Genomic DNA, 142,179 nt, shown 5'->3' with positions numbered 1-142,179 from the left:
TCAAGTTATACTTACCAAAGGACTTTCCATCAAATGCGTTGTGGTGGGATGCGATAGCAGCAACATACACCTTCAAGGTGGAGGGGGACAGCCTCCCCTCCAACCTCTCCTGCAGGAATAAAAACACTGACGAACTGTGCATCTCTGCGGGACTTCAGATCTGGAAGTGCACGAACTTGCGAACAGACGCCACTTGGGGGTGTAAAGCTGCCTGGGGGAGCTCTGGCTCGGTTGATTGTGTCTACGACTGTAGGTGGTAGACCGCTTAAGAGGGTGCCCCGTCCCTGAGAAAGGAGGTCCTTCCTCAGGGGAATTTTCCAGAGAGGTGCTGTCACGAGGAGCGTGAGATCCAAGAACCAGGTCCGAGTGGGCCAGTAAGAAGCTACTAAGGTGACCTGTTCCTCGTCCTCCCTGACCTTGCACAGCACCAGTGCAAGAAGGCTCACTGGGGGAATGCATACTTGCACAGCCCCCGTGGGCTAGCTGTGTGCCAGCGCATCTGTACTGAGAGGGGCCTCCGTTAGGAGTGGGTGTTGTCTTGGGAGGCAAAGAGATCTATCTGTGCCCTGCCAAAGCAGCCCCAAATCAGCTGGACCGCCTGGGGGCGGAGCCTCCACTCTCCGCTGAGCGAGACCTGTCGCATATGATATGCCCGGGATATGAGTGGCGAGTAGCGACCTGAGTCGCGGCTGACTCCAATGGAGGAGATGGCGGGCGAGTTGTGACATGTGACAGGAGCATACACCACCTTGGTGATTTATGTACACTACAGTGGCGGTGCTCTCTGAACGGATCAAGACGTGCTTGCCCCGAATCAGCGGGAGAGACCTCCACAGGGCAAGGAGTACAGCCAAAAACTCGAGGCAGTTGATGTGCCAACAGATGGGTCCCTGTCCAGGAGCCAGCGGCTGCGTGCCTGTAGCACACGGTGCCACAACCCAGTTGAGGTGCGTCTGTGGTGACCACGACACATCTGGACACCTGCTGTAGGGGGACACCTGTCCGCAGAAAACAGAGGTCTGTCCAAGGGTTGAAAGTCTGATGGCAGGAAGGGGTGATTAACACACGGTATGTGCCGTAGCACCATGCCCATCTTGGGACTCGAGTCTGAAGCCAGTGCTGAAGCGGATGCCATATGCCTCAGGAGCCTCTGTAACTGTTTGAGAGGAACCGCTGTGCCTGGCTTGAAGTGAGCGAGGCACCTTATCACCGACTGCGCGCGCTCAGTTGTGAGGCACGCTGATATTGAGAATGAGTCTAACTCTAAGCCGGGAAAAGAGATGCCCTGAACCAGAGAGAGCTTGCTTTTTTCGGGGCAAGGGCTGCGTTGAGGCGGTGGCGCGGCATGATGTGAGATATAGCTTCCGTCTGCCTCTTCACCGCAGAAAACTGCTGGGCGAAGTCGTTGACGTTGTTGCCGAAAAGGCTTAACTGGGAGACAGGGGCGTTGAGAAAGCGTACCATGTCAATGTCGCACATCTCGACCAGTTCAGCCACAGATGCCGTTCCTGGACCACGATGGTGGCCATCGCCCGCCCAAATGCTTGCGCTGTGACCCTCGTAGCTCTGAGAATGAGGTTGGAGATAGGGCACATTTCCTGCAGCACATCGGTATCGGGACAACCCAGGTGCAGATTTTTAAGTGCCTTAGCTTGGTGAACTTGCAGGAGAGCCATGGCATGCAGGGCGGAGGTGGCCTGTTCAGTGGCGCTGTAGGCTTTCGCAGTCAGTGACAACATTGTCCTACAGGCCTTGGAGGGGAATACCAGGCAGTCCCGCCAGGTGGCAGCGTTCTCGTGACACAAGTGGATCGCAACTGTCTTGCCCACCTGAGGGACCTTCGTGTATCAGTGGACCGCCCCACCGTCCAGGGTAGTGAGAGTGGACGAGCGAGGATGTCGGTTCCAGGCAGTAAAAGGTGCCCTCCACGAACTCGTCGGCTCGTCATGCACTTTTGGGAAGAAATGTACCGGGGGGGGTCAGACTCAGACTGGGCGAGCAGACCCGAAGGTGGCAGCCCAGATGAGTCATCAGCATCAGACGCCACTGTGACACTCTTCGATGCAGCGGCGAAATTGTCATCCAATTCCGGGGGCTGGAAGGACAATGCCGGCTGGACGCTATGCGAGCCGCACTCATCCCGAGCACAGATGGAATCAAGCAAGCGTGCCGGGGGGGGGGGGCAGATGATTCGTGGGGTTTTTCCCTGCGAAACCGAGCCCGACATCAACCCCGAATCGCCTTCAACGCCAGGCGGGTCGTCCTCAATCCCGTAGGAAGAAGGAACGGCACGGGGGGGCGGCTGAAGTGGATTTGTCTCATGAGAAAAGAAAGCCGCGACTCACACTGAGGACATGAACCATTAATAAAACGCTGCCTGCGTGCGTTCGCAGCCCAGGCACACGAGGCAGCTTTTTATCACCATCAGAAGTGGAGAGAAATCGACCGCATCCAGGAGCTACACAGAGGCGGATGGTCATCTTGAAAAAGACGCATCCTGAAAAGGACGTTCAATGACTGCTGTGTATTGCTCTTTTATGAGTGGAAACTCAAACTCTTTTAGAGGAAATAAACTCTTTTATGAGGAGAAACACTCAAATACACATATATATTTGGAGTATTATGGATTAATTTTATGTGATTTTTGGACCATCGGGGGCCACCATACTGTATACTTGTATTGTAAGGACCAACAGAGCACAGACATTTTTCTAAAAATATTTGTTTGCGTTCAACAGAAGAAAGAAAGTCATACACATCTGGGATGTATGAAAGTGAGTAAATTATGAGAGAATTTAACAGTAAATATATTGCACATATAACAGTTATCCTGACCAATTATATCATTTGTGTCATATTGTTGATTACCACAAAGATTAATTTAGACTTGTCCCTCCTTTTCTTTAAAAAAAGAAAGCATAAATTGAGGTTACACAGAGGCACTATAATAGAAGTATTATATAATAATACATTTTTGGAGGGTTTAAAGGCAGAAATGTGAAGCTTATACATTTATAAAAGCACTTACATTAAATCTTCTGTTAAAACTTGTGTATTTTTTGAGCTGTAATGTTGTTTATATCGTCGATTTGTTTTTCATAGTTAAAATCATAGATAGTTTAAGAATATGTCGTAAGGCAACGAAGTTGTAAAATTGGATATTGCTTTACTCAGAAAAGGTTAGGAAGCAAATTTATCACACTAAAATCATGTTAACATGCATATTGTTTATGTTTTGTAGTTATACTTTTGAAAAAGTGAGTAGTTTATGGATTGGCCCCATTCACTTACATTTTAAGTGCCTCACTGGGACCCAGATTTTCACTTCTGGGTCGAATTTTTTTTTTAAGGTAATCAACATTATGCCATAAATACTGTCAATTGAATATTACTTTTATTAATGGTTAAATTACATATATATATATTTTTTTTTTTGGTAAACATAAAAAGTTTATTTTACTCAAAGCAGTTCAATCATTCCCAGTGATGTTTTACAAGTATGATGTAAGAGTGAAAGGCCACATGATGTCAGTATTGAGTTTAGGAATTACTGCCTCATCAGTGGCCTCATTTGTGGTTAAAATATCTCATGAACCTATATTTATTTTGTTTGCTCCAGACAAACTTAAATTTTGTGTTGTGTGCTCAAGTATTGTTGTTTTTGTTTTTTTTTTCTGAAAACTGTAAAACAAATTTACCCCTTATTCTCAGCTCCCAATCTGTGTGGTCTGACAAGGTTCATTATTTTCAAAGTCCTGTTGTAAATCCCACATATTGATGGGAATCGAAGGCTCCCCAGCATGCTTTCATCCCTACGAATAACCGTCACAGCTCCTTGGTGTTGCATGGACTGACACGAAAGATTAAAGGTGCAACTGATTGACACCTCAAGGCTACTGAGGTATTGGACAGTAGATATGAGAAATGGCCTGCATTGCCTCTTTATCTTCAAAAGCCAGGACATGAGAATACATTGAGCACTCGATCACTTCTCAGAGGTTAATGGGTTTCAGACTGAATTTACATGGATAAACTCAATTCTTTACACTCTGTCTTGCCTCTTTTCCCTTCCTTCATGCTTATGTTTTCACCCTGTGTGGCTTCAAATAGGACTTCACATCAGCCTCATATAAAGCTCTGCCGCCTGCTAAACCAACCAGACAGGTTCCACCATACACTAGATTTGGGTCTGAGGAAGACTTCCTCTGCTCCTGTCTGGGTTTGCTGCCTAAGCCCTCACAGAAGGATTTCAGGAAGCTGATGGAGGAAGACAGGTAACCAGTGGCTCTCAATTTATAATCTCTCTTAGCTTCCATTCCATTTAAACCCATACATATGGGACAGCACTGGCGAGCAGGTAAGCAGTGTGTCTTTCATAAATAATCAGTGGCTCGAATGCAACCACATGATACTTCCGATGTAGAAGCCTCTTTTTTCAAGCTGGTTTATTATTATATGTTGTTTTCACATCTTCTTTGGGTTTTGCTTCCAAATACAATCCCAGAACCAGTATCACTCTACAAATTATTCTCTCCCTCAGTTTGTTCTGGACAATACATTGTTAGATGTGGGCAGAAAAACAGTTTTGCATGCAGGAATTGATAGCTGGGGAAAATGATCTTCCAATGGATAATTATAAACTAGCTTTTGTCTAAACTCTTGTTAGTCAAGGCCCGGTGAGCAACGTGTTAAGAATTGAAGGGAAAATGCTAACAGACATCCCTATTGACAAGGAACATGTTTTTATCATATCTTTCTACCTCAGTGATGACACCACAGCACTCTTTGAGGAGGAGTCTTGTTTGGTTAAATTCAGTTCCGTTTGAAACTATTTTAGATCTTCAATTTTAGTTAAATTCAAAATGCTAAATCCATAATCAAGATTCTGCTAATGGTGTGATTGCGGGTAGGTTCTTGGAGAGAGGCCGAGTGAAAAAGCCAAGACAGGAGCTCTTAAAGAGTGAGATGTCAGAGCATTTCAAAGCTCAGGATTTGTATGTGGGTGCTAAGCTGCATCTGTACAATCAGTTCTTCCCTTTGCTGGATGCTGATTAATTTACATTCAACTATATGGAGCAACAGCCAGAGCAGGATATGAGCCTCATGCTTGCGAGAGGAGGTAACAGTCTTCTCTTTTTGTTTCATCACATCTCATCTGTTTTCTTGTCTCATTCTATCTCATCTTGTCTCTTTCCTTCTCGTCTTATCTCTTCTAATTTCATCTAGTCTCTTCTCATCTCATCTCTCTCTTCCCAACTCTTCTTATACTCTTCTTATCTCAATTTGTCTCGTCTTGTGTCATTTCTTCTCACCTCATCTCATCTTGAATCATCTTGTCTCATGTCTTTTAATCTCATCTTATCTCTTCTCACCTCATCTCTCTTCTCTTCTTGTCTCTTCTCTTATGATTGCAATCTGTGAAATATTATTTATGTGAAATACAGTAAATATTAATACATGTGAAATATATCTGTCTGTAACACAAAAGAAGGTCTGTTCCCACAACCTGATATTTTCATTAACATTGATTATGCTAGGATTTGCCAACATATATGTTGCTTCACACAAACTCTATTAAAAGCTCTTCACCTATGTCTCAGTTGCTATACGTTCCCAAGGCCAACATTGGCACCATTATAAGCAAGATCAAGTCCATCAGTGAGGAAAAGCTGAAAGAAGTAAAACAGTTCTTCACAATGACTGACCCAAGCAACACTGGCTTCATTCCATACGAGTCATTCAGATAAGGAGCTAGCTAAAAAGACAGAAAAGGAACAAGCAAAAACTTAGAAAGAACAAAAAAGTTAATATGAAAATTGAAAAACAAACTGAAAAAATTATTGGCAACATTGTTTTATTATAAAGCACATGTTGTCAACTCCTGAGCATCACCCCTGGAAATACTGGTATAAAGGGAAGCGGACGAGCGTGTGTCAGTCAGGCTTTTCACTGAGAAGCCGAGAGTAAGGCTCTGGCATTTAGAGTGGTAGGTCTAGTGTCGTGGCAAGTGGGACACAATGTCTCGTTCCCTCCATCAGGGAACGGAGGGCTGTAGAAACCCTTCTCATCTTGGCTGGATGGACAGGCTCTATCGCGTCCTTGAGTTGCAGAGTTGTAATCTCTGTGAGAAAAAAGTGAGGAGCCTAGCGAATTGAATCACGTAGCCGATTCGGATGGTCCTGTTCAACCAGTGCAACGGGTTGGGCAGCGAAAGCCATGCATCCATGCTCCATGCGAGGGGCACTAGAGGGATGATCGTTTTTGACGTACCAGGTGGGGCTTCGCAGTGGGGGGGAGCAGGTAATAATGTGGAGGCAAAAGCGCTTCCCGAGGCTTGGGTGCTGAGAAAAGACTCAAAGCACTTACCTCCCTCCGTGCACCCGGCAGAGAGCGGGTTAGTGACCGCCTTTTAAGAAATGAAAGCCGCGATTGCAACGTGGCCATGGTCATATTCTTGCAGTGAGTACATGTATCATCCAAAAATGCTGCCTCGGTGTGATCGCCGCCCAGACACACAAGGCAGTGTCTATGACCGTCAGATTTGGAGAGATATCAACCACATCCAGGAACTACATAGAGGCGGAAAGGCATCATTAAAAAGACGCGTCCTGAAAAGGACGTTCAACGCCTGCTGTGTATTGCTCTTTTTGCCCAGGGGTGTGGACTGCACAGCGTGCAGAGAGGGAGAAAGCCGCTGGTAACACACCATAGATCCAACAGCAATGCTCTGGTTAGAGGTGAGTGGAGCAGAAGTGAGACAACTGCTCGGCTCCGAAGAAAAAATCTGACTGACAGACGCATGTCCGCTTCACTTTATACCCGTATGTCCGGGGACGGGACATGCAAATTCTGTCTGCCAATTTCTCATTGGCCTTTACTCAAATCCAGAGGTACGCAAGGCTCTCAATAAAGACCCCTTGTGTCACTACATTCGATACAACGTCAAGTGAGTGACAGAAGGGGAACTAATGGTATTATTTTTGAAGGAATACTCACTATGCAGCATTTTTCAAAAGTGCCTCAAAACTTTTGCATAGTACTGTAGATATTCTTTTTATTTTCTGTTTTATTTTACCTGTAGCTTTTAAGCACACTGTAACAGAACTAAGGTCAAAATTACCATTGACATAAACATCCATATATATAGATACACAAAAATCATTTACACACTGTTCTTAAGGACACACACCCATACAGGCACTGCTGTTCACCAATAAGAGTGAGGTAGAACAACTATCAATCTGCTTTAGATTGAGGGGATGTGATTAGTTCCAGTGGTTCAAGTGAAGCATTGGAAACAGATGAAGACCTGTGGCATGTTGTAGGCAAGGGAAATAGATGAGGGGGATGACGACAGGTCAATGTGCATGTCCTGTTTATGTGGCCCTGTTGAAAGTTTAGTTGTTTTCCGAAATATCCTAAATGTCCTGCAGAAAAATGAGCTTGGAATGTCTGCAGCTGTCTGTGATGAACTCAATAGGAATAACTTTTGATATTGTATAACAAAAACATTTTTAGTTTTTTGTTTGTTTTGTTTTTTTCATCAGTTCTTATTTAAATTGTTTAATTATAATGACTTCAGACACATTGGCATGCCCAGAGTGAATCTGTTGACTTTTTTGCATTTTCTGAACTGATTTTATGTTGAATCTTATGGAATGGATGTAAACATGGTAAAATGTGTTAAACTGAGCACTATTCTCTTTTTGGTTGCCAAAAGCAGAATAAAATTATACAAAATATTGATAATTCACTTTACAGTAAGGTTATATTCGTTAACGTTAGTTCACTACATTATTTAACATGAACTAATGGTGAACAATACTTTGAAAGCATTCATTTATCTTGGTTAAAGGAATAGTTCACACAAAAATGATCATTCTCTCATCTTATCTCAAACTTGTATGACTTTCTTCTGCAGAACACAAACAAAGATTTGTTATTTGGAGAAAATGTATTTGTTCATACATTGCAAGTCAATGGTAACCAAATGCTTTAAGTTCCAGAAAGGACATAAAGTTTAATGGTAATCCATATGACTCCACTGGTTTAATCCATGTCTTCTGAAGAGATCCGATGGGTTTTAGGTAAGAACAGGCTAAAATGTAACTCTTCTTGTAGTGTACATTTTGCCATTGCAGTCTCTAGGCATGTTCATGATTTCAAGCTTGATTACACTTACTAATGCTTGATGCTTGCACAGAGCACTAGATGGCACTAGGAAAGGTAATCGAGCTTGAAATCATCATCGCCAAGGAGACTAATGATGTCAAGATTTACAGTGAAAAAGAAGTTATATTTTGGTCTGTTTCTTACCCAAAATTGACTGGAGAGATTCAGAAGACATTGATTAAACCACTGAAGTCTTATGGATTACTTTATTCTGCCTTTGTCTTTTTTGGAGTTCAAAAAATGTGGTCACCATTCACATGCATTGTATGGACAAACAGACATTAAAATATCTATGTTTGTGTTCTGTTAAAGTCATAAGAATAATTTATCATTGAGCTATTCCTTTAATGCCAATTTCTACATATTCAAATACATTTTTAACTTTAAAAGTGTATATAAACATTAGTTAATGATAAGAAGAACTGATATGAACAATAAATAATACACCTATACACATCGTGGAATCTACCAAAAATGAATTAAAGGTATCAAAATAACAATTTACTCAAATAACCCCAAACATGATCATCTTACAAGCAGAATTCTAACTGTCATAACACAATAAATACATTTTCTAAATTTCCAAGACAAATAGATAATGAAATTACTGCAAAGAAACAAGTCAAATGGACTACTTTTGATACTTTGTGCTCCTTTTTTACACTTTGAGTCGCTATCATTTTCCATTGTATTGCTTATTGTGATATTCATTAAAACATCTCCTTTTGTGTTCTTCATAAGAAAGGTGAGTAACTTGAAGGTTTCATCCTTAACACACAAATTTCTCCAAAACAGAGAAGACAACATGAAAATAGTTAATTAATTCCATCACCAAATACAGTTTCTTCTGATAGATGGCATCCTCTGCCTTTAGAAAAAGCAGCCACACACATTTCCTATGTGTGAGAGTTAGTGTCAGGGTTCAGGCCTTGGTAACATTTGGGCCCCACAAGATTGGAGCACCTACAAGCCTCATCTCAAGGAAATCAGCCTTGGGGAAAAAACTTACTCAACAACTATGAAGTAGAGCTTTTATTACAGTGCAGTAATTTAGCATGCCTACTTGGAGCCTAAGAAGAACCATCTGCTCACTGACTCAAACAATGAGCGTTCCAGGTCTGCATTGTCTTGACTAACCAGCAGGGGGAGATAGTGGTCGATTTGTCTATATTTTCTGTCTTTTCTTTTTAAAGGGATAGTTCACCCCAAATTGAAATCTCTGTCATTGATGAATATCCTGGCCACTCTTTTTTTATTTTGTATAATGACAGCGAGTAAAAAATTGGGGCTATCAAGCTCCAAAATGACCAAAAGAAGAAACATAAACATGGTCCAACTTGTGTGTTATTACAAGTATTTTGAAGCCATACAATATCTTTTCTTTTTTTAGGAAATAGACCCAAATAATGACAGACTTTTCATTTTTGGCTGCACTCTACATTGCAAATAAATCACTCGCATATGTGACCAAATTTAGCTTTATGCAACTAAAATATGTCTGTTATTAACCACTGGCTAGTAAATGTTCAGATTTCACTTGCCAGTTATTGAGTTGTGTAGTGGTGGAGATCCTTTACTGAATTAAAAGCTGGAGTTTAAGAGGCTGGATTCCTAGACACACCCACCTGCTGGCGATGCCAGTCAGAGGATGGAGACACGACCCATGTCTTTTGGTGGTGTGTTAAGATTCAAGAATATTGGTTGAAGGTTCAGAGTTTTGTGTGTGACGTATTGGGCACCAAGGTTTAATTTTGCCTCAGACTCTGTATTTTGGGTGATGGGGCGGTCATCGATGTAGAGAATAGACATGTAAAGAGTTGGATCCTAACCAGTGTCATGATCACCAGACAGATAGTTTTAAGGGGATGGAGGTCAGCTGGAGTGCCCTCATGTCAGGAGTGGTGCTCTGAGATGGGGAGGGTGGCGGCCTTTGAAGAAGGGTAATTTAGAAGACTGAGGAAACTGGACTTGTTTGTTGGGAAATGGGGTGGATATCTGGTATTTCTGGAGGGCTCTCTGGGAAGGCAGTGGAGAGAGAGAGAGAGGTGTAGCTGTCAATATGTGTGATTATTATATTTATTTGATTCGATTTTTGTGTGTCTATAATCATGTATGCCCACTGGGATGTTGTTGGGGCCAGGGTGGGGTTGGGGATTGGGAGGGGAAGGGTTTAATAGTGGGGGTTAATTGTTGATTCTGAGTATATGTTTTGTTTTTCTGTGTTTAATATGTGAATCAATAAAAAATTGTTAATCAGAAAGAAGCTGGATTCCTGGATTTCATCTTTCACTGTGCATACTCTGAAGGAAATTTACCTTTATAAACTTATTTACAGATATTTTTCACAACATTCTCCATTTTACAGAATGGCTACAGACCAGTAACGTGCCTGTTGGGACGTTTGTTAGAAGGAAAATTTGTTGCAAAACTCTAATTTCAAACTTTGAATTAGAAAACATACAGTGAGGAAAATAAGTATTTGAACACCCTGCTATTTTGCAAGTTCTCCCACTTAGAAATCATGGAGGGGTCTGAAATTGTCATCGTAGGTGCATGTCCACTGTGAGAGACATAATCAAAAAAAAAAAATCCAGAAATCACAATGTATGATTTTTTAACTATTTATTTGTATGATACAGCGGCAAATAAGTATTTGAACACCTGAGAAAATCAATGTTAATATTTGGTACAGTAGCCTTTGTTTGCAATTACAGAGGTCAAACGTTTCCTGTAGTTTTTCACCAGGTTTGCACACACTGCAGGAGGGATTTTGGCCCACTCCTCCACACAGATCTTCTCTAGATCAGTCAGGTTTCTGGGCTGTCGCTGAGAAACACGGAGTTTGAGCTCCCTCCAAAGATTCTCTATTGGGTTTAGGTCTGGAGACTGGCTAGGCCACGCCAGAACCTTGATATGCTTCTTACAGAGCCACTCCTTGGTTATCCTGGCTGTGTGCTTCGGGTCATTGTCATGTTGGAAGACCCAGCCTCGACCCATCTTCAATGCTCTAACTGAGGGAAGGAGGTTGTTCCCCAAAATCTCGCAATACATGGCCCCGGTCATCCTCTCCTTAATACAGTGCAGTCAGCCCTGTCCCATGTGCAGAAAAACACCCCCAAAGCATGATGCTACCACCCCCATGCTTCACAGTAGGGATGGTGTTCTTGGGATGGTACTCATCATTCTTCTTCCTCCAAACATGGTTTGTGGAATTATGACCAAAAAGTTCTATTTTGGTCTCATCTGACCACATGACTTTCTCCCATAACTCCTATGGATCATCCAAATGGTCATTGGCAAACTTAAGACGGGCCTTGACATGTGCTGGTTTAAGCAGGGGAACCTTCCGTGCCATGCATGATTTCAAACCATGACGTCTTAGTGTATTACCAACAGTAACCTTGGAAACGGTGGTACCAGCTCTTTTCAGGTCATTGACCAGCTCCTCCCTTGTAGTTCTGGGCTGATTTCTCACCTTTCTTAGGATCATTGAGACCCCACGAGGTGAGATCTTGCATGGAGCCCCAGTCCGAGGGAGATTGACAGTCATGTTTAGCTTCTTCCATTTTCTAATTATTGCTCCAACAGTGGACCTTTTTTCACCAAGGTGCTTGGCAATTTCCCCGTAGCACTTTCCAGCCTTGTGGAGGTGTACAATTTTGTCTCTAGTGTCTTTGGACAGCTCTTTGGTCTTGGCCATGTTAGTAGTTGGATTCTTACTGATTGTATGGGGTGGACAGGTGTCTTTATGCAACTAACGACCTCAAACACGTGCATCTAATTTAGGATAATAAATGGAGTGGAGGTGGACATTTTAAAGGCAGACTAACAGGTCTTTGAGGGTCAGAATTCTAGCTGATAGACAGGTGTTCAAATACTTATTTGCAGCTGTATCATACAAATAAATAGTTAAAAAATCATACATTGTGATTTCTGGATTTTTTTTTTTAGATTATGTCTCTCACAGTGGACATGCACCTACGATGACAATTTCAGACCCCTCCATGATTTCCAAGTGGGAGAACTTGCAAAATTGCAGGGTGTTCAAATACTTATTTTCCTCACTGTATACAATAAATATTTGTATGCATAAGTTAATAAACATTATGCAAGTAAAACATTTTGTGTCCAGAGACGAGATCCATGCACATTTTAATTTAATGTCTCTTTTAATATCCTTTCTGTTATTTACAGTCAGTTAGTGATCAAAAAGTAAAAAATAAACATTAATTCTAATCAAACATTGCAACTCTCTCATTAATGTGTGCTGCACTAATTTAACCATAAACTGTTGCTGGCGGAGCTTCTGGTTCTCTTAAAGAGACTAACTTTTTAGCGCTTGTTCTACAGGTGAAACTCGAAAAATTAGAATATCGTGCAAAAGTTCATTAATTTCAGTAATTCAACTTAAAAGGTGAAACTAATATATTATATAGACTCATTACAAGCAAAGTAAGATATTTCAAGCCTTTATTTGATATAATTTTGATGATTATGGCTTACAGCTTATGAAAACCCCAAATTCAGAATCTCAGAAAATTAGAATATTGTGAAAAGGTTCAGTATTGTAGGCTCAAAGTGTCACACTCTAATCAGCTAAACACCTGCAAAGGGTTCCTGAGCCTTTAAATGGTCTCTCAGTCTGGTTCAGTTGAATTCACAATCATGGGGAAGACTGCTGACCTGACAGTTGTGCAGAAAACCATCATTGACACCCTCCACAAGGAGAGAAAGCCTCAAAAGGTAATTGCAAAAGAAGTTGGATGTTCTCAAAGTGCTGTATCAAAGCACATTAATAGAAAGTTAAGTGGAAGGGAAAAGTGTGGAAGAAAAAGGTGCACAAGCAGCAGGGATGACCGTAGCCTGGAGAGGAATGTCAGGAAAAGGCCATTCAAATGTGTGGGGGAGCTTCACAAGGAGTGGACTGAGGCTGGAGTTACTGCATCAAGAGCCACCACACACAGACGGGTCCTGGACATGGGCTTCAAATGTCAAACGTCTTACCTGGGCTAAAGAAAAAAGAACTGGTCTGTTGCTCAGTGGTCCAAAGTCCTCTTTTCTGATGAGAGCAAATTTTGCATCTCATTTGGAAACCAAGGTCCAAGAGTCTGGAGGAAGAATGGAGAGGCACACAATCTAAGATGCTTGAAGTCCAGTGTGAAGTTTCCACAGTCTGTGTTGGTTTGGGGAGCCATGTCATCGGCTGGTGTTGGTCCACTGTGCTTTATTAAGTCCAGAGTCAACGCAGCCATCTACCGGGACATTTTAGAGCACTTCATGCTTCCTTCAGCAGACAAGCTTTATGGAGATGCTGACTTCATTTTCCAGCAGGACTTGGCACCTGCCCACACTGCCAAAAGTACCAAAACCTGGTTCAATGACCATGGTATTACTGTGCTTGATTGGCCAGCAAACTCGCCTGACCTGAACCCCATAGAGAATCTATGGGGCATTGCCAAGAGAAAGATGAGAGACATGAGACCAAACAATGCAGAAGAGCTGAAGGCCGCTATTGAAGCATCTTGGTCTTCCATAACACCTCAGCAGTGCCACAGGCTGATAGCATCCATGCCACGCCGCATTGAGGCAGTAATTAATGCAAAAGGGGCCCAAACCAAGTACTGAGTACATATGCATAATTATACTTTTCAGAGGGCCGACATTTCTGTATTTAAAATCCTTTTTTATTGATTTCATGTAATATTCTAATTTTCTGAGATTCTGAATTTGGGGTTTTCATAAGCTGTAAGCCATAATCATCAAAATTATATCAAATAAAGGCTTGAAATATCTTACTTAGCTTGTAATGAGTCTATATAATATAATAGTTTCACCTTTTAAGTTGAATTACTGAAATTAATGAACTTTTCCACGATATTCTAATTTTTCGAGTTTCACCTGTACATATTAATGTAAACTCAGTGTCATACAAGTGCATATAAACAAACATGGAACAATGTAGTAAATGTAATGAATGTGTAAATATAAATATTTAAAGGAACAATCACACATTAAGAAATATTTCATAATGCATTGCAATATTCAGCAAACATTGGGGGCCTTTGTATCTCAGCAAGTAAATACGCTGACTACCAACCCTGGAGTCGCGAGTTCGAATCCAGGGTGTGCAGAGTTCCTCCAGCCAGGTCTCCTAAGCAACCAAATTGGCATGGTTGCTAGGGTGGGTAGAGTCACATTGGGTTACCCTCCTTGTGGACACTATAATGGGGTGCGTGGTGAGTTGTGCGTGGATGTCGTGGAGAATAGTGTGAAGCCGCCACATGAGCTATGTCTCTGTGGTAATGCACTCAACAAGCCACGTTATAAGATGCGTGGATTGAGTCACCGACACGAAAGCAACTGAGATTCGTCCTCCTCCACCCGGATTGAGGCGAGTCACTATGACACCACGAGGACTTGGAAATTAGAAATTAGAGAAAAAAAAGTCAACAAATATTGTAAATATGGAAAAATTTGACAAATAGGCTCTTGTAGCATCTATGCAGGGTTGTTTTTTTTTTCAAAACCTTATGTTTTTACATGGTACTTTTGATATAGTAGCACTTAAATTATTATTTTTATAATACCATTATTAAATTATTGTTACATTTGGAAATATTTTTTCATTGTTAGGTTCCAACTTTGTGAATTGTTTGCTAAAAATGTGTATGAAAGTTTTAAACACTGACAACAGCTTGTATCACTACTATAAATGTAATTTCATTACATCAAATAAATTGATAGAATGTGAAACTTGTACTTTTTAAAAAGGCTAAAATGTGATTGAAATGATAAAAGGCAAAATATGAAATAAATGTACAATCTCACATACTATATTGCATGGATTCATATATATGAATACTTTACATATGTGAAGATGCCACCTTCTCGGTTTGCTTAATATCTTTTTCAGTTTTCAGTAGCTTTAAGCTTACATGTCGTCAAAAGTCTGTCAAGTAAAAACAAAAAATTACTAGCCAATGGCGTTTCGTTCTCCAACTTTTCTGTAGAGGGTTGTTTGGGTAAACTATTCCTTTAACTGGGTTTAGTAGGACCTTAAACAGTGATTCTAGGAAGCTAGGCTTATTTTTCACTTTGTCTCCGTTTATTGACTTTTTTTTAATTGACATTTCTAACCATTTCCTCTGGCCCTCCATGAATCTAAACTAGCGACCATCAAAATGGTGAATTACCCTGGATTTATCAAAGATCTCAGCACCACAATAACATTTGAACAAAAAATGTAAGTAAAGATATTTGCCATAAGCATTTCATTCTTCATTCTAGTTCCCTCAACTTTTTACAATTTGCCATGCATACTCGTACTGGCATGTGTATCAATCCATCTACCTGAATGGCTTTTTGTCTCTAATGGGTCTACTGTAGTGTATAGAGTCATCATCTGTTTCATAAAATCCAGATGAAGCTCTGTGCATGAGAATTATGGATACTTACTGTGTTACATATGAAGCAATAAAAATTTCATCTGTAGTAATTCTCTTTAAAAGGTGATTACGGGCCTGATATACTGAAGCACGCAAAGTCATTAATATTTACATCCTGCTATTATGAACACCAAGCACAAGACATTTACCATGTGCTAAAGGCTTTGGTAAAACTGGCCTGTTAAATCTCTCTGCACACCTCAATTTGCAGAGACATTGAATAAAGAGTGCCAGCTAAACATATGTGCTCAACAAACCTCAGTGAACTATTTATCAAACCCTTTCATGCTGTTGTTTTTAGTTTGATGTAGACTGGAGAGGAGTAGCTGCAGACCCTGCAGTTAAAACCATCAAATACTCGCTCTTGCTGGAGAATGCCTTTGGCAATGAGGCAAACATTAATGACAACTGAGAACAGCCCATTGGGATCCTCAATCCTCAACTCCACAACAAACTAAGAAATCTGTCCCACTTCATGTATTGCACAGAATAAATTCTCATTGTTACTATTTTGTTGTGTTGTGTATCATGTTAAAATGTCATAATATAATTTGTATACAATTTAATGGACTTCAAAAACATGCTGGAATGTGAACATTATGTGGATATTCTGTATGTGCCTTGGGGCCAAGGGAGGTGCAGTTAAATATACGAGCAGCTAAATCAAACCATATTTTATATACAGTCAGACAGACACGCACATTTGCCATGATTATGTGGAAAAAGCTGTCAATATAATAAGACAGCATGTAGCGACCATATGAGAGAAAACCACCTCAGAATAGCTGACCGCCATATAGATAAGAGTTATGAGAAAACTCATAGTCCAAATGCATATTTCCCAAAGGCCTTTATGTAATTTAGTGCACGGAAAGAGAGACCTTGTTTCCCATGGTAAAAAGGAAGATTTGTATATCCTTTCTAACTGTGACCAGCTCTGATCTGGCATGTTACAGAATTGTCAATAGCTGATGCTGTATTTAAAAACACAGGTTGAGTGTGTCTGTAATCATAGCTTATATGATCAAGGCCTCAGTGCCTGGCCAATTCTGAAGGTCTGATGCATTACATCAGACCTGTATTATCAAGTCTTAATTCCTAGCTTTCACACTTACTAAAATATTAGCCTCCTGTGTTAGCGGGCTACGGTCCAAAATACAAAGGCTGATGCAGGGTCCAGCACATACAGTATTTAGCCTGGCTTCAATGAATGGGGATAATGGGGCCACATTGTGACATCCCAGAATACATTGGACAGAACAAACCGATGTGCATTGATGTGTTGTGCCAGGCTTGATATCACTGCTGCCAAATGGCATTTGTTCTTGTGAGTCACGTGACCTGTCACAACGCAGCAGATTAAATGTTTGAAATGGAGAATAGTGGATATGACTTGCTGTTGTGGTCTGTTCCTAACACAAACATTTAATTTAGCTTCAAAAGACGGAATGTTTTGTGTCAAATTGACTACTTTTCTTGACAGATGTGGTCACTATAATCTGTCAATATTTGGGAAAGAATTGAATTAAGATTCTTAAAAAAAATCTGCTCTTTGTGTTCCCAAAAATAACAGCGTATGGATATTAAACAATATGAGTTCCCCTTCTGTCACTCATTCGACATTGTGTCGATTGTAGTAACACAAGGGGTCTTTCTTGAGAGCCTTGCATACCTCGATTTGAGAAGAGATTACAACTTTGCTACTCAAGGATGTGATAGGGATCATCATACCCAAAAAAGGCGGTGGGTTGTGGCCAATCTTGGACTTGCGAGTTCTCAACCGGGTTTTACACAAATTCCCATTTAAAATGCTTACGCGGAAACAGATTGTAACCTGCATTCGGCATCAAGATTGGTTCGCAGCAGTAGACCTGAAGGACGTGTACTTCCCCGTCTCAATTTTTTCTTGACATCGTCTCTTTCTACGGTTTGCGTTTGACGGCCAGGCGTAGCAGTACAATGTCCTACCCTTCTGCGAACGAGCGCCTGCAGTCTGTGCTAAAGTTCCTCGCTCTCTTCGAGCCCGGCACAGCGGTTCCTCTAAAACAATTCCAGAGGCTCCTGGGGCAAATGGCATCCTCATCCACGGTCGCACTGGCTTCAGACTCGAGTCCTGTGATGTGCATGGCGCCACGGCATGTACCGTGTGTTAATCACCCCTTTCTGCCATCAGACTCTCAACTCTTGGACAGACCTCTGTTTTCTGCTAACAGGAGTACCCCTACAGCAGGTGTCCAGACGTGTCGTGGTCACCACAGATGCCTCTCAACTATGTTGGGGCGCCGTGTGCGACGGGCACGCAGCCGATGGCTCTTGGTGAGGGTCCCCGCTGTGTTGGCACATCAACTGCCTAGAGTTGCTGGCTGTACTCCTTGCCCTGCAGAGGTTTCTCCCACTGATTCGGGGCAAGAACATCTTGATCCGTTCAGACAGCACTGCAACAGTAGCGTACATAAACTGCCAAGGCGGCGTGCGCTCTCGTCATGTCACAAATCGCCCACCATCTCCTCCTTTGAAGGCAGCAGTGACTCAGGTCTACCACCCATATCCCGGGAAACCTCAACGTGGCAGCGGACGCGCTGTCGCGACAGGTCTCGCTCAGCGGAGAGTGGAGGCTCCAACCCCAGGCGGTCCAGCTGATTTGGGATCGGTTCGGCAGGGCACAGGTAGACCTCTTTGCCTCCCAAGACAATTCCCACTGCCCCCGCTGGTACTCCCTTACGAAGGCCCCTTTTGGAACAGATGCGCTGACAAACTGCTGGTCCTGGGGGCTGCGCAAGTATGTATTTCCCCCAGTGAGACTTCTTGCACTGGTGCTGTGCAAGGTCAGGGAGGACGGGGAACAAGTCACCTTAGTGGCTCCTTACTGGCCCACTCGGACTTGGTTCTCGGATCTCACGCTCCTCACGACAGCACTATTCTCCTGAGGAAGGACCTTCTTTCCCAGGGACGGGGCACCCTCTGGCATCCGCGCCCAGACGTCTGGAACCTCCACATCTGGGCCTTGGATGGGATGCAGAAGATCTGAGTGACCTAGCTTCGATGGCTGTAGACACGATAAACCAAGCCAGAGCTCCCTCTACCAAGCAGCTTTACACCCTAAAGTGGCGCTTATCGCAAATTAGTGTTCTTCCCAGTCTGAAGGTCTGCAGAGATGCGCAGTTCCTTCAGTGCTTTCATTCCTGCAAGAGAGGTTGGAGGGGAGGCTGTCCTCCTCCACCTTGAAGGTGTATGTAGCCGCTATTTCAGCCCACCATGACGCATTGGACGATAAGTCCTTGGGTAAGTACGACCTGATTATCAGGTTCCTTAGAGGTGCCCGGAGACTGAATCCTCCCCTTTCAAGCCTTTTCCCCTCCTGGGATCTCTCAGTGGTCCTCTCAGGCCTTCAGAGAACCCACTTCAAGCTGCTTGACTCAGTAGAGCTCAAGGCCCTCTCCTTGAAGAAGGCCCTCCTGATAGCGCTAGCTTCCATAAAGAGAGTTGGGGACCTGCAAGCGTTCTCTGCACTTGCCTGGAGTCCAGTCCAGCAGATAATCATGTCATCCTAAGACCACGACTGGGCTATGTGCCCAAGGTTGCTATGACCCCCTTCAGGAACCAGGTCATGAGCCTAGAAGCGCTGCCCCAGGAGGAGGCAGAACAAGTTTTTTAATTGCTGTGTCCGGTACATGCTTTGCGTATCTATTTGGACCGCACGCAGAGCTTTAGATGTTCTGAGCAGCTCTTTGTCTGCTTTGTGGACATCGGAAAGGGAACGCTGTCTCCAAACAGAGGATAGCCCACTGGGTCGTCGACACCATCTCCCTAGCCTACCAGACCCAGGTCGTGCCCACCCCCTTGCGAGTCCGAGGACACTCAATGAGAAGTGTGGCATCCTTGTGTGCACTGGTCAATGGCACCTCCCTAGCATGCATCTGCAGAGTAGCGGTCTGGGCAACACCTAATCTCAGGGTTGAGTCGGTCTCATCCCGTGTTTTATCAGGTACGAGCTGGTAGAACTTGGTGCTTGCACTCAGTGCCTTTCCACTCCACTAAGGCGTACACGTGCACTTATATCCCAATAGATCCCACTAACTTGGCTCCCTGGATGACTCCTCCCTAGCCCTCTGGCCTGTGAATTCAGCAGAGGAATTTGCGACCAGACCCACTACGAGCTTCAAGTGCTCTGTACTAGGCTAGGGCTCCACAGGCCTAATTCCCTTTTCAGTCAACTCCATGTGATGTATTTCTGTGGTACGGTCCCCCTGTTGGCGAACCCGTGTCTCCCTTGGGCAGTCTCTATGCCCCGGTCACCGTGTTTGTAGAGCTCCTGCCTTATTGGTAGGACCTACCACCGCACCACTTCCACGTGTGTCTTGACAACCCATGTGACGTATTGGCCACATGTTACCTCCCCCCAGCCTGGGCACGATGTGGTCTCCGCAGAGTCTTTTCCCCCTGAAAGAATAGGATCGGAAAAGAATGCCTTCCCTGATGTTTTATAGCGTTAAGCCTTCCCTGATGTTTTATAGCCCCAGCCGCTTTATGCCCTATGACGAGAAACATAGAGAGAGAAAAGGCCGCGGCTGGCTGGCTTGCTCACTGGGTGGGACATGCAAATTCTGTCTGCCAATTTGTCATTGGCCTTTTCTCAAATCCAGAGGTATGCAAGGCTCTCAAGAAAGACCCCTTGTGTCACTACAATTGACACAACGTCTCGTTCCCTCCATCAGGGAACGGAGGTTACAACAGTAACCATGACATTTTTCACAATGTAATTTTCACAATGTAATTTTACCAAAAAGTAAAAGCCATGAAATTGTATTGCTTTAGTTATTTGTTGTTGCTTTGTAGATGCTAATAGACAAAAGGATTACACAAACCTCAATCTCAGTAGCAGAAAATGTGAATCTTGTGAGAATTTTGCAACACAACATGTAGTTACACAAAGAGTACATTGCATTGTATGTATTTTAATGTTAGTACAAAATAGTTAAAGACACCTATTATAAAGTGGGACCCAATTTTTTATAGACAGTCGACTGCCATTTTGCCATGTCCTTTTCCCAAAAGAGTCTTGACAATGCCCACAGGAATTGGCACTGTGATGAATATACAGGTGTAATTAAGTCTTTATTAGTGTTTCAAGACATTTTTAGAAGGTCAGTCAGAGCCTTGTGCAAATGGGAAAACAGATACTTCCTAGTTTAGGTCTTTTTTATTTTTTCATGGCACTGACATAATTTATTCCATTCTCCCTATTAATTCAAACAAAGTACCTAATAAGGGTTATAATAATATAACAGATAGTAGATCTGTGTTTTCATTTTATTATTTTAAGAGCTCTTATTTTCAAAGGTATGCTCTTTGACTCTTGCCAGTTAGACCTGGTACATGCATCAATGTAAGGTTGTCTTTGGCAAGTATTATTCAAATAGTAAGAGGAAGACAATTTTTTCTATACTGGCTGTGTATTAGGTCTATGGAACTATTTCCGTCCAGGTCAGCATTCCCAGTGGAGCTCATTTCTGGATTCATGCCTTCACGGCTTGGGGTGTTGAAAGGAAGGACCCAAGTGCAGCTAGCATCAATGAGTATTTATTTAATATAAAAATAAAACAAACAAAACAAAACTCTCACAACAGAGAAAACAGGAGAACAAAAACAAACTAGAAAAATACAAACTGAACTAGAACATGACAGGGAAGGTAGACAAGAAACATGAGCACTCAACCAATGAAGTGAAACAATCCAGCACAAGACAACATACACAAGGAGCTAATAAAGAGAGAGAAATGAAACAGGTTAACAAGGGACTGGTGAAACCAATTAAATAATAATCAGGAGACAAGGAGGCGGGTGTGACACAAGATTGAGAGACATGTGGCAATACAGAAACTAAACAAAGCCATGCGCTCTCACAGACACAAACACCCGAATAACATGAGCACATATCACCCTAGACAAAAGGCAACATGCGCTCATGCCAAACAACAGACAAGACAGGGACATTTGTGCAAGGGTTCGGCCACAGATGAATAGGCAACAAGACAGTGGGGTGAACCCCAGCACAACATAACAATGGATCGTGACAGTGAACCCAAGTGAAGCACGCCCGAAGTCGTGAGAGACAAACATTAAACAATTGACATGAGTGCATGGCGCAAGGATGACATAAGAGCAATGCACTCATGCCAATAACCAACAAGACAAGAGAATGCATGACAATGCCAAAAGGGCGAGCCATGCTTTTCATATATACTAGAAAAAAACACTAAAAAGGGGTGTCAGAGTTCAGACATAAAGACAACAAAAACGCAACAAACATAAGCGGCTGAACTCTGACACATGTATTGTTTCAATATAAATAAACATAAATTATGAGACTTTATTGTCATGTAGTTTGAAATGAGACTTGAAATGGATGCAGAAGATCAAATCCGTGCCTCAAAAGCTTCAGCTTACTTTGTATTTTTTTTAAATCACACAAAAAACCCACAGAGATGTCTGTCTGTTGTGGGTTAAGGCCTATATAAAAGCTCATTCAGTTGATGGAAAGACAGACATGAATCTGTGGAAAAGATGCATAGATACATACTGTCCAGACTGATCTCTAGGGCTGCACCCTAATAGTCGACCAAAAGTTAGTCGGTGAGAAGAGTCTTGCTTGACCAAGTTTTGATTGGTGGGTTGGTTGCAGAAAGAAAAACTCCACAGGAAACTGACGAACACCGAATTTATCACTGGTTGGTAGCTAGGGGTGGTACTATGGGAAAGTTTTCTTTAAGCAGGGTTAGGGTTAAGCCTACACAATAAAGCAAGACACCCTAATTTCAACCTATGTATTACATTTTTTATTTATTTAAACTAAAAATTTAAATGAAACTGGAAAAAAAATAAGTGCAATTAAAATGTGTGTTGTTCAACAGTTACATCAGTTGTGAAGGGCAACATCTCCCTGGCAAAGAAACTGTGCATTCTCTACTGGTTGGGTATTTTATTGAAAACACACAATACATTGTGTGTTTATAAAGTAATTTTGTTCCCTCCTTCACAATATATATATCACAATATCCAATTACATCGGCAACCCTGGGCTGGGGGATCGGTGAATATTATTGCTTTAGTGATTTTGCATTGAAAATTTTATTTAAAAAACAAAATTTTTCTTAAATCAAATATATTTATAAATACAAATTGCACTCCAAGCGAAACAAAAAAGCAATTAAAATAATGAAGTGATCAAAAAATTATATATATAACCACATTTCCATTTACGATCAGCCAAGAATCCGTCTAAACATGCAGGTGGAAAATTGCTTACACAAATGAAGACACATAAATAATTGAAATGTAAAAATAATAATTATAATGATGATAATAATCACTGAAATATAAATCATGGTTTGAAATGAAGATGTTTTTGTATTACTTTATGCTTTAATCACAGAAATATAGGCTGCAGAGTTGCGTTCACAATGAACTGCTCTGTGGAAATAAAGCGAACTGAACTCAAAGCATCTCCTGAGATGAGATGTCTGAGGTCACTTGCAGCTCTCATAGACGATACTGTTCTTGCAAAATAAATTTCAGAAGACAGAGACTGCACGCCACCATACAAACAGCATGTCATACATGCACATAGACAGCTTTTCTGTCATCTGTTCTTAATAATATAATAAAGTGTGTTTCTTCAAGCGTGTGTCTGTGTTTCTATGGGCAAATAATTTGTAATATTAATTTGATAATATCATCAAAGGCATCAGCTATTGGCGATCACTCTGACCATCGTCGATCCCCGAGATCATCGTCTGTCGTCACAACCCTAATGTGCATTTCTCTCTATAAATTAACAAAATGTTCAGACAGTCTCCTTGCTGGTTTTTCTGACACATTCAGAATCATTGCTGATTTTGCCGGTGTCACTGCGGCTCTCTTCGTGTGTACGCTTGTAAAATGTATATTTTAAAGGCTCATTATTACGGTTTAGTATTTCTCTGTAATGTAGAACAATGTTAGCAATGTTACTTGTAACATTCTTTCTCAGCCCTGGAACTCATGCCCCCCCCCCCAACATATACATAAGTAATTAAATTAATATCATAAACGTGCTACCACTAGTCGAGTAATAGCTTAATCTAACGACTTCTTGTCGACTGGGACCATTTTTGGCTGGGGGCAGCCCTACTGATCTCAGCGTGAAATTGGAAACAGTAGGTTTACTTTCCTTTAGCTAAAATCGGTCTACAATTACCGAAATTCAATAGATTGCCCCAGAGGCTTAAAGTGGTAAATGTTGTCAGGCGTTGTGACGAGGCAGTCAAGGAATGTGGATCTAGTGCACAGCTTTATTAACAAAGAAAAAGCAAACAAACTCGGAATATAAAGAAAACCAAAACACAGGGAACTAAGCACAGATCATGAAACAAAACATGCAATAACTGACACAGGAAACAGGGAAACTAAGGGCTAAAATGCACAAGGGAACAAACAAGGGAACGAGGAACATCTGGGGAAACAATCAGGGAATAAGAAATAATCAGGGAGAACCAATCTAGGAATAAAACTACAAAGGACTACAAAACTAACAGGAAACAGGAACTAAACAAGAATTTCAACATTAAAGTACAAAAACAAAAGATAACAGGGAATATGACAGGCGTATGGGCATGTGTGAGCTCCATTTTCCAGGTGTAATGTCCATGGAGGGGCACCAAAAGTAAAAAGCTGTATAGGATGTAATACAGCGAAGAGGAATGCATATTATATGATCTGTACCCCCCAACCCATAACCCAAAACTAAACCTTACCATCAGTGGAGTGAAAATGTAATGTTAGAGGAAAAATGCAACCTCATCACTGATTATGTTATCGGCATTACTTCCTAGTTTCATCGCAGGATCCGAAGCCGAGTCTCCTATTATGTTGACACAACTCGATTCTGGTAGCGCCACAAATGTCTGATAGGAGAAGGTGCTATGGTGCTAGAACTCTCGGAAACAACATGCCTACTTTCCTTGTGACTGTGTTGTACTATCAGAGTTTGACCATATTACCATCATGATGTAACAAAACAGGAGCTTCTCCTTATTTTTCAAATAACTCTGTCCTTCTTTAGCTCACACCACATGTACATGTCAGAACAAAGGTTAAAACACATTGAAACCAATAGTAGATTATTAGAAGAACATAGCTCAACAGACACACATTTCTGTGTGCAGCAATGTTCTCTGTAGTGTTAGCCTACATATACTCAAAGCACATGTGAGGCTTATGAGCTGAGCATGTTCAATTTACAGCACTATAGATTCTCTAGAGCCTTTAGATTCACTACTTGCACATTTGTGCTATTCCATAAATGCTTGGCTGCATAAAGTTACTATCCAAAATATATCTAAAGTAACGTCACAACACCAGGTTTTGGCAGACAGAAGAGTGTATGAGTGCTTTTCTCTGCATTAAAAGGCCATTGTCATCTCTACTACAGAAATATATATAGGGTGGGTTCCATTCCATAGGGCTCACCCCTATAGAGTTTACCCTCCAGAGTGAGTCAGTGTGAGCTTCGTAAGGTTGAAAGGTGTAGGGCTCAAAAATATCAGTCATTTGGAACATTCCAGCATAATAAATAAATACAATGCCACTTTGTATTATTATTTTATTTAAACACCTTAGGTTGAATAACTGATCCAGCTAATTTACATTAAAATACCACAAGCATTAACCAGTTTGAAACAAAAAGCCAGGGGTTTAAAATAATTAAAAAAAAAATCATTATAATAATAAATAATAAAAAGCTTTTGTAGACTATGGAGAAGAAGGGATGTCACATGTTTTCATTTATAGAAACAGATTGCAGTTGCAGCTTGACAAACCTCCATGTTTGTGACATATGCTCTGGTCCGCTACGCAGCAAAGTGCCCATCTGTTGAACCCTACGAAAATAACCGTTTCGAAGGGCAATTCGAAGCAGCTATTTATGAGCCCTTCGGTTTGAAATGACCCTTCAACATGGCGGCCACAATTGTTCCCCCTTCGAAGTGCCCAACAAATGTCTTCCTGTACTGACAAATTAAAAGCTTCCACCAAAATCAAGGCCCGCTTAGCTGTCGCATGTAAGTGAATAAAATATTACATAAATATGGTACTGTTTTAAAATAATAATAATAGTTGTTGTTGTTGTTTTTATTGTTAATATTTAGGGTGACCATACGTCCTATTTTTCACAGACATGTCCTTTTTTTTGGACCTGAAAAAAGCGTCCAGCTGGGATTTCAAAATTGGCTATAAATGCCCGGGATTTGGCTTTCTTCATATTGACATGCAGTTTGGACTCTCATACATTCTCTCATACATTCTTTGTATTTGATACTACTTGATTATTCTGACAGAGAGCAGCAGACTAAGGGTGCTTCTCATTCGAAAAGCAGTCTCGTTAGGTAGGATATCCTGGCTTCCACATCATCAAGCACCGTCAAAGGTCTCAATTGTGAGGACACTTGGAAGGCAGCCTTGTTTCACAGCCTTCTTTGCCATATTTTGGAGGATACATCAGGTGTATCCTTTGTGACCTTCAATCACTCACATTTCCTTTGCACATGTCCCAAATTATTTAAAAAAAGGCATTGCAGGTTTTTTTTTGCACATTTGCAACAAGACAATATGTAGAAAAATAAAAAATGCAAGTAATTTAGACAATACAACAAATTCAAAGAAACAAAGCACAAAAAATAAATAAATACAATTATTAAAATGACAGTTACATGAATTTGAAAAGCTTTAAAAGTTTTTAAGTATGTTTTTTTGGTTTTTAGTCTAGGGTTCTGTTTTTTTCATATTTGAAAGGGTTTAAATATAAATTCTAAGATCAGTGTTGCAAAATGTTTTATAGAAAGGCTTTTTTTTTGTGACTCTATCTTTGTGAATAAAACATTTTGCTAAAAATAATTAAGGGATTAAGGACATATTTCTCATTTTCTGTCAATGGGTTTTCTAAACAAAGTAAAATATCACATGGTCCTAAGCTTATGGTTTGCCATGCACACTTACTAGACTGTATCATTCTAGCATTGAGTGCTGAGTATGAGTCTAGTCTACAGCCTCAGAAGGACTGGTCTAGGAAGGACACAGCCTTTAGTAGGCTGCAGCCTTCCATTTGAGAAGCACCCTAAGTGTACAGTCTTCTTGCCTGCCCACTTGCTTTGTGCACTCTGTGTGATTTTTTTAAAATTGTTATGATTTACACATTTAAAATGTATAAAAATATACATTTTTAAATATATACATGTAATATACACTCACCTAAAGGATTATTAGGTACCCCTGTTCAATTTCTCATTAATGCAATTATCTAATCAACCAATCACATGGCAGTTGCTTCAATGCATTTAGGGGTGTGGTTCTGGTCAAGACAATCTCCTGAACTCCAAACTGAATGTCAGAATGGGAAAGAAAGGTGATTTAAGCAATTTTGAGCATGGCATGGTTGTTGGTGCCAGACGGGCCGGTCTGAGTATTTCACAATCTGCTCAGTTACTGGGATTTTCACGCACAACCATTTCTAGGGTTTACAAAGAATGGTGTGAAAAGGGAAAAACATCCAGTATGCGGCAGTCCTGTGGGCGAAAATGCCTTGTTGATGCTAGAGGTCAGAGGAGAATGGGCCGACTGATTCAAGCTGATAGAAGAGCAACTTTGACTGAAATAACCACTCGTTACAACCGAGGTATGCAGCAAAGCATTTGTGAAGCCACAACACGCACAACCTTGAGGCGGAAGGGCTACAACAGCAGAAGACCCCACCGGGTACCACTAATCTCAACTACAAATAGGAAAAAGAGGCTACAATTTGCAAGAGCTCACCAAAATTGGACAGTTGAAGACTGGAAAAATGTTGCCTGGTCTGATGAGTCTGATTTCTGTTGAGACAATCAGATGGTAGAGTCAGAATTTGGCGTAAACAGAATGAGAACATGGATCCTTGTTACCACTGTGCAGGCTGGTGGTGGTGGTGAAATGGTGTGGGGGATGTTTTCTTGGCACACTTTAGGCCCCTTAGTGCCAATTGGGCATCGTTTAAATGCCACGGCCTACCTGAGCATTGTTTCTGACCATGTCCATCCCTTTATGGCCACCATGTACCCATCCTCTGATGGTTACTTCCAGCAGGATAATGCACCATCAAATTGGTTTCTTGAACATGACAATAAGTTCACTGTACTAAAATGGCCCCTACAGTCACCAGATCTCAACCCAATAGAGCATCTTTGGGATGTGGTGGAACGGGAGCTTCGTGCCCTGGATGTGCATCCCACAAATCTCCATCAACTGCAAGATGCTATCCAATCAATATGGGCCAACTTTTCTAAAGAATGCTTTCAGCACCTTGTTGAATCAATGCCACGTAGAATTAAGGCAGTTCTGAAGGCGAAAGGGGGTCAAACACAGTATTAGTATGGTGTTCCTAATTATCCTTTAGGTGAGTGTATATCCACAGTGTCCTCTTTTTAGACAACCACAATATGGTCACCCTACAATATTATACAAAAATATATATATTTCCATAATAATTTCTTAACTTAAAATAACTTATTATTGGATTCCAGAAATAATAATGAAAAGTTGGACCCTATCACAAAGTCGACAAATACAGATACACAGTAAACAGATACAATGTGAATCTTTGAACAGTATTTCCATTGGCAGTAGAGCATGTTTGCTCATGGCTTAATTTAGTCAAAAAGGAACACTTGCTATTTTTTTATGTTTATAATAATTTCACATTTCAAATTGCAAACGCAATATTTTTCAAAATAATCACAATTAGATTTTATTCTCCGAATCTTTCAGTCCTAAGTTGAGTGTTAAAAGACTACAGAAGCTCCTAGATGCAATAAAACCATGAATTGGACAACCAGTTTGTTTCAAGAAAGGGAGATTTAAGAGGAAATCTCTGCTAAGGTCATTTTGCTCTTCCTGACATACCAGGCCAACCCCTGTCTTTATTTGCCTCTCACAGTCCTTCACAGAAATTGTTTATTTTTACTCTAGGCATGCGTGCAATACCCTTTTTGAATATGTGCACCTCTCCAAAATACCCTGCTAGTGGTCATGTAAACCAACCTGGTGTCATGATCAGAACACTTTGGATTAGCATTGTGTTTATGAACTGTACTTCAATTCAGATTTTGAAGTGGTAAGCCACAGTGTGTGAACTGAAGTTGTAGGTTGTTAATTATGGTGCTGTCAAGGGGTCAAGAGATACTGTAGATTAGGAGGTGAGAACATATAAGAGGTCACACAAAGTCTTGCAGGTAATTACGGTGAGTAAACCTTTGACCCCCTAAGCTTGTAGCTTTGACCCCCTAAGCTTGTAGCTTTCAAACGTTAGCAGCTTGTGCATACATTATTTATTATCTGAATGATGTTTTTATGCTGCATATTTTCATTTTCATTAATTGACATATTTCTATATTTAGTTGTTTAGCTTTTCCCCTGTTCATTCCTTGAGAGCCTTCAAATTGAGTTTGAGACCAGTTTTTGCCATTGTTTACCATTTTCAGACTTCATCAAAACTTTGGATTTGAAGTTAGTAAGATCTGTTGATCAGATATTTTCAAGCAAAACTGTTATTTCATTCTCGGATTAAGTGATTATTTCAGTTAGATTTGTCTCCCTCTAGTGCCAGTATATGAAGTAATTTAATTTAAACTGTCTCCCCCATCATAATGTTAAAACTACTTGTGTGGAAATATATTCTTTGGCTACAGAAAGACAAACTTTGTGAAAAACAGAACTCCATACTGGATTCTCTCCATGTCAGAGATGTGAAATAGTAATTATCCATTGATTGGGAACTCATAATTGCACATCTGTTTTTTTTATCTGTTTCTCATTTTATATTCCAAACAGGCAAACATGTAATTCTGTGCTTTGCATCTGAATGCAATAATTTTTTTAACTCATGCTAGTGTATATTGCATCCAGTTACTCCTTTGCAGTTGTTTGTGAGGTACAGAAAATAGTTTTTCCATTGTTACAATGTGTAACTACATACTTTGTATATACTTTAAAATAGCATCCAGCTGAATTGAGTTACACCTCCCCAATAGTGTCCCAATCGAGCATGGAAGACAGCAAAGAAACCCAGTAGACCAATTGTTTTTAAATAAACTAACTCTGCTAACAGTTTTATAACCTGGACCTCATAAAATAGGGCCAAACTTTTGGTCAGTCCTCTGATTTTGCTGGAATCCCCATTTGCTTGGGAGAGCGTGTCGTTGTGACAGCTGGGGTGAAAATGTGTGTGTGTGTGTGGGTGTCCCCAAGGTGATATATGACTGCTGTGTCACGTTCCACATCTGACAAACATCCCAAGATGTACATCATCCATTCTTTCCCTTTTCCATGTGATTCCTCAATAAAACAGGGGGTGTGAATGTCAAGCAGAGGGGAGTGGAGCAACGAGGGAGGAAAGGGAGTCTGAGCTCACACACAGTCAGCATGCGTGAGAGAGAGAGTGAGTAAGAGAGAAACAGAGAGTGGGGAGAAAGCAAGTGGATGTGGGAAAGAGAGGGATCTAAAGGCAATTGTTGCTGAAGAAATTTCATCTTCATTTTTCTTGTCTAAGAAGAGGCAGCTGGGATTGGATATTGTAGCTTAAAAGGCATCAGACCCAAGGTAAGACCACCAGCATTGTAAAGATGACCCAGGTCATCAGAGTTACTTTGTACATTACTGTTTTAGCATTTACAATGCAGTCTTATTCCAGCAATGGAAAACAACTTGTTTGCAGATTTTGCTACTGCATATAGAAGACCATACTCGAATATTCATTCTAAATGAGCTGTGTGGTCCATGTTTGATTTAATCTTTTAAATGATCTTAAAGTATTGACCAGCAAAACATGGTGATTGAGCTACCTCACGTAGCAACATCCTTGTTTTACCTGTTTCAATATTTCACTTAAGAGAGTGACTGTGCATGTTTATCAGCATGAAGAGCAATTGCTCGTCTATCTGTCTTGATTTAGCTCTGAGTGAGTCATAACCGAAGCTTTTAAGTGGACAGGAGCTAAAGACAGGTCTATTATATCAGACAAAGACATAATGTCTTCTGTGGGAGGTCTGTTGCTAAGGTGAGCCATCAGCTCCTTGTCTTGTTAAACCAGAGGTCGTTAGCCAACAGCACAAGATGAGAAATCACGCAAGGTGTGCAAGAGACAAAACACACTTTCCCCCCAGATGTGAGATGAAAAAGCAGACAATACAGTGCCATAATCAATACTGCAGAATACAGTATGTCTTTCTCTACCCTATAAGCTCTTCATAAAAAATTTAACCGCATAGAAATGGTATGCACAGAATTAAAACCTGTTTCATGAGTGTTATTTTCAGAAGATGACGACGGCCATGAATTTGCACGTCAAAATAAATTGGGAAGGTTAACAGGACAACAGGGTCCTTAATTAATTTAGCTGGAAACCCCTCCACAGCTTTGCTATGCATAGACCCTTTCATCCTGTAGCATTCCAATCAGACGTCGCTTTTCTAAGAAGCTAAATGTAAAGCTAACATTAGTTTAGCATTTGCTCACATGGTGTCCTGTCATTGGCCACAAGCAGCATTCAAATCCGCTGTGTTTGCCTTAACTTTATCACACGGGATATATTTAGTGTGGGGTTTAGCTCTGGCATACTGGTGTCTGCGTGTGGTGGCAGTGCCTCTGCTTGGGACTGGCATGCCGCTTGGGTTGCAGATGGGCAATGGAGGAGGGCTGCAGGGTGATCCCTGCAGGAATCTGCCCTTTGGTTTATTAAAAGCCATTCAAACAATAGGGTGCTAAACAAGCAGAAAACAGTGATTGCATTTTTATATCATTATAAACAAGATCAAACGTTCTTCCATTAAGATCATTATTGCATAGTTTGGTTTGAAGTCATTATTTGACTTTGACATGGATTACCTTGAAAATTGAGCTGTACCTTTAAATAAGTCTGTTTCTTCACAGTGATGTTAAGGAAACTGTAAATAATAATGTGAATTAAATTGTCTCAGTCCACATAATCTAACCCCTCTCGTGCCCTGAGGTTTCTTTTGAGTCTGAAAATTCTTCTTAAAATTACAGTCTGCACTTTAGCGTAAGCAGGAAGAACAACAAGAGTTAGAACAAGAGACTGAGACTGAGATATCAAGAGCCTACTAATGATCTCCTGTGTTCTTTCAATACCTGAAGAGAAAATTGAACATGTGATTATTTCCATTTTTGAAAAGCTTGCAGCGTTCCCACATTTTATATTCCACAAATCTTACGTACTCTGATGTTTGTAATGAGAGTTATGGTACAGGGGCCCTGGTGAGGTGAGAAATGGTGCTGTTCTGAATAGTGTGCACCACCTCCTGCGGCCCCTAACCTGTGGCTGCTTTTGAATGTCAGGAATTTCACAGTCCTAATGGTACAGACGGCGAGGCCCCTCTTCAGCCCTGCAAAAGTCTGAGAGGATCAGCCATGATCAAAAGGTTCATACTCTATTTCCACAACCACCAGTACCGTGCCTAGGGACAGTTCATTCCAGGGGTCTGCTCCTTAAGTGGCATTAGCCACCGACTGGACTCCTAGTTAGGACACAATCCCAAGGCGAGCAGTCTGGGCCTGAGAGTTCTGTGCAACGGACTTCTGGAATGTCTCACCCAGTCCTGGCTGCTGCCTTCCACTTAAATGTGTTTATTGTTTTATTTTTCTTCCCGTGGGATAACATTAGTCAGTTAGTGAAAATGACAAATACTTTTATTTTGCATTGGTAACATCAGCTTGGAAAATATAATGTCTTTTACTGTGAATTATACTGCCCATGTGGTTGTTTGTGAGATGAGGCAAAATATATATATAAAAAAAAACTTTGGTTCAAACACCTCTTTCCTCCAAAGATTTCCCTTTGGGGAAAAACATATTATTTAGGGAGTTCTTGGCTCTGTCTCACATTGTACTATGATGGCTAATTAAAGGCAACATTTCAGCGCAGCTTCATCAGATAGCAGCAATAACAATGTCAAAGTAAATTTCCTTATATCTCCTCACATTTTAGGCATTTGGCAGACATTTTTATCCAAATAAACAATGGCAGTGCATTCAATGTACATACAGGTGAAACTCGAAAAATTAGAATATCGTGCAAAAGTTCATTAATTTCAGTAATTCAACTTAAAAGGTGAAACTAATATATTATATAGACTCATTACAAGCAAAGTAAGATATTTCAAGTCTTTATTTGATATAATTATGATGATTATGGCTTACAGCTTATGAAAACCCCAAATTCAGAATCTCAGAAAATTAGAATATTACATGAAATCAATAAAAAAAAAGGATTTTAAATACAGAAATGTCAGCCCTCTGAAAAGTATAATCATGCATATGTACTCAGTACTTGGTTTGGGCCCCTTTTGTATTAATTACTGCCTCAATGCGGCGTGGCATGGATGCTATCAGCCTGTGGCACTGCTGAGGTGTTATGGAAGACCAAGATGCTTCAATAGCGGCCTTCAGCTCTTCTGCATTGTTTGGTCTCATGTCTCTCATCTTTCTCTTGGCAATGCCCCATAGATTCTCTATGGGGTTCAGGTCAGGCGAGTTTGCTGGCCAATCAAGCACAGTAATACCATGGTCATTGAACCAGGTTTTGGTACTTTTGGCAGTGTGGGCAGGTGCCAAGTCCTGCTGGAAAATGAAGTCAGCATCTCCATAAAGCTTGTCTGCTGAAGGAAGCATGAAGTGCTCTAAAATGTCCCGGTAGACGGCTGCGTTGACTCTGGACTTAATAAAGCACAGTGGACCAACACCAGCCGATGACATGGCTCCCCAAACCAACACAGACTGTGGAAACTTCACACTCGACTTCAAGCATCTTGGATTGTGTGCCTCTCCATTCTTCCTCCAGACTCTGGGACCTTGGTTTCCAAATGAGATGCAAAATTTGCTCTCATCAGAAAAGAGGACTTTGGACCACTGAGCAACAGACCTGTTCTTTTTTTCTTTAGCCCAGGTAAGACGTTTGACATTTGAAGCTCATGTCCAGGACCCGTCTGTGTGTGGTGGCTCTTGATGCAGTAACTCCAGCCTCAGTCCACTCCTTGTGAAGCTCCCCCACACATTTGAATGGCCTTTTCCTGACAATCCTCTCCAGGCTACGGTCATCCCTGCTGCTTGTGCACCTTTTTCTTCCACACTTTTCCCTTCCACTTAACGTTCTATTAATGTGCTTTGATACAGCACTTTGAGAACATACAACTTCTTTGCAATTACCTTTTGAGGCTTTCCCTCCTTGTGGAGGGTGTCAATGATGGTTTTCTGCACAACTGTCAGGTCAGCAGTCTTCCCCATGATTGTGAATTCAACTGAACCAGACTGAGAGACCATTTAAAGGCTCAGGAACCCTTTGCAGGTGTTTAGCTGATTAGAGTGTGACACTTTGAGCCTACAATACTGAACCTTTTCACAATATTCTAATTTTCTGAGATTCTGAATTTGGGGTTTTCATAAGCTGTAAGCCATAATCATCAAAATTATATCAAATAAAGGCTTGAAATGTCTTACTTTGCTTGTAATGAGTCTATATAATATATTAGTTTCACCTTTTAAGTTGAATTACTGAAATTAATGAACTTTTGCACGATATTCAAATTGTTCGAGTTTCACCTGTATTTTCCATTTGTGTGTTCCTTGGGAGCCAACTCATAATTTTGGCATCTTGATCATCATCTACTTATTCATACGATTCTCACATCAGCCAATTGTGTGGAAGCAGTGTAATGCATAAAATCATGCAGATACAGGCCAGGCGCTTCAGTTAATGTGCACATCAACCATTAGAATGGGGAAAAAATTTATCTCAGTAATTTCGACCGTGGCATTGTTGATTTGTTGGTGCCAGACGGGATGGTTGAAGTATACCTGTAATTGCTGATCTCCTGGGATTTCCATGTGCAACAGTCTCTAGAGTTTGCTCAAAATGGTGCCAAAAACAAAATACATAGAGGGAGTGGCAGTTCTGCAGATGGAAACGCCTTGTTGATGAGAGAGGTCAACGGAGAATAACCAGACTGTTTCGAGCTGACAGAAAGGCTACGGTAACTTAGATAACCACTCTGTACAATTGTAGTGAGCAAAATATAATCTCAGAATGCACAACACATTGAACTTTGAGGCGGATGGGCTACAACAGCAGAAGACCACGTCTGGAACTTTATTAGGACCATGGTCTTCCTATTAAAGTGCTCAGAGAGTGTATATCCAAAGAATGAACCAATTTGGCTGGTTTAGGCAAAGTGCAGAGGTGGACAGATGTTGCTGTCTCAGATGGAGGGGATTGTACTTCCTGCTGCTGCTGTTTGTAGACACTCTGGGCTTTATAAATTTACAGGATGAGGCAGGTGTGGACGCCATGGTGGTGAACCTTATCTCACATTCCCTGCCTCGGAGCGCCTCTCTGTAGGAATGAATTCTGGGGAGCAATACTCCCCCAACTGTCCCAGCCACAGTACTGAAAGCCATTAACTGATGAAGCTGCCATGCATGGTTTGCCAATGAGGTCACTTTCTCATTGTTTATGAACTAAATTTAATCTGTAGTTACCTTTTGAGCTGGGGTGTCTATACTACATTGTTAAGCCTCATTGCGATAACTACAAATCAGCATGGCAGACGTTCTGTACCAGGTTTGAATGTCAACACTCACGCCTGGGCATGATGATGATGGTGGCTGGTATGCATGATATGTTGATTTTAAATAAATGATTAAGTGAGTGTGTCCTACATTTGAAGCATCCAAGTTAAGAAAAGACTGTGATGTCCACTTGTGTAAACCCTGCCACATACACCGAACAGCCACAACATTAAAACCACAGGTTTTAATGTGTGGCTGATCGGTGTATGCTCTCAGGTGCAGTTAAACATTTCAGGGAGTATTTGTTTAAACAGGCAAATTGATACTTTCACCAGGAATGCTTACGTTAAATGATTCCTTGCAGTAAGAAAAACACAAGGGGAAAGTTTTAAATTAGCCTGTTGTTTTGATGATTTCGGAGCAATTCTGGGTTTCAAAATCATATTCAGACAGGTACAAAGAAAAATGCTAAAATTTAGGCATAATGCAGGACATTGTTTCAGTGAACAATTTCCTCTGCGAAAAAGTCTGATCCAGGCTTGAGGAGTCAGTCACCCTCAGGGATTTGCTACTCTTTCTTCCCCTCATTACACAAAACATTTTAGCAGTTGTGGCTCGGTGAATTTAACTGCTGAACACAATTTTTTTTTTAGCATTGTCATGAGGACTGTAAAGCACTAAGTCTGTGAAAAAAACAAGTATACATATAAATATGTGTCTTATTTGGCAGTCGTCTCCCTGTTATGAGAAAACTTGCTTAGAGACTTATTTATTTTCATGAAAAATTCATTTCTGGGGAAATTCACTGCAGGCTGTTTATTAATATATTAGGTTTCTCCGCTGTGTAATAAAAACACTATGTTTTTTTAGTTTTGGGATTGTTAGAATAACAGTACTGTGGCCTGCCAGCACTCTTCATTCATCAGCCCACTTGTTCCTGGCTGGAGAAATAGCAGCACTCACCTTAACCAACTGGCAGAGACACAAAAAAACGCCTGTCTCGGGCCATCTGTCATTGATGAATTCTCACGCAGACAAACTCCCACTTTCCGCTCCCTTTTTGTACCTTGCCTTACCTGTCCAGTTGCTCGGTTAACAACTCAAAGGAATAGTTCACCCGAAAATGACATTTCTCTCATCATTTACACACCCTCATGCCATCTGCAGAGCACAAAAAAAAGATTTTTAGAAGACTATTTCAGCTCTGTAGGTCCTCACAATGCAAGTGAATGTGTACCAAAATTTGGAAGCTCCAAAAAGCACATAAATGCAGCATAAAAGTATTCCATATGATTCCAGTGATTAAATATATATCTTTTGAAATGATATGTTAGGTGTGAGTGAGAAACAGATCAATATTTAAGTCTGTTTTACCATAAATTCTCCTCCCTGCCCAGTAGGTGGTGATAAGCATGAAGAATGCAAATCACCAAAAACAAAAGAAGAAGTATGTAAAAGTAAAAGACAAGTTGAGATTGAAAGTAAAAAAGGACTTAAAGGTGCACTCAGTAATCTTTGTGTTGTGTCATCCTGGACGTACACTGGCACCTAGCGGCTTGGATGCAGCATCTTTTAAAATCAATAGTTCAGATGTCATTGTAGAAATGTAGTATTCACAGTCACCCATGTTTACTTTAATCAATGAGTAAAAGTGTCAGATAACAGGACGGTTTACTGAGATTAAGCTGGTCATATTTGGCTGGTCATGTGAGTCTAAAAGGGCAGCCCCCATGTGCGGACCCTCTCATGTAGAATAAAACAGCTTTTATAAGGTTACTGATATGAGTCTTCATTTTAACGTGAGTGGTCATGATTTCCTATATACATTTCAAATCATGTCTTGAGGAGTTAAACTTTTTATGAGGAAAAAAAATAACTGAGTGCACCTTTAAATATATCACTTTGGAAGACATAGATTTAACCACTGGAGTGTTATGGATTATTTTTATGTTGCCTTTATATCCTTTTGGAGCTTCAAAATTTAGTTACCCATTCACTTACATTGTAAGGACCTACAGAGCTGAAATATTCTTCTAAAAATCTTTGTTTGTGTTCAGCAGGAGAAAGGATGGGATGGAATGAGGGTGAGTAAATGAAGAGAGAATTTAAATTTTTAGGTAAACTATCCCTTTAAACAGTCGTAGTCTTTTAACGGCTAACTGGGTTTAATACACAAAACTTTACCTTATATCATGTTCTCAGGTGGGTTCTTATGGCAGGATTTTTCTGTTACTTGCACTCTGGGCTAACCTTTGTTTAATTCTTTACCCACAGATAGATTCAGACAGACAAAACTCAAGGGGATGGCTGAGTTTAAAGAGAAAGCTCACTGCACCTTTTGGTTCACATATGTGGCATCAAAACCACAGTGGAGACCTCTTCATTGTCTTCTGTAGGACCCTTTTCACATTTCTTTCATTTACCTGTGGATGTTTGGACACTTGCACCTGTGAGTAGAGTCCAATATGAGGAACCAGACAAGGATTCTTCTACTTCTGGTCACATGCCCTCTGTTGAGTATCCTGCAGGGTATCATCTGTAAGGCAGAGAGTGGACACTTGGGGGACAATGACCCTGACAGGTGTATGAGACATCATTTTGTTGAGACCATCACACATCCTATCTACAAATGCAATTCGAAGGTAACTACATTTACACAAACTACTTTTAAATTGCTTTACAGTTCCTCTCTCCATCCAAAATAACCTGAACATTCATAATCACATGTGGGTTAAACTAATAATTCCCCCAATATAAAATTCTGTTTTAATTTACTCACTCTCATGTTGTTTCAAACCCTTATGACTTTCTCTCTACAAAAGGAGGTGTTAGACAGAATGCTAGCCTCAGTCTCCATTCACTTTCATTATATATTTTTTCCACACAATGGAAATTAATGGTGACTCTAACATTCTGCCTAACATTGTAGTTTTTGTTTCATGGAAGAAAGAAAGTCATACATCAGGTTTGGAATGATATAAAGGAAAATTTCTTTTTGGGTGCCCTATACCTTTAAAAGTGTAGTGGTTGTCCCATCAGCTACATTTGTGGCATATCTGTTCTATTGCTCATGTCAGTGTGGAGGAGGTCTTGTGGTCTTATTTCCAACTGAGAGGCACACTGTGCATATGCAAAAAAATCAAGGTAAACTGGAGCTCCCATGTTGCTCATTGAATTACAAAAATGATCTGGAAGGGTAAACCCTCATGTAAGACAATACACTCTCTACACCCACAACTTTCCTGCTAACAAGATGTTTAAAAAAACAGATCAAGTCTCCTGATACATTAAACGGTTTTAGATTTAAATAGTGACCCCAGGAGTATCCCTCATAATTATAATCCATGACTGAGAAGAAAACTTGTTTTAATGTTTTTAATTAGATAGCATGGCTGGCTTGTCTACTCACCGCCACATTTCGTTACATTGACACCTTGGCAAATAACTCTGCAAACAGCCTGCTCGTGAGGCCCAAAGCCTCGCTAGAAATAAGCACTCATGGGGTACATAAAAAGTATTAGAGGTGGCACAGTTCCAGGGCTCGACATGGTGCGGTGCCTGAGTCATTTAAATTTTCTATTTTGATTATAGAAACAATGATGTGTCTCAGATTTATCACCCCCAAAAAAAAGCCACTGATAATGCAAGTTCAAGAAGCTCTGATTCATCTGTACCTCTTACAGGAATAGCCTCTTAAGGACCTGATATACTGTACTTCCGGAGAACTTCTTTTTCATACTTTGTTCTTCGTACAGGGGTAAAAAGAAGTTCTAAACAGCCGAGCAACCGTATACTGTTTGCATTCATACATCCGCCACACCGCTATGGGAGGTGTTTAGAAGTACATTTAAATATAAAGGTCCTATATGTAAAACCTTTATGAATGTCATATTAAAATGTGTTATCAATAACTTTATGACTCATTCTATGAGAAGAATTCACATGAGGTCAGTAAAAGAAAATGACTCATTGAATATTTAAAGTAAAGTATGCAGTAGAAAATGTTTCATTTGTCTTGTTTACGTTCTGAATTATATGATGCTAATGTGATAACATATACGCAGCAGCAATAATAAGTTACACTCTGATATTGTAATTTATGACGACACTGATACTATAAAAGATGAGTGTATAAAAATGTTAATGTGCAAATTCTGCAAAATAAAGACAAAAGAAAGATGATAAGAGGCATATCTTACTTTGGGCAGATGTTTGAATGGCTTTTACTGCAGATGGCACATGAGTGAATAGGCACTTGAGAGAAAGTCACATGACATGGTCTTGGAAAATGTCTATAAGCAAACGATCATACAACGATCATACATATGGTGTAGGTACATTTACACCAGCTCGCAAATAACTCTGCGTGCTGGCGTGTTCATTCTGAATTCAACTGACTGAACAATGTAAACAAAATTAGCTGTAGGCCTCAAGGTAGGTGAAGCTCTATTAGGAAGGTGTGGCAGCTGATAAGAAATTTCCTAAAAGTTCACCCAGACAAGCTGAAACGAACCACCGAAATGAATGCAAAAACACATTGTTTTTGGCCAGAATTTGTTCTAAATTACATCACACCCCATCATTCTTTGATTTCGAAGGAAGTATATCGGACCTTTAGTATCTGTATATCAGATATAAATTCATTTTCTCAGGCATCCACTCTTACAAGCCCAGTTGGGCTGTGTCAGCAAATGTCGGACTTCCAATAAGTTGAAGTTTCGCTAGGCAGCCACATGTGCTCAAGCTAAAAAAATCTTAATTCTGTGAATATTACACATTCTGCATGCTATATTTGAATTATGACACAAACAACCGCAATAAATGAAATGCAGCAAATTTAAAAAATGTAAATACATGCTCAGTTAAAGATGAGATCCAAATAAGGCAGCTGAATCTGTTCAGGCCAACTGAAAGTGTTTGTGACAGTTCCTGCTGGAAATAACTTTAACATATCTTTCATTTGGCTGTTACATGGACCCAGATGGATTGTTCCTCCCTGAGAGCCATTAGAGAAGAGTGGGTATATAGCCAGAACAATTTGTATCAAGCATCGAACCCAACAGTTAAGCATTCACTGTCCCAAACACAGTTTATGATTTGACAGGCCTACACACGTACACAGACCCATTGTCTAAAAGCAGCGCAGACCATGGATCAAGCTTGACTCTGTCACCTTTATAAAGACGCGTATTACACATTGCATTAGTTATGTGAATGGCTGTTGCTTCAATGCAAATTTCAGCAGTGCTACACAATAGGATCCACCTGCGCAATCACTCTGAGATAATTATAGAGGGGAACAGGAGCTTACTGCCCAGTTCTGCTGCCCAGCTTTTGGCACCTTGCCATGTTTCCTTGGATTTCCATTTTCTGTGGGACACACACCTCCACCGTACCTCCATTTGAAATTCCTCACATCTACCTTTCATTTTTTTGGCAAACAAAACTGTTGGCTCTTAGCTTCAGGTGACATTAAATAATGACATCAAATGAAGGAAGCAAGCAAATGCCATTTTCATTCATGGACGTTGAACCATGATTCCCGTCATGCATATCGGGTGCCTTTTGGCCTCAGACCGACTATTGTCCCTTACAGTGGGGGTGACACTCCGCTAACACTAGGCAGCTGACATACAACATGACATAGGAGTCCATTTACGGAGTGTGCAGGAATGTGGCAGCACTTGGTTTGGCCAGCACCTCATATGACATTGAACTGGGTTATGTTTGCATCTATCATTGCAGATGAGCCTGCACACCAAACACAGAATCGCATCACTTATTAGCCTCTAATTACGTGACAGAACTCTTGTGTCGGACAAAGCCTTTCAAGGTTGTTGAGCGAATCTCTCTTAATCAGGCAGTTGACTATAGAGTCCAACAATGTAGCCAGGTGGATCTTTGACCCCCATAAATTGGCCCTGCGAAGTGCAAATCCTTTCATCTGTCACACAGCAATCCTCACAAAGCAGATGAGGCTAATTTGTGAGATTGACCTATTCAGAGGAGTCAAATAGCTGTAGCATCCATGTCTGGGAGAGATCATCCACACTCCCATCACCATGCAGGTGCAAGGTCAAAGTGAGAGAGTACAGAAGCTTTCTTTGTTCAAGACTCCAAGCACTCTCAGGAAGCTTATCTTGGCCCTGTCTTGACAGAGGGTTCAAATTAGAGATGAAACAGAATGAACTCTTGCTTTACACTAGTTTAAGATGCTTGTGTAGACATTGAAGATGCCTATAATCACAAAGGTTAATCAGAGTTAAAGAGACGTATGAATACATCAGGGCTTAAAGGGATAGTTCACCCAAAAATGAAAATTCTCTAAACATTTACACGCCCTTATGCTATCCCAAATGTGTATGACTTTCTTTCTTCTGCTGAACACAAAGATTTTTAGGTCCATACAATGCAACTGAGTAGGTTTTTTTGAGTAGGTAAAATTAATCCATAAGACCCAAGTGGTTAAATCTATATATTCTACAGTGATATAAGTATGGGTGAGAAACAGATAAATATTTAAGTCAGCATTTACCATAAATTATCCTCCCTGTCCAGTAGGTGGCGATATGCACAATAAATGCAAATTGCAAAAACATAAGTAGAAGAATGTGAACGTGAAAGTGGATTTACTTAAATATTGATTTGTTTCTCACCCACACCTATTTTCTGAAGATATGCATTTAACCACTGGAATCTCATGGATAACTTTTACGCTGCCTTTATGTGCATTTTGGAGCTTAAAAATGTTGGTATGCATTCACTTGCATTGAAGACCTATAGAGCAGATATAGTCTTCTGAAAATTTTTGTTTGTGTTCATCAGAAGCAAATCAATTAAGTCAAGGGATTTTCATTTTAGGGTGAACTATTCCTTTAATTAATTTTTTGCTGGCCCATTTTCACTGGCCTCACCACCAAAAAATTTATATTTAATTTTTTGGTAATTTTGTATTTGTTTTTTTGTATTTATATGTGCCAGGGGTAATATTTTTTTAAATTAAATATAACGTTTCTTTAAAAAAGAAAAGAACAAAAGAAAAGGAAAACCATGACATTCAAGGCAAAACATTTACTGATTGCATTGTCAAGTCAAGTAATTTTTATTTATATAGTACTTGTATAGTTAGTTTCAAAGCAGCTTTACAGAAAATCATACAAAAAATGAAACTGTAATATCTATAAAGTCTTAGAGTCATCATTGTGTAGTTTGATTGTAATTGGTCTATGAAGATAAATAATTAAATAATAATTGTATTTAGAACCCCAGTGAGCAAGACAAAGGCAACTGTGGCAAGGAACACAAAACTCCCATTAGATGTTGGTTAATGGAGAAAAATAACCTTGGGAGAAACCTGTGGGGGCCAGTTCCCCTCTGGCTAACCAACATGAATATAATTCCAATATTAGATATTTATGTGTAGTGCAGGTCATGGTTAGAGGTAAGGGCCAGTGTTTATACAAAGATTGTGTATGAACTATAAGATTAATATCTAATGTCTTTGAATTTCAGCCTGGATTAATTGCAGAAGTTCGAATTGATGCATTGTTCTTTGTTAGTTGGCCAATGAAGGCTTTTGTTGGTTGTTAATTGATAGTTTATGTATTCCATTTAAGAGTGTTGTCTATCATTAGACCAAGGCGATGCAGGCAGAGATCAGTTAGGTGCATCACATTTCAAACAGTAGGCCATTTCGGTGAGGTCTCTCCTAAGTCCAAGGTTCAGGCAGTGGTATATGAAGTATTCCATGTAATATGGTTGGAGTTGGCATTAGATCATCCCTTGAAGTCCATCGTAATAGACTGAAGCGATGTCTGTTTGGCACCAGCTGCATTTAGTCATCATACTCAGAGACACATAGCAGTGGAGTCTGACAGTCTGAGTCAATCTTGCCGGCTCTGGTAACCTCAGGATATGAATCCTGAGGTTGAAACAGGGAAACAATTAGAATAATATTAGCACAGATGCCATACATTTTTTTGCAGAGTTATAGAGCATGATAAATGTTTCTGGTTCCTGCAGACCTAACTAAAGCAGCCTGATTGTGAGTTGATGGATAAAGCAGGTGTATGCCTGGCTAAATAGATGAGTCTAGAGTCTAGACTTAAACTGAGTGAGTGTAATCCCAATCAGTGTTAGGGAGATTATTCCATAGTTTAGGAGCCAAATAGGAAAATGATCTACATCCTTTTGTGGATTTTGATATTTTAGGATCTATTAACTGGCCAGAATTTTGAATAGTAATGAACGTGATGGAATATAGCATAGTGGAAGGTCACTTAAGTACTGCGGAGCTAGACCATTCAAAGCTTTGCACGTAGTTATCAAAATTCTAAAATTAATTTAAGAGGTAGCCAATTTAACCAGGGGCGTGTCTAGAGCATTTTCAGTGGGGGGGCCATGCTGGGGCACTGCCTCCAAACGGGGTGGCCGCCAGTGACCAAAAAAAAAAAGCTAAATTCTACAGTATATTACGTAAATCCTATTGATTTTATAATTTTTTTTAACTTGAATAAAGTTACTTGTAAACAAATGTAGTAATAAAGCATGTAGTAATTTAGTTTTTTGTCATCCCTGTATATATCCATTAAGTTAAATTTGAGAGCCAGTGTTTATTATTTTTAGTGTTTTCATAAAACTAACAAGTTTATAAAATAAAAGCAATTTTAATAATGAGCAATTTTAAAAACCCAGAAGCAGAAACGATGTCAACTATTTTCTTTTAATTAATTTGGCCATTACAATATATAGTTTTATTCACAAAATAATTCCCCCCACTGTAATAATTCAAATGGTTTGGCCAAAACATCATAGTGTTTCATTCAACATTTCTTTCAGATTACTTTACAAAAAAGCTGAGTAACACAGAGTTAAAGTTTTAGCACTGTAACAGTTCAAATGAAAACACCACAGTTTAAAAATAAAATATGGAACCATTACATTGTGCTCTGCTAATATATTAAAGAACAGTCTTTAGTTTAGAAACAATAAAAACAGTAGCAGAAAGAGAGGAAAACTGTTGAAAAAGAAAGAAGGCAGACCTCAACTAGTTTCGGTGGTGACTGGCAAGCTCACCAGTATTATTTATAATGGTTGCAGAGTTGTTATCTATATTGATTAAAAATAATGGTATTGAAGGTCTTTCAGTGTTGGATAGACATATACTTATAAGTCAGTTTGCTGACGATACAACGTTGTTTCTAAAGAATGAATATCAAATTCCATTAGCTTTACATTCTATTAACCAGTTTTCTAAAGCTTCGGGTTACATTTAAACATAAACAAATGTGTAATGTTAACACTGCATGAGTTTCCTTTGCAGTCATTATCTAATATACAAATTAAAAGGGAAGTTAAATATTTGGGGATTATTATTTCTGAAGATAAAGATGTTATGGAGAATAAAAATGTGTTGAATAACATAGATAAATGTAAGTCCATATTGAATAGATGGCTGCAGAGGGATCTTACAATTTTTGGAAGGGTTATTTTATCTAAAATGGATAGTTTGTCCAGACTCATCTATCCAGCCTTCTCCTTGCCCATATCGACACGAATGATTAAATTAATAAATAAGGTGAATTTTAAATTTATTTGGAGAAATAAGTGTCAGTAAATTAGAAAGGAGGACATGATTAAAAAATATGAAGACGGTGGGGTGAATGCTATCGATTTTGACATTATGAATGGTGTTTTGAAATTGAAATGGTTAAAATCCTTCATTCAAAATAGCCACTCCTTTTGGTTTATTGTCCCCAATGCTATCTTTAACAAACTGGGGGGAATACACTTTCTGTTATGTTGTGACTTTGAGTGCACCTCGTTACCAGTTAAACTTTCAGCCTTCCATCAGCAAGTGCTGCTCTATTGGAAACTATTGTTCAAACATAACTTCACTCCTCACAACACTCCAGTTTGGAATTGTAGATATATAAAGTTTGGCAGAAAATCTGTATATCTTGAGGAATGGATATCTAAAGGGATATGGGCTATTGCCCATTTCTTGGATGATAATGGAAATTTGTTACTGTATAGAGAGTTTTGTGAGAAATTCCAAGTACAGTGTACCGTTAATATGTTTAATAGAATGATTAGAGCTATACCACTTCCTTTAAGATTAATGGTTAAAGAAGACATGTTGTACTCCAAAATCTCCCCAGTACTGAGACAGCTCTCCTTAGAAGGTTGTGATTTTTGTGATAAAAAATGTACAAATAGAGTCATTAGAATTTTTTTTTTACAGGCTTATTACCCAAACCCAATTAGACGGGAATATGTGCTTAAAGATTTTGATAAGGTTGAAATAAAAAACATTAGGACAAATTATTTCTCTTTTCCTCTCCCTCCTAAAGCTAAGGAGGTGAACTTCAAAATTTTAAATGAGATTTATCCTACTAAAGAATTTTTAAGATTGAAATTTAATATTGATGTGAATAATTGTGTTTTTTGTGAAACAAATATTGAAAATCTAGAGCATGTCTTCTTTGATTGTGATCTGGTGCAACCCTTTTGGAGTGAGGTGCAGAATTGGTTAAGGTCTCCCACCTCTCACGTGGAAGTTAATTAGGTTTGGTGTTTGTCTGGAAAACAAAGATTGTGATTTTGTTATTAATTTCTTGTTATGTTTTGGAAAGTTTTTCATTCATAAATGCAGATGGTTTAAATCTAAACCCAACTTTAATCACTGGATGAATGAGGTTAAACTCTTGTGCAAATCTTTAAAATTTGTTAAAAATCAGAAAGCCCTTAAATTGATTTCTCTTTTGGATACGTTTAAATTAATTTTAAAAGTCCCTTTTTATTTATTTTTTCATTTTATTTATTTGAGTTTTTTTCTATTTAATTATTGGTTTGTTTATAGTGTGTTTTCTGTTCTTTGTACTAGCTATGCTCAACCTATGGCTGAACAATTGAGGTTATATTCAGAGATTTATTGATGTACCTTGTTTGTTTGTGTTGTTGAAGGATAACAGTAGTTATTTGAGAAAATTTGTATGTATATTTTGATAAGTCACTTGTGATTTGTATCCTTTTTTTTGGCAATAAAGATGACTTTATTAAGACTTTATTAAGATGACTTTGAATCACGAACTGGCCACCACGTAGACCCGCCCCTGAATGTAACAATTATAGAATGGGGCTAATATGATCATATTTCTTGGTTCTAGTCAGCACTCTGGCTGCTGCATTTTGAACCAATTGAATTTTATTTATTGTACTTGAAGGACATCCTCCCAGTAATGCATTACAATAATCTAGTCTTGAGGTCATGAACGCATTAATTAGTTTTTCGGCATCAGCAACATAGAACATGTGTCGTTTTTCTGAGGTGGAAGAATGCTGTTATACTAACATTGGAAATTCGATTCTTAAAGTACAGATTGGTATAAAATAGAACACATATGTTATTTGCTGTAGAAGACGATGTAACAGTACATCCATCAAGAGTCAAATTATATTTTGCGGCTTATTTTTAGAGGTTTTTAGTACCTCTATTTTGTCGGAATTGAGTAGAAGGAAATTTCTGGCCATCCAATATTTGATTTCATTGATATACTGTGTTAATTTGGAGAATTGTGAAATTTCGTCAGGTTTGAAGAAATATAAAGTTGGGTTTCATCGGCATAACAGTGGAAACTTATTCCATGATACCTGATAATATCTCCCAGGGGAAGCATATATAAGGATAAAAGTAGAGGCCCTAAAACTGATCCCTGTTGCACTCAATACTTTACTTTTGTTTGATTTGACAATTCCTCATTTACATGGACATAGTAGTGGTCTACTAAATAGGACCTAAACCATTCTAATGCAAGTCCACAAATGCCAACATAATTCTCAAGCCTATTTAAGAGAATGTCGTGATCTATTGTGTCGAAGGCAGCACTAAGTTCTAAAAGCACTTGACGAGAAATGCAGCCAAGATCAGATGACAAGAGCAAGTAATTTGTAACTCTGATAAGTACAGTCTCTGTACTGTAATGGGACCTACATCCTGACTAAAATTGTTCATATATACTATTTCTCTGTAAATATAAACATAGTTTGGTGGACACTACCTTTTCTAGTATTTTCAACATAAACCAGAGATTTGAAATCTGTCTACAATTAGCAAATTCTCCAGGATTAAGATATGGCATCTTAATAAGCGGTTTGACAACTGCCATTTTAAAGTTTCTTGGGACATGTCCTAAGGATAGCGAGGAGTTAATAATATTAAGAAGAGATTACAGGGAATATCTCTTTTAAGAGCTTAGTTAGTATCAGATGCAACATACATGTTGTGGTTTTTGATGTTTCGATATGTTTTGTTAGCTCATCATGCTCAAATATGACAGCGAAGGATAGAAGTTGCTCGTGAGGAAAATGACGAGACACTGTTTTCTGTGGTACTGTAACAGATGGTTTCAGAATTCCAATTTTATTTCTGATTATTTCCATTTTATCAGTAAAGAAATTCATGAAGTCATTACTATTGCACGGAATATCTGGTCCACTCAAAGCTTTACTCCTAACCAATTTATCCACAGTACTGAATAAACACCAAGGATTGTTGTGGTTAAAGAAAATGCTGACCAGGCATCTTTTAGTGCCTGTCTGTAACTACAGACAATATCTTCCATGTACCCAGAAATACCTCTAATTTTATTATATATTCTTTCACTTGCACTCCATTTTCTGAACTGCTCTCTTGAGAGAATGAGTGTGATCATTGTACCATGGTGTTTGGCTTTTTTCTTAAATTTTCTTTAATTGAAGAGTGGTGACACTATCAAGAGTGCTAGGGAAGACTGTATTTATATTTTCTGATATTACTTCAAGTTCTTCTAGACTTTCTGGCTTACTGAGTATATGAGATAAATCTGGAAGATTATTAGTGAAGCTATCATTAGTGGTTGAAAGAATAGTCCTTCCTGAACGATAGCATGGTGTAGATTGAGTAACATTAGCTGATGGATACAAGAGTCAATGTAATAATCTGAGATGTCATCACTCTGCAGTAGAATTTCTATAGTATTAATATCAACTCCATATGACAGAATTAAGTCAAGCGTATGATTATGGCAATGAGTTGGTCCTGACACATTTTGTCTGACTTCAAGAGAGTTTAGAATATCGATTAATGCAAATCCCAATGTGTCATTTTAATTATCTGTGTGAATGTTGAAGTCACAAACAATTAAAGCTCTATCCACAGTAACTACTAGATCTGAATTGGCAAATTCACCAAGGAAATCAGAATATGACCCAGGTGATCTATTTACTGTAGCAAAGGCAAAAGACAACAGAGATTTATCTATTGTATCCGACGGTGTCACATTAACCATTTTTAGTTCAAAAGATTTAAACCTATATCCTGTCTTCTGAGTTACACCAAAAACTTCACTTTAAATTGCAGCAAAACCTCCTCCTTGACCTTTCATGCGAGGCTCGTGTTTATAACAATAACCTGGGGTAGTAGATTAATTTAAACTATTATATTCATCTGGTTTAAGCCTGGTTTCAGTCAAACAGAGCACATCCAATCTATGATCTGTAATCATTTAATTTACAATTACTATGTGTTGTAGTTTATGTGACCTGTGTGACGTTACAATGCAGCTAGCAGACGTTCGGATTAGCCAGTTTGTCTGCTTCCTGACCTGGGCCCCAGTTAGTCTAATACTGTCACTATTAAGACTATGATCCAAATTACTAGAATTACATGACTCCATCCCCCGTCATCTCTCTTCAGCAGGTCAGGTCTACCCCAAAAATTCTTCCAATTGTCTATGAATCCTATGCTATTCTCCAGACACCACTCAGACATTCAGACATTCAGTGACACTAATCTTCTATAAATTTCATCACCACGACAAGCAGGGAGGGGGCCAGAGCATAGTACAGTGTCCAAAATAATTTTTGCAAGTTCACACACCTCTTTAACATTACCTCTTGCAATCTCTGGCTGGCGAAGCCAGACATCGTTGCTGCTGACATGAATAACAATTTAAAAAATCTACATTTAGCATTAGCCAGCACTTGTAAATGTTATCTGATGTCAGATGCTCTGGTACCGGAAATGCATTTAACAATAGTGGCTGGAGTCTCTATTTCCACATTCCTTACAATAGAATCACCAATGACCAAGGCCCTTTCAAAATGATTCTCAGTGAGTGCATCACTGAGTATGGAGAATCGACTGGAATCACTAACAGGAACGGAAGTGTGGTGTTGCTTTGAGCAAGTATGCCGCCGAGATGTTGCCCAAAAAAATAAATAAATAATGGCTTCTTCTTCTTCAAACACCCTGCTGCTGGGGCTCTACATCCGGAACCAAAACGCCTGCTTACTGTACTGCCCTCATCCGAAACAGTATCTACTGGTTTCTCTTTCTCACTGACCTCCACTAGCATTTGGATGTGTGTCTCTAACACATTAACCTAATTCCTAGGGCTGCCCCCAACCAATGACTTTCCTAGTCAACTAGTAGTCGTTAATTTAAGCCATTAGTCGACTAGTCGTCGCACGTTTCATTTAATTACTTAAATATATATTTTGGGGGCATCAGAAAATGGTTTGAGTTCCAGGGCTGAGAAACAATGTTATAAGTAACATTGCTAATACTGTTCTACATTACAGAGAAATACTAAACCATAATAATGAGCCTTTAAAATATAAATTTTACAAGCGTACACACAAAGCGAGCTGCAGAGACATCAGCAAAGTGGGAATGATTCTGACTGTATCAGAAAAACCAGCAAGGAGACTGTCTGAACATTTTGTTAATTTATAGAGAGAAATGCACATTTGTTACGATTCCCCGTTGTCTGCCCTGTGTTCTCTGTCACACTATCATGTTTATGTCATATTTCCTGGTCTGCTCCGTGTTTTCCGTTTCACCCGTCACCGTTCACGCTCCATGTCGGGTTTTCCTTGTTGTTCGCCCCGTGTTTCACTGTCCTTGTCTAAACTACATTTCCCACAATTCCAGGCCTCCCTCACCGCCTGCATTCATCATTGTTTTCACCTGTGTCTCGTTCAGTCTCCACTTTGTACGTGTATTTAAACCCTGATTCTATGGTTAATCACTGTCGATCATTGTTTGTTGCCGGTATGTCGTCTAGCCTGGTCTGTATCCTTTACCCGAGTTCCTAGTTCTGTTTAGTGTCTTTGGTCCCTCATGTTTAATCTGATTCATGGTGTTTTCAGTTACCTGTTTTCCCATCGTGGACTTTTCTTTGTGTTTACCCTTTTATTTCTTATGTGTTAAATCCTAGTGTTGTTAGTACTTTGCTTCCTCGTGTTTATCTGTTCCATTGTGTTTCAGCTGCCGGTTTTCCCATCGTGGACTTTTCTTTGTGTTTACCCTTTATTTATTATGCATTGAATAAAACCACGTTTGGATCCGCACCTCTTGTCAGTCTTGTCCTGTGTCAGCACTAGACGTTACAGAACGATCGACCCAATATGGATCCAGCGGTTATCCGGGCATGCTGCCGCCTCCTGGGCCTGAAGCAAGGAAGCCGCCCGGTGGATGATCACATTAGGGACTTCCTGCACCTAGCGAGCGCCACCGACTATCCTGACTCCTCCCTGGTGGTGTTCTTCCAGGCTAGCCTGACCGGTTCGCTCCAGGAGCGGTTGCCGCTGGCGACGCGTGGCTGGACGCTCTGTGAGTTCATGGAGGAGACACTTCTGGCATGCGGCTCGCTGTTTACTGTGGATGTGGTTGAGGATTCTGCCTCTCCTCCCACGGCGGTGGCCCTCCAGTCATCCTTGGCTCGTCCTCTTCCACCTGCCCCACCGGTCAGTGAGCTCGCCCCCACGCCTGTCGTCGTCCATGAGCCAACACGGTCTACTTCGTCCGCCCAGAGGAGGAAAAGAAGACGGGCTTCCGCCTTCCGGCCAACGTCAGCCACGGTTAGCGAGCCAGAGCCCACGCCTGTCACCGTGAGCGAGCCAGAGCCCACGCCTGTCACGGTGAGCGAGCCTGTGCCCACGTCAGCCCTAGTCAGCGAGCCCAAGCCCACGCATGCCACGGCCAACCAGCCAGAGCCTGATGCCCCAAATGTCAGAGAACCAGCGCCTGTGGCCTCGACCATCCCTGAGCCAGCGCCTGTGGCCTCGACCGTCCCTGAGCCAGCGCCTGTAGCCTCGACCGTCCCTAAGCCAGCGCCTGTAGCCTCGACCGTCCCTGAGCCAGCGCCTGTTGCCTCGTCCGTCCCTGAGCCAGGGCCTGTAGCCTCGACCGTCCCTGAGCCAGCGCCTGTAGTCTCGACTGTCCAAGAGCCAGCGCCAGCTGCCATGATTGTCCCAGGGCCAACGCCCGTAGCCATGATCATCCCAGGGCCAGCGCCAGCAGCCATGACCGTCCAAGAGCCAGCGCCAGCAGCCATGACCGTCCAAGAGCCAGCACCAACAGCCATGACCATCCAAGGGCCAGCGCCAGTAGCCACGACCGTCCAAAAGCCGGCGCCAGTGGTCGTACCCGTCCAAGAGTCAGCGCCTCTCGAGCTTTCCAGAGCTCTGCCTCTCGAGCTTTCCAGAGCGCCGCCTCTCGAGCCTCCCAGGGCTCCGCCTCCCAAGTCTCTCGAGCCTTCCAGGGCTCCTCCTGAGCCTTTCAGAGCTCCGCCTCCCAAGTCTCTCGAGCCTCCCAGGGCTTCTCCTTCTGAGCCTCCCAGGGCTCTGCCTCTCAAGCCTCCCGAGCCTCCTAGGGCTCCGCCTCTCGAGCCTTCCAGGGCTCCGCCTCTCAAGCCTCTCGAGCCTTCCAGGGCTCCGCCTCTCAAGCCTCTCGAGCCTTCCAGGGCTCCGCCTCTCAAGCCTCTCGAGCCTCCCAGGGCTCCTCTCGAGCCTCCCAGGGCTCCACCCCTCAAGCCTCTCGAGCCCCCCAGGGCTCCGCCCCTCGATTCACTCGAGCCTCCCAGGGCTCCACCCCTCAAGTCTCTCGAGCCACCCACGGCTCCGACTCCAGAGCCTCCTAGGGATCTGCCTCCAGAGCCTCCTATGGCTCTGCTCCCAGAGACTCCAGAACCTACTAGAGATCCGCCTCTCGAGCAGCCTTCGGCTCCACCTCTCGAGCCTCCTACAGCTCTTCTCCCAGAGACTCCTGAGCCTCCTACGGCTCCGCCTCCTGAGCCTCCTACGGCTCCGCCTCCCGAGCCTCCTATGGCTCCGCCTCCCGAACCTCCTTCGGCTCCGCCCCTAAAGGCCCCTATGGCGCCACCTTCCTCGGCTCCGCCTCATGAGCCTTCCTCGGCTCCACCTCCTGAGCCTCCCTCGGCGCCACCTCCATCGGTTCCGCCTCCAGAGCCTTCCAGGCCTCTGCCTTTAAAGCCTCCTACGGCGCCACCTCCCTCGACTCTGCCTCCAGAGCCTTACAGAGCTTCGCCTCTAGAGCCTCCTACGGCGCCACCTTCCTCGGCTCTGCCTCCTGAGCCTCCCACGACTCTGCCTCCTGAGCCTCCCACGGCTCTGCCTCCTGAGCCTCCCGCGGCTCTGCCTCCTGAGCCTCTCGCGGCTCTGGCTCCTGAGCCTCTCGCGGCTCTGCCTCCTGAGCCTCTCGCGGCTCTGCCTCCTGAGCCTCTCACGGCTCTGCCTCCTGAGCCTTCCGAGCCTCCCTCAGCTCCGCCTCCTGAGGCCCCAGAGCCTCCATCAGCTCCGTCTCCTGAGCCTCCAGAGCCTCCCTCAGCTTCGTCTCCAGAGCCCCTTGCAGCCTCGCACCCGGTAACTGTCCCCTGAACCGGCCCTTGCCAAGTGGCCAGCCCCCAGGCTATCTAAACCGGCCTCTGTCCGGTGGCCACCTCCCAGGCCCCCTGAACAGGCCCCTGCTCTACGGCCATCTCCTAGGCCTCCTAAACCTGTCCCTACCCGGTGGACGTCCCCCGGGCCACCTGACCCGGTTCCCTTCGCACACCCCCAGAGACTGCTTACCTGCCCTCTCGGCCTCCCTGGTCTTCCTGACTGCCCCTTTTTCCCCCATGGACTGCCTAATTTACCCTTGTGTCCCCTTGGTCTGTCTCCGTGTCCCTTGTGTCCCCTTGGTCTGTCTCCGTGTCCCTTGAGCCTCCTTGGTCTGTCTCTGTGTCCCTTGTGCCCCCTTTGGTCTGTCTGTTTTTCCCCTTTTCTGGCCCCTCACTCCTTGAACATTTGTTTATCCCTGCTATTTTTTCTTTTCTGTGTCTTAAGACCGTCTGGAATCCGGTCCTTTTGAGGGGGGATTCTGTCTGCCCTGTGTTCTCTGTCGCACTATCACGTTTATGTCATATTTCCTGGTCTGCTCCGTGTTTTCCGTTTCCCCCGTCACCGTTCAATTCCAGGCCTCTCTCACCGCCTGCATTCATCATTGTTTTCACCTGTGTCTCGTTCAGTCTCCACTTTGTACGTGTATTTAAACCCTGATTCTTTGGTTAATCACTGTCGATCGTTGTTTGTTTCCGGTATGTCGTCTAGCCTGGTCTGTATCCTTTACCCGAGTTCCTAGTTCTGTTTAGTGTCTTTGGTCCCTCATGTTTAATCTGATTCATGGTGTTTTCAGTTACCTGTTTTCCCATCGTGGACTTTTCTTTGTGTTTACCCTTTTATTTCTTATGTGTTAAATCCTAGTGTTGTTAGTACTTTGCTTCCTCGTGTTTATCTGTTCCATTGTGTTTCAGCTGCCGGTTTTCCCATCGTGGACTTTTCTTTGTGTTTACCCTTTATTTATTATGCATTGAATAAAACCGCGTTTGGATCCGCACCTCTTGTCCGTCTTGTCCTGTGTCAGCACTAGACGTTACAACATTAGGGTTGTGCCGACAGACAATGATCTCGGGGATCGACGATGGTCAGAGTGATCGCCAATTGCTGATGCCTTTGACCATGTCAAGACGATATTTGGCTCGTTTTACCATTAATGTATTAAATTATTATTATTAGGCTTTTATTATTATCAAATACATTTTCTAAATAATTTGCCCATAGACACACAGACACACACTTGAAGAAACACACTTTATTATATTTTTAAGAACAGATGACAGAAAAGCCATCTATGCGCATGTATGATATGCTGATACGGAGCCGTGCAGTCTCGTGGAACACGTGTAGCTGAAAGGTACTCACTCTTTGTTTCTGTCTTCCGTTTTTTTTTTTTGCAAGAACAGTATTGTCTATTGTAACACAGTTAAAGGATGGGCAAGGAGGAGGCGAGAACCGGCTTTTCAATATAAATAATATTTTAATGAGAAACTTAAAAGACAACATAAACACACACGACGGACATGTCCGCTAATGATCTCTCTCTCCCGCACGATACTCTGCAGTCGGCCTTTAAACCTCAGAGGCTTGATTAGCCTAATAGGGGACCGGGTGCGTAGGATCACGACGCGGCCCCGCCCTCCGCCCTGCCACATCTATGAGTGCTGCAAATAACCTAAGATATCTAAGCTCAGGAGGCACTTTGAGTTCAGTTCACTTTATTTCCAAAGAGCAGTTAATTGTGAACCTTGCAGCCTGTAAAATGATACAGAATATATAAAATAATAAAAAAAACACATTCACCTTGACCACCACGAACCATGATTTATATTTCAGTGATTATTATCATCATTATAATTATTATATTAAAATTTATAATTGTTTTTATGTCTTCATTTGTTTTCCACCTGCATGTTTAGACGGACACTTGCGGTAAATGGTGTCACGTTCCTGTGTTTGTCTGCCCCATGTTTTCCGTGTCACCCTTCACCGATCCAATTCCATGTCACGTTTTCCCTGTTGAGTCTCACTGTCCGTGTGTAAAACTACACTTCCCACAATTCCCAAATCTTCTCACTGCCATTGTGTCATTGTTTGCACCTGTTTGTCGTTTGTGATCCTCATGTGTCTGTGTATATAAACCCTGTGTGTTTTCCACTCCTTGTCTATCGTTGTAAGTTTAATGTTGACGTTTGGTTTTCATGCTCTTGTACTCTCTGTCTTCATGCTCTTGTACTCTCTGTCTTCGTTCGAGGTTTCCCTGTCTTTTATGGATGTTTCCCCAACCTGTTTAGCCCCTTTATGTTTTCCTCATTTAGTTTTATTTTTTTTCCCATCGTGGACTTTTCGTTTGTTCCTGAGTTTGTTTTTGTTTATATGCTTGCCCAATAAAGCTGCATTTGGATCCGCATCTCCCGTCTGCCTCCTCCTTCCCACACAAGTTGTTACAAATGGAAAGGTGGTTATATTATTATTTTATCACTTTATTATTTATTTATTTGCTTTTTCATTTCATGTGGTGTGCAATTTGAATTTAGAAATGTATTTGATTTACGTTTTTTAAATAATTTAATTTTCAAAGCAAAATCACTAAAGCAAGAATATTCACTGATCCCTCATTCCTGGGTTTGCCTATGTAATTGGATATTGCGATATATAACGTGAAGGAGGGAAAAAACTAATTTATTCACAAACACACATTTTAAACCTTATTTTTCCAGGTTCATTTGAATATTTAGTTGAAATAAATAAAATATAAAGTTCAAAGTTTGAAATCAAGGTGTCTAGCTTTATTGTGTAAGCTTAACCCTAAACCTGCTTAACGAAAATTGCACCACCTAGCATCCAACCAGCGGTAATACTGGTGTACCGGAGTTGTACTTTTTTCCGGAGACCAACCGACCAATCCAAATGTGGTCTACCAAGTCTCATTGACTAACGTTTGGTCAACTATCAGGGGCCAGCCCTCTTAATTCCTTACATTTATCACACGCAAACCCCTCACTGCTGACAGAAGAAGCTATAGTAAGCATGCGGCATGTAATGCAGGAAGCAATAATATGAGCGGCTGCCATGACTTAATGGAATTGTTTGTTGTTGTTGTTTTGGTTGTTCTTGAGCGGCGAGGGTTTGATATCGATGTGAAACACATCAAGCATGATTTGCTGTTGTTGTGTTAGTTCCTGATCAGCAGATGTTAGTGATTAATGCAATAATCTGTGTAAAACACAGAGGATAAAAGTAATGCACGTAGTTGAAATACAAGATGTAGAGAAGCGGAAAAAAGAAAAAGAAAGAAAATGTGTGCATGCTAATATACACGCAGTTGAAACAGTATAAAAGTGGGGGGGAACGAAACACGTTGTAAAATGGCAAAGGACAAAACGATGAGCATAGGGTGATAAGCAATGCTAAGCAGACTAGCAACCTGCAAACAAAAAATTCTATTTTATTAAATGTTAGCCAGCTAGATAACTTTATAGGGCAAGTGGTAGTTCTATCAACTGGCCGAAACTCTCTCACTCTGGCCATGGCTAGAATCCTTATTTTTGAACCTTAATTCACTTCTTTTTTTTGGTAGTTTCCCAAAAACGTACATAGACACCACCACACTGCCTAGTTTCTCACCATCTATTGCTGTATGACCTAATACAGATTTGAGTTGCACTTACTTGAAAGAAGGTCAGATGACACTAATAATTCCACGGAACATGTGTTAAGTAATAAAGGAAATTTGTTTACTTTCAATCAATTGCACAACATGGATGTAACCATATATTCAGGATTGGGGGTCCAGATGTAATAATTTAAGAAGGATAATAATATAATTATAATATATGGCTTCATCCTTGTTATGTATTAAGTTTAAATTCAGCATGGAAAATGTATTAATCAATTTGTTCTTTAAAGAATTAACCAATCACTGATTAAACATTTTTCCTAAACAATGAAACTAATAAAAGTTTTTGCTCTACAGATGGTTCTCCTGGCTCGATGTGAGGGTCACTGCAGCCACACGTCCCGCTCGGACCCACTGATCTCTTTCAGCTCCGTCCTGAAACAGCCTTTCAAAAGCATATGTTTCTGCTGCCGTCCACACACCTCTAAACTAAAGGCAGTACGCCTGCGATGCTTGGGCGGGACACGAATAACTGCCACTTACCGTTATATCCTTGCGTGCAGCTGCGAGGAGTGCAGCTGAATACATTTGTCATGGATACATTTTAGCCACCGGCTAAAACATATTTGTAACATTTTAATCAGAGCAACCATTTTACGATTCATTAGCACTGCCAAAATGTTGCAAACAAACCGTTGAGACTTCAAGAAGAATCAAATCACGTATAAAACAGTGCATTCACTTGGATTTCCAGATGTTGGGCCAATAGCTGCACCTGCGCATGCACTCAGACAGTCAATTTACTTTAATAGCATTCCATTGTTTTGATCATTGCATGTGTAACATAGCGGATGCCGACAACAACATCTTATCTCACAAGAGATTCGATAAAGCTAAGGGGAGTCTCTCTGGCAGACAATATTTTACTCACAGACCAGGACAGAGAAGTTTGCAAGCATTGGACTTTGATAACGATTTGTGTGTAGAATAGAATTCAAGATCTCTGGAATTAGCCACACGTTCCAGTACACATTTTTTCTTTATTTTATCTGGTTAATTAAAAAAAGAAAAAGTATTCTTGTAAAAATTGTATTGCCATTGGGGATCATTTAGACTATGTAAGCCTCTTACAAGTTTATTCCACTGCTTTTACTGTGGGGTTATATCTATCATACCAGTCTGTATGTGGAAAATGTCAGTATTAAGTCTTTTCACCGTTTATTTCACCATTAAAGTCTTTGGCTCGTGATACATAATAGCAGCAAGTTGTCAAGATAATCATGCACAGTTATGATAACTATAATGATTGCATGAGGAGTACATGACAAGTTCTATATGTATAAAAAAAATTAAATGTTGTGTTGTTTCTCAAATACCTCTACAATAGTAATGCATTCACTCACTACAAATTCCTTTATTCTATTTTGATGAAAATGTACCGCAGTGAAATTATGACAGTTTGCATGCTGGACAGGTTTGTACTCCACTACAAAACTGACAGCTTTTGAGTTCCACACATGAATCTAATAAACAGTGCCCTTTTGTTTTTAAATACTGACTGTCTGCCTTGCGCTAGCTGTCTTGTTACACATACTTTGGCTCTTCAATACAGTGTGACTTTCAGTAGAGCTATAATTAACTTAATGGCTAATTTGCATGACAGACAATCCACATGATAGCTGTCAGTTGAGTTCTCTGTAATTTTTATGGCTGCCCTAAGACATCCCCCCACTGATATACACAATGGGCTCCAAAGTTAAATGTCACATTACATTGTTCTCAGACCTCCCATTAATTCTAGAACATTCCAGGTGTAGCACACGTGTATGATTTGTCATCTCTGACAAAGTAATAATTTAAGTAAAACTGACAAGTAATTTAAACAAAACCTGGTTAAAGTAGATCACATGGAGGTTACTATTAATTGTAAACACAGTCCCAATTTTGGCCCAAGCTTGTGAATTTTCCTACTTCTGTGTCCAAAGGTAAGTAAAAAATATGTATGTAATGTATGGTAAACAACCAAAAAGACACAAACATAAACACACGATGGTCAGCTGCCTGTAAACATTCTCTCTCTCTTTCGCACCACCGTCTGCAGTCGGCCTTTATCCCTCTCAGAGGCTTGATTAGCCTGATAAGAGACCGGGTGTGTAGAATCACAACCTGGCCCCGCCCTCCGCCCTGTCACATTCCTCCCTTGTTCTCTCAGGCCGGAGAGCCCACAGCATGACATACAACCCCCCCTTTCCCTAGGGTAGGGCATGCCCAAAGCCCCGTCTGCCGGCAGATCATCCCCGCCCTCCTGAATCTGGGAGGGGACAGGGGGAGGGAAACAAAAATAATTAAAATAGAGGTTACTTCCTGTAACAATGTAGTAACCCCCCCCCAAAAAAAAAAACCACTGTCAAATTTAAAAGAGAGGGAAAAGGCCAATGCGGAGCGCCAGTGAGAGAGAGAGAGGAGAGAGAGAGGAAAAAAACACTTACTTGCCGGTTCTCCGATATGCCGTAGCATGGTCCTCGGCCACTCCTCCACCCTCTAATGGACGACAACTGCGCCTCCCCGGGCGGATCGGAGGCAGTCCTCTAGCCCCTGCCGGACGAAAGTGAGCCCCTCCCCACTCGCGGTCACGGTTTCAGCCCCCGCTGTGTTTCAGCAGCTGGTAGGTGTCTCCTCCGCCCCTGGCAGTGGGCCTGACCGCTCCAGGCGGTCGGCTAGGAGCCCCTTCTCCCCTCGCGGTCGATGACCAATTCCTCTGTTTCCAGGCGGCTGAGCTCCTCCGTCCCCCGGAAGACGGCTGTGGCTGCTCCATTGGGGTGGATGGTAGTGGCGAGAACTCCATGTGGCGTATCCCTCCTCCTCCCCCTGTTTTGGCACCAGTTAACGTAGTTCAATGGAAAGGAGGAGGCAAGAACTGGCTTGACAATATAAATAATAGTTTAATGGTAAACTGAACAAAAAAAGACACAAACATAAACCCACGATGGTCAGCTGCCCGTAAACGTTCTCTCTCTCTCTCTCTCTCTCTCTCTCTCTCTCTCGCATCACCGTCAGCCTTTATCCCTCTCGGAGGCTTGATTATCCTGATAAGGGACTGGATGTGTAGAATCACAACCCGGCCCCACCCTCCGCCCTGTCAAAATGTAAAAAAAAAAACTCTTTACTGCCAAGAATGTTGTAAAGGGAGGCAGTTACAGATATATGCAATCTATACAGAGTTGGTGTGTTCCCTATTGATTCAGTTCACTTGATATTGCAATGAACACTACGGCGAAAATCCCTTTTCCACAACCTAGTTGATGCCCTTGTATCATAATGCCAGTCTTATGATTGGCAATGATGTTTGATCCCCGCCCCTTTTGGTGCACATTTGCCCTATACAAGCAGGCACTCAAACATAATTTCATCAGAATTTTCTTCCTTCAAGACTGACATTGTCTCATCTTGATAGTGACGGATCATCTCATTGTGATCAGCCCTCTCTTCACCGTCGATGGACACCCTTCAGCATACGGGGTTCCCTTTAAACACATCAGGATGTTTTTTGCCTGAGTCCAATGCCTGCAGCGAAGATTCACCCACCCCCTCAGTGTTCCAGCAAAGAAGTCTCTCTGCCTCGCCACCATATCTGGTTCTTCGCTCAGCGAGACATCTACCCGCTTCCCACAGCATCCAGGCAGGAGTTGTATCCTTTCAATATATATAATATAATTCCGCCCAAGCGACATAAAACACACTAAAAGATCTGCTTGTGTTTACGCATCTTTTTAAAGATGTCATATCGCAAGTGTTCCTGTGAGTGACACATCGCTCCATCAGATCAACCCTCCTTCTGAGGGACGATTCTGCCTCTCGCGCCCTCCCGACCGCCCTCCCCAACCCTCCTCTGTCTTAAATCTCAAGGGACCACATGAAGAAGCATGGCAGGGCCGGGAGGCAGAGATGGAAGAACCCGAGGAGGATTTTGTGCTGGCGCAAGCCCCACAAGCCCCTCGGTCTTCCCACGCAGTGTCTTTGTCAGTGCAGTATGCACATTACAACCTCCAACCCTCTGTGAATGTGCGCGGTGTTGTCGTTTTTGGTGGGTCTGATGATGATGATAATGATGCCGTGTCCTTCGCGGCATTGGACAAGAATGGTCCTTGGAGGTTGCTGCAGCCTCTTCCCCCAGCCCCTTCCCCCAGTCTCTGTCCACTGACAGAGAGCCTTTTTGCATCCTCACACATCTGGCGCTGCATGCTACTAAATTTACCTAGCAAGGCCATCGGAAAGGTGATGGGTAATTTGGTAATTCTTGTACCGGCTGGTTAACGCTCGTGGAAATGCGTGACGCTGAGAAAGCCGCATTGCTTGACACCCCGTCTCCCCGTAAGATGCGTGGTGAGCTCTCACGAGTGTATCAGACTGGGTGCAAAAAACAATCAAGCTTGACTATACACTCCAATTTGTGTGCCTGCTGCCTCGATTCAACGGCATTATACCATCCACGGTTCCGTCACGAGACACACCATTGTTACGAAAATAGATTAACAATCTCCTTGTGAAAGATGCGACAGACTGCCAAACTCACTAAGGGTTTTACAGCCGCTATTGGTAAAACGGCCATTCAAAATGTTAATTCAGAAACAGATCTTATCGCAAAACCGCCCACGGGACTGGTTTGCGCCAATAGATCTAAAGGGTAGATTGCATACTTTCACATCCGAATTGTACCACGCCACAGGCGGTTCTTGAGATTTTCATTCGAGGGGATGCCATATCAATTCAAAGTCCTTCCATTCGGATTGTCTCTGGGCATGTGCATGTTCATGAAATGTATCGATGCGGCACTCGCACCTTTGAAGATGAACAGCACATTCTGAATTACCTCGACGATTGGCTATTAATGGGCCAATCGGAGGCTCTGCTATGCGAGAACAGGGACTTGATACTTCGCCATTTGAACAGCCTGGGTCTCAATGTCAACTAGGCAAAGAGCACACTTTCTCTCAGCCAACAAATCTCCTTTTTGGCAGTTCAACTCGACATGCGTGCGCACCTCACATCTAGACCATTCATCTGCATCTGTCTCAAACTGGGGAAAGCATTTCCACTGAAATCTTTTCAGAAAATACTGGCTTTTATGGCAGCAGCATCCATGTACATCACCGTGACTTGCCACTGCCTCCAAATCTTTATCAGCAGGGTGTGATGATGAGTCAGGTTTTCAGGTGGAAAGTGGTTACCACAGATGTGTCTAACACGGGTTAGGGTGCGCTGTGCGTTGGACGCCCGGCTTTCGGCACTTGGACGAGTGCGAAATGGCGTGGCACATCAACTGCTTGGAAATGCTAGCCAACTTCTTATCAGTGAAAGCTTTCCATTTTGATATAAGGAATCATCACGTTATGTTTCTTTCAGACCATAGTGGTGGCATACATAAATCGCCAGAGTGGCACTCGATCGTTACAATGATGAGCCTGGCACAATGCCTCCTCGTGTGGAGCGCACACCATCTCCTCTCCCTGGGTGCGACATATGTTCCGGGATGTCTGAACCGTTGAGCAGACATGTTCCTCTGCCAGGGACTGATGCTGGGGGAATGGAGAATTCATCCTCAGACGGTTCTGAGGATTTGGGAAATGTTTGGCAAAGCGGAAATCGATCTATTTGCCTCTGCCCTCTTTGGTACTCCATGTCCCAAACCCTGCTGGGAGTGGACGCCTTGGCCCACAAGTGGCCGGCGAAACACAAATACATCTAGATATCTAGCCTATGCTAAAAGGTCAGAGGTGTTTTGCCAATTGAATCCATAAACATCTGATTCTTTTAGCCACTTCCAAGTAGGGTTCCCATGTAGCAACAATGCCTCCTTGTGGCTAACATAGTAACTGAAGTTTTAATTTCCTTAATAGTTCACACAAACTGAAATATTCATTATTTACTCATGTCATTCCAAACCTGCGTTTATCTTTGTTCCATGGATCACAACATTTTGACTTTATACTTTTCCTTACAATAAAAGGATAAGAACATGATACAATACAAGGACAGCACCAGAGGCTAGAGAGAAAACAAAGTACTTTCAAAAGCAGTCAATTTGAAGCTTGTGCTATATTTACAGTTTTCCAAAGCTATAAAATATTTTTTTTGTTAGAAAGGATGACATTTTAGTCATTGTTCGGTGAAAATTTTCCCCTCAGCGTTCACATCTTTCAAAACGAGTCGTGCCAGATGTTAAAGGAATGGTTCACCCAAAATGTTTAATTCTCTCATCGTTAACTGTTCATAAGAATATCTCAGCTCTGTAGGTTGATACAATGCAAGTGAATGGTGACCAAAACTTTGATGCTCCAAAAAGCACATAAAGGCAGCACAAAAGTAATTCATAAGAATTACATGGTTAAAGTAAAACATGGATTAATCCATGTTGTCTGAAGCAATACAGTTGTTTTTGGCTGAGAACAGACTGACAATTTTCGAGTATAAATCTTGGCATCAGCAGTCTCCTTGATGATCAGATTTCAAGATCGATTACACTTCCTAGCACCATCTAGCGATCTGCGCAATTCAAGCACTAGGAAGTGTAATCAAGCTTGAAATCATGATCACGTCTAGAGACTTCAATGGCTAGGTGTTGTGAGAATCAAATTTTGTTTGTGAACTATTCCTTTAAGCACATATTGTTTTTCAGCTTCTCAAATTTCTCGTGACCCCACAAAGTCTAAGCACATGCAAGCCAAAGTACTTTTGTACTTTACTCCTTTTTTGGGCACTTTATTCACTGTAATTGCATAGAAAAGAGCAAGGTGAATATCTAAATCATGTACTTATTTTTTTGTGTTTGTGTTTTCACTGTAGTCAAAGATTAATATTTTAATCCTTTTACATGATGTCTAACCTTGCAGCAATAAAATATTTTATGATTGTCTCTGCCCAAAACAATTGTATGGATAAAAGCATTTATGGAATATGTCCACTAGATAGAAGCCAACTCTTTCTAATTCAGTGGCTCCAAAAAGTATTTGAACACCATGGCTACACTTAAAAATGTGTGGTATCATTGCATTAATAAATCAATACATAAAAATGTATCACATATATATCATATTGCATAAACAAATAAGTATATACTATATATATATATATAGTAATACAAATACATAATAACAATAATAATTAAAACAAAGCAACAACAAGAAAACATTGCACAAGCACACCTTTCAAGCAAAACATTTCACAAGATGATGTTTGTTATGTATTTGGACACTTTTTGTTTGTCAAACTAGAACATATCCATAGATACCTAACATGTACTAGCGATACTAAAGCCCACTAAAGTGAATAAATAGAATATTATTTTAAAGTGTTACCATAATTTTTTAGCCCTTTTATTGCCCCTACTATACAATATACAAATTAAATTATTAATCTAATTATACAATCTAATATTCATATATTTACGGAGATTCTGGTAATCGCATACAGGGAGCTTTAACATTGTGATTGCACTGCATAGATATTTTGTGCACATTTTGTGGAGTCTATGAAAAATTAACTCGCACACATTACAATGCACCATGTCCTAACTGCCAGTAGAGGGAAGCTTTGGTGTAGTCACCCCAGTTCTCTTCCAATCTGTCATTTCTAAGGATAGGAGAGTTCGAGTCGGGGGCGGGGCTCAGGGCTCAGAATGCGCCCGTCTCTCGCTGCTTTTAACACAGATGCTGAGGGGCTGTTCTGCTCTGAACGTGAGATAGAGGAACAGCACCATGACCGCGAGCACATACGACGTGATTGTGATTGGCGGAGGTATCTCAGGTTAGTGTCATAAAAATTGCGCATAAAAACTTTATAGAACCTCAGTATAATTACTCTTAAATAAACTTTATATCACTGGACATTACAGGCGGCTGATACTATAATTATAGCTTTTTATGATAATCGTTGAATAATGTTAGAAGCGCGAATGCCCGGTGCTGAAACGACCATCCCATTTCATAAGAAGCGTATGCGCCTTATCATAACATTGTATTATTGTTACCATAAAACAATGGTGTATATTTATTATATTTTAACCAGGATCATGTTAGAGATGTTAGTTTGTCAAAAGGACAGGGTTAGTTTTTCAGAGTTTATTTAGCTGTCGGTGTCACCTGAGCTTGCTCTTCCACTTCCGGGAAATGCTTATTTCATATTTATAACGCCAGTGGTCGAGACCGTTATCACTGTGTAGTAAATGATGCAAGACGAACAGTGAATGGAATTGTCAGGCATTGTGTTTCCAAATTATATCTGAGTATTTTGAAGTAGGCATCTTTTAATATTATGAATTTATTGTTTATACGGTTTTAATTCTGTGTTTGTTGTAGCTGTAACTGCACGTTACTTTTTGTCGTGTGCATCTTCCCGTCATGTTCTAGTAAAATATTTGAATATCTAGGGAAATGTGTATGACTCAAACGTGTTTATAAAGATTACTTCATAAAATAACAGTCTTACTTGTGAAGTGCAACAGGTTCAGAAGATCTACTGGGTGGAAACTGCCAATATACTACTACTTTGGCTTTGTACTGTATTTGTAGCACTTGAAATTGTTAACCTAAGTTCATTTTAAACCCTGGATTGACATAACCTTGTGTGTTCTTTTTCACACTGTTCATACTATGCCCTTGGAAAGTAATTCACATTGTTTTACGTAGGCATTTTCAATGCTCTGGGGCAGTGCTGTAGAACCAAGGTTTAAATTGTGTACTGAAATAATGACCGTAAAGAAATAGTTCACCCCAAAATTAATATTATCTCATTATTTACTCACCCTCATGCCATCCCTATGTGTATGACTTTCTTTCTTCTGCAGAACACAAACAAAGATTTTTAGAAGTGAATGGTGACCAAAATTCTGAAGCTCCATAAAGCATATAAAGGCAGGATAAATGTAATACATATAACTCCAGTATAACTCCAGTGTTTTAACCCTTAAGCAGACCAAAATATACGTAACTCCTTTTTTACTGTACATCTAGCTGTCTCTAGGCATGATCATGATTTCAAACTCAATTACACTTCCTACTGCTTGATGCATGCACAGAGTGTAGATGGTGCTATAAAGTGTAATCTAGCTTGAAATCATGATCACCAAGAAGACTGCTGATGTTAAGATTTATAGTGAATAAGGAGTTATATTTTGGCCTGCTCTCATGCAAAAGCGATTGAATCGCTTCATAACACATTGATTACACCACTGGAGTTTTATGGATTACCTTAATGTGGCCTTTTATGTGCTTTTTAGAGCTTTAAAGTTTTAGTCACCATTCACTTGCATTTTATGGACCAACATAGCTGAGATATTCTTCTAAAAAATGTAGTTTGTGTTTTGCGGAGGAAAGAAATCATACACGGATGGCATGAGGGTGAGTGATGAGAGAATATTCATTTTTGGGTGAACTATTCCTTTAATTTAAAGTTTTAAAGAGGTCAACCAAGGGGTAAGGTGATAAGCATATACCTGTCAGACACTTTGGTATCACAATAATCCCAGTCAGATGAAAAGCATGCATGGTCCAATTCAATTGCCCCAGCAGTAATCTTGATGCTGTAATTCATGCCTCACTAGAAAATTCTATGAAGAGTCTGTTTTTATTTATACTGTATATTTGAATGCAACATTGATTTGAAAATATATATGTGATAAGGATTCTGCTTCTGTCAGTCCCACCATGTGTTGGGTGATTTATTTTCTCACCAGAGTAGTGCAAAAACAGCATAAAATCCTTATGGTTATGACTTGACTGGAAAAGTCCAACTGACATAATTACATACAGACTCAAATATGTATACCCAGCTCACATACTGAATATTTCACACACTGAATGAAATATTGCTTGGGTTAGCACAGAATTGTTGGAAACAGACCCAAAACGAAAAGCCAAGAAAAACAAGAATTAATACAAGTCAGATAATAATATATATTTTTAATTCTGTGGGAATGAACATGTCTGTATCTGGCTAGGCTTGAAATGTATGTACCGCAACCTGCAGTTTAATTACCAATTACCTTAACTCAATTTAGGCTACTCACATTGCTTGACTTTATGTTTCAGAAAACAAAGGTCTGTGCTTTAAATTAGACCAGAGCAACTATCACGTAACCAGAGTTTCAGTCATTCTACTCTGCTTGGAAAAAAAGCTGATGGGTGAAATCAGTCATCATTATATAACAAAAGCACACATGATGGACCATGAACCCAGTGTCACCCAATTCATTATTATAAAACCATCACCAAATCACCATAAGAACTTTGAATTTCCAGCCAAGTTTCCACACTTTAAAAATGTAGTGTATCATTTTTGCATCCCACTTATTAAGCAAATTCCACTAGGAATTTTAAGCAACGTTACCTAAAAAACTATAGTGGGCTATGGCCAAATTAATGAGTTTCCGTTCAAAAATGTTTACTTAAAATACTGTGCCACACCAGCTAATACATTTAAGGTTTTTTTAAACCTAAGAGTTACCGAACTATGCAATTTAAGCTCGTTTAGCTCAATTGTAAGTGCCATTAGCAGCTTCAAATTCTATGTTCTGTTCATTTACTTTCAATTAACTTTAAAATAAAATGACCTGAAGAAATGACAGACAACTGGTGAAGGTTTGTATTGTTGTTTACAAATTTACAATCTAAAATAGATATTCATGCTCTCCTAGAACCAAATGCATTCTCAAATACAAAAATAGTAACAAAATCATGACGATACACAACAAAACTTAAACACAAGTGGGCTATGCAATGACTTAAAGAATGTCAGTAAATCTAAATAAACGCAATTGAAAATGCATTTTAACAGACTGCACACTGCAGAAATATATGCAGGTAGGAGGAAACTCTCTGAACTAATACTGTAACAAAAACACCAGAAACACATTGTATTTATAAATGAAACTATTCATTTAAAAGATCTTTTCAACTTGGCCAGACATTGCCATCATCAACACCATTTGCTGTATGACCTCAAAAAAGAAAGAAAATGTGTCAGCTTGTTTGGGTGGCTAATGTGAAGGGCATAAAGTAGCCCAAAAAGTCAGTGGGCTGTCACTGACCTATGTTTTGACAAATGTCCCCAGCATATTTTCAAGGACAATCAACACATTCAGTGGGTTGAAAGGCAACTTTCGCTCTTCCTGCTGCAAAGCATTGATGGCATCTGCTCCTTTCTGTGCTTGGTCAAGCTCCTCTACCTAAATGCATAGAAATAATCTTTGTCAAAATGTATATTAACAGTTTCCATTGTATTTATTTGCACAATTAAATATCCTCAAAATCAATAATTACAGAGTAAAAAGAAAAGTGATGCGTAAAGGTAAAAATACCCAACCCAAAAATTTAAATTCTCTCATTTACTCACCACCATGCCATCCCAGATGTGTATTACTTTTTTCTGTTGAACACAAATAAAAAAGCACATTAAAGTGGCATAAAGTAATCCATATGACTCCAGTGGTTGAATCCATGTCTTTAGAAGTGGTATGATAGATGTGGTTGAGAAACAGTTCAATACTACAGATCGAAACTATTCACTATATTCCTTGTAAAGCTGCTTTGCTTTGGAACAAAAGAACGCTATACAAAAAAATTGAATTGAAGTACCCAAAAGCAAAAAGTATTTGAAATGGCACAATAACCACAATGAATAAAGAGGTCAATCAAAGCAAATAAGATTCCTGTAATGACATACGTAGTGTTTTATAAATACACTTGACCTGAGTGTAGTAAATACCAGATTATTCTAAAGAAAAATTTTATCATTCCTCCTTTGCTTTGCATGGTTGCATTTGGCACCATGTGCCCTATTTTAATAGCACTAAGTGCAGCACTATGCTCTGAAGGGGTCATGTCATGAACAATCAGATTTTCCTTGATATTTTGACATATAAGAGCTCATTCTACTTTAAAAACATACTCTAAATTTAAGAACTGAAAACTTAATCCCCAAATGCAATAAAAGCATTTACTGAAACCAAGCTGCAAAACAGCTCATTCTCTACTTCCAAGACTACCAGTTGTCAATAGGGGTAAATTAATTCATGACCGCCTCTACAGCGTAAAAACATTAACGCCTACTTTACATCCTCATACCCTTTGAGAGAGAGCAGGTCAAACAGGCTTATTGTGGCCTCACTATTCTTGATCACCAAAGGGGGCCCAGCTGGACTATTTTTGATTATTTTTGTATATATTCATGCACTAGACAGACATCTTTGACTGCTTGATACATACAGTATCTTGGGTTGCCTTTAAAAGACACTGTGTCAAGTTACAACTCTCTTCTCTTTCATTCAGTCTCTTGCTATTTTGAGGACAAATGCGTCATCAATGCGTTCTTTCGCCCATCTGCACTATTTTTAATTACTGGTGTATGAAAACATGCACTAGATGGATGTCTTTGACCGTTTGGATGCGTTTTTGGCAATGTGCATTTCAGTGCACGATGATACTGGATACTGGACATGTGTGCATCTTCATTGTGCTTTTGACTATGTTGTGTGGATGTGTCTTCAGCATATATCAGTGTGGATTGCATGTGAACCAGTAATAAATCTATTTAAGCTTTGCAAAGGAACTGTTATTGAAGGATGGCGCAGTTAAAAACATTTGGACCCGATCGCAAAAAAAAAAAAAAAAAAAAAAAAAAAAGAGTAAACAGTTCCATTCATGAATATTTCAAATTCATTGTTTATGGTGCTGAGTGTTAACTGTTGTACTTGACATGAACAGTTTAATTTATTCAGATGCAAATGCGGTTCTCATCAGGATTTGTAGGCTCCATAAAATGATATAGGACGTAAGTATTATTAATTATTTTCATCTACTGACACAAACATCATGGCTAGTATTAACAGTGATTATATAGGCACACTGTTTACTTCTACCGGTCAATTTTGATTTTGAAAAATTGTATAAATTTTATTGAAACTCGAAAAAATTATACCAGAAATATTTGTAAATTCAAATTACACTTCAAACTAAATGTAAATATAATAAAAATAACGATGTGGTAAAAAATAAATAAATAAAAAAAATCCAAACATTTTACTCTGTTCAACCTCTTCCACCTGCCCCTTTAGCAGTGACGTAAAAATCACTCTACGACAACTGGTGGAAAAATACCAATACAAATTATATAATAAATTGTAACTGTAAATATAAACATTGTAATAATACTTGAAAATAAACCATGACCTATAGATAGTTAACACAAATCTTATACATTTTTGTTTCAAAAAATGGCTATTGTCAGGGACATAATTTAATGTTCCACTATATTTCCAAAGTTTGGACATTAACTTTATTACCGTCTGCTAGTGGAAACTCCAAACTGCAAATGGAGGAACTGACTTTAGACTTTGCATTGAGATAAGACTTGCTTTTGAAACGTCTTAGCGCAATGGCCTATTTCTCAGGAAAAATGGCAAATTGCGCTTTGCACTACTACATCAACATACAATACACCCACAGTTTGCGTGCAAAACACCTGCAGATAGCGCAAACACTCCCACAACATTCCCACTTGCGTTTTGCACGCTCACAAAAATAGAGCCCCATGAAATTGAGAGACATGTTCTGTTTCATCTTAGACCTGCTGAATATAAAGGTGTTTCTCATCCGATGGCCTTTAAAGGGAATCAGAGTTTCTTCTTATTCAAACCAAACCAAATAAAGTGGATTTAAAAGACATGCAGTGTTGCTTCAGGGATCTTTTAATCTCTCCCTGTATATCCAATTACTATTCACAAAAGCCACTGGAGGTGCTCTGGGAGATGCCACTTTGGCAGAGGTGGTAAAAAGCAGTGACAACTCATTATGTGCTGAGGGATCCAAGAAAAACAGAGACAGAAAAGTGGATTTGTGTCTGTTGTCAAGAGCCCCAGGGGCTGTGCTTGACATAGAGGAGAAACAACTAAAGCTAACCAGTAGAAATTACACCTTCCCCTTGTGGCCTTCTTGTTTCATGTCAGTAACAGGAGGGAAAAAACATGTATATTTGGTTGAGTTTACATTTAAGTGTGATACAGGGATTGTTCTTTACTCATCCTAATGTCGTTCCAAACCAGTATTCCTTTCTTTCTTACGTGAAACACAAAAGGAGATGCTTAGCAGAATGTACCCAATGCTGTTTTCAACACAGTGAAGATGGATGGGGACCAGGGGCTGTCAAATTGCAAAAATATCAAAAAGGCACCATACATGCATTACAGACTGAAATTTAAGTGCTATTCCCTGAAATATTGCTTGACAGCAGTGGACACCATTCACATTCAATGTATGTAAAAGAGCAGTTTGGATATTTTGCTGTAAATAATTCCTTTTGTGCCTTACAAATATCATCGAGAGTTCATGCAGCAAACTTGCCACAAATTTCCTACTGATCATTTTCACATGCAAATGAGCTTTGTGGTAAACTTGTGGCAAATTGTCCATTGTTGCCAAAAGTTTGCCAGAGGTTAACCACTACCGGTGAAGAGCTACAAACTTCTGGCAAACATATGCGGCGAATCATAAGCTCATTTGCATGTGAAAATAACAAGCGCCAAACTTGTGGCAAATTTGTGGCAAGTTTAGTTATTTTTGTAAGGGTGGAAGAAGGAAAGTTAAATGGGTTTTGAAAGAAAAATACATATTTTCGTCTTTGGGTGAACTAATTCTTTAACAGTATTTAAAAATATTGTTTGCCATACCAATCCGAGCTGTCAGCAACAGTTTGACAATACAAGTTTGAATTGCCTTTTTCTCGTGATATCAAATAATTTATATTTCTACAGAAAAGCAAGTAAATTAAAAAAAACATGCATTTTTATGTAGGCTATATATGGTAATACAAGATAAAGTGTTAACGTGAACATTACTACACTCATATTAATGCTTAACAGTTTATTGCGTATTATGAATTTGTTTATTAGTTAGAATAATAATCAAGTATTAACAATTTTCATAGTAGCATAATAAAAAGAACAATAATGAGACCTATTAATTTAAATACATTTAATATGAAGTTACTATACCATTGAAACTGAAGATTTACTACAGTAATATTGTAGTACTAACTATACTTACTATGGTAACTATAGTTGAACAAAATACCATGGTTATACTAGTGAAGTCTATTAATTTTCTGTTTAGGCAAAAAATTATAATAATAAGGACTAAAAATATGATTTAAAATTACCCATTTTATCCAAAGTAATCACAAAAAAAATGTATTTAACAGAAGTATCAGTATCGGTATCGACGATATTGGACTTGAAAATATTAGTATCGGATCGAAAAGAAAATAAGTGGTATTGCCCATCCCTATCCTGCTCTGTATGCCAGCCTGGAAAGGCAGGCAGACCAACATGATCACACGGAATGCCGGTACGTTGTTTCCGAGACTTCCAGTATTTTAGGATCAGTCTCATTATCTGCTTCGGCGTGTTTACATTCCCTTGTGGTGCAACCGGATGTGCGTTACGTCAGCAGCGTGGGAGAATTGGGCTCGGATCCTGGATTTTGAGGTTGCATTTTCCCTCTAATGTTACATTTTTACTGCATTGATGGGTAGGTCTAGGTTTAAGGGTTGTGTCAGTTTATAAAATATGCATTCCTCTTCACTGAATTACAGCCTGTACAGCTGAAAACAAATCACTTCACAACTTATATTTGGGGCACATCTGTAGACATTGCAGCCGGAAAATGGAGCTCACACTTGCCCATACGCCAACAACATTTACCGCTTTGTTTGAATTTTGGTAAGCACAGACCAATTTTAGCTAAAGAAAAGTCAACCTTCTGGTTCTGATTTTATTGTGAGATCAGTCTGGGCTGACAGAGTCCAATACATACGTAGTGTGTTATAAAGGGCCACTTCTAAATGGTTACTTTAGTATAGTTGCATTCTTGTTATTGAAATATATGTAAATAATGTATGTAAATGTATGTGTTTAAGCTTGTGTAATAATAGCTGATTAGAATAGATTACCCATGTAAGCACCACTGACTGCCACTGTGCCAGGGTGTTCTGGGTGGTCACTAAGCACTTTAAGGTGGTTGGTAGGGTTTCTGGATTGTTGCTAGTAAAAATAACCCACCCCAAGACTAGTATTCTGGTCTCTAGATATAGCTTGGGTTCTGTTTCATTCCTACTGACCGCCAGAGGCAGTGCAAAGCACTAGTGGATAAATCGCTGCGCCAGCTAGATAGATCGAGAAAAATATAACAACAAAGTCACGTCATGACGCAGACCGAGACGCAAGGATATAACCCACAGCGACTCGGTGCCCAGCCTCTTTCGCTTTCTCGCTTTTGATAGGTCGTTGTTTTTCACGCTGTCCCGTGCAGCTTTCCTGAGTTGCGAGGATTACGCCCTCTCAAGCTGTGACAGCGGCTCTACACTATCATCAGGACGGATATCTTGGATTTTTCCCCATTACGTGAGTGTATACAATTATTGTGGTTGTGTCGGCGATACTCTGTGCTTCACGGTACTATCCGGTGGCTGGTTTCGACCGCGCTTAGGTTGCGTCCACCGCATACCTATAACGTTATGTCTGTTTTCACATCTTAGATTAATTGTATACTTGCCACTGTGCTTGTCATCGCATGCCTCGTGGTTCTATCCAAAGGCCGACTTGACTTTATGTACTTGTAAGAGCGTTTCATTATAGAATTTTCGGTGGGTGTTATTACAGTTATAAGTGCCTACGGTGCTAACCGAGGACGTGTTATTGACGGAGTCATGGATCATAGCTCTGTCATCTCCGTCTCAAGATGCAAGTTGTGTCCGAATACACTTCTTCCCGACGACGGACACGATCGTTGCCCATCATGTTTAGGCGCTCAACATCTAAAGGAGGCCCTGACTGATCCGTGTTTGCAATGTAGTATGCTACCGATGTCAGAGAGACAGCTTCGCCTTGCTGAGTTAGACATTAATTCGCCTGTTTGCCTCGCACAACAGCCGCGACACGCTCAAAAGCGTCGCAGCGTCAGCAGCGGCCGGCGCTCCGCGAGAGCAAAAAGAAATCTGTAATACAGATAGACACTTCAGAACACTTGTTATCGAAGACGGTAGCGTCTCTCTCTTCAGAAATGATGGAGATGAAACGTCTTCTTCAGTCTCTACAACCCCAGTGTCGGCCCCACATACTGAGAAAACACCAGTGGATGAGAGTGATTTCCAACCCCACATGCTATAGATTTTGACGCTCTCTCCATGAGCGCGTCTAATTCACATTTTCTTGATGGAGAATCGGTGGAACCTGACATACAACCCACCCTCCCAAACGATGTTTTTTCTAACCTATATGCTACAGGTGGCTCGAGCGGTGGGTCTGTACATTCATCGGGCGCAGGCCCATCTTCTCCAGATGATGTGTTATCTGTTCTGCAGATGGCAGTGGCTCGTTTGGGTCTTGACAAATCACCTGTCCAACCCATTCAAACCAATGTGTTCTTCAGACAAGCTGCTGATAGTAATGTGTTCACAATGCCACCGTGTAAGGATTTTGTGACAGAATTCTCCAGTGCACTTACCAGTCCCAATGTGCCTAAGAGGAGGTCAAAGACAGCCCGCACTCTTGCCACAATGGCTGAGGCTGACTCCATTGGGGTAGGACGGGCACCTGCAATTGAACAGCCAGTTGCAGCTTTGGTTGTATCACCAGATGAGGCTCTAAGAGGCAATGTACGCTGCCCAAGTGCACAATGCGGACGTACTGACACTTTCTTAAAGAAGGCATACGAGTCGGTAGCCTATATAACTCGAGCTGAGAATACTATCTGCCAGCTGCTCCTTGCCTGCAGCAACACATTAGAGTCAGCGGCGTTGACGCTTCTGCATCTCAGTTCTTACAGACGGCTCTGTTGACTATGGGTCATGTGACTCGGGAACTTGGGACACTTTCAGCGACCCTCCTAACAGCCCGGCGTCAGGTATGGCTTGCTCAGGCAAAGCTACCTGAAGATTGTAAGAAGACACTGAGAGAACTGCCAATTGTACCAGGACATCTTTTTGGCCCCAATGTTTCTGAGGTATTGGAGAAGAGAATGAAGTTGTCAGAAGCCACACGACAACTGACTCAGGTTCCACGAGCACCACCTTTTAGAGTGCCTCTGACTCGGCTCGCCCACACTATCTGGGCTCAGAGCATCGAGTGCGGCAGCCGGACATTTCTCAGCTTCAGGCTCCACGGCAGCATAGAGGTGCAGAGGAGGCTCAGGGACGTCGCCCGTTTCACCGTCACCAGCAGGGGAGACCACGTCAGCGCCCCCACGGGTCCTAAAGGCAGAGGCCAAAAACCCTGAAGCTATGGGGCGGTGGTCGGTCGTTTCACTGTCCAGCATCTACATTACTGGGAAAATACAGTGTCCGACCCCTGGGTTCTGGCGACTTTGAGCAGAGGATACACTCTACAATTCCGACGCCGGCCTCCGAAGTTTTCAGGAATCTTTCCGACAGTTGTCAAAGATGTAACCAGTTCAATGGCCCTTTCCTTAGAAATTCATTCACTGTTACTGAAAGGAGCCATAGAAAAGTTCTTCCCTCAGTCAGAGGGACGGGTTTTACTCCACGTACTTCCTTGTTCCAAAGAAAGATGGAGGTTTTCGTCCAGTTCTGGACCTGAGACGCCTAAGCGTGTTCTTGAAGTCTCTTCCTTTCCGAATGTTACGCACAGTCGACGTTCTTCGATCTGTGACGAAAGGAGACTGGTTCGTGAGTGTGGACTTGAAGGACGCTTACTTCCATGTTCCCGTTGCTCCCCACCACAGGAAGTTCCTAAGATTCAGCTTTGGAATCAAGCCTATCAGTTCAGAGTTCTACCATTCGGTCTATCTCTGGCTCCTCGTGTTTTCACAAGATGCATGAGTGCGGCCCTGTCTCCTCTTTGGTCCAAGGGCATGAGGATTCTGCCCTATTTAGACGATTGGCTGCTCTGTGCCCCAACAAGACGGCATGCGTTACACAACACCAGGATTGTGCTGGAACATATCCAGAGGTTGGGCCTTACTGTGAACGGCACAAAGAGTCATCTGGTTCCAGTACAGACCATAACCTTCATAGGAATAACACTCAATTCAATCACAATGTCTGCCACATTGTCTCACGCACGAACAGACAATATTTGTCAGTTACTGACTCGTTTCGGTCAGGGGACAAAACTTACTTATGGTGTTCTTCTGCAACTAATGGGGATGTTAGCGGCCGCTGCACCCGTGATCCCCTTGGGCTTGCTTCACCTCAGGCCTCTTCAGAGGTGGAGCAACAGCTTGGGGCTAGATCCAGCAAGACATCGCCATTGTATGATTGTCGTTTCGCCGGCCTGTGTCCGTGCATTGAAACCCTGGAAAAGGTAACATTTCTAAAAGCCGGTGTGCCTCTAGGGGTGGTACCCTCTCGCCGGGAAGTGATCACGACAGATGCTTCACTAACAGGATGGGGGCAACGTGGAACCAGAGGGGAATTGGTGGTCACTGGTCACCCAGGAGGCCTTAGAACATATCAACATCCTGGAGTTGAAGGCAGTGTACTTAGCTCTACAACACTTCTTACCAAACCTAATGGGTCGTCATGTGCTTGTCCGGTCCGACAACACGTCGACGGTCTTTCATTTGAATCATCAGGGCGGCACCAGGTCTCTTGCATCTTTAATGCTAACTCGCAAGATCCTCACATGGTCTCAGGGCCGGCTGGCCTCATTAAGGGCAGTTCATCTTCCGGATTGGACAATCAAGTGGCAGATGCTCTGTCCAGGGATCTGCTGCTCCCGGAGAATGGAGACTTCACCAGGATGTAGTGCAGTTGATTTGGCAACAGTTTGGCAAGGCAGAGGTCGACCTGTTTGCATCAGAAATGACCACTCATTGCCGCTTGTGGTTCGCGAGAACCGAGATGTCCAGCCCGTTGGGGCAGGATGCTTTAGCCCACAAATGGCCGAAGTTGCCTATTGTATGCGTTCCTCCATTTCCACTTCTGTGGGAAACATTACATCGTATATTCCTTTACAAGCACAGGGTGCTTTTAGTGGCACCTCGATGGCCATCCAGGCTATGGTTTCCTCTCCTTCTGAGTCTGTTGCAGGGCTGAACCATGGCAGCTTCCCACCAGACGGGACCTTCTTTCTCAGATGAACGGCCGTGTTTGGCACCCAGATCCAACTCGTCTTCAGCTCTGGGTTTGGCCCTTGGGTCCAGATCACAGTTAATGGATTGTGAACCAGCAGTAGTGAACACTATCGGCAACGCTAGGGCTCCTTCAACACGACAGCTTTATGCTGCTCGTTGGAGGATATTTTCTTCTTGGTGTGGGGATCAAGGAATTGACCCAGTTCACTGTACTGTGCCGACAGTTCTGAGTTTCTTGCAGCATCTATTTGACAACAACAGGGCGGCCTCCACTTTAAAAGTTTATGTTGCTGCCATATCGGCTTATCACGACCCAGTTTGTGGTGCATCTCTTGGGTCTCATAACCTTGTTTGTAGTTTTCTAAAGGGAGCGAGGCGTTTGAAGCCTGTTCGTTCTACTCCCTTTCCTGTGTGGGACTTACCGCTTGTTCTAGAGTCCCTTTGTACATTACCATTTGAGCCGTTAGCTGTTGCAGATATTAAGTGGTTGTCCTTAAAAGTGTCTTTTTTGTTGGCCGTTGCTTCCACTAAACGCGTTGGTGAACTTCATGCCTTGTCAGTGAGCGATATGTGTTTACGCTGGTTACCAGAGGATTCTGGGGTCATTCTTCGGCCTAATCCAGCCTTTCTCCCTAAAGTTTTGTTACCACAATTTGTGAATCAGTCTATTCATCTGGCTGCTTTTCAGCTGCCTTCCAATCACACAGATATAGATGGGGGGTCTCATCTTCTGTGTCCTGTACGAGCTTTAAAGTGCTATGTTAAGTCTACCGCTTCTTTCAGACAAACGGATCAGTTATTTTGTCTGTTATGGTGAGGTACGCAAGGGTGCACCTTTGTCCAAACAGAGGTTATCACGCTGGATTGTCGAGACGATAAAGTTGGCGTACAATAAATCTCATCTGCCCTTACCAGGGGGTGTTACTTGTCACTCCACGAGGGCCGTGTCTTCATCCTGGGCCACTTTACGGGGAGTTTCCTTGGCAGATGTCTGCGAAGCTGCTACCTGGTCTTCTCCATGTACCTTCGCGAGGTTCTACAAGGTTAACGTGGCTGCTTCCCATGATGTGAGCTCTGCAGTCCTTCTGGAGCAACCCTGATGTTACAGGTGGGTGGCATTCCTCATGACTGTGTTGATATGCGTCATCCACTAGTGCTTTGCACTGCCTCTGGCGGTCAGTAGGAATGAAACAGAACGCTAGTTACGTATGTAACTGTGGTTCTGTGAATTCCGGATGACCGCCAGAGTCCCTCGTCACTCGGAATGCGTGAGAAAGCATTCTGAGGCTGGGCACCGAGTCGCTGTGGGTTATATCCTTGCGTCTCGGTCTGCGTCATGACGTGACTTTGTTGTTATATTTTTCTCGATCTATCTAGCTGGCGCAGCGATTTATCCACTAGTGCTTTGCACTGCCTCTGGCGGTCATCCGGAATTAACAGAACCACAGTTACATACGTAACTAGCGTTTCATGTAAATCAATGGGATTTGACAATATGAATAATTTTATATCACAATTACGATATATATCACAATATAGTAAAATGTTTCTTGAAAATCAATACAAATTGGTTCATATATTAAATTACTATTTTGTAAGGTCTATTTTTGGATAATCCAGTCAGTGAATTAAATACTTAAAAACATTAAAACTACTTTTTTTTTTTTAAATAATTTTCTCTTTATTTGGAATTTGAGTCTTGACAACCATAGAAACAATTTCTTACCTTAAAAGGCTGACTGCCGAAACGTTGGTAATAAAAATAAAAGAGCCTATATTTTGAATTGTGCCGTTATACTCTCATTTATTTCAACATTGACATTTTTCCGATAACTCGCACCTCTGAATTTAAGTTGTGCATTTACTTGATTGTTACTTTCAAAGTTCACATTATGCCACATTTAAGGCCACGCCCATACTAATATGTTTTAGTTTGAAAATGCATCTTTTTCCCAATGATTTGGCCTTCCGTCCTTACTGAGATGGAGTTTTTGACAGCAAAACCTGAGCTTTTCGAAAACACTACCAAGTGGATACATTTGAAAACGCTGTATTCGTGTTATAGTGTGGACAGGGAAAACAGAGATATCTGAAAACATTGACAAATTTGTTGTCATGTGATTCATTACGTGATCAGTTCAACCCAAAAAAATCAAGATGTTGTAGCAGCATTGTTGTGCCTGCTATTCATTTTGATAGCATTGTTAAAGATAAATGTTTCTTTGTACAACCTTTACATTGGATTCCTTCAAAGGCAACGGGACGTTTACCCGGAATTGCTCTCTGGTGAAGGAACAGGAGGGCAAGTACGTTTCAGACCGCACATGGAATGGCATTTTTTCGCATCCGCAGTAAGGGGAGTTAAGAGTTTTCATATGTTTCAGTGTTGATGAGAAACATTTGGGAAACGCTTGAAAACGGCAGTGTGGTGTTTCAGTGTGTGGCAGTGTTTCGAAAACCAGATCCAGATTAATATGGATGTAGCCTAATTCTGATATGTTGGTGACCAATATTATTATTATTATTATTATTATTATTATTATTTATTATTATTATACATTTTCCTCAAGAAACTCAACATCTTCTCAAAACAATGCAACAAAGAATATACAGGTAAAGTAAAAAAGGGCCAACAAAAATGATCACTTCATTAGGCTCTTAATAATTAAGTCATCTCTGTAGAGAATATATGGATATCAGAAGGCAAACATGGCTGGTTTGTTTCCTAATATCTAAATTTGAAGAAAATCTTTGCAAAGGTGATGATGTTTAGTTTAAAAATCCTTTATGTTGGCGCATGACGCAGTGTTGTATCTGTTTCCTCATCAGTAGTGGTTAGAATGCCAAGCTGTCTAGCCATAGCGCCATAAGGTATAAAAACCTCAAATGTAGAATTCAAATGGGTCACAAAGGTTTTGTGGTCTGCACCGCAATTTTGAGTAGCACTAGTGATCCTGCCCTACACTCTTCTTAAAATTCTCAATGCCGGAAAAACTCATGTCTCTTCAATTACCCTGCCACTGATAGATATGCACACACATTTACATATTGCAAGATACACGATATAGCTTAATCTCTATCGACTGTCACTTTAAATTGTTGCCACAATATTGTCATAATTGTCATATTGCCCAGCTCTACTGCCAGGCAAAGTTGGTAAATCTAATTGATTAGAAAAGTTACAACACACCCTTCTAAACAAGCCATACATTTTGAAGCATCATTCATGTCCATAGCATAAACAGTGAGGGACAAATTATGTGCAGAAATATACCGCAGAAAATACACACACTGCATGGCATGCAGGGCGGAAGCGGCCTGTCCGGTGGCGCTGTAGGCTTTGGTGGTCAATGATGACATCGTCCTACAGGCCTTGGAGGGGAGCACAGGGCGACCCATTCTCGGGGCATAAGTGGATCGTAACCGCCCTATCCACCTGGGGAATCGGCGTGCACCCGTGGGCCGCTCCACCGTCAAGGGTAGTGAGAGCGGATGAGCGAGGGGCTTTGTGACGAGCAGAAAGGGGTGCTCTCCATGCAGACGTCAGCTCATCATGCACCTCCGGTAAAAAAGGGACCGGGGGGGTGTGGCTGTGAGCAGCGCGCAGACCCCAGGAAACAATCATCCAGCCGCGATGGCTGTGGGGAGGACATAGGGTTCCAGTCCAACCCCACGCTGGCAGCGGCCTGGGCAAGCATGTCGGACATCTGGGCGTCAGCCTCAGCCTATGCGTGCTGGCCCAAAGGTGGCAGCCCAGACGAGTCCTCCGTGTCAGATGCCGGACCGCTCTCCGATGCAGCGGCGAGCTCATCCAGCTTGGGGGGGCTCAAGAGGATAGGCAGGCTGGCTGTGAGGCGAGCCGCTGTTGCCACGAGCCTGGACGGAAGTGAAAGAGCGTGCCGGGCGGTGGGAGGTTCGCGGCCCAGACACACGAAACAGCACCTGTGGCCGTCTGAAGCGGAGAGCAATCTACCGCATCCAGGAACTACACAGAGGCGGAAAGGCATCTTTACAAAGATGCGTCCTGAACAGGACGTTCAACGCCGCTGTGTATTGCTCTTTTAGAGAAAAATCACTCTTTTATACAACACTCTTTTAATATTGCGCTGTCGAAGCGCCCAGGTTCAAACTGCACTGCCGTGCAGAGAAGGAGAAAGCCGCTGAAGTGCGCCGTAGATCCAACAGCAGTAATCACTCAGAGGTAGAGGAACAGGTGTGTGACTCGCCGCTCACTGCTTACATGACCATCGGCTCCGAAGAAAATTTCGGAATGAAACAGATGTATTTGCCCACCTTTATACCGGTATGTCTGGGGGCGGGACATGCTAATTCTGTCCGCCAACTTCTCATTGGCCTTTTTTCATAGATCAGAGGTATATTCGGTGCTCAAGGGAGACCCCTAGTGTCGCTTCTTCGACACAACATCAAAGTGAGCGACAGACGGGGAACATTCTTTATGAGCAATAGTAATTGATAAAATGAAACAGTTTTACTCGTTTACAATTTAAGCTCCAGTGTCTTTACACCTATTGAAAGTCGCATTATGCATCGTTGATTGCATTCAACTAATGTCTAATTTAAACTATGGACATTCCCATATCACATCACCAATGGTCACTGATGCTCATGTCACCTGAAATTGCTAACTCTCATTGAAAATAAATGACTTCTGTTTTTTCACTGCTAATAACTGTATGTGTGAATGCCCTCTTAAAAGGAAGGACACTATGTTTCTTGATATTACTATTCCAGATATTAATAAAAACGATTAAACACAATTACAAGACTATCACTGTGTCTACATTGTTAGCAATTTGCTTTTCTTTCTTTTTTGTGCTGTATCAAAAGAAAAGATGAATATAATTTGAATTTATTTTCATCATTAATGTATCTGTAAAATGACATGACTGTGTCAGCTGGCTAGCAAAAAGAAAATACACAAAATTATTTACTGCCCTCAAGTTGTCCCTCATTGTATTTTTCCCCCAGTAGAATCTTAACAAAATATTTTCTTAAAGAATCCTAATGATGCTCTTTTACATACAAAAAGAGTTCATATTGACCACTGCTATCAAGGTCCAAAGGGGGGGAAAAAAGCATTGTTAATATACCATAAAAGTAGTCCATACAACACAAAGGAATATAATGCATGAGTCACATGGACTACGGTTATGATGTTTTTATACTGAACCTTTAATAGTGCTTCATAGTATTTGTCCTTTTTAAACGGTTATTCTATGGAATAGAGCTGCTTAAAATATCTATTTTTATGTTCCAAGAAAAAGTAAAAGCATATGGAGTTTGAACAACATAAATTAGTGTGAGTAAATTAGTGAGTAAAAGTACATTTTCATTTTTAAATGAACTACTCCTTTAACTGGTGGCTCATTCTCAAAATAAAATGTCCCTTTTAAAAGAAGACTCTTAGGAGATACTGTACGAAATTCAGAATTAGTTAAAGCCATATAGAAATTATTTAGAAAATCTAAAATGTATTTTAAATTATTAGCTAATAATATTCGCATTAAAAATATGACAATGTCCTTGCCACAACCTAAAAACTCAATTGAAGCCACGGGTCTTACCATGTTTGTGACGAAGGTAGACAGAGAATGTGGATCTAAATGCAGCTTTTATTCATAAAAACAGGAAAACTAAGGACAAAGAAAAGAAACGGAAACCTAGCACAGAACATAATAACATATGCAAGAACTAACAAAGGATACAGGGACACTAAGGGCTTAAATGCACAAAGGAACAAACAAGGGAATGAGGAACACCTGGGGAGACAATCAGGGAAGGAGAACCTATCAGGTGAAAACCAATCATAAAAAGAAACTACAAAAGGACTGCAAAAACCAAACAGGAACTAAACTAAACTTCAACATAAAAGCACAAAAACAAACGACAACAGTGAACATGACAGAGCCCTCGCTTTAAGGAGCAGATTCCAGACGCTCCAAAAAAAAAAAAAATTGTCCAAGGGGGCACAAGGGGCAGACAGGCAGTCCAAGGGGGCACAAGGGGCAGACAGGCAGTCCAAGGGGGCACAAGGGGCAGACAGGCAGTCCAAGGGGGCACAAGGGGCAGACAGAGCAGTCCACAGGATGGGGACTAGGTCAGGGGGCCTGGGAGGAGGCCACAGGACGGGAACAGGGTCAGGGGGCCTGGGAGGAGGCCACAGGACGGGGACCGGGTCAGGAGGCCTGGGAGGAGGCCACAGGAATGGGCTGGGTCAGGAGGCCTGGGAGGAGGGCACAGGACGGGAACAGGGTCAGGGGCCCTGGGAGGAGGCCACAGGACAGGGAACGGGTCAGGCGTGGGCGTTGGCTCGTTGAGAGTACCCTCAGGAGCAAACCTCTCCAAAATTATATCCACGTACGCCATCCAAGTGTACTCACCAGTCTCCGGCAACTCTTCCCATCCTTGGGCAAGAAGGCCAATCTGGTAGATGGACTTGGTGTCGGTCCGCATATGCAGTGCATCTGGCAATGGTGCAAAACATACGTGAGTATTCAATTAAAGGGAGGTTCGCCTGGCTCAACTGGAGGAAGATTGCTGCTAGATCTAACTGAGGTTAGTTCTTCTGTGACGAAGGTAGACAGAGAATGTGGATCTAAATGCAGCTTTTATTCATAAAAACAGGAAAACTAAGGAGAACGGAAAGCAACGGAAAGCTAGCACAGAACATAACATATGCAAGAACTAACAAAGGATACAGGGAAACTAAGGGCTTAAATGCACAAAGGAACAAACAAGGGAATGAGGAACACCTGGGGAGACAATCAGGGAAGGAGAAACTGTCAGGTGAAAACCAATCATAAAATGAAACTACAAAGGACTACAAAAACCAAACAGGAACTAAACTAAACTTCAACATAAAAGCACAAAAACAAAAGACTACAGTGAACATGACAATGTTCTAGTTTTAATCTGAGGGTGAAATGCTCTACTTTGTATTATAGATAATTTTCTAAGACAATATCAAGTGAATTTTCTGAAAGGTATTTCAGAAACGTTCCAGATAACCACATTCATTTAATTCCTTTAAAAAAACACACATGCACTCTTTTCTTAAGTCTGATATGCTGAAAACGGCTCTGTTAATGTTTTCACATTCAAATTATGAATGACATACATATCATGTATGTACGTGATATATTTTTAAATCAAAACGGCAAATTGGTGAATAGTTTGCACTATTGGAAATTACTATTGGTCTGTACAACATTTCAGTCATAAAATAGTGGGCAAATATTGCATGTTCCCCTTCTGTCACTCTCTCCACGTTGTGTCGGAGAAGCGACACTAGGGGTCTCTCTTGAGCGCCGATATTCACCTCTGACCTATTGAAAAGGGCCAATGAGAGTTGGCAGTCAGTATTTGCATACCCCGCCCCCGCATACGGGTATTTAAGCGGGGCAAATACGGAAGTTTAGTCAGAAAATTTCTTCGAGCCGATGGTCTGTCTGCAGTTTGCTGCGAAGTTACACACCACATTAAAACGTTCCTGTTTCCTCTGACGATCTGCATGCTGTTGGATCTTGACGGCGCACAACAGCGGCATTCTCCTTTACATTACATGGCGTGCATTGTTGCCCCTGAGCGCTCGACAGCGCAGACACACACACACACTGTGTATTAAAAGAGTAAATTCCTATTAAAAGAGTAATTTCTCTAAAAGAGCAAAACACAGCGGCGTTGAACGCTCTTTTCAGAACGCTGCTTTTTCAAGATGCCCTTCCGCCCCAGTGTTGTTCCTGGATGCGGTAGAGTGCTCTCCGCTTCAGACGGCCACAGGCGCTGTCTCGTGTGTTTGGGCCGCGATCACACCGAGACGGCGTTTGTGGATGGTTCATGTTCTCACTGTGAGAACATGACCATGACCACGTTGCGGTCGCGGCTTGCTTTCAACAGAAAGCAAGCCACCCCAGCTGCACCCCGCATTGCTCCTTCTTCCCACGGGATTGAAGACGATGCGGTTGGCGCTGGGGGCGACAGCGGGTGCGGTTTCGCCGGGTAGCCCCCTGCGGACCTCCCATTCCCCGACACGCTCGCTGGTCCCCGTCCACGCTCGCGGCGATAGCGGCTCGCCTCACGGCCCGGCTGTCTATCCTCCCGAGCCCGAAGCAGATGAGCTCGCCGCTGCATCGGAGAGTGTGATGTCTGATGCCGAGGACTCCCCTGGACTGCCGCCTTCGGGCTAGCAGGCCCAGGCTGAGGCCGACGCTCAGATGTCTGACATGCTTTCCGGCCGCCGTAAGCGTGGGGTTGGATTGGAACCCTCCATCCTCCCCACAGCCTTTACGGTTGGATGACTGGTTCCTGGGGGCAGCGCGCGTTCGCGGCCTCGCATCCCCCGGTCCCGCTTTTCCCGGAGGTGCATGACGAGCTGACGCTCACGTGGAGAGCCCCGCTCTCCGCCCGTCTAGGTGCCACCCGCTCCACTCTCACCACCCTCGATGGCGGAGAGCGCCACGGATACGGGGCGATTCCCCAGGTCGATAGGGCAGTTGCGTACCATCTATGCCCCGGTAGCCCTACCTCCTGGCATGGCCGCCCCGTACTCCCATCCAAGCCCTGTAGGACAACATCCTCGCTCAACGTAAAGGCCTACAGTGCGGCTGGATGTGCTGCCTCCGCCCTGCATGCGATGGCCCTCCTGCAAGTCCACCAGGCCAAAGCACTCAGAAACATGCACGGGGGTGGACCTGATCCTGATGTGCTGCAGGAACTGCACTCAGCGACCGACCTCGCCCTGAGAGCGACGAAGGCCACAGCGCAGGCACTCGGACAGGCGATGGCCACCCTAGTGGTCCAGGAACGGCATCTTTGGCTCAGTCTGGTCGAGATGCGTGAGGCCGACAAGAACCGCCTCCTGGACGCACCTGTCTCTCAGACTGGCCTTTTCGGCGCCACCGTCGAGGACTTCGCCCAACAGTTCTCCGCGGTGAAGAAGCAGACGGAGGCCATCTCTCAAGCATCATGCCCCGCCGCAGACCTGCCGCTACGGGCCCTGCCCCGTCTGCCCGCCGAGGGCGTCCCCCTGCGAAAAAACCAGCTCCTGCTCCGCCTCAACCCAGGCCCAGCTCTCAGCCCCAGCGTCGAAGCACCCGCGAGGCGGCGCGACGCCCCTGTCTCACGAACCCCTCTAGGACCCGAAGGCTCCCAAGCCGTTCCTGAGACAGCCGACCCAGAGCCAAGACGTTAGCTCTGGAGGTGGTAAGACCAGCTTCGTCCCCGGTGGAGGGCCGGGAGGAGAAGCCTTTGTTTTTTCATTTTCCACACCCCTGACGGGGCTGTGGTACCCACATTCTCAATAAGAGCTATTTCCTTTGCCTCTGGGTCACCTGGCCCGCAAATGCCGTTCTCACGGCAATCTGCTTTCAGATTACGACAGCCCCGGTACACCGGACGCGGCGATCCCGCCTTCCGCCTGCCCACGACTGTCCCCGGCCGGCCGGTTCAGACGAGTCCAGAGGACGCCAGCATCAGACCTCCTCCTCAGTCACGAACCCGCACCCTGCTGGGTGCGCTGAGCAAGGTAAGTGCTTTGAGTCTATTCTCAGCACCTCAGCCTCAGGCCGCGACGAAGCCGCCCGACGCTGCATTACCTGTTCCACCCGGCTGCGAGGCCCGCCGGTACGTCCAAAATACTCGTCCCTTTGGTGCCCCTAGCGCAGAGCTGGGAAGCGTGGCTTGCGCTTCCCAACGCATCACGCTGGCTGCACCGACCATTCGACTCGGTTACGCAATTCAGTTTGCCCGGCTCCCACCCCTTCAGGAGCGCCCGCTTCCACAGTACACGGCAAGCATGCCAGTTCCCTGCGCATGGAAATCGCGACCCTCTTAGCCAAGGGCGTGTAGAGCCCGTCCCTCCAACCGAAATGAGGAAGGGTTTCTACAGCCTTTACTTCATTGTACCCAAGTAAGGCGGCGGCTTACGACCAATCCTGGACCTCGCGAAGTTTTCAATCGGGCCTTGTTAAAACTCCCGCTCAAAATGCTCACGCAGAGAAATATTCTGGCTGCCGCTCAGCATCTAGATTGGTTCGCAGCGGTAGACCTGAAGGACGCGTACTTCCACGCCTCAATTCTGCCAGGACACCGACCCTTCTTACGGTTCGCGTTCGACGGCCAGGCGTTTCAGTACAAAGTCCTCCCCTTCGGCCTGTCTCTGTCCCTCGCCTTCACGAAGTTCGCAGAGGCGGCCCTTGCCCCGCTACGAGTAGCCGGCATCCGCATTCTCAACTACCTCGACGACTGGCTCATCCTAGCACACTGTCGAGAGTTACTATGCACACACAGAGACCAGGTGCTCCGGCACCTCAGCCGCTTGGGGCTTCAGGTCAACTGGGAAAAGAGCAAGCTCACTCCGGTTCAGAGCATCTCTTTTCTCGGGCTGGAGTTAGACTCAGTCTCAATGACAGCACGTCTCACGAGCGAGCGTGCTCAGTCGGTGCTGGATTGCCTCGCTTCCTTCAAGCCAGGCACAGTGGTCCCTCTAAAACTTTTCCAGAGGCTCCTGGGGCATATGGCATCCTCCGCGGCGGTCGCGCCACTGGGGTTGATGCATATGAGACCACTCCAGCACTGGCTCCAGACTAGAGTCCCGAGACAAGCATGGCACCACGGCGCGCATCGGGTAAGGATCACCCCCGCCTGCCTCAAAACACTCCGACCCTGGACAGACCTCTGCTTTTAACGGGCAGGAGTGCCCCTGCAGCAGGTGTCCCGACGCGTTCTGGTCACAACCAACGCCTCCCGGTCCGGGTGGGGTGCCGTGTGCAGCGGGCACGCAGCAGCGGGCCATTGGAAAGGGGCCCCGCTGCGTTGGCACATCAACTGCCTGGAGTTGCTGACCGTCCTTCTCTCTCTCAGGAAGTTCCTCCCGTTAGTTCAGGACAAACATGTCCTCGTGAGATCGGACAGCACCACGGTGGTGGCGTACATAAATTGCCAAGGCGGCGTACGCTCCCGCCACATGTCACAACTTGCCCGCCGTCTCCTCCTATGGAGCCAGCAGCGACTCAAGTCACTCACATCCCCAGCAAGCTCAACATCGTAGCGGACGCGCTATCACGACAACGCCTGCCCGGCGGGGAGTGGAGGCTTCACCCCCAGTCTGTCCAGCTGATTTGGGAACGGTTTGGCAAGGCCCAGGTAGACCTGCTTGCCTCCCAGGAAACCTCCCACTGCCCGCTCTGGTACGCTCTGGTAACAGAGGCTCCCCTCGGGACAGACGCGCTGGCACAGAGCTGGCCCTCGGGGCTGCGCAAGTACGCATTTCCTCCAGTGAGCCTTCTTGCACCGGTGCTGTGCAAGGTCAGGGAGGACGAGGAGCAAGTCACGCTAGTGGCCCCCTACTGGCCCACTCGGACTTGGTTCTCGGAACTCAGGCTTCTCGTGACAGCTCCTCCCTGGTGATTTCCCCTAAGAAAGGACCTCCTCTCTCAGGGACGGGGCACACTCTGGCACCCGTGCCCAGACCTCTGGAACCTCCACGTCTGGTCCCTGGACGGGATGCGGAAGAGCTAGCCAGCTTACTGGCGACCGTTGTGAATACAATCAACCAAGCCAGAGCCCCCTCTACCAGGCACCTTTACGCCCTAAAGTGGCGCTTGTTCGCAGATTGGTGTTCTTCCCGAACTGAAGACCCGCAGAGATGCGCGATCAAGTCAGTGCTCCTGTTCCTACAGGAGAGGCTGGACAGGAGTCTGTCCCCGTCCACCCTCAAGGTGTATGTTGCGCCATTGCCGCCCACCACGATCCTGTAGACGGCAAGTCTTTGGGTAAGCACGACCTGATCCTCAGGTTCCTGAGAGGCCTCAGAGGTTGAATCCCTCCCGGCCAGGCCTAGTTCCCTCCTGGGATCTCTCGGTAGTCTTGGCAGGACTCCAGAGACCCCCCTTCGAGCCTCTTGAATCAATTGGACTCAGGGCCCTCTCTCTTAAGACGGCCCTGCTGATCGCGCTCGCCTCTATCAAGAGGGTCGGGGACCTGCAAGCGTTCTCTGTCAGCGACACTTGCCTGGAGTTCGGTCCGGCAGATACGTCTGTGATCCTAAGACCACGACCGGGCTATTTGCCCAAGGTTCCTACCACACCATTCCGAGATCAGGTAGTGAACCTGCAAGTGCTGCCCCGGGAGGAGGAAGACCCAGCCCTTTCGTTGCTATGTCCAGTGCGCGCCCTGCGCATTTACCTGGACCGCACACAGAGCACCAGACACTCTGAGCAGCTCTTTGTCTGCTTTGGGGGACGGCAGAAAGGGAATGCCGTCTCCAAACAGAGGCTCGCCCACTGGGTTGTTGACGCCATCACACTGGCTTATCACACCCAGGCCATGCCCCTACCCTTGCGGGTACGAGCTCACTCAACAAGGGGTGTTGCGTCCTCGTGGGCACTGGCCAAGGGCACCTCCCTAGCAGACATCTGTAGAGCCGCTGGTTGGGCAACACCCAACACCTTCGCGAGGTTTTACAACCTCCTCGTTGAGTCGGTTGCGTCTCATGTTTTGTCAGGTCCGAGCCCATAGAACTCAGTAACGCGTAGACTGACCGGCCGGGTGGATCGCTTGCGCCCAGCGCCCTTTTCCTGACGTCAAGGTTAAGTAGTGCGCCTTTTTTCCCAGGGCGCCCCACTCCGAGTCGGGACCCTGGTCGATTCCTCCCCAGCGAGCGGACCCCCGTGTCTCCCTTAGGCAGTTACAGCTGCCCCGGTCGCCGTGCTGTAGCAACTCCCCCTTTCGAGGCTGGATCTACCACCGCACCATACTTTCCACACGAGCCCTAAGACGGCCGTGTGACGTGTCTACCACTTTTCCTCCCCAAGAAAAAGGGCAGGTGTGGTCTCCGCAGGGTCTGGGTAAGACCCCCTTCCCTATATGTGTGTAAGGGCCTCGGCCGTGATTGCTCTATGCGAGAAACATAGAGAGAAAAGAGGCCCAGCCAGGCTGGCCCGTTCCCATGTTGGCAAACATCGCCTTGTTCCCATCTCAGGGTAACTAGAAGGATCCCGATGTTCGTATGGGGCATTGGGGAAGGGTACGTGCAGCCAGGTACAGACGATGCGCGGCACTGGATGAATCCCTGCCCGCCTCTGTATCGGCAGTTCACGTACACTGTTCAGCACATGGCAAGATTGGAATAGGTCCCCTAGTGTCGCTTCTCCGACACAACGTGGAGAGAGCGACAGAAGGGGAACGTTTGGTTACGTGTGTAACCTCCGTTCCCCGAGGGAGGGAACGACACGTTGTGTCTTTCCTCCGCCATGTCGCTGAACCGAGCCACTGTTGTGGCCGGACCATTTCCGGCTCCTCAGAAAAATCCTGACTAAACTTCCGTATTTGCCCCGCTTAAATACCCTTATGCGGGGACGGGGTATGCAAATACTGACTGCCAACTCTCATTGGCCCTTTTCAATAGGTCAGAGGTGAATATCGGCGCTCAAGAGAGACCCCTAGTGTCGCTTCTCCGACACAACGTGTCGTTCCCTCCCTCAGGGAACGGAGGTTACATACGTAACCAAACGTTTAGTTATATTCTGATATCTGACATGACACTAACAGTCTTAACCCGAACTGCTGAAACCTGATGCATGTGTGCTGCATGGCGCTGGAATAATCCACAAAGTTCCCATTCAGCTTCTTAAATTTGAGTCCCGCCGTCATCGATTTGATCTCAAATGACATTGACAAGCGGTGTTAGACTACTGTGCATGCTAAAATGTTTACTTTATTAAACCATTATGTTATTCCTGCAACAAACTAATGACAATTAACAGTGGTGCATAATGGTCTGTAGCAGAACAGCAAAAAGGATATCAATTATTGGTGTTACAGACCTGGCATATGGTTATAACATAAACATCTAAAGTAGGTAAACACTCTTATCTTCATTGTGCTTTTATTTAATGCCAGAGAAATACCCTGATGTCTAAATGGTTTATTGCTGTGTCCTCTTAGCTTGTGTAAACAAACACCCTTGGCCTGTTTTTCTCCCTTTGAGCTGAGAGGAGCTTGACTCCAGCTTGACTGGCTTTGTTATGCAACTTAAGATAATACCACTCTGTTCCTCTCTTAGAGAAACAACTGTCCATGAGGTTGCCAATAGAACATGCCGTTTTGCTGATCACAGTGTAATTGCTTTTCAATTGTGTTCCATGTCACAGTGAAGGCAATTGCTTCTAAAAGATTAGAGACCATGAAAAACTACAAATTGCTACATTGCATTGAGGAAAGCCTTATTTCATTTTGTATTGGATGTTGTGTTTCATATTTAAACCATATGACGGCATTGTTCATGCTGAATTGAAGACTGTGAAAATGGATTATACTGTAGCAGCTGTTTGCAAGTTTTTTGTCTTATTGTGCATTTCTATATATACTTATATTTTCAATTGGCCTTTTTATTATTATTATTATCATCATCATCTCTGTTTTGTTGCTGTATTGTGCACTGGAAACTTCTGTCACCAAGAAAAAATCTTTGTGTGTAAACACTTGGCAATAAAGCTCATTCCGATTCTGATAGAGGGTCACACGTTACAGCTAAACATCTGGAGTTAGAAAGTTGGTTGGAGGGTCAATTTGTTCTTTCAAATCTCTTTGTTACATGTTGTTTAGTACTAATATGTTAAGTAAGTGGAATATGGTAAGAAAGCTTCCTTATCTAGATACCAGATGTACAAACTGTTTAACATATAATCTGTTCTTATAGGGTCAATTACGGAGTTGTCAATCATTTAATTTCATGTCTTTAATAAATAAACAACACCCTCTCAAGTTTTGTCTTGTGGGATAAATGATGAGTGTGCTGCTTGCCAAAGCCAACAGATTAGCATTTTAATTGAGAAATACCTTGTGGAATGAACCGCAGATTTAAAGGTGGCCAGTGTCACCTCCAATTTAAGGCCTTGTGGCTGGTAATGTGTTGTGATAATGTGATTTTCCAATTACCACTAGAGCTGGCGGACATAGCCTTAAACATGGTTCCTCTTAGTCTGTAAAAGTTTTATCAGGGCTGATAAGTGTGCTAGCAAAGCTGTAAGGTTTAGACTGTAGTATTAACACAAAGGGAGATTTGTAACCTGATATTGGTCTAGACCAGACCTTTGGAAGTTACAGAATTCCTTCCTGGATAATTTTGGAAAAGACAAAATAATAAGTACTTATTGACATTGAAATTCTTGTTTTCAAGTTTTTTTGTCTTAAAGGGATAGTTGAACAAAAAAAATTAATTCTGTCATTTACTCAACCTCATGTTATTCCGAACCTATATGAATTTCTTCCCTCTGTGGAACACAAAGGGGCAGATTCATTAAGAATGAATTGCGGCTGCAAAAAGCGCAAGCGGTGTGTTCATTTAGCGCCTGATGCACTAAAGGAATTTGTATATTGCATTACCATTTTCATCTATGTCTCTAATAATGCTGCACTTGATCAGAGGAACTTTTCTGTGTTACATGCCATTCACTAAATCGTGAGTTGTAGCATAGTAAGAGTAGAGTTTGTGTATGAAGCTAAACTTCATGTTATGAGCTGAATTTAGTTCATTATGGCGTTTTCATTTTAAATGTTTATTTTATTTAATTGTAAACCACTGGGTAACTTGGGTAAGCACGTATTTTTTTAGATTACATCTCTGACACTTTTGAAGGACATTTCTGTTGAATTTATGACTCAAAATTATGATGTTGAGTTTAAGTTTACAATTTTAACTCCGATTCAGAAACAGATTCATTCGGACTCAACTCGGATTCAGCCTGTTATGGACTTGAGTTCGACTCGGCCCCTTTTGGACTCGGTCACAACTCTGACTCGATTGTTTAATGACTCGGACTTGACTCAGACTTGACTAAGATGCATGTGGTGGGTGTTACGTAGTGCAGTTCGGACTTTAGCCTCCACCACCCAGGATACCATGTCCACCACTGACCTCTGACATATCCACCTCCACCACAAACTGAAAAGCAGGGTCAGGGGTAATTAAAATGGGTACGTTGGAAAACCACCCTTGAGTTTTGCAAACACGGACTCTGCCCGTGTAGACCAACTAAAGTCAGTGCAAGTGGAGGTGAGATCTGTCAGAGGCTCAGCAAGTTGGCTATATTTCCTTATAAATCTCAGATAAAAGTTAGCGAACTACAGAAACCTCTGCAAAGCCTTGCGAGAATCTGGGCTTGACAACTCAGTGTTGGCTTTAAACTTAGCCAGGTCCATACGCACTCCCTCGAATGAAATGATGAACCCCAAAAACAGAACCGACTGCGCATGAAACAAAGCGTAGCAGGAAGGGGTGGTGTGAAGCAGAGCCAACAAGTCTCCTGACATGAGGGCAGAATCCAAGGAATCCTCATCGAGCACGGTCACCAGGGCAATGGTGGTCTGATGGGCACACACCACTCTGAGACAAAGCAAACAACAGAAAGGAACTTCACACTAAACAAGAGAACAAGGTTAAGGGAAAACACAAGGGATAAAGTAGGGCGTGCAATCAGAGGAAACCATTACTGAAATCGACGCCTCCCCAGGAGTGATCAGCATTCCCATGGAATATATGGGAATATGTCCTCCACAAAAATATGTGAAGACAAAATAAGCCTTGAGTGTATCATAAAACTTTGATAGATATTTACAGTGCTTCCAGTTTGTAGGCTATATTAATTTATTCTTATTTATTTTAATATTTGTATTTAATATTTGCTGCAAAATGTGTGCTTGACATTCTACAATTGGTTAACACTTCCAGAATAGCATTGTTATTTGCACACTGCACAGACATAAATGAAAATATTGTTTCGGCAGGTATTAATGTCTGAAATACCAGAAGAAACCACAGTTAACAACATATTCCACAGTTTATGTAGCCTACATATTCAGCTTCATCTGGTGAGAAAGAGTATATCAATAAAATAATTAAATAATAATAATAAATATAATTATAATAATAATAATTGTTATATTAATAATAAATTTATATACATATACTGTTCCACTGCCGAGTAAAAAAAAAGCAAACAGTGAAGTGAGTACATTTGTATTCACTTCACTGTTTGCTTGTGTTTACTCTGCAGTGGAACAGTATAGTCAGTGTGGTCCATGAATGCTGCACTTCAGCGACAAAGACCACAGCTACTATTGTGTCTCTACCAAGTTCCTTAAAACTGTGGGATTTTTGCTTCATTTGCTGACCATTTATGTCTCCGAGAGAAGAAAACTGATACTTGTGATTCAGCCTTCTCAAACATGCGAGATAAGCAAAATTCACACACAAGTTATTTATGGAAAAATAATATATTAAATTCAGCCGAGCAGTTGTAAACTGAAATAGGAATTGATCACACAATATTTCATTGGAGTTTGGGAACTTGTGGCTTTGAGATCTTTGTGTTATTGAGTGTGCATTTCTTTGTGTGTTTGCACTGTCCTTGATATAATGGCACCAGATAGGCCAGTAATTGCAGACACGTGTGAAATATGAGGTTGTATTGAATTGGTCTGGGAATAATTTGATCCTCTGTGTGTTTGGGGCGAGATTTAATACCACCTCCTCAAGCCACCTGGTTAAATAATCAGGTTTCACTCTAGTGGATCTGACTGTGGGCTCATTAATGTTCTTCTGAGAGCTTTATATTCAATTTCTCTCCAGCTTTGTGGCTCAACCATAACATATAGCTACAACAGGCATTTTAAGCATATCATATATCAGAGTTCACAGACGTGGCAACAGTGTAAAAAGTGGTAACCTTCAATAAAAGTTACGTTCAATCAACAGCATTTGTGGTACAATATTGATTATCACAAAATTTCAACTAGTCCCTCCTTTTCATTAAAAAAAGTGAAAGAATCTATGTTACAGTGAGGCATGTGCAATGGAAAGTGAATGGGGGCCAATCCGTAAACGTTAAAATACAATTTCAAAAGTATAGCCACAAGACATTATGTGCATTAACATGATTTTTGTGTGATAAAATAGTTTACTAAACTTTTCTGTGTAAAGTAATAGCCAATTTTACAACTTTGTTGCTCCATATAAAATAAGGAGAAAGAAAACTAAAACTCAACTTTTGCTAAATGAAAATATTTGGGCCATTAGACAGCGGTGTAGGAAAGCAGAATGAAAATTGCAAAAAGATAAGCTTCGGGTATCTTATGAGGTCTTAAAAGAGTGTTTAAATTAATATCAAAAAGCTGTTAAAATGGCAAGACCTGAATACTTCTCTGATATAATTGCACAGAATGTTCATAGCCCTCAAGTATTATTCAAGACTATAAATACCATTTTAAAACCAGAAGACAATTTTTACTTAGACAATCAACAAATACCTAAACAAAATAAAGTTTTTTATTGAAAAGATTGAGAATATAAGAACTTCCATTACTCCTGATCCATCTGGTTTATTTGATATAATCCCTTGCACTATTAAGTTCAGTCAGTTTGTGGCCGTGTCACTTTCACATATTAAGGACATTGCTTCACACTTAAAATTTACCTCCTCACCCTGTGATGTTGTCCCTCCTAAATTGTTTGTTCAGCTTCTTGCATAATTGGTCCTAGCATTCTCTCAGTTATAAATAGTTATTTAACTGGTTGTTTTATTCCATCCAGACTTAAACATGTGGTTGTCCAGCCACTTATCAAGAAAACAAATCTAGATCCTGCAGATCCCAAAAATGTTAGGCCTATCTCTAAGTTGGCATTTATATACAAATTATTAGAAAATATTATTTATACACAGCTTTCCTCTTACTTAATAGAAAATTAGGTTTATGATCAATTTCAATCATGTTTTAGGTCTGCACATAGCACTGAATCAGCTTCTCTTATGCCTCCTACACACTACATGACTTTCAAAGATGTTGGATCGTGGTACTATTCATATTACACAACTGTCTGTCTTGTCATATAAGTCGTTGCATTTTCAAATTACACGAGGAATTTCACTGTTGACGAATCCCCGACAACTCTGCCTGGACTCCGAATTACAATTCCCAACAGAGTACATGCAAGATGTACTGTATTCAGTCAAAACGTATTTCACATTGCGCGATTTGGAATCGCCAACAGGTCCAGATATTTAACATTCTAAATATGTAATGCCGAGTTTGCACTACACGATTTTAAGCCCGATTTTCGCTCGCCGACAAAAGCCAGACATCGCAGGCAAATCAGAGCTCGCTCCTGTGAGTGTATGAAATACCAAAAACGCAATCTGAGAGAATCACAGACGCGTCGCAGATGCCAGCAATATATTTAGAATGTTAAATATCTGGACCTGTCGGCGATTCCAAATCGCGCAATGTGAAATACATTTTGACTGAATACAGCAGCAGCGTTGACCTATAGCCAATGAGAGAGCAAGAAACGGGGCACGGGAAGTTTCAGTGTGAATCCTGATGTACCTGCAACAGGCTGCAGTATCGAGAAAGTCACATTGGACCGAAGCAATGGATGAAAAACTAGTGGAACACTGGCATGTTTGATTTGATGTTTCATCTGAACTGTACCACAACCGGGTGGAGAAAGAGAAGAGTTGGAGAGAAATTGCCAATTCTCTTGGACAGTCAGGTAAACAAATAGATAGATTTTCAGTATGAGGACATTTTTCATGTTGTAACCAATAAAATATATGATGCCATGAGGCAATAAAAAACATACACATCATATTCTGAAATGCATAACATATGATCATGCATTTGTTTTTGTATCTCGTGTCACTTCTCGCATGTACTCTGTTGGGAAACGTGATTTGGAGTCCAGGCAGAGTCGTCGGGGATTCGTCAACAGTGAAATGTCTTGTAATGTGTTCACACATGTTGCCGATTCCTTGTGTAATTTGAAAATGCTACCATTTATATGACAAGACAGACAGTTGTGTAATATGAATAGTACCACGATCCGACATCTTTGAAAGTCGTGTAGTGTGTAGGAGGCATAAGGATAACAAATTAAATTGTATTGAAGTTGGATACTAGTAGCTGTGTTGTTTTAATGCTGTTGGATATTAGTGCAGTATTTGATACAATAGCTCATAACATCCTTATTGAACAGTTAATGTTGCATATTGGAATCCAGGGAAATGCTTTAAGTTGGTTTTCCTCATACTTAAATAATAGGTATTTTTCTGTAAAAATCGTCTAGGTTACGTGTGTAACCTTCATTCCCCGATGGAGGGAACGAGACGTTGTGTCAGAGAAGCGACACTAGGGGTCTCTCTTGAGCGCCGATATACACCTCTGATCTATGAAAAAAGGCCAATGAGAAGTTGGCAGCCGGTATTTGCGTATTCCGCCCCTGGACATACGGGTATTTAAGCGGCGCAAATACGGGAGTTCATTCAGGATTTTTCTGAGGAGCCCGAAATGGTCTGGCCACAACAGTGGCTCGGCTCAGCGACGTGGTGGGGAAGACACAACTTCTTGTTTCCTCCATCGGGTAACGGAGGTTACATACGTAACCTAGACGTTCCCCTTCTGTCGATCTCTCCACGTTGTGTCAGAGAAGCGACACTAGGGGTCCACTTATAAATGTGCTATGCGCTGAGCCGTGTACGTGAACTGCTGATACATGAGCGAGCAGGTATTCTTACGTGCAAAGGTGACCAGCTGTATCAGACTGCACGTACCCTTCCCCAATGCCCCATTCAAGCCATCAGAGTCCTTCTGGTTACCCTGGAGGGGGGGAACAAGTTGATGGCCGCCAACCTGGGAATGGGCCAGCCTGGCTTGGCCTCTTTTATCTCTATGTTTCTCGCATAGAGCAACTACGGCCGGGGCCCTTACACGCATTGAGGGAAGGGGGTCTTAGCCCTTCTTTCAGGGGGAGAAGACCCTGCGGAGGCCACACCTACCCTGCAGGGGAGGCAAAGAGTGGCAAATACATCACATGGCCTGTTAGGACCTATGTGGAAAAGTTGGTGCGGTGGTAGATCCAGCCTCGAAGAGGGGGGAAGCGTACAGCATGGCGACCCTGCTGCTCTGCAGATGTCTGCTAGGGAGGTGCCTCTGGCCAGTGCCCACGAGGACGCAACACCCCTGGTGGAGTGAGCTCGGACCTGCAAGGGGGGCCATGGCCTGGGTGTGATAAGCCAATGAAATGGCGTCGACAACCCAGTGGGCAAGCCTCTGTTTGGAGACAGCGTTCCCTTTCCGCTGTCCCCCGAAGCAGACAAAGAGCTGCTCAGAGCGTCTAGTGCTCTGTGTGCAGTCCAGATAGATACGCAAGGCACGTACTGGACACAGCAATGAAAGGGCTGGGTCTGCCTCCTCCCGGGGCAGCGCTTGCAGGTTCACTACCTGATCTTCTCTGAAGGGTGTGGTAGGAAACTTGGGCACATAGCCTGGTCGCAGTCTTAGGATCACGTATGTGTCTGCTGGACCGAACTCCAGGCAAGCATCGCTAACAGAGAACGCTTGCAGGTCCCCGACCCTCTTGATGGAGGTGAGCGCGATCAGCAGGGTGGTCTTGAGAGAGAGGGCCCTGAGTCCAGCTGAATCTAGTGGCTCGAAGGAGGGTCTCTGGAGGCCCGTGAGGACGACCGAGAGATCCCAGGAGGGAAACAGGTTAGGCCAGGAGGGAGTCAACCTCCGGGCACCTTTTAGGAACCTGACAATTAAGTTGTGCTTACCAAGAGACTTGCCGTCTACCGTGTCGTGGTGAGCCGCAATGGCGGCGACATACACCTTGAGGGTGGAGGGGGACAGCCTCCTCTCCAGCCTCTCCTGTAGAAACACGAGCACTGACCTAACCGCGCACTTCTGTGGGTCTTCAGCTCGGGAAGAACACCAGTTTGCGAACAGACGCCACTTTAGGGCGTAAAGATGCCTGGTAGAGGGGGCTCTGGCTTGGTTGATAGTATCTATGACGGTCGATGGTAGGCCGGCTAGATCTTCCACATCCCGTCCAGGGGCCAGATGTGGAGGTTCCAGAGGTCTGAGTGCGGGTGCCAGAGCGTGCCCTGTCCCTGAGAAAGAAGGTCCTTCCTCAGGGGAATTCGCCAGGGAGGGGCTGTCATGAGGAGCGTGAGGTCCGAGAACCAAGTCCGGGTGGGCCAGTAGGGGGCCACCAGAATGACTTGCTCTTCGTCCTCCCTGACCTTGCATAGCACCTGTGCAAGAAGGCTCACTGGGGGAAATGCGTACTTGCGCACCAGCTGTGTGCCAAAGCATCTGCCCCAAGGGGAGCCTCTTTCTTGGAAAGGCAAACAGGTCTACCTGGGCCTTGCCGAACCTGTCCCAAATCAGCTGGACCGACTGGGGGTGGAGCCTCCACTCTCCGCCGGGCAAGCTTTGTCTTGACAGCGTGTCCGCTATCACATTGAGGTTGCCGGGGATGTGAGTGGCACACAGTGACTTGAGTCGCTGCTGACTCCAAAGGAGGAGACGACGGGCGAGCTGTGACATGTGGAGGGAGCGTATTCCGCCTTGGCGATTTATGTAGGCTACCACCGTGGTGCTGTCTGTCCTGACTAGGACGTGTTTGCCCCAAATCAACGGGAGAAACTTCCTCAGGGCAAAGGAAACAGCCAGCAGCTCTAGGCAGTTGATGTGCCAACGCACATGCACACGGCACCCCAACCCAATTTGGAGGTGTCGGTTGTAACCAGAACGCGTCGGGACACATGCTGCAAGGGTACTCCTGCCCGTAGAAAGCAGAGGTCTATCCAGGGTTTGAAGGTTTGGCGGCAGGCAGTGGTAACTTTCACGTTGTGCGTGCCGCGGTGCCATGCTCGTCTCGGGACCCGAGTCTGGACCCAGTGCTGAAGTGATCTCATATGCATCAACCCCAGCAGCGCGGCCACCGCGGAGGATGCCATATACCCCAGGAGCTGTTGGAATCGTTTTAGAGGGACCACGGCACCTGGCTTGAAGGAAGCGAGGCATTTCAGCACTGACTGAGCACGCTCGTTGGAGAGACGTGCTGTCATTGAGACTGAGTCTAACTCCAAACCGAGAACAGAGATTCTCTGGACCGGTGTGAGCTTGCTCTTTTCCCAATTGACCTGAAGCCCCAAACGGCTGAGGTGCCTGAGCACCTGGTCTCTGTGCACGCATAGTAACTCTCGCAAGGGGGCCAGGATGAGCCAGTTGTTGAGGTAATTGAGTATGCGTATGCCGGCTTCTCGGAGCGGGGCAAGAGCTGCCTCTGCGACCTTCGTGAAGACGCGAGGGGACAGAGACAGGCCGAAGGGGAGGACTTTGTACTGATACACCTGGCCGTCGAACGCAAACCGTAGGAAGGGTCGATGTCGAGGGCGAATCGAGACGTGGAAGTACGCGTCCTTCAGGTCTACCGCTGAGATTGGTTGTAAGCCACTGCCTTTCTTGGGTACAACGAAGTAAGGGCTGTAGAAACCCTTCTTCGTTTCGGTTGGAAGGACAGGCTCTATCGCGTTCCTTGGCTAAAAGGGAGGCGATTTCTTCGCGCAGGGACTGGGCAGAAGTCCCTTCGTCGTGCACTGCGGAAAAATGAACGCCCACGAATGGGGCGGAGGCCTGACAAACTGAATTGCGTAACCGAGTCGAATGGTCTGGTGCAGCCAGCGTGACGGTCTGGGCAGTGAAAGCCACGCCTCTAAACTCCGTGCTAGGGGCACCAAGGGGACGAGTATTTTGGATGTACTTGGCGGGGCTTCGCAGCGGTGCGGAACAGGTAACGCGGCTCGGGAGGCAGCGTAGCGTCCCGAGGCTCTGGTGCTGAGAATAAACTCAAAGCACTTACCTTGCTGCATGCACCCAGCAGGGGGCGGGTTCGTGACCGAGGAGGAGGTCTGGTGTTCCCTGGACTCGTCTGAACCGGCCGGCCGGGGAACAGTCGTGGGGCTGAGGGCGGCGTTCAGGAAGCTGGGACTGTTGAGGCTTGAAAGCAGAGTGCCGTGAGAATGGCATTTGCAGGCCACATGACCCAGAGACAATGGAAATAGCTCTTTTATTGAGAATCAGGGGCTGCGGCAAATGAAAAAACACAGGATTCTCCTCCTGGCCCTCCACCCGGGGACGGAGCGGTCTTACCACCTCCGGAGCTAACGTCTTGGACTCTGGGTGAGTTGTCTCAGGAGCGCCTGGGAACCTTCCGGGTCCTCGAGGGGGTCCGTTAGACAGGGGTCGTGCGCTTCCCGCGATTTGCTCGACGCTGGGACTGAGAGCTGGGCCCGGGTTGAGGCGTGGCAGAAGGTCTTCTGGCCGCGGGAGGACACCCTTGGCGAGCAGACGGGGCATGGGCCGTGGCGGCAGGCTTGCGGCGAGGCATGATGTGAGAAATGGTGAATTTCTTCACCATGGAGAACTGCTGGGCGAAGTCCTCGACGGTGTCGCCGAAGAGGCCAAACTGGGAGACAGGGGCGTTGAGGAAGCGAGTCTTGTCAGCTTCACGCATCTCGACCATGTTCAGCCATTGCTGACGTTCCTGGACCACCAGCGTGGCCATCGCCTGTCCGAGAGCCTGCGCTGTGATCTTCGTCGCTCTCAGGGCGAGGTTGGTCGCTGAGCGCAGTTCCTGCAGCGTGTCAGGATCAGGACCACCCCTGTGCATGTTTCTCAGTGCCTTGGCTTGGTGGACCTGCAGGAGAGCCATGGCATGCAGGGCAGAAGCGGCGCGTCCGGTGGCGCTGTAGGCCTTTGCGGTCAGCGAGGATGTTGTTCTACAGGTCCGGGAAGGGAGTACAGGGTGGCCCCGCCAGGTGGTAGGGCTTCCGGGGCATAAATGGAGCGCAATTGCCCTATCCACCTGGGGAATCGGCGTGTACCCATGGTGCGCTCTGCCGTCAAGGGTGGCGAGGGTGGATGAGCAGGTGGCGGTGTGACGAGTGGAGTGCGAGGCTGTGAGCGGTGCCCAGACCCCAGGAACCAGTCGTCCAGCCGTGATGGCTGTGGGGAGGATGGAGGGTTCCAATCCAAGCCCACGCTGTTGGCTGCCTGGGAAAGCATGTCGGTCATCTGTGCGTCGGCCTCAGTCTGGGCATGCAGGCCCGAAAGCGGCAGCCCAGGGGAGTCCTCAGCATCAGATACCGTGCCCAGCGATGCCGCGGCGAGCTCATCTGCTTCGATTGCAGGAGGGTAGGCGGACTGGCTGTAATGCGAGTCGCCGTTGCCTCGAGCATGGACGGGAGTCAACGAGCGTGCCGGGGTGCAGGTGGTCCGAGGGGGCGTACCCGGCGGAGCTGCACCCGCTGTCATCCCCAAATCGCCTCCATTGGCAACCGCATCGTCCTCAATCCTGTGGGAAGAAGGAGCAATGCGGGGGGCGGCTGGAGTGGCTTGCTTACGGTTGTAAGCTTGCCACGACCGCAACATTGTCATGGTCATGTTCTCGCAGTGAGAACATGAACCATCCACAAACGCAGCCTCGGTGTGATCACTACCTAGACACACGAGACAACGCCTGTGGCCGTCTGAAGCGGAGAGCACTCTACCGCATCCAGAAACAACACAGGGTCGGAAAGGCATCTTTATAAAGACGCGTCCTTAAGAGGACGTTCAACGCCGCTGTGTTTTGCTCTTTTAGAGGAAATTACTCTTTTAATAAAATCACTCTTTTATGAAAAAGGACTCTTGAGAGTTCTTTTATAATCTGCACTGTCGAAGCGCCCAGGGGCAGGAATGCACAGCCGTGCAAACAGGAGAAAACCGCTGTTGTGCTCTGTAGAATCCAACAGCATGCAGCAGAGGAATGACAGGAACTGGTGTGTAACTCGCAGCAATTGCAGACACGACCATCGGCTCCAAAGAAATTTTCTGAATGAACTCCCGTATTTGCGCCGCTTAAATACCCGTATGTAAATACCGGCTGCCAACTTCTCATTGGCCTTTTTTCATAGATCAGAGGTGTATATCGGCGCTCAAGAGAGACCCCTAGTGTCGCTTCTCTGACACAACGTGGAGGGGAAGCACAATTTTGTGTCACCATCAGCTCCCATAACCTTAGGGGTTACATAAGGACCTATTTTGGGACCTGTTTTATTCTCATTATATATGCTTCCTCTTGGGGCTATTTTTAAGAAATATGGCATTTCGTATAATTTTTAGGCGGACACTAATGTATCTCGCTTTGAAGCCAGGTGATGATGTATGTGTTAAAACTCAAAACTCTCTGTGAATGTATGAAAGATGTAAAAAACTGAATGGATAACAACTTCCTCCAATTAAATGATAATAAGGCCCTAGTAGCTGTGTAAATACAGAAGGTCTAGGCCCATTGTCATCTAATCTGTGTGCTAAAATTTGATAAACAGATACAAATCTGTGGTAAAGAACTGCTTTTCAATTGAGAAATATTGCCAAACTTAAATCTGTCTTATCATTTAATGATTTGGAGAAAGTGGTTCATGCTTTTATTTCATCACGTCTCGATGCACTTTATCTGGGTAATAATCAACAATCATTATCAAGATTTCAAAGGGTACAGAACGCTGCACCAAGACTGCTGACAAACACAAGAAAGAGGGATCATATATCCCCTATTCTGGCATCGCTGCACTGGCTACCTGTCCAGTTTAGAGTGCAATATAAGGTGTTGTTGTATGTTTTAATGCCTTACACAATCTGGCTCCTGATTATATCTCTGAATTATTGTCATTTGTAACTCCCATAGATTTCCTAGTTCGAATAACCAGCTGCTTCTTAATGTTCCCTGATCACGGATCAAGCGTAAAGGAGATCGTGCATTCTCTGTTGCTGCACCAAAGTTGTGGAATGGTTTACCTTTTTCTGTCAGAGCAGTTGCGTAACAACAGATGATTGCTTCACGCTCATTTCACGAGAATCCCTGAAAAATGATTCCGCCTGGGCTAGACATTACTTTTTCCTTCCAGAGTATGTTTGAGAGTATTGTACACTGTATAAGCCAGACCCCTTTGCCTTCTTTATGTAAGTCGTGGCTAACAAAGACAAACTATTTACACAAAAATGGTCAAACAGGATGAAGGCTATCAAGACTTTTATCAGGACATGAACACGGTTTGAAAAGAAGCATTTTAGGCTGGAGCACAAGTCACTGGAAGTTCAAATTTATATTTTGGAGCTGTGGGGGTTAAGAGCACATCGCCTGAGTCACATTGAGCTGTTGCACTCATGCTTGTGACGTAAATTCAAATTCCTTTCACCTCTCTCTCTCCTCATCAAACTTGATCTCTCCAATCTTCTCATCAATCAAGATCTCTCCAACCTTCACTAAATAAAAAAGTGCCAAAAGTCAAAATAATTAAATAGAACCAAGGATGCAACAAAAAATGTATGAATGTAAAAGTTGGCAACTTGAAACCCTATTTCCATTGACTCTGCATAACAGCCCTGTTCAGCTGCCAGCTTAATCTTTAATGTGCTCCCACATGACAGGTTTGAGTGCCACCAAGCTGTTGGTGGAGAGTGGCTTGAACCCTGTGCTCTTGGAAGCCAGAGACCGTGTTGGAGGAAGGACCTTCACTGTTCGGGTAAGTTATGCATCTGAGAGACAAATTAATAAAATAACATTACATTTCAGACCACAAAAATTAAATGCTTGTGTTGTAATTTAAGGACAAATTTCCATTAAGAGTTTACCAGGGTTTAATAAATATTTTCTGGTCAAGCTTAGACACTTGCCCTTTATTAAATATAACTTAAAGAGATAGTTCACCCAAAAATGATAATTCTTTTACCATTTACTCACCTCATCCCATCTAAGATGTGTATGACTTTCTTTCTTATGCTGAACATAAACAAAGGTTTTAGAAGAATATATCAGCTCTGTAGGTCCATACAATGCAAGTGAATGGTGATCAGGCCTTTGAAGCTCCAAAAAAATGGCCTGATCACATTCACTTACATTGTATGGACCTGCAGATTAGAGATATTCTTCTAAAAGTCTTCGTTTGAAGAAAAGAAAGTCAGAAGAAAGAAAGTCATACACATCATAGATGGCACAAGAGTGAGTAAAATGATGAGAGAATTTTCATTTTTGGGGTGAACTAATCCTTTAATTATTTACTCAATGGCAGGAAAATTAACAGGATGCCTAAACATTTTGAAATAAAGACCTAAATTAGATATTGCTCAGTGAGTGATTGCGGGTGAGCTTACCTGAGGGTATTAACTTGAAGTAAATTTTGTGGTTTTTACCATCTTTTAAAATGTTTATACTGTTATAACGATTTCATTAAATTGTGATATTGTGATAAAAGAAAACTAAGTAGGATGATTTACATCTTTAACAATTGGTAGTTTAGGATTTTATCCAAAATATTAAGACAAATATGACAGGGACATGAAAATATACTGCATAGTTCGAATGACCAACATACGAAGAAGGTACATGGTCTGGTCACAATGTTTTTCGTTTGCTTAAATGGAAGTGTATCAGCTGTCTTTGCAGAAGTTTGCATGCATAGCATTCCCTTTTATGGCCGCAGTGTTGCTTGTAGAAAGTTATAAAAGACTTTGCTTGGAATTACATGGTTTGTCTGACATAAATGTTTTATGCTTTCAGAATAAGGAGACCAAATGGGTGGATCTTGGAGGAGCGTACATTGGGCCCACTCAAAACCGAATCCTGAGGTTGGCCAAGCAGTATGGGGTAGAGACATACAAAGTCAACGAAGAGGAGTCTCTGATTCATTATGTGAAGGTAAGCCTTGGCACACTATAAACTTTATCAGTCGTGGCTCATTAGTATTAATTAGACGATGTAATGTTCGGCCAGTAGTCATAACTGATTTATTGAAAAGTGAATCAGGCACTAGCCATACCAGGATTACGGTTGCACGCTTGTTTGATTGACTGGCGATGCTACCAGTTGGTAGCAACTCTGCTGAGTACTGTAATGCTCTGCTCTTAAATATTTAATCAGCTAGATATTGTTCTTGTGTATAATGAATTGTTCACAAGCCATAGTGATATCTAGTTAGTGAGTGAATTGTTTCTTTTTGTCTGCTCTTAGCAATGAATCAGTTGTACTGATTTACAAATCGGTTAATTAATTAGCTGTCACGAACCCCGCTCCTCTGCTTCTCCCCGCATCGTCTAGCACACACACGCACACTCCCTCGACCTCACTCCCTCGCTCCGCCCCCTCGAGCTCTTTTTGCTCGCTCGAGCCCTCACACCCACTTTGCTCCTACTCGCTCACATGCTCGTAGGCAATCTCCCTTCCTCGAGTTTCTCACGCGTTTCCAATCCCCCAGAACATTATGACCACCTGCACTCGCGTCATCTGCACTCCTGCACATTAGTTTCACCTGCACTCGTCTCATCACCTTTCATTGTTTACACCTGCACCTTCCCCTATAAATACCACGCACATCCGCTTCACGGGGGTTGGTTATTGTATTTAGTTTCCCGTGTCTTTGCCCCTCTCTAGTCTCGTCTAGTTTTGACCTCCTCTCGTTTACCCCTTAGCTTGCCAGCTCCCCTTGTTCCCCTGTCTTTTGCTCCCTCTAGTCCCGTCTCGCTGATTCTGATTACCCCGGCTTTGACCCTACGCTTTCCACGACCTCTCTCTTTGGATTTGCCCCTTTTATATTCTCCGATTCCCCGGCTTCGACCTCACGCTCCCCTTGACTACTCTTCACTGGATTTGCCCTTGTTTTGTACTGTTGCCTGCTTTGCTTTTATTTAATAAAGCAGTTTTTTCCCGACATTGTGACTGTCTCAACTTGTGTTCGCTACATTAGCAGACTGATCAGAATATTAAATCTTATAAAAATCCTTTTCCAGTTTTAATGGTTTCTGCTTCCCCGAACCATGGTGAAGGCCTTAGGGCAGAGCTTCAGCTGATAATACAGCCTTTTGTTTAAGCACACTCATGTCTTAATGCACAGGAAATCAGAGCTAGGCCACCGCACACTCAGCTGAACAAGCCTGAATACCGAGTCCCTCCTCCACATTAGTGTGCTGCACTAGAGCCTGGAGATGCTAATTGCTGCCCTAAGGAAGCCTGTAATATGGTTTCATCTGTTCAAAGTGAGTAAGAAGGGCAGAACTCAAGACAGCAGCTAACCTGACGGCCCCCCCACCCCCACCCTCACACACACAACCCAGCCCCATATCCAATTTGAGTAGACGCATCACTGCCCTTAGCACATGCATGCTGCATGACCTTATTTGATTTGGCTGTACATTCAGAGTCTCATCTGCTCTGGCCTGCTATTACCATCATAAATCACAGCTTTTGGAATTACTCTTTATCATGAAAGCTTTAATGCTTTCTGTGGCCATATATCACAAAGACAATACATGAGGTCATTCTAAAGTTATGGAGCTCAAATCAAAGGTTTTTTAAATGGAGAAAATCTCAAACATACTTTGGAAGATGGTGTGCACTGAGAGAAAGGTCATAGTGAAGATGCAGTGGAGTGCATTGTAGATTATGTCAGGATGGACCCTGAATTTGGTTGCCGTTGAAAAGGCCCTGTGGCATGTTTCCCATAATCCCTCACTCTGTCCACTGGAATAATGCTGCCGTCATGTGCTATCGGAATTAACCTACTTCCCACTTCTGAAGTGGTAATTACAATTATGTAGCGTTCAAGAACTTTGTTGTCGGAAAGAACAGGAACCATGGACAACACAGGTTTATTCATACATATTTATTAAGGAACTTTTATTTTGACACCATAATACATATTATTCAGTTAGCTTTATGCCGATAATGCAATTTTGCATCAAATTTGCAGCTGTTTATAAGGTCAGCAACATTGGAATTAAAGTGGCAACTGAACATAATACCAAATTTTTTTATGATACAAAAGTAAAATACATTTAAAACACTTTAAAATGAAACATGAAATATGTTTGTATTGCAATGAACTGCATAGGCCCAATAATATACACAATTATTAGAATGACATAGACTGAAAAGGAAAATTGAAGGTAACACTTTACAATACGGCTTTATTTGTTCACATAAGTTAACAACATTAATTAACATGAACTAACAATTAATAATACTTTTACAGTATTTATTAATCTTGGGTAATGTTAATTTCAACATGTAGTAATACATTTTTAAAATCAAAATGTTATGTTAACATTAGTTAATGCATTATGAACTAGCAATGAACATTTGCATTTTTATTAACTAATATTAACAAAGATTAATAATTTCTGTAAAAAAAAATACAGTGTATAAGATGCAGTATATACAGGTAACACATTGAACCTTATTGTAATGTGAAGATGAAGGAAATTCCATCTAAACCTTTCTGAAGACAGTCAGTTCCCTTCAGAGATACAGAGACAGGGGTGTTAAGGAAGTGTGCTTAGTCTACGTCCCGCATCTTGACCAGGTTCAGCCAAAGATGATATTCCTGGACCACGAGTGTCCGCGTTGTGACCTTCGTGGCCCTGAGGGCGAGATCGGTCGCTGAGCATAGTTCTTGCAAGACGTCAGGGTCAGGACTACCCAAGTGTAGATCTTTGAGTGCCTTGGCCTGGTGAACTTGTAGGAGGGCCATGGCATGCAGGACGGAGGCGGCCTGTCCAGCGGCACTGTAAGGTCAGTGTTGACATCATCCTACAGGCCTTGGAGGGGAGCACTGGGCGATCCCGCCAGGTGGTGGCATTCTTGGGACACAGGTGGATCGCAACTGCTCTGTCCACCTGGGGGACCGCTGAGTACACGTGGGCTGCCCCGCTGTCGAGGGTAGTGAGAGCGAATGAGCGAGGAGGTCGGTTACGGGCAGTGATCATCATGCATCTCTGGGAAAAAAGGAAACAGGGGGTGTGAGCGGCGCCCGGACCTGAGGAACCAATCGTCTAGCCGTGAAGGCTGCGGGGAGGACGGAGGGTTCCAGTCCAACCCTACGCTGACGGCGCCCCGGACAAGCCTCCAGCCTCAGCCTGGGGATCTACCCGGTGATACTGAGCCCGCTGCCATCCCCAAATTGCTTCCATTGCCAGTCGGGACTTCATCAATCCCGTGAGGCGGGGACGGCTGGAGTGGTGTTCATCTTTAAGAAGGAAAGCTGCGACTGCAACGTTGCCATGGTGAGGTTATCGCAGTGAGAACACAAACCATCCACAAATGCTGCCTCGGTGTGATCGCTGCCCAGACACAAGAGGCAGAGTCTGTGACCTTCAGGAGCGGAGAGAAATTGGCCGCATTTAGGAACCAGATCCAGGGGCGGAAGGGCATCTTTAAAAAGACGCTTCCTGAAAAGGACGTTCAACGCTGCTGTGTATTGCTCTTTTAGAGAAAATAAACTCTTTTAAGAAATATTCTCTTTTAGGAGCACTGTCGAAGCGCCCAGGGGCAAAGCTCCACTGCCGTGCAGAGAAGGAGAAAGCCGCTGATATGCGCCATAGTTCCAACAGCATACACTCGATAGAGATGAACAGTAAGTGACTGCAGCTCGCTGATCACACAACCGCTCTGCTCCGAAGAAAAAATCTGAATGGACATTAAAAAAGAAGAGATGGTCAAAGTTGGAAAGGTCTCAAATAGTAAAATGCAATGAGCAAATTTGTTTCACTCAGAGGTCAAATTGCAGTGAGTATAAGTGTATGAAATTCACATTCACATACATTTACATAATTATACAGTCTTTTTTCTACATTTTCCGCAAGCATAAATCCACATAGTGTATGTGCTCATCTAAAGGATTGGGATGAACCTGAACAATTAATATTTCTGTATTTTGAAAATCCATTAAATTACAATGGTCGGTCATCTTTGACTGGGAACACGACAGGTGTAACAAAGTGAAATAAAACCTCTAAAATGAAAAACAAAAAAAAAGTTGTGTTCCAATTAGATATACCATGCAGAGACACTACAAGTAGGTAAGTTGTAGGTTGATAACCCCGAAACATCAGCCACAGTAAACAATGTGTTTGTTTTAGCAACCTGACCAGCCCTACACAACATTGGCTCAGTTTGGTTTGTTGACCCTAGTACTGCAGAAATTATACAGTACACTCAACCTTTTGGGTTACAAAAACACAAATTTTGTTGTCTGGTGTTGTTTTGGTTAGTTCACAAAGCAGTGATACATTAAAAATCTGATTTTGCAACATAATCAGAGGTCTTTATATTTTATATACTTTATATTTCAGTCACTATTTGTTTTTTTGTATAAAATAGGCGTCTCTTACGAACATGTGTTGTGTTCGTAAGAGAATCAATGTATGTCTACTTGATGAATAATATGTGGGGTGTGTATTATGCGTGTGTTTGTGTCTGTTCAGTGTGCTCTGAAAGAGCTGTACCCTCTCTCCTCATGCCATTATCTCCTGATCGTAGAATCCCTGTGGGTTACCATAGCAGCAATCCTCATCAAAAGACTGTTGCTCTCAGGATTGGGAGACACTCTCTGTCTCTCTCTCTCTCGCTCACGTTTCCTCAAACCCTGGTGTCTAGCTATGTCTTTGGTAACAGGGGCGTTTCCCTCTCATTTCATAACCAGGCAGCTTCTGTCAGCAAAGACACAAAGACTTGTTTTTTCTGTTGAGCCAAGCAAATGATGGGTCAGATGTGATTGTGTTTGTTTGTTTCCAGATTATTGTGATATTGTTCGCCAGCACAATTATACAGCACGTCACATTATGATGGAACAATGAAATTAATTATCTCATGGTCTATGTTGAGGAGTTTTGCAGTGACTTCTGAACAAATTTTCTCCACATGCTTTTGATATGCAGTAGCAAGATGCCAGTAGCAAAATATTGCTTAAATACCATACTTCAGACATTCTCAGACATGTTGGATACTTGTTAAAAGAAAATGATCAGTGCTGATAACCTCTTTTTTGAGGATGCAAGTCAAGGCAAGGCCTGCTTATTTATATAGCACATTTCATGCACAGTGGTAAAAGTGCTTTATATGGAAATAAAAAAAGGAAGAAAACAAAAGAAACATAAAAGTTCATTTTAAATTCACTTAAGAATAAAAAGTAAGACATAAGAATTTAAAACTGAGTTCGGGGCACCCAAACATTTTATGTTTATTTACTTTTGATAACACTAATGTAGTACATGAGAGACTATTTTATTTAATGACAGTGACAAATAATTTACCTTTCAGTTTATCCAGGTTGTTATCAGGATATATATATATATATGTACAGATTTTGCTCTTATGGAAAGAAATTGGTACTTTTATTCATTAAATTGGCATTCAACTGATCACAATGTACAATCAGGACATTGATAACATGAAAAATTACTATTATAATTTGAAAAAACATTTCAGAGCTTCTTAAACTACTTCAAAGAGTTCTCATCCAAAAAATCCTTCATGTGCAGCAATGACAGCTTTACAGATCCTTGGGATTCTAGCTGTCACTTTGTTCTTCCTGTAACATTTGCCATAGATGTGGCTGTCTTGTCGGGCACTTCTCACGCACCTTACATTCTAGCTGATCCAACAAATGTCTGTGTTTCTTTGCCCACTCTAACTTTTTCCTTTTGTTTTTTGTTTCAAAAGTGCCTTTTTTGTTGTTGTTGCAATTCATACCATATGGCCGGCACTCCTGAGTCTTCTCTTTACTTTTGTACATGAAACTGGTGTTGAGTGGGTAGAATGCAGAAAAGGACAGTCCTGTGTGAGATTAATTAAATGCAGTGCTGATATATGTTGATCAGAAGAGATCAAGAGTTCAAAAGACTAACTGCTTGGGGAAAGTCAGCTGTCAGCTTTATTCCTCAAAACAATGACTGACTGATGAGTTTATAGAGTGTGGAGCGGAGGGGGGCGGGGCCGGGCTGGAATGTCGCACGCCCGGTCCCCAATTGGCCTGATGGGGCGCGTGGTTCGAGAGAGAGAGAGAATTACGGGCATGTCCGTCATGTGTGGGTTTATGTTTGTGTGTTTTGGTTTAAGTTTTCATTAATTATTATTTATATTGACAAGCCAGTTCTCGCCTCCTCCTTGCCCATCTTAACCCCCTTACATTGGTGCCGAAAACCCGGGAAGGAGGAGGGATGCCCGTCGCAGAGTTCTCGACACTGCCGTCCACCCAGGCGAGCTCCGCTGCCATCTGCCGGGTGATGGAGTAGCCCGTCCGCGGGGCGAGTGGGGACTGGATTCCCCGACCGCCTGGAGCGAGGGAGCCGCTGCCGGGGGCGGAGGAGTGCCCTGCCGTCCCCAGAGACGTGACAGGGTCGAGGGAAGACCGCCGTCCACGATAATTGGGTGAAAGTTTTACAACTGCTTTTATAGTATCACCTGTTACTCAGCAATCGTGTATTGGCTAAGAGCCAGTATTAGCCAATAAAGGACCTTAGAATGAGCAGACAAAGTGCCGATATAATCAGCTTTCCTATAGCCGTAATCTTAAAGGCCAGAGCCAGTTTACTCTGCATCATTCTATGAGCAACTCATATGCAACTGGTCTTTGTGGCAGTCTAAGCATATTATTATGATTTTGACTGAACAGATGTGTAGGCTGATAGGTTCAATGACAAATAACTGCTGATTCGCTAAAACTGCTATGCAATACAGTGATAAGAATCATAAGTAGTCATTTGGCCTTGCAGATTCGCACTTTACAACATCAGGAAAATCAGACCTTTCCTGTCTGAATATGCTACACAGCTCCTGGTCTAAGCTTTGTTCATTTCAAGACTGGACTACTGAAATTCTCTGTTGGCTGGCCATCCAGCTAACACAATTAAGTTACAGCAGATGCAAATGTAGCAACGTGTCTGGTCTTCAATCAGCCAAAACTGTAGCTGCCCACATCAAATTCAAGGCTTTGACTCTGGCTTTCATGACAGCCAATGAAAACACACCCTTGTACTTAAATTCACTTCTTCGGGTCTATTCTCATCTGGTCTATGAGCGAGAGAGGCCTGGTGGTCCCATCACAAAGTGGCTTAAAGTCTATTTCACGATCATTCACTTTCTCTGTTCCTCTGTGGTGGAATGAACTTCCAATCTCCACATGATCTCCTGTGACCTTCTCAACATTCAAGAACCAGTTGAAAACACATATGTTCCACAAGCACTTAACCAACCCACATTAATTGCATTTACTACTGCACTTAACCTGCACTTAATGTACTCTAAGTGCCTTAAAGTGGGGAGGGTGGTCTTTATCTGTCTCTTTCTTCTGTGCTAGCATCTTTACTACTCTAGCCATTGTGAGAACTTGTCAGTCCTATATGGGAGAAGTTGTAAAACTTTGATGACAAATTGCTTGCTATGTGTCTCATTTGTATGTCGCTTTGGATAAAAGTGTCTGCTAAATGACTAAATGTGAATATGGAATTATAAGCAATTAATGCTTTAAAAACATACAGGCAAACAGAAGGGTACTTTAGAAGATAATACATTTGCACTGGACATGATATGGTCACGTTGTTTATAACCAAGTCTGGCATGATGGGCAGCAGAGCAGATATAGAGCAATGTGGCTCAAGGTTATTGATATTGGAGAGCGCTAACTGCAGAGCCTTATGCATTCCATCTCTTCACCTCAATTCCGTTACCATGGGAACAGACCTGTTGCTGAATGCTGAGCTATTGCATTGGTAGTCTTACAAATGATATGGAAATGTCATGGTCCCTATTTAGCTAAATATGTTGTGTCTAATTTTCTGTGGTGTTACTCAGATTTTTAAAGGGTTAGTTTAAAATTAAAATATGGTATTATTTACTCACTATCGTGTATTTCTAAATACTGTGGCAGGGTGAGCAAGAGACAGACACAGTGTGGTGTCAACAGGGTTGGGAGGATTACTTTTGAAATGTATTCCACTACAGATTATAGAATACATGCTATAAAATGTAATTTGTAATGTATTTTGTTAGAATACTCAAGGTCAGTAACGTATTCTAAATACTTTGGATTACTTCTTCGGCACTGGTAGATTTTTTCACTTGTTTTGACTATAAAAATTCTGCCAGTACAGTAAGACAAAATACACGTTAAAAATGCATTCTCTGAAAAACCTAAATATCTTATGCAGTGTTGTTTCTAAAACAAGATTAATCTAATTGATCTTGTTTTAATGATTTTTTAAGATATTTTTACAGGAAAACAATACAAAAATTATTATCAAGAATAAAATGTTTGCCCTAATATCAAAGGTCTTACTAGAAAAAAGAAATTATGATCCAACGTGAATTTTCTTGATTAAAAAAATATGATTGTGCCTGATAACATGTGCATGTAAAATGGCTAGAAATAGCATTGTGATCCAAACATACTTCAAACTTACTTCTCTGTCTGCTCGTATGAACACATCATAAGAAAGTGTTGCACTTTGGATTGCATCATTTATATGTATAAATTATTCCATCTGAAAGGACTAAATATTAAATTAAACTAATGACAATATAATGCAGAGTAATCTCTTCAGTAATCAAAATACTTTTTGAATGTAAGTCTATTCTAAATACAAATGATTTAAATTGTAACTGTAGTGGAATACAGTTACTTGTATTTGTATTTTAAAAGCCAGATAAAGGGGGAATCTGGCATTCTCGTGGTGAGACTCTGTGAAGGGAGGAGTAGAGTCCATGGAATGGCCCAGGCATGAGCTGGGTCCGTCGGCTGCACACTCTCTCCTCCAGGGTCCACGGCGCAAGTGGTGGCGGCGTCCTTTGCAGCCTGTCTTCCCAGGCCCGCGGCGGGTTAGAGGGGAAGGCAGCCCAAACTCTAGCCTGTCGGCCATGACGTGTGCAGTTCTACCCCGGCTAATCTAATTGGCCGGTGGTCCAAGGAGTGGGTCCGGCAGCACATCAACTCATCCGAACACTCCCAGCTCTGGTCCTGGGCAGGCGAGGATGCCTGTATGTGGACACATGGAGATTTGAAGCCGGCTCACTGAGAAGAGGTGCACTCTGTGTTTTAAAGACAGCGGTGATGAAGCATTATTCACATCAGGTGTGCTTCATTCACTGTCAGAACGAGGCTTATTAATTATGCACCTCTTCTTATTCTCCTGCCCAACTCCTGTCGTGAGCCTGGCTGAAGGTTGGCCCTAAGAGGCGGGGCGACAATGAAGAGCCGGAGGGGAGGATCATTCTGCCACAATACGTATTACTTTTTTTCTTATGTAGAACACAAAATGTGAATTTTGGAAGAATATCCTGGTCACTCTCTTTTATAAAGTGAATGAGTGCTGGGGCTGTCATGTTCCAAAATACAATACGGTAAACTGCACCATAAAGGAGGTAAAATAAACATAAAATAGTGGTCAATATGACTCATGCAATGTGGGGGGGTGTAATGTTTCATTACAACACATTACACAGTGCACAATAATAGTTCAAATTAATGCACAGACAGATAGAAAATTATACTCCTTGCATACGCTTAAATATTTATACACTGCGTATCATATCAAACATTCAGAAAAAGCATTAGGGTTAATATTTTGTTTTTAATTAAACCTTTCAGAAAATTACTATTCTTACCTGCTCATCTGAAGTGCCTGTCTGCTTTCCTCACCCTGAAAAAAAATCTTTACTGACTCCACATATGACTTGTGTGATATATTTCAGAACGTTTTATTCAGATGATCCAAAACATTATGACTACATGCCAAATATGCTGTTGGTAGCAACATAGCAACAGAGCAATCCAGATATGAAGTAATTTCTACATACACTGTAGTAACCCTATTTGCCAGGCACAGAGAGTATTAAGCATTTACATAACTTTTGGAAACAGGCAATGTGTGAACAGCTTGTGTCATATACTATAGCTGCTGTTTGCCAAAGACTAATATTTTCATTATCTGTGATTACGAATTTACTGTTCCACATCAACCCTCAAATGTAGCATAGTTTCCTGTCCTGCTCTAAATGAAGAAGATCATGTTTTTATGGGAAAATCCTAAAATCTTGTTAAAATGTGATAAGGTCCAGTTATTTCTGATCTCCTAGTTGTATTATTAATGAAAACTGTAAAGTTCAATTGAGGCTGTGAATAGAGGCATTATGAGGCAATTCATGAACTAATTTGATTCCAAGCCAAGCGAAAGTGTAGTTATGTCAATTTTAGGCAGTGAAAAACGTTTTCCATTCCAGAGTGGTCACACTTCCAATGGCAATGAGGTCATTATGGATCTGATGAAGACATTACATCAACTATGACAAAAATGATAATTACACTTTTTACTATTTGGTGGTAAAGTAGTAGAAGATTTCTTATATAGACTTTTTCATGTTTCATAGCAAAAAACATATCCATTCAAAGGGCCTTTCCCTCCAGTGTGGAACCCTTTGGCTTACCTGGACTACAACAACCTCTGGAGGACAATGGACAAGATGGGAATGGAGGTACAGGCACATGTCACATTCATACTTGAGTGAAACAGGAAAACAAACTGACCCACTAAACAAAAACTTGCATTCATTTATATTAGAATAATTTAACATAGATGTATAGTATTCTCTTTTAGACATATGACTCAATCTATATGTACTGTATACAGTAAATGATATGACTTCAATATGAACAGAAAAATTGCCTAATAATAGCTAATATTGCACTTCAGATCCCAAAGGAAGCTCCATGGAGGGCGCCTCATGCAGAAGAGTGGGACAAGATGACCATGAAACAACTCTTTGATAAGCTTTGCTGGACCAGGTACAGAGATAACTTTAATCATTCTATTGAGTTAAGGTCATTTTTGACCTGTTAGCAGTTAAGAGTATGTTTTTAGTAATGGGACCAGAATTTGTGACTTATAGACCATCTAAGCAAACACAATGAAATTTCATGGTAACACTTTACAATAAGGTACCATTTGATAACATTAGTTAACAACATTAGTTAACATGAACTAACAATGGACAATACTTTTACAGCATTTACTAATCTTGGTTCATGTTAGTTTAAATATAAACTAATAAATTTTTTAAATCAAAAGTTGTATTATTATCATTAGTTAATGCATTATGAACTAACAAAGAATAATTGTACTTTTGGTTACTAACATTATCTAAGATTAATAAATGCTATAAAAATATATATTGTTCATTGTTAGTTCCTAATACCTAATACATTAACAAATGTTAATGAATGGAACCTTATTGTAAAGTGTTACCAATTTCATTTTAAAATGTTTTTTAAAATAACTATTTGGGGGGAAATTCTTAAATCTGTGAACTTTAGTTGTCAAATTTTACCCATATTTGAAGAACCAGTTATGGCCTGTAACCTTTGACATTTTAGGATTGCCACTTTTAATTGTTTTTGAAAATCTATTAATTGAATTTACGAGATTTAGCCCTGTACACATACTGTGCCTTAAAAATGAATGTATTGAATGAGTCAGAAATTATTGTTAGCATCATGAAGGGGGACAGTTTCTAAGGTCAATAGGAAGGTTAAGTCGAAGAATTGTTGATGGCTGTTGATGATGTATCCCTTTAACCATGGGTTTCTGACAGGGCTGCTCGCCGTTTTGCAACTATCTTTGTCAATGTGAATGTGACCTCAGAGCCCCATGAGGTGTCTGCTCTGTGGTTCCTCTGGTACGTCAAGCAGTGTGGCGGCACTATGAGAATCTTCTCCACCACCAATGGAGGCCAGGTATGGATGTCTAGAACTTTTTAGAGGATTCATTGCAGGTGCAGCTGGTGTTTCATAGAAAAGGGAAAGATCTTGGATCTAATGTATTATTTTGGTCTCTGCAATGTTAACTGCTGAATCAATGAAGCTAGCCACTGATCAAACTGCAATAAAACATTTAACTTATCTAAAGTGTTAGATGACTAAGCTCAGAACAAGTGCTAATGCCAAAGAACAAGACTATAAACGATAAAATTTATGTTTTATATCAGATTTTAACTAACTGCGCCTGCACTACCACCTACCATTTGGCACTAAATTTTTAAATGTCAAATGATGTCAGTATAACAACACTTAATAGCCATTTGTTGCAAGGTCCTGCCTATTTAAGAGGTCTCCCAATTCACAATCGATTGTCCAATCAACGTTGACCTTTCCACCATTAATATAAATGGCTTTGGCGGCCTTAGACCTCTATGGGTCTTATGCCGTGTTCCATTTGTCTCGGAAGTCAGAGCTCGGGACTCGGATCGACGTCTTACCTTTGAATTGAAATCCCAAGTTTCCGGAAAAGGAAATGGAAAACTTGTGATTTCAACTCAAAGGTAAGAAACTTAAATTAAACAAACTCAAAAATGGCTTTTCAGCACAACACTCAGAAACACACAACAGGCTTGCTTTCAGCAGTAACACTCAGTACAGTCCTGTGTCTGGTAGCTCTCTCTCCCTGTCTCGTCGCTGGCGTGGTGGCTTTATAACACTCTCCCCACTACTTACTGCAACTAGAAACCGGTGTTCGACATTATCAGGCTCAGGTGTTTGCACCCTTACAGCTTTCTCACTCTCTGGACAAATGCTCGACCACAGGGACACTTGACACCACCGTTTAGTGTGAATTTTTTTTACATTGATTAACATTGTTAATATAATTATTTGTATTGTATTTTTTACATTTTGATTTGTAGAAGGCAATCTAACAATGCTAAATTAATGGCAGCATTGAAGTTATAGCTTAGGTTGCTCATGAATTGGTATATAGAAATATACAATGTCAGCCTTTTTCAATAAATGAAAACTGTTGCTTCATAGATATTAGTTATTATATTCCTAAAAATCTAAATAAAAATACATTGTGTAAAGATGCATGTCATTGCCACATTTTTAAATGAAATTATAGATGAAGCTTGTTTAAAGTAACCACAGAACTGTTGCGTAATGTTTAGATACATATTATCATTCTCTGATAAAAAGGAGTCCTACGCTAAAAGCTGCACACTGACATAGGAACACCTCCACAGCTTGTCCACATTCGCGTTTGCACAGCAGTGTGTTTGTGTGTGCGTACCTCTTTGACTTTTTCACCATGCCTACATTTGTGTGTTTACGGTATAATCAACATCTGTGGGAGAGCGAGAGAAAGACGGAATGAGTGAGAGGGAGTGAGAGAGAAAAAGAGAGAGAGATGTGGACTTAAGCATCTACACACCATAATGTATTTCAGCCCAGGGAAGCATGTGTTGTTAGATAGATTTAGATGTTCGATCCAATGTCCCTGCCAAGTTCAATAGTCATTGTCACTGTCTAATCTATACCCCTAATTTATTTAACCACAGCTCTCAAAATGGATCTTTAGAAAAGGCAAAGAACAGACTTGCTGTTGAAGAAAGCAAAACGTTTTACTGTCATGATTTTTTAAGAAAGGGGTACACATCGGGTTAAAGGGATAGTTCACTCATAAATGGAAATTCTCTCATCATTTATTCACCCTCATGTTTTCCAAACTCATAATACTTTCTTATTCCATGGAACACAAAAATACATTTTTGAAGAATGTTTATGCTGCTCTTTTCCATACAATTAAATAAAATAGTGATCATTACCTGCCTGTCAAACTCCATAAAGGACAAAGAACCACCAGTGAAATATTCTAAAATTAGTCAATTTGACTTGTGCTCTATATTCCAAGTCTTTTTAAGGTATACAATAGCTTTGTGTTAAGAACAGACTTAAATTTAAGTTGTTATTCACTAAAATTCTTCTCCTCCTCTGCAGCTATCAAATCCCATTCATTTTAATACAACACACCAATATTCAAAGAAATTGAACAGTTTATAATGTGATTGTTTGTTTAAAAACACAATACCAAAATACTTTGTTCATGATCAATTTGTTTGTGGATCTTTACAAAGTGTTTTTATGAATTTATTCCTCGAGTAAGCTGATTTTAGAGAGATTACTTCTGAGTGAGTCTACCTTCTGTAGTCCCTTTTCGTTCCAGTGACACTGAACTGATTCTGTAACATACTGAAATAGTAGCAAGCTAATATATCTGAATCATGAGTTCTTATGAGTTATGGCACTGCCACTAAACTGCTATGGACTATCCAACTCTGTTTCTATTATATATATATATATATATATATATATATATATATATATATATATATATATATATATATGTATTCCCAACATGTCTAAAAATTAGGACAACACTATTATCATTCTACCTCTGTGAGACAGAGAGACACCTGTTGGTGAATAAATGTAATGCATATAAATACTACAGAGTATTTGTTAGAATAACTCAGGGCTCTCAAAACTCTCAAATTCAATAGATCTGATCATAATCATTGGAACAGAAGAATTTCTTTACTGAAAGTAAGGTCACACATGGGCATTAGACTGATCATACCTACTATATTATACATAATAACTGACATGCATGTGTGAATGACATTTGGTGAGTCTGCGAAATAGTTTGCTATTGTCCCATATGATAGGAGCGTAAATTTACCGGAGGATCCAGTCAAATCAGTGAGGCGATGGCGAGAGAGCTGGTTGACCGGGTGAAGCTGGAGAGAGCCGTCTACAGCATTGACCAGACTGGAGACCTGGTAGTGGTAAAGACACTCAGTGATGAGATATACAAGGTGAGAAGGTGTCACAAACCTGTCTCTATACTAGACAAGAGGAGTGTCAGTGAAAATTTCCTAAACTAATACAATTTCATAGAGAATATAAAATCTACTCTATAAAATATTAGAAAATTGTTGGTAAATTTAAATATTAAGTGCGTCTTTATTTTTTACTGTGTGCCATTGAATATGAATTACTTTTTTAAGCTCTAGATTGGAAATCCTAATTATTGTGGAGTCATTAAATATTTGCCCTTGGATTATCAATCCACACATATCATTCTGCTCTGGATTATGTGTCTCTGCTCTGACTTTCAGAATAAAACAATAATTGTCTTTTCAAAACTTTATTTAAACACTTTAGGCTGACTAAAATCATACCAGTCTGGATTTCCATAGTCGGACTAACAGACCTTGATAATGTGATTGTAGCTTGGCTTCGTTCAGCATGTATACACATTCATTATAAGTTAACCCTTTGGCTATGTTTAGAATGGAATACTAGTTACTGCTTACTACATACTATCAGAGGTCTAAAAAACTTTATATGTAATGTATGCAATGCTCAGGGCACCATATAAAGGGGGAAGCTGGCAGCGCAATGGTGGACCCCCCTACTATTTAAGAAAATTGTATGCGAAACAAAATGCATTATGCAGTGATAAATGTTTCAAACAGTAGCATGTACTATTGTCAATGCATGTTTAATAGTGTGGCATCCATGAAATAAAAAAGGTTATTTTACATTTAAATCTAGTTAACTTTGTCTGATCAAATAATGGGTCAAGAAAGAAATCGTGGATGATATCATTTCCAGTTCATTCGGCATGTGGAAATATAAGGACATGTTGAATGCATTGCATTGTTGGATAGGGTATCCCAAAAAGTACTAGGTCATCTGTGTGTTCCATGCATATAGACAATTAGCATACTGCTTTCAATATACGTACTGCATACTGCAGAAATAGTTGGTAGTTAGTAGTATGTTAGTATGCTATTCTGAAGCATTTACACTTTTTTCACCAGGTGGATGATAAAACCTAGCACACTAATAGCAACAATGGTCTGATTTCATGGTTTGGAACCTGCCACCTTCAAGTTTCCACACTGGCCCTTTTAACATTAGACTTGAGCACTTTTGAAATAACTTTTCTTATTAGAACAATCAATTTTGTGGATTGTTTTTACCATCTGTCTTCCTCTGTTCTTGTAGGCCAAATATGTCATACTTGCCATACCACCAGGGCTGAACCTAAAGATCCACTTCAACCCTGAAATGCCTCCTCTGAGGAATCAGCTTATTCACAGAGTGCCCATGGGTTCAGTCATCAAATGCATGGTGTACTACAAAGAGAACTTCTGGAGGAAAAAGGGTTTGTACACTTTCCATTACTCACTTGGTACATGGCATTGTAATGATACCGAAGAGGCACAGTGTCTTATGTATACCTATAGGCCTATATGTTGAGTTGGGCTTTTTTTGCAGGATATTGTGGCAGCATGGTAATCGAGGAAGAGGATGCACCTATTGGTCTCACGCTTGACGACACTAAGCCTGATGGGACTGTGCCTGCTATTATGGGGTAAGTTGCTATAATGAGATTTGTATTGTTTGATGAATGGATTCAGGAGTGACAGAACAGTGAGCTAGCTCCTTCTCTTTTACAGTTTCATTCTGGCGCGAAAATCTAGGAGACTAGCAGGTCTGACAAAAGAGGAGAGGTAGTTATTTCTTGTTTTTCATATTGTTAAAATATATGACTATACTTTGGGTGAGATGGTGATGTTGTGCATAGTTGGCAGTGAATGATTACTCTTACCAGAATGTTGTGAACAATTTTAGAAAGAGAAGGATCTGTGAGATTTATTCTCGTGTGCTCAGCTCAGAGGAAGCACTACATGTGAGTCTAATATTTTATATATTTTCTGTACACGTTTCTAAAGCTTTTTTTTTTATCTAAAAGAAATACTTCAATAAAATTATTTGTATCTATATTTTCAATCACTAATTGAATGCTATATCTTGCCAATTACGAGTGGTGGTGGTGTAGTGGGTTAAAGCACTAAACTGTTAATCAGAAGGTTGCTGGTTCGATCGCCACAGCCACAACCATTGTGTCCTTGAGCAAGGCACTTAACTCCAGGTTGCTCCGGGGGGATTGTCCCTGTAATAAGGGCTCTGTAAGTCGCTTTGTATAAAAGCATCTGCCAAATGCATAAATATAAATATAAATATAAATTACTTAGTGTTTCATGATCTTTTGTTGTTAATCGCAATTAATCTCAGATTTTGAAACTGCTGAAATCTAACTCTAAATATAAATATTTTCCTCTGAAAATGCATTTATTTTCATCTTAGGAAAAAATTTAAACAATATGTAACAATATAATGCTTTCTTAACACTTTCCAAACAAAGCCTTCCACAGTATAAAGATAGAAATGCACTAAAATAGCCCCATTAACATTAAACATTTCCCAAAGTCTAAGTGGGAGGTTGACTAATTCAAAGAACTAGTCTCACCATAGGTTGCATTTTCATTGCAGTGGGCATTAAATCTCTTAAACTCTTATCCTCCACAGTATGAATCTGCCGGTAGACTGTGGCTATCTGCTTTTCTACACCAAGCATTCATGATTCGCGTCAGGGCGACAACGCCATCATCAATTTGAACTCCACATTAAAAGCGCTTGCAGACAAAGACATCTCATTCATTCTTTTGGTGATAGTTAAGACTTGCCGTGCTCCTGTACACCTTACGTAAGCTGAAAAATACTTGATTTCATCACATCAACTAGTGTTAAGAGCTCCTTTCCCCATCATTTGTTTCCTGACACAAAGTGCTGTTGTGTGTGTCTGTCAGTATAATGACTCAGGGCAGACACAATGTAAAAGTACCGCTCTTCAAACCAGTGTTTACGCTGGTTTATGCTGTATTAACTCTAAATCGCAATAAAGAAAATTTTATGTGTTAAACTTTTTAAATGAATCACATGCGTTAATGCGTTAATTCAGACAGCTCTTGTGTGTGTGTGTATTTATTATCCTAAATCCTCATGATTATTATAGACTTGGGGAAATTTCAAATGCTTAATTTTAGGGGGGTCTTTTTCTCAGCCTGTGCACTATGAGGAGAAAAACTGGTGTGAGGAGGAGTACTCTGGTGGCTGCTACACAGCGTACTTCCCCCCTGGCATCATGACACAATTTGGCAGGTTAGTGTGCTTGTGTAGCATGGCATGGTTCTAGTCAGTAAAGATTGCTACCTGGCTTATTGTGAGAAAACTAGAGCATTTTTTGAATTGACATGAGAGGTAAACATTTGTTACACTCATAAATCTCTCTCCATTGCAGGGTTCTGCGAGAACCGGTGGGCAGGCTGTACTTTGCAGGCACTGAGACGGCCACTGAATGGAGCGGTTACATGGAGGGGGCCGTACAGGCAGGAGAGAGAGCAGCTAGAGAGGTGGGTGTCTCAGTGTTTCAAATGTGTTATTTGGGATTTATGTTTTATAACAGAGCCTACAAGGTGAGCACTCCACAATTTTCTGCATTTAATACAGCTTAATGCTGTATACTGTTGTTCACCCAAAAAGGACAATTCTGTTATCATTTACACTTCAAAAGTGAAGTCATTACCAGTACTAAGCCATTTAATGTCTTTCAAAGTCAGTTCCATTCAGCCAACATAATTTAGTTGAACATTAGTCAAACTAAACTGACTAATGTTTAATTTAATTATTTTATCTTATGTGTGTCCAACTTACAGTTTTTCTCAATTGCTTTGGCTCAATTCTCTAATGAGAATGATTTTTTTCAAAACAATGTTCAAATCTCTGAACAATTAGTTTCTTGTTCACACCAGATTTGAATTTCTCATTCATTTAAGAAAATTGCAAGTGTTTTGGCACATGTGTGCAAAAGAGTAAGTACAATTGTCTACAATTTCCACAATAACTAAATGCATATGGCTTGCTGATCAAAACTGATGAGTTGATTACCGGTGAAATTGACATACTCTTCACAACTTCTAAACATTATTTCATCGTGTGAGCCATCACATGCAAAATTATCCATTCAATTATTAAAATCTGTCAGACATACACGTATATTCCATAAATATGTATGACATGGAATATTTGTGATGTCTGCTAAATCTCTGGCCAGACCAACAACAGCGACAGGATGTCCACCATGAAGATGGGTACTTGTAGTGTTACGTACTGTGAGGAGGTACAATTTATTGTTTTTTTACAGAAGTACTGCAGGTTTTTTCATTGTTGCAAGGTTGTTTTGTTTTAGTTGCATGGATGTCATTTTGTGGCAATATTCTGTTCACTTTACATGAAAGAAATTTGTAAAAATGGACATGCAAATGTGAATTCTCTGTTTACATGTAACATTACTACAAAAATACACAATTCCCACAATACACAACTTTACTACAATTCCCACAATTCCCGGCCCTCATCACTGCCAGCACTTTGTCATTGTCTTCACCTGATTGTCGTTTAGTCCTCATTACCCCTCTGTATTTAAACCCTGATTGTTTGTTCAGTCTCTGTCGATCGTTGTTTGTGGATGTCTGGAAGTAGAAGTCTTGCCTTGTTCACCCCGTTCGTGTACCCTTGATGTTTTCATGTTTTTGTTTCATTTTTCCCATCGTGGATGTTTCCTTTGTTCCTGTCTGTCTTGTTTTCACCATTAAAAATAAAACCCGCACTTAGATCCGCACACCTCGTCTGCCTCCTCCTACTAACGTTACACTTGTATAGTACAGTAAGCTGTCAGTAGAGCTGAAAAGATTAGTCGATGTTATCGACAACATCGACAGTAAAAAATTGTCTACAAAAATTTCACTAACTACGTTTCCATCCAAGGATTTTTCGCCAAAAATAAAGTTTTTGCGCATCAAAATAAAGCTGATGGAGACGCACATTATTGCTAAAATGTCACAAATGTTGACAATATTTTTCTGTTTAACTCAAGTGCATAAACTCTATGTCGATACATCAAATGTTGTGAAAAAAAAATTTGGAAACACTTTTTGTCTATAAAATTGGCATTAACTAAAAATTGTAGTGTCACATGACAGAGTTTACCCCCAATCGTTAGCCTGCGTTAATCATGACAACAGTATTGAAAGCCAATTTTTTGTAGTTGATTATGGATTGATCTTTATGGCATATAGAGCCGATCTGCAAACATGACACTTCCAGAAGTGCCAACACAAATATCTTGTGCACCTTGTACTTCAGCTTTTTTTTTTTTGGAACACTTACAGCCTATTCTATCAAATTATTGTTTAGTCTACTTTTGAAAAAAAATGCATTTTCACTTTGTCGATAATAAAATAGCGCGAAAGGTGGATGGAAACTAGGCTAATAGGTTAGACTTTGCTAAGCGCTTTTTTGGGAACAATCCTGCATTGTGACCAGCTGTGAATATGTGTGTAACACGTCAATGAACATTGACCAGAATTTATAGCCTCGGCTGGTGAGATCATTAGATGCACCTGTGGCCAGGCTATAAATAGACGCGTCACCAGCGTGTCGTCAGATATCTTTTTCTGAAGAGCAGTCCTGGGACGTCCCAGTGCGGCAAAGAAGCGCAGCATCTTGTTCTGCTTTTTTCAGGGAACAAGGGTTACACATGTAACCCGAGCCGTTCCCTTTACAAAAAGCTTCACTATGATGCTGCGCTTTGCTAAGCGCTTTGGGGAATGCAATACCCACGCCGCCGCATTGGGGCTGTCCGGACCCCTACGGTTGTGAAGTGTGCTCACAAGAACGCGAGAGGTCTCAGACATGAGCTTGAGATGTCGACTCAAGGACGTAAGAGACCGGAGTAGCAAAAACATCTAACCCATAAAGTTCGATGAACGTGTGTGGTCAGGACCAGCCTGCCGCGTCACAAACTTGTTCAGGCATGAGCTTGAGATGTCGACTCAAGGACGTAAGAGCCCGGAGTAGCATGAACATCCAAACTATAAAATCTGATGAATGTGTGCGGAGAGGACCAGCCTGCCGCATCACAAACCTGCTGCAGAGGGACCCCTCTAGCCAAGAGGCTTTAGAGGAGGCGACCCCTCTGGTGGAGCGAGCCCTGACACCTACTGGCGAAGCTTGACCACGCGCCTCATAGGCCAGGGCAATAGCATCCCTCACCCAATGTGACAGTCTGCTTGGTAGCGGCCGCCCCCTCTGTTGCAGCCCTGTGTCCCTCAGTTGGTACCCTTCAGGGGCCAAACATGAAGTTTCCACAATTCGGGCCTGGGATGAAATATCGTCCCCTGTGCCTAAGATAGAAGTTCCCTCCTGTCCGGAATCGCCCAAGGCGAGCCGTCGAGGAGAGATATTAGCTCAGAGAACCATACCCTGTTCGGCCAGCGCGGCACTATCAGTAAGAGGCAAGACCCTTGCTGGCGAACTCTGGCCAAGACTCCCGGGAGCAGAGAAACCGTGGAAAAACGCATACAGATGCATTCAGGGCCATGTATGCGTCTGTCGTTAGCAGCCTGCGACGACGAGACGCACCTAGAGTGGGACCTAAGGTAAGAAACCGGAGTCTGAACCACATAGCAAGGGAACAAAGCACGCGGCGCGTAACCCTTATTAGCCCTAGGGGACTGGCCCTTGGATGAAATCCCCTGGCTTTTAGCCACAGCTGAAACGGTCTCATATGGAGCAGGCCCAAAGGGATCACCGTGGACGCAGACACCATGAGACCTAGTATTTGTTGATACTGGTGAACAGTGCAACCTTAACCTAGCCTGAGTTTGCTCAGGGTGTTCTGAATGGACGTGATACGAGCGGGAGACAACTGTGCCCGCATCGTGATCAAAATCCATATTACCCCCAGATAGGTGATTCCCTGAGTGGGAGAGAGAACGCTCTTTGACGTTGAGTCTCAGACCCGGAGAAACCAGATGAGCTATATCCCTGTGCTGAACTGCCAGTTCTTGGAGCTGCGCTAAGATCAGCCAGTCGTCTATGTAATTCAGAATGCGGACGCCCCGGAGTCGTGAAGGAGCCAGTGCTGCATCCATGCATTTCTTGAACGTGCGGGGTGATAGGGTAGGGCTTTGAAGCGAAGCCTCCCGTAAGGTAGACTCGCTACTCCCCGTCACATGTGTAAGTCATAGTGCAGAGAAGAGAACTCCTCTCGGTACTTTGCATTCCGAGCTTTCCTGAACTCTACATTGTGCAGAAACTGAGCAGAGGGGTGTCAAAGTGAAGCCAGCCAAAGAATGGCTAAGAGCCCAGAGGGAAGAGGGCAAGAGCGGATCCTAGGCGGGGAGGTCTTGTTGAGTTGATGTTGGCCGCACCCTAAAGGTCCCTTTGGCCAATCAGAAGTTTATATTCAAATAGCATGTTATTATCTTTCTGTCCCTCCTTCTGAAGGTGATTAATGAGTATTCGTTCTTAAGGTTTCTGTTTCCCACTCAAAATGTTATATCATGAAATATTAAAATATTAGAAAATACCCTGCATTAGCATATAGTAAATATGACATACATTCATGAATATTCAATGCAAGTTACAAAACATGAAAATACCTGATTAAAAATCATAATGGTTAATTCATTGGTTTTACAACATGGATAATACATTACACGTTATGAGAAATAGAATTGTCAGGGTTATTATCAGGTTAAACCTTGAATGAGAGTTCTAGGCACTTTGGCAGATTATGTGCAGGATAAAATTAGATTCAAGTAAATTTTGCAATTGTGTCAAAGTTCCTGGATTAAGATGAGATGTCCTGATATGTGTATACACTTGAAAAGTAAATTTTGTACATTTGAATTTATGAGCAGAGCATTAGTTTTGTGTCCTGTTAAAAAGATAATACAAAGGGATGATTTCAAAGAAAGCCTGCTTTCTTAAAATCGCCAAGCTCTTTTGTCTTGGATGAGTTTATAGCATATGACGGTCAGGCATTCCACAGGAAATGTCTCATGCTCCATTATAAATCTAATTTAAGTGTAGCAAGTTGTTTATTTCGAAGGACAAAGGATTAGATTCCCATGGCAACCAGGGGGTTTATTCAGAAGAGTTTCTTTCAAAGAGGGCCTGGGTTGTTCAGTGAGTATTGATACTACCACCCCTGGAGTCGCGAGTTCGAATCCAGGGCATGCTGAGTGACTTCAGCCAGGTCTCTCAAGCAACCAAATCGGCCCAGTTGTTAAGGAGGATGGAGTCATATGGGGTAATCTCCTAGGGATTCTCGCTCTCAATGGTGCACATTGTAAATTGTGCATGGATTGCTGAGAGTAGCATGAGCCTCCACGTGCTGAGTCTCCGCGGTGCCATGCACAGCAAGCCATGTGAAAGATGCGCAGATTGACGTCTCAGAAGCGGAAGCAACTGAGACTTGTTGACGAGCCACCATGAGGACCTACTAATGGGAGTTGGGCATTCCAATTTGGGAAAAAAGGGGATAAAACAAGAAGAGTCTCTTGCAGATGGCCGAGATGGCCATGTCATGTGATGACCATTAAGTGTTGGGATATTTCCTGATTTACAACACGAGTGTGGTAAAAAGTGTATTTTCTTCAGACAGTGGTTGAGAATAAACAGAAGTGCATTCTTACACAAGGTTGATTCAGACTTAAAGGGCACAATCTTGGCAGAGTCTTTAATTTATGATGTTGAGGAATTTCGGTATAGACGCTGTATAATTTATCTTACTCTTCTTCTGTTTCCAAGCTCCTCAGATCTTATATTAAAGTCCATCTTCAACCTTAGCACAAGCACCATTCTTCAACAAAATGGTAACTGCCAAGACTCCAGCCTAACAGACACTCTATTTAAAAACCAATTCAGTAGTTCAGAAGTTAATGTAATACTGCCATGAGGATAGTGTAAACGTGTTTGGCTCGCTGTCCCTGGAGGAGGCCTCGAGACTTGACCCGAGATCGAATACCCCCATGGACTTGTTGAGTTATTAATGAATAGATGGGAGGAGTTGGGGTGGTGGAGGGATGCTGGAGGAATCACTGCAGCATAGATGTAAGCAGCTGTTTATATATGCTTTCTCTGGCAATGTGATTGGTCAAATTAAATGCACATGCTTCTCCCGAATTTTGTTATGAAACTCCATAATAACAGAATATTAAACATTAACAAATCTTAAACATTAAATCATTAAAAAATTCATAAAATAACACTTCATTTTAACATTTGTTCACCCCATCCAGTCCCATGCAAAGCATGCTGGTAAATGGTAATACCCTGTCCAGTTTCACAAATGCTACAAAAAGTTTTAATATAGTCCAAACTCAAATGGATTAAGTAAACTTACATTTTACAAATGTAATTGGATAGAACACAACGAAATCAAGTTGTGAGAAAATGTTCTGGAATTGTGTTTTTTTTTTTTAGTTTACTCTGTTCTTTCATTTAATATTTTCCATACAATGAAATTGAATGGTGACTCTTTTTTTTGGGTGAATCTTTTTTTGGGTGAACTAACCCAAAGTTCACATTTTTGGACATAATTTCAGTCTTAGGTTTTGTTTTTGTAAACTGTTTACTTAAATTTAAGATTAAAGTTATGTCAAGATATGCCCCTTATTGCTTTTTATTTACACTGAACGTGCCTAAACCTAAGCTTACCAAAATGTTTTACACTTTGCTTTTGCTATCTTGCAAGCCTACTGGAAATGCAAATCTAGTATGCAACTTCATGTCTTGTTTTGTATATTTTTATATGTAACTCAAGGGATGTAGCTTAAAATACTGTATGCTTTCTTTCAGATTTTGTGTGCAATGGGGAAACTCCATGCAAGTCAGATCTGGCAGTCAGAGCCTGAATCAATGGTAAGATGGTCTTACAAACATATTTTCATTGAAGTGAACTGATCCTTTGAATAAATACCAAAATAAGCCTATGTTTGGAATCTTGAATAAACACTATTCTGAACCCTGTCCTCAGGAAGTCCCAGCCCAGCCCTTTGTCACCACCTTTTGTGAAAGAAACCTGCCTTCCGTTGGGGGCCTCCTCAAGTTTATGGGTGTGTCCTCCTTCCTGGCTCTTGCCACTGCAGCAGGAGTGGTAGCCTACAAGAAGGGGCTCCTCCCTCGAAGCTAAAGCCCCTCCCACTTAAAGCCTATTCACTATGACCTGGCCTTGTACTTGTGACATTCAACCAATCACCAAATCAGGGCCATAGCACTGCCTGGGTATGTGGTCGAGTTATCTAGATTAGAATTGACACAAGTGTATTGTTGTCACACAAATGCTCATTTGTTGTTAAAAATGAATCAAGTGATTATTATGGAATAATGAGTACTAACTGTTAACGTGGGAATCGCCCTTTCAAAGAGTACACTAACTGCCCACATTAAAAGAACTGGAAGAGCGTCACTGACTTTCCACAAGTGTTCATTGTGTGTGTGTGTGTGTTCATGTGTTTCATCAGTCTTATTGATTACATCTGTTAATATCAGGTGCTGTTCTCAGGAATTCGTTCTTTGATTAAGTTTCCAAAATATAGATATAACATTACAGAAATTAGAAGCATTATATTAGCATTTAGTAATGCATTGTATTGTATTCTATAACAGAGACTATGAGTACATCTCTATGGCAGAACACAGAAGCTGTGTTGGCTTCAGCACAATTCACTATCATTCATGAGAGAAGCAGAGGCTATTCATATCTTATTTGCTTTTGTTTCCTAATTTGCCATGACTGTTCAGTGAGAGTTAGTGCAGACTGGTGTCTGGTAGAATGATGAACTGAAGTTTAAAAAGTCATACAGAGGTTGAGTAATAGAGAGTCTTGTCTACTTTGAAGAATATTCTAGTGTTTAAAAGCTGCTGTGCATAACTGTGTCTGATTGAAGGATATGGAAGAATTTGAATGTACTTTTACAGATTCAAAGTTGTATTTTTATTTTTATTGTATTTTTTTGTAACATGGTGTATTCTTAAATATGAATTTGTTCTTTTTAATGCAAGTTTCTAAGAATGTTGTACGGGGAGTCATTGTCAACCATCCATTGTTCCTCATGTTATGTTTCTTAGATTCTCTAAGAATTCCATAGTGTCATATCATTAATAGTAAAGTTTTGAAAGTGTGCTCAGATGTTACACTTTTGCCAAACATAGAGGCTGTCCCAGTTTACCAAAATGGTTCAATTAGGGTATTGTTTTTTTCCCCTTTTTTATTGGAATAAAAATCAATCTTAATTTACATAGATTTCCAATCCACCAATGTAATAAATGTGATAAATAGATTGACAGACAGACAGACAGACAGACAGACAGACAGACAGACAGACAGACAGACAGACAGACAGACAGATAGATAGATAGATAGATAGATAGATAGATAGATAGATAGATAGATAGATAGATAGATAGATAGATAGATAGATAGATAGATAGATAGAAATGATGCTTAAGCTGAATGCATCCCTCCCTCACCTTCATTGTTGTAACCTGTGCAATATTCATTCTAGAACAATTTAAAAATTATTTGATTAATATGCAGTATGTGATTCATTTTTAGATTTCATTACAGTCCTTATTTAAACAAATGCTGTTTTTGGCAAAAGAACAGTGAACTGATTGGTTCTACTCCAAGAATTAAAAACAATATATTTGTTTGGTTTACCAAGAAAAGCTACAATGGTAGGCCAATTTCACTGTTTCTATGTGATTAAATGAAAAGGAGGAGATGCAACCCAAAAATACACCAGGCACAGACAGATTTGAAAATGTTTTATGTGTGTAAATCTGAAGCGTGTAGATTTTGATGTTCCAAAGATGCATCATAACTGTTGTTTGTGGTGCCTTAATCTTGTAGTATTCCTCATTTCTCAAGTGCCTCTGTGCTAGTGAGCTCCTCCAGTCTTGCACAATGTCCCCGGGTCAGTCACTGGCTGCTTTATAGGATCATTTCAGAAAGATGCTACTTTTAACAGAATGTTTGGTCTGAGATCTGGAAAGATGATTAGAAGATTGTGTTCTGTAAGTCTGCATTGGCCCGATATTTGACATCAAGCTGTGGACTGCACTAGCCATCAGCATACATTGAGGACCTCTAATGACATTAATATTTCCTGAAGTAGCCACTGATGGACCAGGGGTGACATAATCAAAAGCCACTCCTGACTTTTAATTGTACAACTTACTTTTAGTGTCCTACATCTGAGTAAAACTTAGTACCCCACTGGAATCTGGTCAACTGTGAACTTGGTAAAGTTATGGTGATTCTTGTTCATTGTTATCCTTACATGCTGTAGTTGTTGTAACTCCTCTACATGGTGTGCTAGTGAATTTTGTCTCTCTTTGTGTGCTGCTAATGATTTTTGTATCCCCATAACATGACCCTGTATAGTACAGATCTGCCTACTTCTGCCCTAGTTTACCTAGCCCCCTGCTACAATCAGGCCCCTTTGTCTAATTTTGTGTTTGTACAATGTCCAATGGTCTAGTCCTGTAATTGCATTATTTAATCTCTTTGTAAAATTCAGACTAAGCTGATAATAAAAATGTGTGACTTGCCACCGGTCCCTTCATGTGCTATTCTTCTGTTATCAGTGTGTGTTCAGCAGTCTCATTCAAGCTGCTCCACTTTAAAGTCTTGACCATCTTCTTGATCAGCATGACATCCTCTTCCAGGGAAGACGGCAGACCAGAGAGCTCATTTCACCCTCAGCATGGTGTAGATTGCCTTGACCACTGATTCAGATTTCCTTATATATTACATAGAAATGCAACATGTTGAAATGTTATCATATTGGTCTTTGTTCTTGCAAGAGAAAATGTTATAAGAGATAATTTTACAGGCCTATAATTATTATTACTTTTATTATTATAAATTATGCCAAAAGAAGATATACAGTAAATGCCAGTTGGAAAAACAGCTGAAGGAAGGCATAGCTACTTTAAAATAATCCTAAAACTTTGAAAGTAGGCTAACCAACCGATTGATTACTGGATATGCAAGCAATTACATGATTTGTATACATTTATTAAATATACAAAATGTCATAAATACAGGGTATTTCTTTATAGAATTCAGGAAATGTTATTTGTTGTTCCCCAGTAACCAACTCAAGGGATAGTTCACCCAAAAATTCAAATTCTGTTGTTATTTACTCACACTCATGTTTTTCTGAATCTGTATGACTTTTTATGTGGAACACAAAAGGAGATGTTAGGCAGAATGATAACGTTAAGCCTAGTTCACACTGAATGTTTTGTTTCTGTCCTGTACGATTACTACATATCAGACTGTATGATAGGACCCTAGTAAATATGCCAAGACAGACTGTGCGACATCAACTGTCTCCTATGGAACATTGTACTCGAGGTAACTTTAATAGTATGATCATAATGTGAAGATAATGCTTACCAACATCATATTTGTGTTAGCATATCACATAGACAATCTAATATAAACATTTTTAGCTGAAAGTTTCTCTCTCGCACTCACACACACATTGGTGCAGCTATCTACTTATTTATCCGATTATCTAATCGGCCAATTGTGTGGCAGCAGTGAGATGCATTTCAGTAAACACAAATGTGATAATGACTCCGCAGGGGACAAGTTTTCTTTAAATTAAATAATTCCCGATTACACAGGTCTACAGTGTATAGCTAGGCTGACATACAACATGGTAAACCACCAAGAAATAGTTACAAATGTGTAGACAACCACTTTATTAGGTACAATATGCATGGTCTTCTGCTGTTTTAGCTCATCAGCCTCAAGGTTCGATGTGTTGTGCATTCTTAAATGCTTTTCTGATCACTACAATTGTACAGAATGGTTATCTGAGTTACCATTGCTTTCTGTCAGCTCGAATCAGTCTGGGCTGTGTTTCCCAAAAGCATTGAAAGTTAAGCTGATCACAGAGACCATTGGCATCAATTCTACGATCTATTAAGGCTTACGATGCTTTTGGGAAATGCAGCCCTGGACATATCCCATCAACCATAGGTGGAAATCGCGGGGGGGGGGTTGCCCCCCCCTTAAAATATCATTAAAATATGTGTATTGTAAATAATATAATGATATATTCTTAAAATAATTGTTTAAGAAATATAATAATACAAATGCAAACAGGGCAACAACAAAAAAAAACTTGTTGTCCCCTTCAAGAATTGCTCTTGAGAATTGTTACGTTTATTGTCCCCCCCAACATTTTGATGACATTTTCGCCCCTGCCATCAACAAGGTGTTTCCATCCGCAGAACTGCCGCTCACTGGATGTTTTTGTTTTTGGCACCATTCTGAGTAAATTCTAGTGACTGTTGTGTGTGAAAATCCCAAGAGATCAGCAGTTACAGAAATACTCAAACTAGCCCATCTGGCACCAACTATTATGCCACAGTCAAAATCACTGAGATCACCTTTTTACCCATTCTGATGGTTGATGTGAACATTAACTGAAGCTTCTGACCTGTATCTGCATGATTGTATGCATTGCACTGCTGCCACATGATTGGCTGGTTAGATAATCACATGAATAAGTAGAAGTACAGGTGTACCTAATAAAGTGGTCGATGAGTGCATATATCCCTTTATTTTTTGAACAGCAATGCATGATGTGTTTAAAAAACAAATCCATTTATCTTGAAACGTTGCACACATAACCGAACGTGGGCACCCACACACAAAACTCATGGGCATTAAATGGCATGTTTGCGATGGAACAGATGGAGACGCTAAAACTATTTGGTAACCTACACAAGTCAAAGTATTAAAAAAGAAAATTGAAAATATTTTATGATAATTTCGATTTCTTTTTATTTAGTTTTGAAACAACGAATGATAGTTTCAGTTTAGTTTTAGTTATTTGGAAAAAATTTGTTTTAGTGTTAATTTAGTTTTTCTATGTTATTTTTTGCAATTTCATTTCAGTTTTAGTTTCAGTTAACTATAATAACCTTGGACACCACACGGTTTGATGAACTTTCCCACATTCTACTCGGAGCAACAATACCACCTTATGTGATAAGTGTCACAGATATATAAAAAAAAAATGCTCCTTTTGTTAATTCCTCTGTTGTTCTAACATTTGATATAGCCAATTTCATCCTATTCCTGGCATATCTAGTGATGTGTTTAGCCTCAGCATAGCCTCACTTAGTTAGCATGTATTTATACATAACCTGTATCTAGTATAATACATTTATTTAATGTCTAATGTTTTATAATGTAATATGAACATAATATATTGTGTAGATATATATCAGATATGTCTTTTCGCTCTCTCAGAGGAGAGTTGAATGAAATATGATGCTTAGCAGCAAAGAACTTTACTTCTCATCCATCTTACTGTGCATATTCTAGAGATTTGATTAGCGTTGGAGAAATAAGACTTCAAAAAGGTTTACCACTTAGTTTGACCACAAGGGGATGCCAGTGTGCAACAGATATAATAATTGCATCCCATTATGCTGGTTCTGGTCATTTCATTCATGTCACACAGAACTCAATGTGAATAATCTAAGCACAACAAATCAGCCATAACATTTCCCCCATTTCTGAAACATGTATATGCTTTTAAGCATGGCTATTCTTTGATATTATCTATTGACAGGGTTGGGGAGTAACGGAATACATGTAACAGGATTACGTATTTAAAATCAAAATATAAGTAACTGTATTCCACTACAGTAACAATTGAAATCATTGGTATCAGAATACAGTTACATTCAAAAAGTATTTTGATTATTTTATTGTAATTTGTTTAATTTAATATTCAGTCCTTTCAGATGGAAAACATTTATACATATAAATGATGCGATCCCAAAGTCAACAGCATTGAAACACCCTTCTTATGATGTGTTACATTCATACGAGCAGACAGAGAAGTACATTTGAAGTAAGTTTGGAGCACAAGAAATATAAATTAACCTTGTGTAAATTGTCAGCTTTATGCTAAGCTAAAATGCTATTTCTAGGCATTTTATGTGCACGTTACCAGGCACAATAAATCTTTTTTATCAAGACAATTCACATTTGATCATAATTAATTTTTTCTAGTGAGACCTTTGATATTAGGGTAAAAATCTTATTCTTGATAATAATAATAATAAAAAAAAAAATTATTTATTTTGTTTTAGAACAAAATCAGGGTGAGTTGAGAATGATTGCTACTAATGTATATTCAGACATCTTCCAACAGATAATGGAGGGGGGCATGTTCGGCAAGGAACAATGGGAGGACAACCACCTGAGAAACTACTGGTCCCAGGTCGGAGTAGTTAATGGCAAGGTATGGCTTCCCACCCCAACCCCTCTCCTCAAATTCATTGTGGAAAATGGTCAGAAGTTGAAGAACGCCCAGGCCTCGGCTCTGGTCCTACATGCCCCAGATTTTAGCTTCCCCTTCCTCCTACAAACAGATGCCTTGGATACGGGGTTGGGAACCATCTTGTCTCAGGTCCAACAGGGAGAAGAGCACCCCGTAGTGTGCATAAGCCGGAAGCTGACCCCAGCTGAAACCCGGTGTGCGGCAGTGGAAAAGGAAGCTTTGGCCATAAAGTGGGCCATCCTGGAGTTACGATACTATCTACTAGGCCGGAGCTTCACTCTGCTGACTGACCACACCCCATTGCAATGGATGGCACAAGCGAAGGACTCTAATGTCAGGGTAACCCGCTGGTTCCTCACCCTCCAGGACTTCCATTTCAAGGTGCAACATTGAGCGGGGGCTGCCAACAGCAATGCGGACGGCCTGTCCAGGATGTTCAAAGGTTGTTCAGGTCTGTGTAAAAGTTCACTTTCTCCCCCCATCCCCTCTGTGTGCTTCCAGGTCCTGGATATTGCTTTTGGGGTGGGGGGGGACTTTTACACAGACCTGACCAACCTGGCTGTCCGCATTGCCATTGACAGAGGAAGAGGAAGATGGTGAGCATTAACTCCAAGGCATAAGACTAAACCTCTTCTCTCTCTCTCTCAATTCCAGACTCCAGCAACTAGTGAGCACCGATCACAGCACGCGTTTCGCGGAAGCTTCACTAATCACCGGATTCACGGACACAGACACCCCGGCACGCTCACCCCGCCCTTGCACTTAAGACACCACGCACAATTAAGACCTTCTTTTAATTATTGTCACAATAAAACACCTCCTTTGTGGGATTGTGCACTTGAGAATAATTGTCTGTGCTTCGTTCATCCTGCCACAACACAAATGAACTAAACACAACATAAAACTGCTTTCCAGCATTACACAAAACACACAAGACTGTGTCTCTCTATCAAACTCTCTCTCAAACTCTCTGTCGAACTGGCGTCCTTGGCTCTTTATACCTCTCCCAGCTGACTGGGATGATTCAGTGCCAGCGTCCTTTGTTATGTCCTGTCCATGCCCTCCTCCTCATCACAGTATAATAGTTGACATAAAAACAACCATATTTAGGTTAACTGTTTCAAATAAACAACACATTTCACATGATTGCACTTGCAATACTTTTAAGGAATAGGTTACCCAAAAATGATAATTATCTCATCATTTACTAATTTACTGACTTATGCTGTCTGAAACTTGTATGATTTTCTTTCTTCAGCACAACACAAGCAAAGATATTTCAATGGAGGTGTGATGTCTATTTGTCTGGCTCGGAGTGAGTGGTGACCAAATTTTCAAGCTCCATAAAGGACATAAAGGCAGCATAATGGTAATCCATAAAACTCAATTAGTTAATCCATGTTTTCAGAAGCAATCCACCCATTTTGGGTGACGACAGACCAAATTATATATATATATATATATATATATATATATATATATATATATATATATACATTTTGCAGCAGTCTTCTTGGCGATCGTGATTTCATGCTCGATTGCACATCCCATCGGCATTTAGCACTCTGCACATGCATCAAACGCTAAGAAGGGTAATTAAGCTTGAAACCATGATCATGCCTAAAGACTGCAATGGTAAGATGTACAGTAAATATGTGTTACATTTTGTTCTGTTCTAACCCAAAACAATTAAATTACTTCAGAAGACACAAATTAAACCACTAGGGTCTTATGGATTACGTTTATTCTGACCTTATGTCCTTTTTGGAGCTTGCAAGTTTGCATTCACTTGCATTGTGTGGGCAAACGTACATTAAATCTTCATTCAAATATCTTCGTTTGTGTTCCATGGAAGCAACATAAGAGACAACATTAGAGTGAGTAAATGATGAGAGAATTACCATTTTTAGGTGAACTATTTCAAAGTATGTGTAAGTTCACATAAGCTATTTTATTAATGGATGTATTATCAGCAAACATAACACCACTTTTGCTCCAAAAGGTGTAAATATACTGTATGGCTCTATGGGAACAGCAACAGTTTGCGCCCACTCAATCTTAACCCATTTCCTTGTGGTCATGCTGTGCTTTCATTAGCTTGCTATGAATTCCTGCATCCTCACTGCAGATACACACACAAGAAGTGGCATTAATTTGTTAAACGTTATTGCCCTGTCTTCACTCTCTACAATATTTCTTACCATCTACTTTCCCTGTGCATCCGCTTCCTGGTCCAATTAAGAGATAACCACTTGCCCACTCTAAAGATCAAAATGCCCCAACAAAGATCACATCTTAGTACCGGCCCTGTTCACAGATAAAAGTTAAAAAGAAGCCTCAGTGTTGTATTAAGATAAGGGACTATGGGATATCACATCACTAATGGATTCTTTGAAGTTGTAAATGCAGAAAATGGTATAAAGTGCAGAGAGGGGGTAAAAAAAATTATAATAAATTTGTGCAATAAGCAGTGGATAAGATTCTCCAGATCAGATCAGAGAGGGAAGAAAATAACAGAAGCTGCATCACCAAACATCATCAAATGGGGAAGAGCAAATTCCACATTAAAGGAATAAGAACATATGCCTGAAGACATAATTTAGGGATGACCAGAGGTCTCTGTACAGGAAATACATATTCATGTGTAACTGTTCAGCATCACGTAAAGGGATAGTTCACCCAAAAATGACAATAATTTCATAATTTACTCACCCTCATTTAATCCCAGGCGTGTATGACTTTATTTCTTCTGCAGCACACAAACTAAGATATTTAGAAGAATATATCAACTGTACAGGTCCATAAATGCAAGTGAATTGTGATCAGGTCTTTGAAGCTCCAAAAGGAGATAAAGTCAGCATAAGAGTAATCCATAAGACTCCAGTGGTTTATGAAGTAATCCATTTGGTTTAGGGTGAGAACAGACCAAAATATAATTCCTTTTCACTGTACATCTTGCACAATGTACACAATGGTCTCTAGGCACAATCTTGATTTCAAGTTCGATTACACTAACTAGTGCTTGATGCAAGCGCAAAATATGAATTTGTGTTCTGCAGAAGAATGTCATACACATCTGTTATGGCATTAAATAAGTAAATGATTAGAGAATCTTAATTTTTGGGTGAACTAACCCTTTAATTCAGGTTATGGTTGATGTCAGTGACGGTTTAGTGAATTCCATTTAACATCTACATTTCTAAATTCCATTCTACAGGGCTCCATCCTCGCTCATTCATTGTGGCAAATGTACAGTATATTCAGAAAGTATTCAGACCCCTTCATTTTTTCACATTTTGTTATGTTGCTGCATTCTGCTAAAATCTTTTAAATTATTTTTCTCACTTTACTCTACTTTAAAACTACTTGAGGTTGTGATCGCTGCCAAAGGTGCTTCAACTAAGTTATGAATTAAGGGTCTGAATACTTATGTTAATGTGACATTTCAGTTTTTTTTTTCATTTTAATTAATTTGCAAAGTTATCAAAAATATGGTTTTAGCTTTGTTATTAAGGGGTATGTAGTGTTGATTGATGTGAATTTTTTAAAGCATTTTAGTATAAAATGATTATATGATAAGATAATATTATATTATTATTATATACAAATAATTTTGTAACAAAATTGAACAAAATGAAGGGGTCTGAATACTTTCTGAATGCACTGTATATACAGTATGGGCCAATCTGTCATTGTTTTGAGATTTTTCAATAATTTTGATTTCATCGTTATTTTGACTCAATTTAAAAAACAGTCTTCACCTGTGGTATTAAACGCAAGCAGGCTTGATGACGCAAATAAAACTGAAAGCTAATTAACTTGAAAGGTTACATCTAATAATGATAGGTTATTTATGCAGGAGGCAGATTTCATTTTACCACCCATTTGTCTTTTTCAGTCGCATTCTGATTGAATATCCATTTTGATTGGTCAATTTACTAATGAGAGAATCTAAATTTGATTGTGCAACCATGCGTGAAAGGCAAATAAGCAATAAATCTTTATACATTATATGCATCTGTGTTATGCACATTAATTGGTAAAATGATTAAAACATTTACATTCATTTTGAATAAATGAGCCTCCCTTATCTCCTCTGACAGACCGCCACTGCTGAAAACACTAGCCATGACCAGTTTAAACTTCCATACTGGTCTAGGTTGGTTTGTGCTGGTTTTGTGCTTTTTTTGTTTCCCTCTTGCCGTGATTTATATGGATTTGCATTCTTAATTTCATTCTGCCAAATGCATAAATGAAATTCCAGAACCTATATTGAAGATGGAACACTTGGTTCTTTTGATAAACATTATTTTGTAAATTAGGAAAATTTACACTTGTGAGTTGATCTTCAGGAGCTTCTGGTGTCTTTCCTGATGTATTGGGAGTGACGTGGGATTCTATCTTTTGGAATTAGAGTAATCAGTCTGAAAGTTTACATCACTAAAAACAGAAGCATAACTTTGAATCCTGCCACAGTTCTTTTCAACTGCATTCACAGTTTATCCTATCCTAAAATGTAAAAATACAGAAATTCTTTTGTGAAGATTAAATTTAGGGGTAGGGTTAGGGGACAGAATCTATAGTTCGTACAGTATAAAAATCATTATGTCTATGGAGAGTCCTCATAATCATAGCTGCACCAACATATATATGTGTGTGTGTGTGTGTGTGTGTGTGTGTGTGTGTGTGTGTGTGTGTGTGTGTGTGTGTGTGTGTGTGTGTGTGTGTGAGCGTGTATTTATCACTTTGTGGGGACCAAATGTCCCCATAAGGATAGTAAAACCCGAAATTTTTGACCTTGTGGGGACATTTTGTCGGTCCCCATGAGGAAAACAGCTTATAAATCATACTAAATTATGTTTTTTGAAAATGTAAAAATGCAGAAAGTTTTCTGTGAGGGTTAGGTTTAGGGGTAGGGTTAGGTTTAGGGGATAGAATATAAAGTTTGTACAGTATAAAAACCATTATGTCTATGGAAAGTCCCTATAAAACATGGAAACACAACAAGTGTGTGTGTGTGTGTGTGTGTGTGTGTGTGTGTGTGTGTGTGTGTGTGTGTGTGTGTGTGTGTGTGTGTGTGTGTGTGTGTGTGTGTGTGTGTGTGTGTGTCTATGTCTACTGTATGCATGTGTGGGTAATTTATGCCAACTCCATATTCAGAGCCTTGAGTTGTACTGTCTAAAAGTCCCAAAGCTGAGCATTATGACAAATACCATCTGCTGTTGTATCAAAGTGGGGGCTGGTTGCAGGGATAAATTGAGAATATTACATCTAACTATAAGGCAATGATGTTTTTTAATCCAGTGTTTCATGCACTGCTATTGTGGTCTGATTCACAAAGAAAAAATCTACTAACGTACAAGTCATCAATTTGAGTTTCTCTTTTCTTGTATGACATAAGAGACGTTATCTCTAAAATTTGTATGAATAATTTTCCTTGAATATCAAATGAAAAAGACAATGACCATCAATGTATCATTTCCTGTGCTTTTTCTGCACACCGCCTGCCACACATTTTATTCACTCACAGCAAGACCAAACACATTAATCCAATTTTGAAACAAAAAGTTTCAAAGGTCTTGCATTTGTGACTTTGAATCCTCTGGTTTTCTTGTCTTCCTGATCTGTGCTTATACAATTTTGTTCTGAAGTATAACATGATTAAAGACAGTCTTTATAGGGCTTTGTGTGCCTGCAAACCCAAAAACGATAAGATCACTCTTATGTGTTTGTGGCAGGGCGGAGGGCGGGGCCGGGTCGTGATTCTACACATCCGGTCCTTAATCAGGCTAATCAAGCCTCCGA

The 142,179-nt window shown here is 41.7% G+C and overlaps 1 protein-coding gene across 1 annotated transcript; it reads left to right on the top strand.

Annotated features, from left to right (window-relative positions):
- The first annotated feature begins 64,310 nt into the window (after positions 1-64,310).
- On the top strand, positions 64,311-132,603 carry LOC127654700 (amine oxidase [flavin-containing]-like). Its single transcript, XM_052141990.1, has 15 exons — positions 64,311-64,398; positions 104,070-104,164; positions 105,199-105,336; positions 115,834-115,938; positions 116,157-116,248; positions 117,055-117,196; positions 119,956-120,105; positions 121,304-121,463; positions 121,577-121,673; positions 121,759-121,812; positions 121,934-121,991; positions 123,207-123,304; positions 123,444-123,555; positions 129,851-129,913; positions 130,029-132,603. The coding sequence occupies exons 1-15, from the start codon at positions 64,350-64,352 to the stop codon at positions 130,182-130,184; spliced, it is 1,569 nt and encodes a 522-aa protein (XP_051997950.1). The 5' UTR covers positions 64,311-64,349; the 3' UTR covers positions 130,185-132,603.
- Positions 132,604-142,179: the final 9,576 nt, after the last annotated feature.

This window comes from Xyrauchen texanus, chromosome 14 (genome assembly GCF_025860055.1).
Source record: "Xyrauchen texanus isolate HMW12.3.18 chromosome 14, RBS_HiC_50CHRs, whole genome shotgun sequence".
Taxonomy (NCBI): Eukaryota; Metazoa; Chordata; class Actinopteri; order Cypriniformes; family Catostomidae; genus Xyrauchen; species Xyrauchen texanus.
Note: the sequence above shows the minus strand (reverse complement) of the source record. Positions and strands in the feature narration are given on the sequence as shown.

Bases quoted from the DNA above. Each gene is read 5' to 3' on its own strand.
- LOC127654700 (XM_052141990.1), top strand. From the start codon at position 64,350: ATGACCGCGAGCACATACGACGTGATTGTGATTGGCGGAGGTATCTCA. The intron at 115,939-116,156 runs GTACAGGCACAT...ATTGCACTTCAG, and splicing joins TGGACAAGATGGGAATGGAG to ATCCCAAAGGAAGCTCCATG. The intron at 121,813-121,933 runs GTAGTTATTTCT...GAACAATTTTAG, and splicing joins GGTCTGACAAAAGAGGAGAG to AAAGAGAAGGATCTGTGAGA.